Below are 144,179 nucleotides of genomic sequence, written 5' to 3' on the forward strand. Positions count from 1 at the left end.
GATCTAAACAAGGTTTCTCATGATAATGTTAGGCAAAGCGTCTCGGTTTGCTCACAAGAAAGAAGGAAAATTCTCTTTCTTTCCTAACTACATATTTGCCGAGATGAAAGTGGGCTTGGGTTCAGCTTCATCTCCTAGGTTTATCTCCTCAAACTCATTAGTTGTGGCTTGACTGTCTTCTTCCCATTCTTCTGGGGCCTTTAGCAACTCCTCATCATTGGCTTCGAAAGTTTTCTCGTTAATTTCCAGTGAAGATACCCATACTCTTGCCATTTGTTCTTCTAGCTAGGCTTTGCTATGGAACATGGTTCTTGCATCCTCATCTTTCTTACTGAGAAATGGATCAACCTCGAGCAAGGCCGATATATCCGGTCGAGTGGATTCATTCTTAAGATCCTGGGATGGCTGAGACTCAGTGATTGTACAAACAATGAATGTCTCATGAGGACCTTCTTGATGTTGTAATGTGGTAGGAGGTTCAGGTTTAGAAGGAGGGGGTTTATTTTGGAGGATGGGTAAATTATTTAGAGTATTCGGGTAAGGGAGAAGTGGTGGACCGGGAAACTTTAAGATGCCTGGCTTCTGAGGTGGAGGTTGCAGTGTTTTCCCCTACCTCAGGCTCATCTGCCCTATGCTGAGTGGCGCTTCTGAGATTTGCACCATGTGACAGACTTCTTGAGAATAAAAGCTCTGCCCTCTTGACCCTCTCAGCCTCTACTCAAATTCGGGCTCAAGAGGCACTGAAGGTTCTTTGGATTTGACTTCCTGCGCTTCTTTTTGGAAGAGAATGGCTCTAGCTTTGCTCAAGCTACCAAGGCGTCAGCAACTGTTAAGAATCCAGCTGCCTGGGCTAGCGTCTTTTTCAACTGCCTCCATTGTGTCCTTCTTATATTGGTTCCTTCGAGTTCTCTGTCGAGGGCCTCAAAGTTTGGACATTCCCGAATCATACCTACAGGAGACATAGAAGAGGAAGGGGAAGAAGTGTAAGAAGAAGAAGAAGAAGAAGAAGAACAGGGCTTAGTAGGTGAGGGACTTTTAAAAGTCATTTCCCTCATTGGACCGATTTGGGCAACTTTTTACGTCATCAACAAAGTTCGATGTGTAAAGGGAGTCTTTTAGGTCTTTCCCCTGCTTAGACCATTGGGGGGTGCTTTTGATGTCGTCACCCACATTGGATGTGCCCTGAGCAGAAGATGGCTCAGGGACATCCTCTTGATGGGATGAGGAAGGGAGGATGGTTACATCGTGGACAAAGTCTTGTAACATCGGCAATGGGGGAAGAGGTATGAAAAATTATTTCTCAACTAGTGGTTAAGCAGTTTTGTTTCTCCGACAAGCAGCCCTTGGTGCCCGTCTCTTCCTAGGTTTCATTGGAAGGGCTTGATTCATCTCGCTAGGTTTGTGAACAGCCCTAGCTTGACGCACTGCGTCTCGCTTTAAGGACTTGAGTCTGCTCCGCCCATGGTAGACTCTTCATGGTTGGGAAGTAGAGGGTTCAGCAGGATCTGAATCATCATTACCAGGTCTTGTGTTGGAAGGCCTTCTCGCACCGGTGGAGCAGTGACTTGGGGATCTCCTTCTGGAATGTTATAAGCTTATTGGAATCTTTGTATTATCTTTACGATTATGTCGTGGAAACTGGAGCACTCGCTCATGTCGTGGCCTCATATCTGATGGTACAAACACCAGTGGTTCTTGGCGTCGGGGCTGCCTTGTCGGCTTTAGTGTGATGAGGCCTTCTTGAAGCATCATGACAAACAAGGCGTGAAGGAGATCGGGCACTTCGTCTTCCTTTTGGACTGTCACTGCGTGGGAAGCTTCTGCAGCCCCGAATGCTTTCTTAAGCTCTTTGAGATTTATCTGACCCTGCTAGATCAGGGCTTCGATGATGCCTTTTAGCGTGTAGCATTCCTCTGTGGAGTGGTTTATCCTTCGATGATAAGCACAATAATTCGGATGTGTATCAAGTCCAGCTTGATCGGGAAACTTGCTCTTAGGCAGCTCGATCATGTTCTGTTCCAGTAATAATCAGAGTAGTGGTCGGACCATTCTTTTTCAAAAGGGTAGACTTTATTCTTAAGCCTGGTCCAATAATCATCTCGATTAAGGTTCGCAAGTGGGGGTACTCGGTTGTATGATTGTTGTTGTTAGCTTGCCTGAGGTGCTTTCGTTATGCTTACCCCTTTGGAGATGTCCAAAGTTTGGTAGGAAGCCTTCTTTGAATCATTGACAGTGATGGTTGCGCTGATTATCCCTTTTTGTTGGTTGCCCTAAGGATTGGTCTGAGAGCTACCTTTGCCCCGGTGTTTTCCCATGCTTGCAAATTGTTGTCGTGACCCGCCATGGTGGCATGACAGGCTTTCTATGCAAACCGACTTAGAGATCAGCTCTGACATAGAGGTCGGATTGGAGGCCTCAACATGTAGAGCAATCTCAAGTCTCATATTTTACACATAGGTCTGGACTGCTTCCTTCTCGGGCATAACATTGGGATGGCGAGCAGCTAAATTTCTCCATCTTGCTATGAATTGATTGACGGGTTCGTCCGGTTCCTGGGTCAAGGTAAGAAGCTCAATAGTTTGGACCTCTCTCTTGACCTCATAAAAGCATTGGTGGAACAGTTTCTCCATTTCCTCTCAAGTATGTATTGAGTTTGGGGGAATCCGAACATACCACTAAAAAGCTAGGCCATCGAGAGTTTCAACAAACTGACGGAGAAGGAGTTTCCCATCAGCCGTTGTCTCTCGACATGTCGCTTGGAAATAGGCGATATGCTAGTGTGGGGAGGTTGTACCTTCGAACAAGGGAAACTTCCCTTTCTTGTAGTCTGAGGGAAACGGAACCTGATCGATGTAGGAGGGGTACGACTTCTGGTAAAGCGTTGCACCTTGCATTCCCGGGATTTGTTTGCTATTTAAGCTATGGGTTACCATATCGTCGATGTTTGCCTGTGAGACAGGGTGAGGGAAGGAATTGTCTTGTGAGCCAGGAGCAGGAGGCTGCCTTTGAGCTACATCATCCGAGTGACAAAAATCGGTGGCCTCATGATGGGGTACATTGACTGGGGACCCAGTGCTTTCCATGCAATCAATCTTCTCCATCATCACTTGCACCATCTGCTCGAACTTGTCCATGCGCTCTTCCTGATTGTCACTAGGTCCGGTTACAACCATAACGCTAACCATTACCTCAGGGCGGTCAACCTTAGGTGCGGTTGAAGGCTTCCGAGCTTGGTGAGTCACGAGCGGCAGATCAGTCAACAAGGGCTCAGCGTGCCCCGACTGGACTTGGGTCTTATATGCCGACTGTGTGACGACCGGTTCTTGACGGTCTTGGGACCATGGCTACTGAGTGGTTGGGTCATCTTCTACGACACTGACCACGATGCAAGATACTCGTATGTTTTCTTCGGGCTCTGTGATTCCAAGAGGGTAAAAGGGGTGCTGACGAAGAGGGTCATCAGAGTTGGGTGCCCCAACTGTCTTGGTTGCTTCCCTAGTCAGGATTTGCAGACGCCTGTCGCGCTTGGCTTTGAGGCTTTGATGGACTTCATGCCAGAACTGCGATCGGGATCGCGGCTGGTCGACCCTTCTTACACAAGAGAGAGCGGTCTCCATTAGGTGAAGCAATGGGTGTGGACCAAGTACTGGGGGCAACCTGGGCCGGGGAGGACGAAGAAATTGATCTCCCATCAGGTCTTTGCCCCAAACTCTCTTACAGGCTCCAGAGACATGACCTAGCTGATGGGGTTGGCTCAAGATGGTACTCTTGGGGAAGGTCTTCGAGTACCAAGGCTCGAGGTGCTCGCCCGGATGAGAAGGGACAGGCGGGGGAAAGATCTACTCATGAGAGTGTCGGAGTCGGGAGCGAGGGGCAGTCTGTGAAGGTAGGCAGGTGCACCCCTTGAAGAAGGATCATAGGTGACCTTGGGGTCAGCTCAGGCTTGAATAGGTGGTTTGGCCTTATGAGGCCATGAACAGCGAGCAGGTGTCTGTAAGAGAATAGGTGGAAGCCAGCCCCTTACAGGGTGCGCTAGTGTGTGCTAAGTAGGAGGACGAGGGGGTCGTCTCCCGTGTACTCGGGTTGGCACAATGACGGCATTGCCCCAAGTGGTGGGATACATATGCATAACGTGTACAGGACCTGGCCCGAGGAGGCCTGATCCTAGACACTGACTCGAGGTAACATAAGGATTGCCCCGAGGTATGGCTCGAGTGGTTGACCCATGAGCCTTAGGGTGTATGTGAGAGGTGAAGGTCCCAGGGTCTCCACCTCTATGTGTGGAGCCTCTAAGCATGGAGACTCGTGGTGGTGCAGGACTGTGGGGCGTAGTCTTGTGGCGACCCACAGAAGCAATGGCAATTTTCTTTCCTTTTGCAGAAAGGGGCTGGGCAGCGTTCCAGTATACCTCGACAATCCGACCAACAAGTGACTTGCCGGAGATAGGGTTCATGCTATGAGTGGTAGCAGATACGCTACCAATGTAGAGTGCTTTGGTGGGGGTTCCATTAGAGCTAGGAGATGGGGAGTTAGGGACCTTTAAGCCCTTCCTCACACCTATCCAGGTTAAGACCTGAGAGCTAAACACTAGGTCTTTGCTTAGAAGGAAAGTTGGGAACAAAGTTCAAGGAACTTGTTCTCAGGGGATGCTGACGAATGCAGGGATAAGAAAATCCCCGATCCGGATAACCCAAAAGCAATGTGTGTGCAGAAAAACAAAAAAAACAGGGGAGACTATTCAAACAAGGACGATCGGACGAAGGAGTAGTGTGAGTGGCCAAGATGGTTAGGTGCCTCGATCTCACCCTTCGAGTCGAGATGACCTGGTGGCATGTGTCTCAAGTTTCAGAGGAACCCGAGACTTGAGACCGCTCTCTCGTGAACCTTGTTAGGAAACAAGGATAGGTATACCAACCAATGAGAGAGGACTATAATGTGAGGCTGAACACACCTCACTTAGGTTCATGACTCACTCGGGCTGACTCGCGTGGGCACCTCTCATATCACCACAGAAAGCCCCCAATCCTACAACTGGTTCGAAATCACCTCCCTTGGCATGTACTCTCTTGTTTCTACAATCACACACATATGGTTAATTTTACAAGACAAGTGGGTCAAGGGACCCCACCTTGTCTTTGACCGAATGCACACGAGCATGCTCATTCAAAAGAAGAAAGGGGAGGAATGAGATGAAGATTTGGGGTGATAAGAGGAGAACGGAGAAATAGAATAGATGGAAGAAAAGAGGAGAAAGAGAAATTTGACCAGGTGGACTAACACAGTAGAAAGATCAATAGGTGATTGACCCGAAGTGGTAGCAAGACAAGCCGGTAACTCAGATCGGCACGACGGCAATACTACTCGACGATAGAACGATCACCGACCAGTCCTGACATGATGTCTAGTCTGTCATGACGACAAGATAAGCACGGTAACTCAGCTTGACATGGCGGCAATACTGCTCGACGACGAGACTATCATGACAGTGTTAATCTTAACCTTCCTTGGTCAAACAAAAGAGGAAGAAGAAAGAAGAGAGAAGAAAGAGAGGGAGAAGAGAAAAATAGAAAGGGAAAGAAGGAGAAGAAAAGAGAATGGAGAGTGAGAAGAGAGAAAGGAAAAGAGAAGCATGGATAGTGATGAGGTTTCGCCGTCCATGACAGAAGAAGGAGAATAGGAAAGGAACATGGACGACGTTGAGGTTTCATCGTCCATAATAAGGGAGAGAAAAAACATGGACGATGATGAGTTTCCACCGTCTATGACAGGGAAGAGAGAAAACATGGACGGGAATGAGTTTTCGTCGTCCATGATAGGGGAGCAAGAAAACATTACTGGCGATGAGTTTCTGTCGGGGAGAGAGAAAATATGGATAACGATGAGTTTCTACCGTCCACGACAGAAGAGAGAGAGAACATGAGAGAGAAGACATGGACGATGATGAGGTTCCACCATCCATGACAGAAGAGAGAGAGGAAAAAAGCAAACATGGACGGTGATGAGGTTCTTCCGTTCATGATAGAGGAAAGAGAAAATATGGACGGCGATGAGGTTCTGCTGTCCATGATTGAGGAGAGAGAAGGGAAAAAAACATGGACGACAATGAGGTTCCACCGTCCATGACAAAAGAGAGAGAAGGGAAAAGAAAACATGGATAGTGATGCGGTTCCGCCGTCCAATGATAGATGAGAGAGAGGAGAAAAGAAAACAGGGACGGCGATGAGCTTCCGACATCCATGACAGAAGAGAGAGAAGGGAAAAGAAAACATGGATGGTGATGAGGTTTCACTGTCCATGATAGAAGAGAGAGAAAGTGAGTGTTTGAAGACATTTTTCAGCACCTTGGTCCTTGATGCGAAATAAAGAGGAAGTAGGTCAATAACACCTTACAAAACAGTGAAAATTTTGACAGTCTTAGAATGGCCCCAGAACTGGTCAAGATCTTCATAAGCACTCTAAACGTCCACCTGTCAAGTTTTATCGCAATCAGAGATTTCTAAGGCAGTGAACACAAAGAAACAATTTTGAAAAAATTTGCCTCTAAAACCCTAAAACGAACCCGATAACTAGAATTATATTTTTGGTGCTTCAAATTATAGTAGGACAACTGCCATTGGATCCGACAAGGTCGAAAACCCCTATGGGTCAAGTTTTGGCTTAATCGGGTACTCCAGAACAAAGTTATGAGTAAAACATTGAAACATGAGGAGTCACACACTATCCACGTGCGGTTAACTTGCACCAAAACACCACTAAAGGTGTTTTCACAGTTACGGGCAGTGACTTTTGGGGCCCATATCTCACTTGTTTCAAGTCAGATCGCGATCAAATTTTGTGAGCATTTCGTCTCATCGAGAGGAGCGTTTCGACAGGTGGTACGCCTCGTAACGATGCCCGAGCAAAGAAAAAAACTGGAGAGAATTTGTTGATCCTTGAATAAAATTGTAGAAAAATCAGCAGCAACGCGCCTCATTCGAGTTGCAAAAATCACGATGCTCGTGCACCATATCAACACGAAACCAATTGCATTATGTGCGTAAGGTCCGAGGTCACCTTTGGTCTGAGCCCCGCGTACGATGAATAGTTGGATTTCACATACGAAGGTGTCGAATATGCTATAAATTTCACCGAGTGAGTTGTTGAGTCGTGGGTTTACATGAATAGAAGAGGGAGAGGTGGCTTATGGGTTATTGGTTAGTTTTAGGTTTAGGTAGAGAGAGCGTGAAAGAAGGTTTGAAATTGGGTTAATATGTTGAGAGAGAGAGAGAAAAGCACGCAAACTTCATTTGATGAAGAGGGTTGGACGAAACATGACGAACAGAGACGAAACGAAAACAAACGAAAAACGAAATGAGGTTTTCACTGGTGGTTTTTTAGAAAGAGAAAACGAGAAGTTGCAGGGAACAGAGAACACGAGCGAGTGTGGGGCGAACGAAGGTGAAGGGGAGACACGCAGAGAGCAGGCGGAGGTGTAGAGACGGTGATAGCACAGAGTTTGAGAATGGGAGCAGCGGCTGGCCGGTGCTAAGTCACGCGCGATTGAGAGAGAGAAAGGCGGCTGCAACGGGGTGGAGGAAATGTAAAAGGTTTAGAGAAAGAGAGCAACGCGGTGGACGGACTGCAGGGACTTTCGGAGAGAGAAAGAGAAGTGAGGTGAATGACGGGGAAGAACGTTACAGGTGGTGGCGGAAGTGGTGGCTGGATTGCTACAGGTAGCGAAGGAGATGAAGGTGAGAGAATCGCAAAGTGGCATCAGAGAGGGTGAGAGATGTGAGGACAGGGGCAGCAATGGTGAAGGAGGAGGAGATGGCTGCGACACAAGTTGTAATTGCAAGGAATGGATTGTGAGCTGCCGTTGTTTACACGCACGTAAAACAGAGGACAATGGAACTTGGGTGAAGATGGGGGCAAAAGAACAGGGAGCCTAGGACGTTCGTTGGGTGAGTGGTGATGGTTGGAGTGGAGAGGGGGAAAAGGGCTCAGCAGGGTGGAGTAGCTGAGATGGAGGAGAGGGAGAGGAACGAGAATGGGAGAGAGAGGAACGACTGTGGAGGAGGAGGGAAGAAGGGACGCGAGGTTGCCGTGTGAGGTTAACGGGTGTGAGAGATGGCTCATGTGCGGTTGAGGGCAGGCGGCATTGGTGTAGAATTTTCACAAGCGGCTATATGTTTTGTGAGAGATGGCGCACGTGGGGTTGAGGACCGACGGCAATGGCGTAGAGTTTTTACTGGCGGCGGTATGTTTGGTTAACTTAGGCGACAATGAGATTTGTTAACCCAGACAACAATAAGATTTGTTAACCGAGACGTCCCTAGGGTTTGTTGCCATAGGAGGCAATAGGGTTTGTTGCCATGGGCGGCAATAAGGAAGGAAAGGTTTTGGAATAGTGGTCGCGTGGGACCATGGTTCGTGAGAGGTAAAAATAGACCAAGAGGGTACACAAAAAGGGGTTGATGTGAGGGATCACACAAAAAGATGAGAAAGGGAGATGAACATGAGGGACCACTAGGAAAAGACAGAGGAGGTAGACCCAAGGGTACACATGGAGCAGGTGGACGTGCATAGGAAAAATGAGTAAGAAAAGAGTGAAATTGTGGTTATGTCGAACCACAAGGAGGGAGAAGAGAAAGTTATAGTCATGAGAGAGCACAGAGAAGGGGAAAGAGGAGGCTCCTGGTCATACAGGACAACAAGGGTAAAAAAAAAGAGAAGAAGGAAAAATGAAGCGAAACACAGACGGCAATGAGCCTCTGTCATCTGTGAAAGAGGAGAGAGAACGAGAGAGAAAGAGGAGAGAGAGAGAGAAAGAAAGATAAGAGAAAAAGAGAAAGAAAGAGAAACATATGACAGAGATGACGACCGTTACTACCACTCGTGTAGACTACGAGGCCTGCCACCTAGGAAGGAGTTAGACCATCATCTCAGTCACAAGAAGAATGAGAAGAGAGATATAGAGATGAGAGAAAAGAAGATAGAGAAAGAGATAGAGATGAGAGAGATGAAAAAATAAATATGAGAGAGAAAAGAGGAGGACAGAGAAAGTTCCTTTATCGAAGAGTATCGACGCTTTTTTTCTCTCTCCTCTCTCTCTCTCTCCAAGACGCACCCACGAACTCAAGGCGAAAATTCAAATTTTATTGATCAATGTAAAAAATGAATGGGGGGTCTTTTTACAATTAGGCTTTGCAATTTTATATAGAATTGAGCCTAAACATGGGTGAATGCTCAAAAACTACCAAAAATTATTGATAATTACAATTATTATGAATTAAAAAAATTAAGAAAATAGGGTCCAAAATGATAGTTTTGCCCTTGCCTAACAATTTATAAAAATCCAAAACAGTCCCTACTGCTGCCCTATAACTTGCGTGATCTTCCATGACTGATCCTGGGTTGCTCTGATGCCCGTTTGATCGAAAGATGATTATTTTCTTGTAGGGATCGCCATGACGATTAATTTGATACCAATTTCGAACCATGGATCGTATTTTTAAGCAACGATTATGAGACTTGAAATTTGAATGAATATTAAGGACTTCGGATCGATAGTGCACTAATTCCTTGGTGTTTTTCTATGATTTCTTCACTGTAGTGTACTGAGCATGCCGTCATAATCCCGTGGCAACAAACGAAATGCGATTTGGAGCCTAAACGAAGATTTCACAACTTTTGGGTTTTAATTGATAGGTTTTGTTTTATTAAAGCCTCCACTCTCCCTTAGCCAATTTCTTTATTATTTTTTTATTTTTTTATTTTATTATTATTTCACTACCTCTTTTTACTTTATCTCATTATTTTATTTCTTTTATTTTTCCTACCCCTTTTGTTTTATTTCATTTTAATTTGGTTCTATCTCCCCTTTTACTCTATCTTATTTTATTGCTTTCTATTTATTTTATTTTATTTTTTTATTACTTCTTTTATTTTATTTCCCTCATCTCATTTGATTTCATTTTATTTCCTTTACCTCTTTCATTTTATTTTGCTTCACTGATTTTATTTATTTCATTTCCTTTACCTCAGTTATTTTATTTTATCTTACCTTATTTTATTTACTTTATTTTATATTATTTTACCTTACTTCATTTTATTTACCACCTTATTTTACTTTTTTTTAATTTTCTAAGCCTCTCACTTTATTTTATCTTAATTCATCACCTTTATTTTTATTTCATTTCACTCTATTTTATTTTAATTTATTCCTTTATCTATTTTATTGAATTCCATTTTCTATTTTTATTTTTATTTTAATTCATCTCTCTCATTTTTATTTCATCCTATAATAAGGTAAGGACCTTGCCCCACTTGTCGATACTTCTAATGTGTGTGTATTTGCAAGAACGGAGAAACAGGTCAAGGGAGGCGATTCCAAACTGGCCATAGGCCAAAGGGGCTTTCCAATGTGATCTAAGAGGGCGCCCATGCAAGCTAGCCCGAGTGTGTCACAGACCCGCGTGAGGTAAGTCCCGCCTCACGACCCTAATTCCTCTCTCATCTGTTGGTACTCCTACCCACGTCTTCTTTATGTGGTTTTCGAGAGAGCGATCTCAAGTCTCCAGACATTCTTACCTCTGATGAGAACTCGTCACTCTCATCCAAGGAGCGCTACTCTCCAGTGCATGATGAAACGAGCTCCGCTTCCCTTGACGCTAGCTTTGTTCAAGTGGCTCCTCCATGCCTTGAGAATGCCACGATTCCCTGCAAAGCCAATTGTCTGCTCTCCTCATGTCATGAATGCCTCATGTATCCTCTCAAGGATGATCATGGAGGCTGCCGTCCTATGAGAGGTTCAGGTTCTCTCTTAATGGTAAGGAGCCCTCAAGTATGGCTAGTGTTGAAACCGTGGTGATCAGTAAAGTACCAAAAGCCTATGAAGGCGAGATTGCGCATCTTAAGGCCACGGTAAGGTAGTTATAGGCTGAGATGACCTCAAAAGACGTAATGATAGAAAATGTACGTCAAGCAGTACTAAAGTCTCATAAGCTTGAGCGTACCGGCTCTAAGCCTTATTTACTGTCTGTCAAGCACCGCTCCTGGACATCGAAATAGGGCCATTAGATGATGAACTATCTCCACCCTCGCCTCCCTCATTACCAGTCCCTTCCCCATCCTTTCTTCAGATGAGGAATGGAGGACTAATAAAAGACATGGTGGCCAAAGCATCGAAAAGATGTAATGCCTCAGTGACAGGAAAGCCGAATCTCTACCAAAAACCTTCCCCAGCTTATGTTGATCAGACTCTATTGCCACAAGGAGATCAAAGACTTGATGTGCTCAAGCACAATGCCATGTGCATCTCAAAGCGAGGCCGACGCAAGGCTTATTCCTTTGATGAGGGCATGATCCGCTAGTTTCTTGAAACTCTCTTATCTAAGGGGATGATGGAATTACCAATGCCAAAAAGACCGGATGGATTCGATAGGGATGACGAGCCTAATTATTGCCAATATCATAGGTTACTCGGTCACAAGATTGAGGAGTGTATTACTATCAGAGACATCATCCATTATCGCATAAACACGGGAAAATTGAACTTGGGGTCTGATTCAACCCATGATCCAGTGCCAAAAAATGGTCTAGATGCACGACCCTAAACTGCATGGTCCAAACTATACGACCTTAAACTTTTGCATAGGTCCAGTTCCACGACCTTAAACTGCATGGTCCTAGTTGCAAGACTCCAAACTGCATAACCACAATCCAAACTATATGATCTTAAACTATAGTGCACGTCCTGAGTGCATGATGTTTAAAGGCTTAGCTCCATGGTCCAAACTATATGACCTTAAACTATAGTGGAGGTCTAGTTGCATGACCTTAAACTGCATGATCTAAACTATATGACCTTAAACTATAGCCGCGGTCTAGTTGTACGACCTTAAACTGCATGGTCCAAACTATATGACCTTAAACTATAGTAGAGGTCTAGTTGCACGACCTTAAACTGCATAGTCCAAACTATATGACCTTAAACTACAGTGGTGGTCTAAATACACGACCTTAAACTGCATGGTCCAAACTATACGACTTTAAACTGTAACGGAAGTCTAGTTGCACGACCTTAAACTGCATGGTCCGAGCTGCATGCCCCTAAACCTCATAGCTATGGTCCAAGCTATATGACTAAAACTTTAGCACATGTCCTAGTGGCATGACAATAAACTGCACAACATACGGTCTCAGAGGCAAGACCTTAAACATGCCCTCAGGTCTCGACAAATGACCTTAAATATGCTTCTACAAAAAAACAAGAGAAAGAAAAAGACAGGCATAGTGAAAACCCGCAAGGGCACTATGAGCAAAAGTGTCGAAATAAAAAGGATGTGGTGCCTTTAGGGCACTTCCTCTCCAATGATGAACGTGATGACCTTGCATTATGGGACAGCATGAGTAAAAATGTCTCATATCCCTTTAGCTAGATGTTAAATTGGGTGACATACAGTCTATTTGTATGATTATAAATTGCTTACATGTCTCCATGAGATCCCTCACAAGCTGCTACTCCTACGCATCCCTTGCACACGTGGCCCGAGGTACCACCCGCATGTCCTTCGCTCTTGTCCCTTGCATGCATGCCCTAGCAGCCACCGGTGACCTTTCCCCATGAACCCTGGCCGATTAGGGTAGCAAATCCCAAGCCTGAGCCCGAGGACCTTCACAAATCGCCACTCGAGCATGTCTCATGCATGCATGACTCGAGCTGTCACCCGTGTGACCTTTTGTGCGCATCCTTTGCACGCATTCCCTGAAGATCGTTAAATGCACTTCCCTTTACGTGCTGCCATGCGCATACCATCTCATGTGTTCCTTCTTCACCATCGCCATATAACACCAAGGGTCAAATGGACCGGACCGGTTCGGGCTCAGACCCGAGGCCCGAGCAAAACCTAACCGCTGCCCATGAAACCCAAACATGCATCAAGGATCAGGACAAGGTCGGGCTCAGGCCCGAGGCCCAACGCCTCACCGCCGTCTGGGTAATTGGTGCACCGCGCCGACTGTGTTCGATAACTAGTGCCGGCTGTGCTCTTAAAGGTCCAGCGCCAGCTGTGTTCGGTGCCCATCACCTGCCGCGCTCTCAAAGGTCTAGCGCTGACTGTTTTCTCAAAAGCTAGCGCCGACTATGCCTAGTGCCGACTATGTTCTCAAAAGCTAGCACCGACTGTGTTCTGAAGTCTACCGGTGCTTGTGTTGCCACTACGCACGTTAGCACCACGTGTGTTCCCGCCATACGTGTCAATGCTACTACCGTTCAAGTTTTACACTCCCATGCTAGCATCGTGCGTGCTAAAACCTGGTCACCGCCGTGTGTGTCCTACCACTATCCCTAGTGGAGATGCACCCAGGTCGTGACCTGTCATCCCTAGTGGAGTTGCTCCCAGGCCGTGACCTGTCATCCCTAGTGGAGTTGCACCCAAGTCATGACCTGTTATCCCCAGTGGAGTTGCACCCAAGCCATGACCTGTCATCCCCAGTGGAGTGGCACCCAGGCCGTTGCACCCAAGCCATGACCTATCATCCCCAGTGGAGTGGCACCTAGGCCGTTGCACCCAAGCCATGACCTACTATCCCTAGTGGAGTTGTACTCAAGCCGTGACCTGTCATCCCCAGCAGAGTTGCACCCAGGCCGTTGCACCCAAGCCGTGACCTGTCATCCCCAATGGATTTAGGAGCATGCCACTATCCCTCATCCCCAGTAGGAGTCACATCCGTATTGCAGCCCATTATCCCTAGTGGAGTTAGGGTTCATTCTTATCTCTTCAATCCCCAGTGGGTCTGTTTCACAGTCATTAGTCTTTTTCTATTTTAACCCCAGGGAGTTGGGTTCCCTATTCTCCATGGAGTCTCATTTTTCACCCCCGGGAGTCACACTCGCACTCTAATTCCTAATGAAGTTTGCTTTCGTTTTCCATTCCTCGTAGGGCCATCATCTCCATCTGAGCCCTCTGCTTGTGTATGGCATTAACCATTTTGTCCCCAGGGAGTCAGATTGTCGTCCACGGACCTATTCTCCATGGAGCTTCACCTACATGGCGACCCACACAATGGTCTAGATGCACGACCTTAAACTGCATGGTCCAAACTATATGGCCTTAAACTGTAGCGGAGGTCTAGTTGCACGACCCTAAACTGCATGGTCTACGTTGCATGACTTTAAACTGCATAGCCAGGGTCCAGCTATATGACCTTACAACTATAGTGTATGTCCTGACCACATGACGTTAAAAGGCTTCGCACAGGTCTTGAAGGCATGACCCTAAACACGCCCTCACAAAAAAAAAAGAGAAAAAAAAAGAATAATAGGCATGGTGTATTCCTGAACAAGGGAACGTCATGAGTAAAAATGACGGACGGGCATGGTCACGAAACTATGACTAAGAGAGTTCCATAAATAAATACCTGAGCACGATGAAAACCCGAATGGGCACTGTGAGTTAAACATAGAAGATTAAGGGTGGACATGGTCGTAAGGTCATGGGTAAAAGAGCCTGATAAAAAAAGGAGGTTGGTGAAAACCGTCTTTATGACACTACTTCCTAAGTCCAAGTGAAAACCTGCAAAGGGCGCTTGGACCAAGAAAGCAAGTTGATGCAACGCCTGTGTCCATAAGCGACTTCAGCCAGCACTCTATTCATCGTCATGACGTCCAACAGGGTGTAGACGTTAAAATCATCCCTCAGCATCCTTTTTTAGTCCTGGGTGAATACGTAGCCCAGACGACATCCTTCTTTGTTGTTGGGTGAACACAAAGGCTAGTCAACATTCCTCTTTGTTGTTGGGTGAACACAAAGCCTAGTCAACATCGCTCTTCGGTGCTAAGTGACAACGTAGCCCAGTCACCATCCCTTCTTCGAGGCTGGGTGACAACGTAGCCTAGTCATCATCCCTTGTTCAAGGACCATCCCTTCTTCAACACTGGATGACAAGGTAGCCCAGTGATCATCCCTTCTTCAAGGCTGGGCGACAACGTAGCCCATTCATCATCCCTTCTTCAAGGACGATCCCTTCTTCAAGGCAGGGTGACTATGTAGCCCAGTCATCATCCCTTCTTCAAGGACCATCCCTTTTTCAAGGCTGGGTGACAACGTAACCCAGTCACCATCCCTTCTTCAAGGCTAGGTGACAACGTAGCCCAGTCATCATCCCTTCATCAAAGACCATCCCTTTGGGTGACAACATAGCCTAATCATCATCCCTTCTTCAATGCCGGGTGACAATGTAGCTCAATCATCATATCTTCTTCGATGCTGGGTGACAACGTAGCCTAGTCATTATCATAAGGCCGTCACAGGTACCGTCCGACAGGGTGATGACTTAAAATACTAATCCCTCTAAAATAGTTCACACGAGGGTGAGGACATAAAGTCTCTAATCTCCCTAAAGTCACCACGGATGGACATGTACATTGCATCCAAACGTCTGAGCATCCTAGTTGCAGCATTGCGTGAATCTCCCCGGCGTTCATGCGGTCCTGTGGCTAGGAAGAAAAAAATTAATAAAGCCGAAGGAAATTTTCCAACTGTTGTCCTTCTCTCCTCTCTCAAAGAAAAACATTCGGAAGGGAAAGTTGTTTGAACACATTTTTTAGCACTTTGATCCATGATGCGGAATAAGAGCAAGCAAGTCAATAAAGCCTTACAAAACAGTGAAAATTTTGACAGTCTCAAACTGACCTCAGAACTGGTCAAGATCTTCATAAACACTCTAAAAGTTCACCTGCCAAGTTTCATCACAATCAGATATTTCTAAGGAAGTGAACACAAAGAAACAATTTCGAAAAAATTGGCCTCTAGCACCTTGAAATAGATCCCGTAACTAGAATTATATTTTTGGTGCATCAAATTGTTGTGGGACCACCGCCATTGGATCCGACATAGTCGAAAACTCCTATGGGTCACGTTTCGGCTTAATCAGGCACTCTAGGACAAATTCATTGGTAAAACATTGAAACAAGAGGAGCCTCACACTATTCCCGAGTGGCCATCCTGCGCCCAAATAACCATTAAAGGTGGATGTTTTCATAGTCACGGGAAGTGACTTTTAGGGCCTCTATCTCACTCGTTCCAAGACAGATCGCACTCAAATTTTGTGAGTATGTTCGTCTCATCGAGACGAGCGTTTCGATAGGTTTTACGCCCTTTGACGATGTCGGAGCATGGAGAAAAATTAGAGAGAAGTTGTTGATTCGTGAATAAAATTGCAGAAAAATCAGCAGCAGCGCACCTCATTCGAGCGGCAAAATCACGACGCTCGCGTACCCGATCGATACGAAACAAGTGCATTATGTGTGTAAGGTTCGAGGCCATCTTTGGTCCAAAATCGACGTACGATGAACAGTTGGATTTCACACATGGAGGCATCGAAGCTTCTGTAAATTCCGAAAGCTGGATTTTCAGATTTCAGCCAAAACCCAACAGTTGTGAAATCTTCGTTCGGGCTCCAAATCGCGCTCCGTTTGTTGCCACGCGATCGTAATGGCATTCTCATTGCACTACAATGAAGAAATCACAGAAAAACAACAAGGAAAGAGCGCACTATCGATCCGAAGTTTTCAAGATTCATCTAAAGTTCAAGTCTCATGAACGTGGCTTAAAAACACAATCTATGTTTCGAAATTGGTATCAAATCGATCGTCATGTCGAGCCCTACAAGAAAATCATCATCATTCGATCAAACGGGAATCAGCGCAACCCTAGATCAGTCATGGAAGATCACACAAGTTATAGGGTAGCAGTAGTGGCTGTTTTAGAATTCCATGAATTATTAGGCAGGGGCAAAACAATCATTTTGCATTCTATTTTCTTAATTTTTTTTTAATTCAGAATAATTGTAATTATCAATTTAGGTAGTTTTTGGGCATCCACCATGTTTGGGCCCAATTCTATATAAACATGCAAAGCTTAATTGTAAAAAGACTCCCCGTTCATTCTTTACATTGATCAATAAAATTTTAATTTTTTCTTCGAGTTCGTGGGTGCTTCTTAGAGAGAGAGAGAAGATAGAGAAAAAAAACATCAGTACCCTTAGGTAAGGTAATTTACTCTCTACTCCTCTTTTATCTCTCATCTCTATCTCTTTCTCTCTCTTCTTTTCTCTCGTCTCTATCTCTCTCTTCTCATTCTTCTCATGACTAAGATAATGGTTTGAGTCCTTTCCCTGGCGGTAGGCCTCATACCTGTACGAGCGGTAGGGACAGTCATCATCTCTTTCACTTTCTTCTTCTTCTCTTTCTCTTTTTCTTTCTCTCTCTTCTCTTTCTCTCTCATTCTCTCTCTTCTTTAATAGATGGCGGAGGCTCATCGTTGTTTGGTTTTCACTTCTTTTTCCCTTCTTCTCTTTCTTTTTTCTTTTTTTACTCTTATGGTCCTGTATAACCACGAGCCTCCTCTTCCTCTTTCCTTCTGGTCCCTCAGAACCACAATTTCCTCCTCTCCCTCCTTGTGGTCTAGCATGACCACAATTTTCCTCTTTTCTTGCACTTTTATCTTCTGCACCTCTACTTGCTCCATATGCACCCTCAGGTCTACATCCTTTGTCTTTTCCTAGTGGTCCCTCGTGTTCATCTCTTTCTCAGTGATCCCTCACATCACCCTGATGGTATTTTTTTACCTCTCACGTATCATGGTCCTGTGCGACCACTATTCTAAAACCTTTCCTTCCTTATGGTAACAAACCTTAGCGCTATCTCGGTTAACAAATCTTATTGCCGTTTTGAGTTAACAAGTCTCATTGCCGCCTGGTTAACAAAAACACATGTCGCTCCTGAAAACTGTGCCCATTGCCGTCAGCCGTCAACCGCACGTGAGCCATCTCTCACACCCGTTAACCTTACACGGCAACCTCGCGTCCCTTCTTCCGTCCTCCTCCACAGTTGTTTCGCTCTCTCCCAATCTCGTTCCTCTTCCTCTCCTCCATCTGAGCTACTCCACCCTGCTGAGCCCTTTTCCCCCTCGCCACTCCAACCATCACCACTCACCCAACCAACCTCCTGGCCTCCCTGTTCTTTTGCCCCCATCTTCACCCAAGTTCCAATGTCCTCTGTTTTAACCGCCTGTAAACAACAGCAGCTCACAATCCATTCCCTGCAATTACATCTTGTGTTGCAGCCATCTCCTCCTCCTTCACCATTGCTGCCTCTGTCCTCACATCTCTCAGCCTCTCTGATGCCACTTTACGATTCTCTGACCTTCATCTTCTTCGCTACCAGTGGCAATCCAGCCACCACTTCCGCCACCACCTGTAACCTTCTTCGCCGTCATTCACCTCACTTCTCTCTCTCTCCGAAAGTCCCTGCAGTCTGTCCACCGCGTTGCTCTCTTTCTCTAAACCTTTTCCATTTCCTCCACCCCGTTGCAGCCGCCTTTCTCTCTCTCAATTGCGAGCGACTTAGCATCGGCCAGCCGCTGCTCCCACTCTCAAACTCCCTGCTATCACCGTCTCTACACGTCCGCCTGCTCTCTGCGTGTCTCCTCTTCACCTTCGTTCGCCCCACACTCCCTCGTGTTCTCTCTTCCCTGCTACTTCCCGTTTTCACTCTCTAAAAAAACCCACAAGTGAAAACCTCATTTCGTTTTTCGTTTGTTTCGTCTCGTCTCTGTTCGCCATGTTTCGTCCAACCCTCTTCATCAAATGAACGTTTCGTGCATTTCTCTCTCTCTAAACTTATCAACCCAATTTAAAACCTTCTCTCTAAACATATTAACCCAATTTCAAACTTTCTCACGCTCTCGGTATCTAAAGTCAAAAAAAACCAATAACCCATAAGCCACCTCTCTCTTCTTCTATTCATGTAAACCCACAACTCAACAACTCACTCTCTCCCTTAACTAATCGTGTCTTATTTGATTAAAATATTCTCTCTCTTAACTAACTAATTCATAGGTTTTGTTTTGTTGAAGCCTCCACTCTCCCTTAGCCAATTTCCTTTTTTTTTTATTATTATTATTTATTTATTATTATTTCACTACCTCTTTTTACTTTATCTCTATTATTTTTCCTACCCCTTTTGTTTTATTTCATTTTAATTTAGTTCTATCTCCCCTTTTACTCCATCTTATTTTATTGCTTTCTATTTTATTTTTTTATTATTTTTTATTACTACTTTTATTTTATTTCCCTCATGTCATTTGATTTCATTTTATTTCCTTTACCTCTTTTATTTTATTTTTCTTCACTCATTTTATTTTATTTCATTTCCTTTACCTCAGTTAATTTATTTTATTTTACCTTATTTTATGTACTTTATTTTATCTTATTTTACCTTACTTCATTTTATTTAGCAGCCTTATTTTATTTTGTTTTAATTTTCTAACCCTCCCACTTTATTTTTTCTTAATTTATCACCTTTATTTTTATTTTATTTCACCCCATTTTATTTTAATTTATTCCTTTATCTATTTTATTTAACTCCATTTTCTATTTTTATTTTTATTTTAATTCATCTCTCTTATTTTTATTTCATCCTATAACAAGGTGGGGACCTTGCCCCACATGTCGGTACTTCTAATGTGTGTGTGTGTGTTTGCATGAAAGGAGAAACAGGTCAAGGGAGGTGATTTCAAGCCGGTTACAGGCCAAGGGGCTTTCCAATGTGATCTAAGAGGGAGCCCATATGAGCTAGCCCGAGCGTGTCATGGACCCACGTGAAGTAAGTACTGCCTCACGACCCTAATTCCTCTCTCACCGGTTGGTACTCCTGCCCACTTCTTCTTTACGTGGTTCCCGAGAGAGCAAACTCAGCTCCCGGGTCCATCTCGAACCCGGAACCATGTTACCAGGTAAACTCGACGTAGAGGGCGAGATTAAGGCACCTAACCAATGAGAAGAAAACATAGACAGCGATGGAGTTCCACCGTCCATGATATAAGAAAAAAGATAAGAGAGAGAAAACATGGACGACGATGGGGTTCTGCCGTGCAAGACATAGGAGAAGAGAGAAGAGAGAGAAAACATTCATGGTGATGGGGTTCTACCATCTATGACAGAGAATAAGAGACAAGAGAGAGAAAACTTGGACGACGATGAGGTTCCGTCGTCTATGACATAGGAGAAGAGACGGGGAACTTGGACAGAGGCCCGACCCTCCACTCGGGTTAAGGCCCGGCTCACTGTTTATCTTCCAGGAGTAGGAGGACATCATACCTGACGATAGGCTCCACCGGGCATGAATGGAGAAGAGAGATAGAGAAGTGAACAGGGAGAAAGAAGGAAGAGAGAGATTAAGAACGAGAGGAAAGAGAAAAAAAGATAGAAGAGAGAGAAAGAAAGTGAATAAAGAATATCAAGAAAGAGAGAGGAAAGAGAAAGAGAGAGAAGAGAGAAAGAGATAGACGAGAAGAGGAGAGAGAAAGTGACAGACGAGAAGCGGAGAGAGAAAGTTATAGACGAGAAGAGGAGAGAACGATATAGACGAGAAGAGGATAAAGAGAAGGAGGAGGAGAGAGAGAGATAAGAGGAGAGAGAAAGTTACCTTCATCAAAGGGTACTAGAATTTTTCTTCTCTCTCCTCTCTCTTTCTCCAAGACATGCCCACAATTTTAATGTAAAACTATCAAATTTTATTGATGAGATTGAAAACTGAGGGGGCACTTTACAATTAGGTTTAGCATGTATTTATAGAATTGGACCTAAACATTGGTGGATATCCAAAATCTAGCCTAATTGATGATACCTACAATTTATTTGAATTAAAATAAAATCTAAAAATGGGTGCAACATGATTGTTTTGCCCCTGCTCAATAATACATAGAATTTCATAATAGTCCCCGCTGCTGCCTTAAAACGTGCGTGATCTTCCATAGATGATTTCGGGTTGCTTCGACGTCCGTTTGGCTGAAAGATGATTGCTTTCTGGTCGGGCTCGGCATGACGATCGATTTGACATCAACTTCGAACCACATATTGTGTTTTTAGGCCATGATCCTGTGACTCAAAATTTGGATAGATCTTGAAAACTTCCGATCGATAATGTGATTGTTTCTTAATGTTTTTATTTGGTTTCTTCGCTGAATTGTAATAAGAATGTCGTCACAATCGTGTTGCAACAAATGCAGCTCGATTTAGTGCTCGAATGAAGATTTTGTCATCTTGGGTTTTTGGTCGGATCTTGAAATCCGGCCGCCTGAATCTATAGTAACTTTGACGCCTTCGTGTGTCGAATCCAACCGTTCATCGTACGTGGGGATCGAACCAAACATAGCCTCAGATCATACGTACATAATACAATTAGTTTTGTATCGATCAGGTATGTGAGCGCCATGATATGGCCGCTCGAGCGAGGCATGTTAGTGCTGAATTTTCTGCAACTGTCTTCACGAATCGCCAACTTCTCTCTAGTTTTTCTCCCTGCTCGGGTGTCGTCACGGGACGTGCCGCATATCAAAACGCTCTTCTTGATAAGATGAACACACTCATAAAATTTGAGCACGATTCGACTCGTAATGAGTAAGATATGGGTCTTCGAAATTTTTGCTCATGACTATGCAAACTAGTCTCCTTTAATGGAGATTCGTGCAAGGAGGCCGCACAGGAATAGCGTGCGGTCTATCCCTTTTTAGTGTTTCATCTATAACTTTGTCATGAGATGTTCGTTTAAGCCGAAACTTGACCCTTAGTAGTTTTCGATCATGTCGGATACAATGAATGTGGTCCCACAGCTGTTTAACTCATTGAAAATAGAGTTCTAGTTACGATAGTTCGTTTCAGGCTGCTAAAGGTCAATTTTTCCAAAATTGTTTCTTTGTCTGCGCTGCCTTAGACATGTCAAATTACGACGAAACTTGGCAGGTGGCCTTTTGGAGTGCTTAGAAAGATTCTAACCCATTATGGGGCAATTCTGAGACGATCAGAAATTCCATTGTATATCAGGGCTTTATTGATCGGCTTCTCTTTTATTCCGCATCGAGGACCCAAGGTGTTGAAAAAGGTCTTCAAACACATGGTTGTAATAAGGCATACTCATGAAATGCTGAATACTTATGAATTATTGAATGTGCATGGTTGTAATAAGACATGCCTATGTGATATGAATGTGCATGGTTGTAATAAGACATGCCTATATGATATGAATGTGCATGATTGTAATGAGACATGCCTATATGATATGAATGTGCATGGTTGTAATAAGATATGCCTATGTGATATGAATGTGCATGGATGTAATAAGACATGTTTATATGATGTGAATGTGCATGGTTGTAATAAGACATGCCTATATAATATGAATGTGCATGGTTGTAATAAGACATGCTTATGTGATAAGAAAGTGCATGGTTCTAATGAGACATGCCTATATGATATGAATGTGCATGGTTGTAATAAGACATGCCTCTGTGGTATGAATGTGCATGGTTGTAATCAGACTTGCCAGAGATGTGATATGAGGCACTACGAAACAAGTCTTCTGTTAGTAGTGTAATGTGATATGATATGATAAGAAAATTGTGGCTACAGTTGAGACAGTTCCCTGACTCCCCATGATAGGACGGGGTTAGGATGTTAATGGAATATTTGAGAGGATCGTGCCCCCCAAATCTATATGAGCACCACGCATTGGGTCACCCTATGGTAATGTAACGCTCTCTCGCCAGAAGGGCATAAGGAGAGGGTGATGTCTTGCAAGGCCTCTGCCTATCAAAAGCCCAAAGCACGCTGATGATTGTGTGAGTACGTGAATACATTACGAAATGGGTCATCCATTTTTCATTGTCTTCCCTCCTGAGTAAAGGTAGAAGTCCCAAGTAACAGGATTGACTTGGCCTGATTGATAAGACTTCTACTTCAGGAGTAGGTGATGTTAGGATTACCTATAGTTAATATATATTTGCTTGAATTATTAATCTGTTAATTTGATAGAAAGATTGGATAGACTGTTAGCTCATGAGATGTATGACATTCTGATATCTGATTCGTGCTTATTCCACTGTTGGTAATGAATTATGATACATGGCTCCATGTTATGACACCTGCATGAACCTTGAGGATGATTAGAAATAACATTGTATAAGCAGATATGCATGATATTGATTTGCTTATAGCTCATCCCTTTGTCCTTCTTCAATGTAGAGTAATAGCTCAGGGGTCAAGGACGGATGGTTTGGCGGTCGCTACTAGTGGCTGAAGGCCCGCACTCAATGAGAGACTTCTTTTAACTGTAAGTGTTAGATCCCGGAGGGCCATATAGTTGTTTAGGTTGAAGCTTTGTATTTTTTTGTTGTTGGCCCTATTGGTGCCTTGGACATAATTGTAATAAATTTTGGAGCTTGTTTATAAAATGGTTTTGATTTCTCCACTTATTTGCATGGTTGTGTTTAGAGTTTTCTTTTTCTTTCGTGGTTTACTTTGATTCATTCTATGTAAAGAGTAAAACGCACTCCCACGTGAGTGGCATTCGCTACCTCTGGTTGCGGTCCCGCACAATCTTGTTCCCAATAAGTTCGACATGACAGCAGGAGGCGGGGCTGTGACATAGCCCTTTGATAGGTGGCTCCGACATTTTTGAGACCGAAGGGCATCATTGTGTAACAAAAGACTCCCTTAGCAGTTAGGAAAGTAGTGGACTCTTCGTCTTCTGGAGCCTTCCTTATTTGGTTATACGCCGAACATCTATCCCTGAAAGAGAGTGCTTGGCTGTTGGCAGTTGAGTCTATCAACAATTCTGTGAAGGGGAGTGGGAAATCATCTTTGGGACAAGTTGTATTTAAGTGACAAAAGTCAATATAGACCCTGATCTTTCAATTCTTCTTCTTGAGTTGCACAACATTAGCCAACCATTTTGGGTGTTTGAATTCTCAAATAAAATGTGTCTTTTTAAGCTTGTTCACTTCTGCTTCTATTTGGATATCCAAATCAGCTCTCAACCTTCTCGATTTCTGCTTAAAGGGCTTGGAAGATGGGTAATTCCCCAATTTGTGAACTACAACTTGATGATCAAGGCCCGACATTTCCTCATAATGCCAAGCAAATACGTCTTGATTGGCTCGTAGAAATTTACTATACTCCTTTACTTCAGGTGGCATAGTGGTTGAGATAAAAGTAGGCCTTGGATCAATTTCATCACCCAAGTTCACTTCTTCTATGTCATCGGCTGTGGCTTGACCACCATCTTCCAAGACTTCTAGAGCGTCCTCAATCTCTTCTTCGCTGAGTGGTATTGAGCCGGCAGCTTGCTCATGCATTTCAAGGAACTCAACTGCTTGCTCCACATACGATAGTTCTTTTTCTGTGCTGACATTATCTCCTTGAGACTTCGAGGTAGCAGGAGAGGAAGTACTAATCGCTGGCTCGAGTACCACAGGTGGATTAGCACTCTTGCGCCTCCGAGACGGGGCAGCAACAGATGAAGACTTAGAAGCATCTCCAGACGCATGACGCTTCCTCTTCTTCTTCCCTTCCTTAGGTGGTGCAAGCTTCCCTGAGGTCTCACCACACAAGGAGCCGTCGGTGACGGCACTATGGGGACCGCTCCCTATAAAAGCATTCGGATCTTGGACCGGATGCCCCCCATAACCAGGAACCCTACGACCTTCATCCCATTAAAAAATGGAATAAAGATTGTCAAAAAGGGTCCTCGACACCTCCTTCAGTGTGAGCATTTGCAGCGACGCCGCATCCCCTGCCATCTCTGGGGGACCCCAAGGTGTTTCCAGTTGCGAGGGTAATCTAACTCAAGGACTCGACCAAACCAAGGGGCCTTGAAGTCCTTTCCTTGCTTGGTCTTTTGATGCCAGTTGCGGTTGATCCCCTTTCAAGGGTATTCAACCTCCCAATATCCGTTGTGGTTGATGATTCTCCATAGCGCGCATATGCCACAGTTGCTTGACCTACCCTCCTGAAGTGAGGCACGACTAACTTGTTTTCTTTCGTGAAATCTAAGCAAGTCGCCCTATTTAGGTGCCTCAATCTCCCCCTTCGGATCAGGATGATGAGGCTGCACGTGTCTCGGGTTTCAGGGGAGACCCGGGACTTTTGAGATCGCTCTCTTAGGAATCTTGTTTGAGAACAAGGGCACATATTACCAACCGATGAGAGAGGAATTTAAGGTGGGTTCAAGACTTACTCGGGCTGGCTCGTGTGGGTGCCTCTTAGATCACGAAGAAAGCCCACCAGCCGTAAAACTGGATTGGAATCGCCTCCCTTGGTCAGTATTCTCTTGTTTTCTGCAATCATGCATATATGACAAATGTTATAAGATAGGTGGGTAAACAGACCTCACCTTGTCTCTCTGGTGAACGCATGCAGGCGCGCACATTCATCAGAAGAAGAGAAGGATAAGAGAAGGAAGATGGGGAGAGAAGAATTTAACCAGGTGGGGAGATCAGCACAATGACTAAGCTGGTTGGTAATTGGTCTGACGTGATAGTGAAACGGACTCAGTAACTCAGACTGACTCATCAGAGTTACTACTAGATGACAGTGCCAATACTGACTAGTTAGACATGATGGTTAGTTTGTCGTGGCAATAAAGCAGGCATAGTAATTCTGGTACAACAACATTACAGCTAGACGACAGGACTATCATGATAGGCTGATCTCAACCCTTGTTTAATCGAATGGAAAAATAACAGAAAAAAAATGGAGATCATAAAGAAAGAATAAGAAGTAAGATAAAAGAAGAAGAAGAGAATAAAAAGAAGAGGAAGAGAAAAAATGTAGGAGAAGAGTGTGAAAGAAAAGAGGACACAGACGTTGCTAGGACTCGCCGGCTGTATTAGACAAAGGTGAGAAAGAGGACATAGTCAGTGTTGAGCATCGTCGGCTGTGTTAGACCAAGATGAGAGAGAGAATACAGTCGGTGTTGAGCGTTGCCGACTGTGTTAGTCAAAGAAAACACAGTCGACGCTGAAAGTCGTTAGCTGTGTTAGTCAAAGAAGAGAGAGAGAACATAGTTGGCGTTGAGCGTTGCCAGCGGTGTTAGACAAATAAGAGAGAGAAAACATAGTCAGCACTGACTGTTGATGGCTATGTTAGTCAAAGAAGAGAGAGAGAACACAGTCGGTGCTAAGCTTCATCAACTGAGCTAGATAGAGGAGAGAGAGGGGACGTAGTCAGCGCTGAGCTTCACCGATTGAGCTCGACAGAGGGGAGAGAGGGGATGTAGTCGACACGAAGCTTCACCGACTGGGTTAGATAGAGGAGAGAGAGGGGATGCATCGACACCGATCTTCACCGATTGGGCTAGACAGAGGAGAGAGAGGGGATGCAGTTGACACTGAGCTTCACCGACTAGGCTAGACAAAGGAGAGAGAGGAATACAGTCGGTGTTGAGCTTCACCGATTGGGCTATACAAAGGAGAGAGAGGGGACACAGTCAGTGCTGAGCTTATCGATTGGGTTAGACAAAGGAGAGAGAAGGGACATAGTCAACGCTGAGCATCACCGACTATGTTAAAAGAAGGGGATATAGATGGGAAGAAAAAAGAGAAAAAGAGATAAAGATAAGAGGAAGAGAGAGAGAGAGATAGATATGAGAAGAAGAGACAGATAGAGATGAGAAGGAGGAGAGAGAAAGAGATAAAGATGCGAAAGAGGAGAGAGAAAGAGATAGAGATGAGAAGGGGGAGAGAGAAAGAGGGGAGGAGAGAAAATTACCTTATCAAAAGGTACTGACCCTTTTTTTCTCTCTCCTCTCTCTCCAAGAGGCACCCACGAACTCAAGAAGAAATTGAAACTTTATTGATGTTTCTGTGGAATGAATCGAAGGTCCTCCAGCATAATAGTGAAGTCCATGTTTTTCTGTGGAAGGGTGCTCACTGTGAAGAGGGCATGCTCTCAATCGTTGGCTAGTTCCTTGCCAAAAAGGTTTGATTTGTATGTTTGATAAACTGAATCTAAAACCCTTTTACCCTCTTGATGAGGGAGCGGCTTTTTGGCTTGTAACCATCCTCTTTTTCTCAGATGCAAGAGCAACATTGGGGGTCTACTACTTTCTCTTCCTCAGATGCAAGAGTGACGCTTGGGGTCAACGGTCTTCTTTTCTTCAGATGCAAGAGCGACATTCCTATGCTTCTACTCTCATTTCTTCTGATGCGAGGGCAGTACTGAATGATAGATTTGTAACCTCTCAAATAATGGGCTTTTTGGCTTGTAACTCGTTCTAATGCAATAAAAAGAGTTAAACTTTGTTTGAATTGTCTTGCTTGTCTTCTTTTTACCATAGTTTTTTTTTAACTCTTTCTTGTTGTGCATTGAGTCTTTTTTAGTATGCATCATGAGTAGTATTGCTTTAGGTATCACCATTGATAGGGGGCATTATCTCCTCTCCATAAGGATGTGCCAGTATGTAAGCTCCATTTGGCGAGACCTTCTTGAATATAAAGGAACCTTCCCACTTAGGTTTAAACTTCCCTTTGCGCGGCTCATGCATAGCAATCGGCCTCTTGACGGCTAGGACCAGATCCCCACAGGCGAATGAGCGGACTTTGACTGACTTCTCAAAGGCCCTCTTCATTCTCCCTTGGTTGAGTTCGAGGTTCTACTGAGCTTTTAACCTCTTTACACCGAGTGCATCCAACTCTTTATACTCAAGTTTGACTCTCTCATCTTCGATTAGTCCTTGATGTATAGTGACACGCAGTGAAGGGATTTGAATTTCAAGGGGTAATACTGCTTCACCCCCATAGACTTGGGAATAAGGAGTGGAATAGATGGCATTTTGTGTGGTAGTGTGATAGGCCCACAACCCTTCAAGAAGCTTCTCATGCCAGTCCTTCTTCGTTTTCGATACCGACTTCCTTAAAACATTGCACAGGGTCTTATTGAAAGCCTCAGCTAATCCATTGGCTCGAGGGTGGTACATAGTTGAGTATTTCCACTCGAAATTGAACTGGTTAACCAAGCGATCAATGTGATAACTTCTGAACTGAGGGCCTTTGTTAGATATAATCTGGTCAGGAACTCCAAACCGGTATATGATGTGATGCCACACGAAATTAGCTATTGTGGTCCCAGGAACTGGCTTAAGAGGGGACCGCTTCTGCCCACTTAGAGAAATAATCTGTTGCAGCTAGAATAAAGACATGACCCATTGCCAAAGGAGGGTCAATAGGCCCTACAATGTTCATACCCTGTTGTGAGAAGGGCCATGATGCCATTGTAGGGTGTAAGGGGTCTGGCGGCTGATGAACAAGGCTTGAGTGTTTTTGGCACACTTGACACTTCTTGGCATAGTTTAAGGAATCAGCAGCCATCGAAGGCCACTAATACCCCAATCTGCGTATTAGTTTATAGAGTTTTGGGCCAGACTGATGCAATCCACATATGTCGCAGTGTACTTCTTTCAACACCTTATTTGCTTCTTGCGCGTCCACACATCTAAGAAAAATATCGCCAAACGACCGTCTGAAGAGAGCATCTCCTTCAAGGAGGGTGTACTTCGTAGACATTCTACGCACACTATTGCGTTCAGCACGATCTTCAGGGAGTCTACCGTACTTTATAAAATTAATGATGGGCTCTCTCCAATCTTCTACCTGCTCGACTTCCGCGTACATTGGGTCGAAGAATTCTGGTTCCCGTTTTTTAACCTTAGCTTCTTGATTCCGTGTTATTTCCTGTTCTATTTTAATAGCTTCTTTGGTTGATAGAAGTGCTTCAAATGGATAAGGTGGGCACTCAGGGAAGAGATTTCTCTCATCATCCACTTCTACCTTGGTTCTCAATTCAATGTGTCTCCACTCTGCCACCCAGATAGGCGTGGGCCCTGGTGAGGACAATTGAATTGTAGCCCCGAGTTTTGTGAGTGCATCAGCCTACGAGTTTAACCTCCTGAGGATGTGACTCAAGGCTACATCATCAAACTGAGTCGTATATGATTTTGTAGTATCGTGATAAGGCTTGAGAGTGTCTTTTCTCACGTCATATATCCCCTTAAGCTGCCGGATAACCAACTCAGAGTCATCATAGGTCTTGAGCTGCTCCAAGTCTAGATCGAAGGCTATCTCCAACCCAATTATAAGGGCCTAATATTCCGCCTCGCTATGGGAACCAGCTTTGGTTCGAGAGAAAGAAAGAGGGAGTACTCCTCCTTTCGGAGTCTTGAATACCACTCCGACACCTCCTCGATCAGATTGGAAGGCTCCGTCGAAGTACATCTCACACGCATGAGAAAGTTTTGCATAGAATACTTCTTCATCAGGGCGATCATTTGATAAGAGATTCTGCCGGAATAGGATGTGCTGTGAGAAAATTAGCCAAAGCTTAGCCCTTGATGGCCTTTTGTGGGATATACGTGATGTCAAATTCCATCAGCAATAATGCCCACTTAGCAAGATGTCCCGATAAGTATGAGCGTGTCATGAGAAAACTTATGGGATCTGCTTTTAATATAAGTTTTACTTTATGACCAAGCAAGTAGTGGAGGAGTTTTTGTACTTCGCAAATTAGGGCCAGGCACATCTTCTCTATAGGAAGATAATTCTTCTCAGCTCCTTGCATCCTGCAGCTGAGATAGTATAACGCAGACTCTTTCCCTTTATCGTTGTTTTGTGCCAATAACACCCCAAGTGACTCCTCTAGAGCGGTCACATACAGGATGAGGGGTTTGCCTAGCATCGGTGTAGAGAGCACTAGAGGGTTGAGTAAATATCGCTTGATGTCATCAAGGGTCGCCTGACATGCTTCATTCCAAATAAATGGGGTATCCTTCTTCAACAGGTGCGTAAAAGGCTTACAGCGACCTGAGAGGTTTGAGATGAATCTGTGAATATAAGCCAGTTGCCCATGGGGGGTTCACAACTCTCGCAATGTTGTTGGTGATGGCATTTCCTGGATCGCCTTGATCTTAACTAGCTCAACTTCCAACCCTCGGTGTCTAACAATGAAGTCTAAGAACTTTCTTGAACGCATGCCAAAAGTGCATTTCAGCGAGTTCATCTTGAGCTGATGAAGGCATAACCATTCGAACACCTTTTAAAGGTCTCTCATATGAGAGTGTTTCTCTTCAGATTTCACCACCAAGTCATCCACATAACATTCCACATCTTTATGCATCATGTCTTTGAATATGGTTGTCATTGCTCTCTGATATGTGGCATCAGCATTCTTCAATCCAAAAGGCATCATTGTGTAGTAGAAGACCCCTTTTGGAGTCAAGAACATGGTGGCTTCCTCATCTTTTGGTTCCATCCGTATCTGATTATACCCAAAGTATACATCCATGAAGGAAAAGATCTGGCAGTGAGCTGTAGAATCAATGAGCATCATTGTAAATGGCAATGGGAAGTCATCTTTCGGGCAAGCGGTATTTAGGTCGCAGAAGTAAATACATACCCTAATTTGGCCGTTCTTCTTCTTGACAATAACAATATTTGCCAGCCACTTTGGGTACTTGACTTATTGAATGAACTAGCTTGCCTGAGCATGGTCACTTCAGCATCTATCTGCATTTCGAGGTCAGGCCTGAACCTCATTGATTTCTGCTTGACAGGTTTGATGGATGGATTGATGCCAAGATGGTGGACTGCGACTTGAGGATCTAAACCAGGCATCTTGTGGTATTGCCAGGCAAAGACGTCTCGATTTGCTCACAAGAAGGCAGTACAATTCTCTTTCTCTTCTGACGACATAGTTGTCGAGATGAAAGTAGGGTCATCTCGATCATGTCTCTGGTGCCCATTGGAGAACTCGAGGCAAAGACCTGATGGCAGATCAAATCCTTCATCCTACCCGGCCTAGGAAACCTCCGATTCCTGGCCCTCATCCTTTGCCGCACCTGATGGAGAAAACTCTCGCTTGTGCAAGAAGAGTGGACCAGCCGCAGTCTCGATGGTAGTTCTGGCGTGAGGTCCATCAAAATCTCAAAGCCAAATATGATAGGGTTCTGCAAATTTTGACTAGGGAAGCAACCAAACGGTTGGGGCAACTGGCTCATCTGAACCCCTTCTACCCTTTTCAGATGACAAAGCCTAAAGAAGGAGGCCATGAACTCTGCACTGTGGTTAGTGTCACAAAAGATGACCCGGCCACTTGTCTGAGCCCCTTCTACCCTCTTCAGATGACAAAGCTTGAAGATGGAGGGCATGAACTCTGCACTGTGGTTAGTGTCATAGAAGATGACACCGCCACTCAGTTGCCACGGTCCAAGACCTTCGAGAAACGACCCTCATGCGATCGGCATACAAGACTTGAGTCCAATCGGGGCATGCTGACCCCCTGCTAACCGATCTGGCGCGTGCGACTCGTCAAGTTCGCAAGCCCTCAACTGCAACTAACGCGGAACTCCCTGAGGAAACAATCGACGTAATCTCAGGAAGAGCGCATGAATAAATTTTAAGACATGGTGCGCGCGATGATGGAGAAGATTTATCACATAGATGCTTCATAACAATCGGCTAACCATGAGGTCAATTCCCATCGCTCAGATGATGCACCTCCAAGGCAGCCCCTTCCCTCTTCCTCACAAGATAATTTTGTCCCTCACCCTGTCTCACAGGCAGATATTAATGCTATGGTCACCCATAGTTTAAAGAACCGGCAGATCCTGTGTATGTAGGGAGCAATGCTTTACCAAAAGCCATACCCCTCTTACATTGGTCATATTCCATTTCCCTCAGGCTACAAAGGAAAGTTTCCCCTGTTCAGCGGAACCATATCCCCCAAACAGCCTATGGCCCACTTCCAAGCAGCGTGTTGAGAGACAACAACTGATGGGAGACTCCTTCTCCTTCGGTTTGTTGAAATCCTTAACAACTCGGCTTTCCAGTGGTATGCTCGGCTTCCTCCAAACTCAGTACATACGTGGGAGGAAATGGAAAAACTGTTCCACCTGCTTTTCTATGAGGTTAAGAGAGAAGTTCAAACCATCGAGCTCCTCACCTTGACTCAAGATCCCAATGAGCCTGTGGATCAATTCATATCGAGAGATTTAGCCACTCGCCATTCCAATCCCATGCCAGAGAAGGAGGTGGTTCAAACCTGTGTGCAGAACATGCGACCTGAGATTGCCCTACATGTTGAGGCCTCCAATCCGACTTCCATGTCAGAGCTAATCTCTAAATCAGTCTGCATAGAAAGCCTGTCATGTTACCACGGCGGGTCACGACAACAGTCAGCAAGCTCAGGGAACAATCGGGGCAATGATAGCTCTAAGACTAATACCCAGGGCAACCAACCAAAAGGAGTGATTAGCGCAACCGTCATGGTCAGCGATTTAAAGAAGGCTCCCTCCCAAACTTTGGACCTCTCCAAAGGGGTAAATACAGCGAAAGCACCTCAGGCAAGTAAGCAACAACAGTCGTACAAATGAGTACCCCCGCCTGCAAACCTTAATTAAGATGATTATTGGACCAGGCATAGAAACAAGGTGTATCCCTTTGAAAAGGAATGGGTCCCTGCATTACTCCGACTGTTACTCTAATAGAACATGATCGAGCTCCCAGAGACCAAATTCCCCGATCAAGCTGGACTCGATAATTAAGCGAATTACTGTGCTTACCACTGAAGGATCAACCACCCCACAGATGACTACTACACGCTGAAAGATATTATCAAAGCCCTAATTCAGAAGGTTTAGTCAAGAAGATCTTCCACACTCTTACAATTCTACACCCATTATGCAAACTCAAATTTAATTGGGAGGGGCCATTCGTGGTAACCCAAGTACATGCAGGCCATTCTTATAAAATAAAAAATCATGAGGGATATGAACTCAACGAACCCATTAATGCAATGTATCTCAAAAAATACTACCCATAACGAGATAAAAAAAAAACAAAAACAAAAGGGGACATGGTGAAAACCTGAAAAGGCCTCACAAGTAAAACAAAAAAGAAAAAAAAGGACAATGAAAATAAAGGACGTGGTGAAACCCCAAAAAGGGAATCACTGTTGTATGTCATTTTTGAAGTGCTTACACTGCCCATACGAACAAGGAGAGGGTTGGCAACAGCCTAGTTCTGTAGGTACACAAGACTTCAACAGGCCAAAGTTGTGCTGTAAAATAAAGCCTCAAACCATACGACCTTGGCACGATGCCATTGCTCCAAAGAAGGACTTTACAACTTCAGCCCTATGTTAACAGCTTCAAAATGATTCCAGACTACCACCATCGCACTCAAAATGTTGAAAAACCCCTGGGGATCAAATTTGGGCTCACAAGCGGACCTCCCAAAAGGGGTCTATACCCATGCGGCCTCACAACGGGTGAGTTTTACACCATCGTGGTGCAGCTTTGCCGAACCAGTTCCCAAGCATGGAGATTTCGACATTGCATTTTGGGAGCAGCTTCAAGGACCCATGATACCTTCCTCAAGAATCGAAGAAAGCTCAGATTTTGATTCTAGATCACTCATCCCCATCATTTTGACCCAAGGCATGCACAATGACGTGATCGAGACTCAAACTTCTCCTATGAAGGTGCCCGCAAAATTAGAAAAACCAAGGTCCACGAAGAAGCAGCCTCAAGTCCCTTGATGCACAGCGCCACATCTACGCATCGAATCACCGCGGGAACGAGTTCAATGCAACCACCTCACGAAGAGCTGCAAATTGTTATAACTCTTACATTCAATCCAAGGTCTGATGAATGCAAATCCCCAGGTCGCAGAAGAAGTAAATCCCCTCGGTTGTCAGAATCTCTGTTTTGAGTGACCTCTCAAATTAGGTAAAAGCTCAAAACAAGACCAAATCAGCTCAAACTTGGTGCAAAACGACTGCAATGGTCTCCTCTCTGACTTGAAAGTAGAGCCAAGAGCCAGAAACCGCAGCTCAAAAGGCATTAGCGAACAAAGTTCACAAATATGGCCACATTTCCAACCCGTGGGAAAAAAGCCACCCCAGCACGATTAAAGGGCATCAAAATTCTCACAATCGTGAGGACATTGAAGATATAATCACGAAACAACTAAACCATCGCTGCAAGTTGAAGAAAAAGCTTCCAAGACCTGGCCATGGAGAAGGACCTGCATGCAGGGATGCTTTGTCATTAGCATAAAAGATCACAGGGACATTTTGGTCATTGTGCCTAATTTAGGGATTAATTATTAATTTTTAAATTGTAATTAAGCTTCATTTTTTAGCATTCACCCCTGTTAGGTGAATCTTCTATATAAGCAAGCTTAACTCACTTGTAAAAGGGGGAGAATTCTTGGGCCTTTTCTGGAGTTCAACGAATTATAAAAGAGAGGCATTATGCTTGTTTCAATTCTCTTTGTTTCTGAGTATCTAATCTTACAGAGAGGAGAGAGAAAACTTTAAGAGAGAGAAAATACCCTTGAATGCGCGGATCTACTCCACCTCTCTTCTAAACTGGGTCCCAACCCACTCTCTCTTTCTCTCTCCTACTCAACACATAGTTTTCCCCGCACAACAACCCGTGTCTGCAACGGACGCACGAACTTGAGTGAACCCATGAGGGCCGACCAGTGTTTGCAAAATCGAACCGGAACGGTTAACCAGACATGGGCCCAGAGGCGATTTAACCGACGTAACCGGTAAATTGGCCGATTCAACCGCTCTAACAGGGCAAGTCTCGAACAATCAAAAACATGTTGAAAAAAAAAAAGATACAGAAAAAATCTACTAAAATATCAAAAGCATTAAAAAATATTATTACAAATTCAAATGAAGTTAAAAGTTAATGAAAAATGGATTTTAACAAATCCATTTTTGCCCAAGGGTATTTTTAAATTTTTTTAAAAAAGATGACAAAATATAAAAGTGATTATCAATGACTAATTTTTCTTTTTAATTTTTACCATAATATAATGAATATTAAAAGGGAAAAGTTTATATAGAGCCGAGGCCTAAACAATCAAATTTGAGCCTACTTAAAAAATCTCATTAGAAGAGGTTGTTTTGATGCCCAAATATCTTCAAATTGATCATCTCGACATCAAGATGCATGGACATGAGAAAAAAATGGATTTCAAGTTTTGAAAATAGTGTATTTTGTAATGTATTTTTGAACCATCAATTTTGAAGATTTTCAAGTTTTCATAGATATGTAGATCTACATTATTTTTGAAGCTTTAAACTTTATAAACAAATCTGAAAATACATTTGAAGGCTATCACAAAGATTTTCAATATTGAAACCACATTGCTCGACGTTATTTGAAGATAGGCTCTAATTTGATTGTTTAGAGCCTAGGCTCTATACAAATCACACCCATATTAAAATAGTGTTAAAAAAATCGACTTGCTTTTTTTTAAAGAAAATGAAAAAAAAATTAATTATATATAATATAGGCCCTTCAACCAATTGTGTATGGGTTAGTGAGGATAATAATGAGGGTTTTCTTTGCCCACCAGAGTTCGAGCTTGAAACACCAGGGCGCCTAAACCTGCGAGAGGCAGCGGAAACCACAAGCATAAACCTGGTACGTTTTTTTCTCTCTCTGCTTTCTCTCTCCTAGTACTTCGCTTTTGACAGAACCCCACACACACACACTCTCTCCACCACAATCCCTGTTCTTCTCTCTCTCTCTCTCAAACCCACCCTCGCACCGATCCCTCTTTTACTCTCTATCACAAAAGCTTATAATTTACAGTGCTCTTCCTCTTAAAAGAAATTTTCTCTCTCTCTAAATTCCCTTTTTCTGATATAGGGTGTTTCTCATGGCATCAGTTGTTGATGAACAGATGAATTTGTTCAACTTTATTTTGCCATTTGAATGAAAAGACAAGTATGGGGAATTACGGTGATTGATAGATTCAGCATGGGGTTGTGTCCATTGCTTGTAATATTTTTAATTTTTATTGTTTGGCTTTTATCTTTGTGTTATATTATATCTATGTAGCATTGACCTGAGCGTTTCAGCTATCAAGCAGTGGTTTCTTTATCTGAGTGTTAGCAATGGTTTCTTTATCTGAGTGTTAGCAATGGTTTCTTTATCTGGGTGTTGTTCCTAGTAAAAAGCTTGAACCTCAGTTACGGGTCTCTTCTTTCTTTCTAGTATTTAACGTTTTTGAACAATGAATTTCTCAACTTTTCCTTTTCCTATCGTTAAGGGACTCATCCTAGAATCTCTGAGATCTCTGGTGTTGATTTGTATTGTAAAGCCTCTTGAGAGAGAGATGGTCTCGCTATTGTTGCGGATACCTTTTTAACCCCTTTCTCTCTCCCCTCAGCTACTTTAGCTCTCTTTAGTTTTTGAGAAATTTGTGTTTTTCTTCTGTTTATTTGAAACAGTTTAATTTTATATACTTGGCTAAATCACATTGTCCATAGTCTATCACGTTGGCACTTATTGGGGTTCCATACTACTACCAGGTCATGATTATGTTATTCTCTCTCATCCACTCTCCTTATTTACTATCAGAATTACTAAGCTTGCCCTCAGTCAAATAGTTCAGTTTCTCCCTTGCACCCAGGGATACTTAGACAAATTGAGTCCATAAAACATAATTGTACTCATTTAGTTTTACAGAGGTAATTTGTATCCCCACAGTTTCAGGAAGACTAAGGATTCCAGGTTTGCTTTCCATCAGCATAAAAGAGAGGACAACCAAAGGTTGGCCAATTTCAGTCACTCACACAAGCGTAGGGCACTGTAAAACCAACTTAAAAGGGGTGAATTCAGATCGGTCAAATTCTCACACTTGAACAAATTATGGCAACACCAAATTGAACACATCTGAGCATTACCATGTTTGCCACTCTCCTTTTCTTTCCTCTTATCCGCTCTTCTTTTCTTCTTTTTTTTAAGGGAAGGGCCAAAAAAAAAAAAGAGAAGATGAAATGAAAGCGGAAGATGAAAAGATAACGAATTCAAGAAAGAAAGGATTCAAGAAACATAAAGGATCAACTTTGCCATATCAAAGAATATAGAGAGAACAGAGAAAATGAAAGAGAAGAAGAGAGAAGAGAGAAGAGGGAAAAATGAGAAACATGAGAGGAAAGAGAAATATGTGAGGTTCAACCCGCCCTCATTCATCTCTCAGCCTTATATTTTATTAAAATTTATGATATGGACAAAACTGCCAATACAAATATTATCAGGACACTTAGGTCCAAAACTTAGATAACAAAGGAATTTAACAAAACTATTTGTTGAAAAATGTCGTATATATCTTGTTTTCAGTACTTTTGTCACCTTAGGCCTTCTGCATGTTTCATTTGGAGTATCTTTGGTCATCATCCATCGACGAGTCATGTTATAATTAATACTATTACCATAGATTGCTCCAATTAGCATATGTGATGTGGGGAGACTTGTTATAAGTAAATGTTGTTATGCAAATAGATCTAGTTTGATAAGAATTTATCTATCAATTAGTTCTTCAAAGGACGCATACTTTGTTTTCTCAGTTCTATCATTCCTTTGGCCTAAAAATTATCCTCACTTTGAAATATGTTCTTATTGTTGCCTATAATATAGATTCACATTAGACTTTCTTGCATTACGAATGTGCTTCATGCTTGCTTTTTTTGCTCTGTAAGTGATACAACATAGTCCTTTTCTTTAAATTTTAGGTGCTTGATAAATCTCGTGCTACAATGGGTGTCGCTAGATCGGGGTACGTTAATATTGCTCAGCTCTCGTCATTTGTGGGCATCAACTGTGGTTCATTTTTCACTATTTGTATACTTGAAATAATTTAGATAGAAAAAATTGCTCATTCTGTTTGAATCTCATTCTCATGTTTTTATGTTGAATATCTGGGTAAAATGTTGATTTTTTTATAAGATATATATGAGCCTAAAAGGTTATGATGACACATGTTAGTTTATGATGCAATTTGCTTTATATATTTTAACAAGGATATGATGATCTTCTATCTCTATGAGGCTTGAGTATGTTGTGGCCTCTAGATGGGTACTTGGTATCAGTATTTGGCGATGGCGAGAGTCTTTCTGACTCAGGCTTTCTACCTATATTTAGGTGTTTGTTATCATTTCAGTGTATTATGTGCTAAGCGTGTTAGAAGTTATACTAATATTTCTCTCTTGTTCATCTAATATCATTATTGCATATTGACAATGTTAAGATTGAGAGAGAAAAGAGAGAAAGTAATATTCAAGCATATGACTAATAAAGAATATATGCCTTTTTCACTCAATACAAATCGTGGGGCAATGTGTGTAATACTGCATATGACTAAGAAAGAATAGATGTCTTTTTCACTCAATACAAATCGTGGGGCAATGTGTGTAATATTCAAGCATATGACTAATAACGAATAGATGTCTTTTTCACTCAATGCAAATCATGGGCAATGTGCCCTGTATATACACAGATTCCTATGGGAGTTACAATAGGAGTTATAGCCTATTCTTTTTCACTTATTACAAATTGTGTGGCTATGTGACCTATATATACACAGATCCATAGGGGAGTTCCAACCCATATGTATGATTGTTACATGATTATTACAGCCCCTTATGCGTGACTATCATATAGTTGTTACAGTCCATTATGTGTGATTGTTACATTGCTGTTACAGCCTATTATGCACAGCTGGTTTATAGCATTTAGAAGTCAGCCTATTCTTTTTCACTCCTTACAAATTGTGTGGCAATGTGTACTATATATGCACAGATCCCTGGGGGAGTTACAGCCCATATGAATGATTGTTACATGATTATTACAGCCCCTTATGCATGACTTTCATATGGTTGTTACAATCCATTATGTGTGATTGTTACGTGGCTGTTACAACCTATTATGCACGGCTGGTTTATGGCAGTTAGAGGCCCTTATGTGTGACTGTTACATAGCTGTTACAACCCATTATGTGTATTTGTTACATCGCTATTCCAAGTCCATTGTGCATGACTATTATATGGCTGTTACATCCATTATGCATGACTATTATATTGCTGTTACAGCCATTATGTGTGACTATTATATGGCTGTTACAGTCCATTATGTGTGAATGTTACATGCCTGTTACGGGCAGCTCATTATGTATGACTGTTATGGTCACTACACTACGCCTCAAGCTAGAGCATATATATCATAGATTCCCAGCTTGTTCAAAGTATCCTTTAGTCGAACTTGAATAGAGGCCTTAGTAAGTATGTTTGTCCACCAATTGATACTCAGATTGAACAAAACCCAGGTTGTAATGCCATAGACACTTCCTCTTGCAGTTCTCCATGAAGAAAGGCATTCTTCATGTCAAATTGCTGGAGTGGCCATTTCCTGTTTACTGCAATAGATAAAAAGTACCTATTCTGATTTCAATTTTGCTATATGAGCAAAAGTCTCCTTATAGTCAACTACATATAACTATGTAAAGCCCTTAGCTACTAGACAAGCTTTGTAACTTTCAATTGATCGATCTACTGGTTTGTATTTTAGGATATACACCTACCTCTATACAACGACATGTCCTTCTGGGTGATCAATTATATCCCAACTTGCTACTTCTCTAAGGCAATCACTTTCTCTATTCCATTGTGGGTGAATCAATGCATCCACAACTTTGGTGGGAATAGGAACAAAGGAAGTATAGCAAAGGTATGCATGAAAGGAAGGTGAAAGTGAAGCATAAGAAACAAACTTATTGATTTATGACATTTTCTCTTTCTTGAACTAGAAACCCTAAGGCTTTTTTTTCTATTTTCTGGGTACGAATTCCTTAGTTTCAAATGTGAGGTTGTTGGAAATGTGAGATTGCTGGAAAAACGAGGTTGTTAGAGATTGTTGGGAAAATGATTGTTACATGACTATTACAACCCCTTATGCATGACTGTTATAGGGCTGATATAGCCCATTATGTGTGGTTGTTACATGGCTGTTACAGCCCATTATATATGACTGTTATAGCCCCTTATGTGTGACTGTTATATGGCTGTTATAGCGTGTAATTATTACATGGCTCTTACAACGCATTATACATGACTGTTATATGGCTGTTAGAACCTGTTATATGTGATTGTTGCATGGCTGTTACAGCCCATTAAGCATGACTATTACATGGTTTATACAACCTATTATGGATGACTGTTACAGTCACTACAAACAACATTGGCCACAAACACTTTTGTCCTTTCTACAATTTATGAGGCAGCGTTTCTTTTATGGTTTGGAAATTGCTTTTGTAGATTATTGGTGATCTGGTTACTGACATGTGGGTACATTTTGCAAGTGCTACCTTTTCTCGTTAAATGTTATTTCTTTGCAAAAAGGAGTCATAAAGGGTTGCTAAAAAAAGAAAACAAAATAAAGCTGAAAATGAACGTTTGGTGATGCGAGTTGCCATGAAAACTCTGGTTTTTTTTTTTCTAATTAGCTTCAGCATAATTTTGCATTGCTTAATCATTTGGTATGGGCCAATTTAGCATGTTGTGACTTTGGAGTATTGTACTTATGCAGAGAGATGCTAATGTGGGCCAATTTTATGGCATGAACCAGCTTTAAAGACCTGTGGAAAAGGATGAAGCTGGTATCTCAATAACTTGTGAGGAAGATGGCCAATTAAGGAAGGGTAGGAGCAGTGCTCTCTATTTTTGGACTGAATTGCAATATGGTGAAAGCAATAAATCTATATTTTATAGAAATAGATGTGAACATTATAAATTTAATTTTTTTTAGATTTTCTTAATTTTATTTTTAATTTTCGTTTTTCCTTTTTGAATCTAGTATCTTTTATCATTTCATGACAGTTGAGACCTGTGGCCACCCATCATCTAAAATTGCATTTTCACTCCCGACAACCCCCTTGTTCATATTCCTTGAGGATCAGGGTTTGCTTCCTGCCTAATTTCCCATATTTATTGTGGGGATGATGGGTGGGTTTGAAGATGATAGATTGATTTTAGGGAGGAAGTTGTGAACAAATCATTTGGTGAATACAAGCATTTGAATTTGTCAAGACATTTTATACTTTAGAGTAGCGCTCTAGCTACTTAACATGTGATTTCCTGCTGATTTGCAGTTGACTTCTGTTCAAAATAAGTTGCCTCCACACACCTATTCTAGTTGGATGCATCTGTTGGTGAGATCATGGTTTTGGTTGGGGGGCTAAGAGGGGATTTAGTACATAAGGCTTGCATGAGGATGCATGTGCTATAGGAGTGACTGCCTTGTCTTCTGAAAGCCTAGCCTCCTTACATAGGAAAAACACATGCAATTAAAAATCATCGGAAATTCTTGATCCAAATGCCCAAAAGGGTTCTCTGTGTCACAAACGCACTATTGCCCTAGTGAAAAAAAGATCACGGGTGATCTCGCCGACCTTGACTAAGGACAACCCTCAAACCCCTCCGGCATGTGTATAATATTGGCCTCATGATCCAGATTTTGTGATTCTATAGAAACTCATTTTGGATCTCAGTCCGCAAAAATCCAGCAAGTCATAATGTTCATGTCCATTTCCATTGTGAACAAGAACAACCATAAAAACTACAGTGAACAACGATGTCAAGGCTTCGACAGGCCACATACCAAACACCCAGCAATGGGTATTTTTCTTTGGTCAGCATTTATGGTGGAATTGATTTGGGTTATCTGGAGTGAAAGAAACACAAGAATTTTTGAGGATGGGGATATCGCAACAAAGGTCCTACTGGAGCGCGTCAAGGCCTTGACACTGTCATGGGCGTGAAGCCACAAAGCCTTCATTAACTTCTCCACAGCTGACTTCCTTAACAGCTGGCAGGTTATTGTGGAAGTTAGGTCTCTACACATCTCCCGTATCTCCATATGGAGACCCCTAATCATGGGAAGGTTGAACTCAACTTCGACAGTTGCTCCCTCGACGGCCCCGGACCTACCTGTTTTGATGGTCTCTTTAGGGACCACAATCATAACACCCTCCTCTCCTTTTTAGGCAACATTGGCTACAATGTTTCCACCATGGCCAAAGCATAAACCCTTCTTGAGGTTGTCAAGTGATTCAATCACATGTGGGGGAGTTGTTTGATAATTGAAGCGGATTATAAAATGTCATAATATGAGCCTCGGGTGTCTCAGTTTTTCCGTGGTGACTTGAACTTATTTTTGAGCAAATTTCCTATCCATGCAAGCTTACTTGTACCAACTTTCAGCATACTTGCAGGAGGCCATCTCTAGTACGGATGTCCTTGCCAAAGAAGGTGTGAGAGCAGGAAACTATTCTGGAACCGTTTTGGTACCTTTGAGAGCCAGGGTCCCAATTTTTTGAGTTTTTGTATTTCTTTTGACAATTTATAGTATGCCTTCATTGGCACCCATTTTTGTAAAGGTCATTACGATGAGAGCACCGATATGGCAGAGTGCCACTATATTTTGTAATCATTTACTCAATGTTCAAGAAGGCGGAGGCAGCCGCCTAGTGTGAGGCTGGGTCCCGATATGGCATTCTTTGCAAGAGGCCATCTCTAATGTGGATGTCCTGGCCTAAGAAGGTGTGAGAGCAGGCAACCTTTCTGAAACCATTTTGGTACCTTTGAGAGCCGGGGTCCCGATTTTTTGAGTTTCTGTGTTTCTTTTGATGATATATAGTGTGCCTTCATTGGCGCCCATTTCTGTAAAGGTCATTATGATGAGAGCACCGATATTGCAGATTGCCACAATATTTTGTAATCATTTATTCAATGTTCAAGAAGGCAGAGGCGGCTGCCTAGATACTTGGGCGGCCCTAGTTTTTTTGTTTATTTTTATTTTTTTTGGGGGAGGGGTGGAGGGGCATTCTCTCCTTTTTATGGTTTTGATTTGTTTAAAAAATTAATATTAATGCCAGGCAATGTGTGGTTGTAAAAAAAAAGTAAATTTAATATCATGGCTATATGCATGTGTTATTGTGTAAATGTGCCACATGTGCTTTTTTAAAAACCGTACCCTCTCTCTCTTTGAAAAGTTAAAGAAAGGTATTCTACTAAATAAAAGAAAGAGGATACTTTACTTTTGTAAGAATGACAAAAATTAAAGAAAGGATACTTTTATTGAAAAAGGATAGCTTTTCTCTCTAAAATAAATGAATAGAAGTACGAAAATAAAAAACTCTCTTCATAGACCTGATTCTCTATCACTAAATACAAGAAAAAAAAAAAAGGAGGTGTAACTAGGCTGGCACCCAGACCTGCCTTGGGCGCCTCTGCCGGCACTTTAAACAAGTCCGCCTGCACCCACCCCCTCCGCCTGCCTAGGCCACACCTAGGCAGTTTGAGAGATAGGCCTAGGTGGTCGGGCGGCTGAATTTTTGTACATTGCATTTACTTAAAGCAATAGAATGTCAACATTTCAAAAAAAAAAAAAAAAAGGGAGAAAATAAGAACAGAAAAAAGTTATGGTCTTGAATGTTCCTAGCTATGTAGAGGTGCTTTTCTTTTATTTCAAGCTGTCTTCTGCAGAGTATGGAGGCACTCCATTTTGTGTGTGTTACTTCTTTATCTTAGGGCGTTCCACAGAGGTTATCTGTATAGGTTCTTTAGTTGTGTTTAAATCAGAATAGTGGAGATTCTGACCCATTTGGTGTATATCATGAAAAATTGTTATTAGTTTATTTTGCCATTTGTCGTGTTCGTAATTGATCCTGGCTTGTTGATTCCCATTATTATTGTTTTACTTGTCTGAGATTAATTTTCTGACAGCCCTGATGGTGCTGCTAAAACGGAAGCCTATCAAAGAAAAGTTGACAAACTTGCGAAGAAATTGAAATTTTATACTAGTGAGTTCTGTTTCTTGCCTATCACCTATAGCTTTCATGGAATATGCATTTTTTCTTGTTCTCCATGTTCTATTTGTTTTCTATAGGGTCGTACAAATTTAACATTTCCCATTTTCTTTATTTTATTTGTTTTATATAGGCTAATAGGAATTTTCATACAATATATGATGGACATAAGCTCAGGCATTCTTGGATAAGCCTATTTTTTGGTTTAGAACCCCTGTCTTGTGGGTGGTATCTAACCCCTCCCTGTACTACCTCTCTTCTTTATAAATAGAACGTTCACAGTTTAAAAAAAATAGACATAAGCTCAGGCATTCATCAAATTATATGTGCTGGACTAGTCTCATAATATTATAATGCAGCACATATATTTAGGATTTTTTTCTTATGCACCATGGAAAATAAACTATTTTTCGGCATATTCCTAATGACTTGCAAATGAAATGATTTTAACTATTATGGAAACTAGCTTGCCAGCAATAGTTCTTTTCAAATGCCTTCGATAAACATATGTCCTTTTTATTAGACCTTTTTCTTTTGACCATAAATATAACAGGCAAAGGATCGTAGAATTTGAATAATTAAACTATTTATATCTTATTCTGTTAAGTTACCAATTTATTAATCTAATTTAGCGCAAAAAACTGAAATAGTAAGAAAGACTGAGATCTGTGGTGTCTAAGAGATCCCATAACCTATAAGCCTTCCCTTGCCAGCCGAGTCTGCCATCCTTGGAGCACCACTCCTATCTATTACATCGATGATTATCTAGTACGTGGAGGATTTATTTTAATTCCAAATTTGTGGGCAATCCAACAAATAATATATTGGATGGTTTGGAAACTATGATGCTGCAAGTGATCAACAATTAAAATGTTACTTGTGGTGAAGGTCACAAAATTATGCTGGAGCTCATTTTCTCCCAGCTTACCGATAGGGAAGACCTCTCTTTAACATCTAATGCTTGGATCTTGAAGTGATCCCCATCACTTCCACACATGCTTGTCCACTGTCTACTTGCAAACTCATTCATCGTCTTTCCATTGTAACCTTCCTTCCAGATTACCCCTTTTGGAACATTAGTGTCATTGATGAGTTTGTATGATCTGCTTGGAAATGTTGATTCAACCTGTCCACCTCTTCATTATCAAGAACATTTTGCTATGAGATAAGGCTATTGATTGTTGCTGGGAAATTTACTGTGAAAATGCAGGCCCTGCTCCTCCAATTGACCTCTTCTTTAACTCCGTTTTATTATCCCACCATGACAATTTAAGTGATCAACAGATAAAATCATATTTGTCGTGAGGCACAAAAGTCTGCCTGGGCTCGTTTCCCAAACTACACCCATAGGGAGGACCTCTCTCTCACTCCTCTTAACATATAATTCTTGGATCTTGAAGCGATCCCTATCACTTCCACACATACTGGACCAATGTCTCGATGCACAATCGTTTCCAATTTTATTTTAAGATCTTGCCTACCAAACTGTCCCTATTTGAAACATTAATATTATTAATGTGCTTGTATGACCTACATTACAGAAATATTAACCCACTCACCCCCACATTCTTAACAACGTTTTGTTATGAGGCGTGGCCATTGATTATTGTTGGGATTTATTATGAAGATACTGGCCCTGCTCCACCAATTGACCTCTTCTTGAACTCCATTCAATTTGTTACATGCCTACGGAGTCCAAGTCCTTCAATTGTATGCCTTTGGTATCATTTTCAGGTGCATTCCATTACTAAAATTGTAGGTTGAGTCCTGTACTCATGGGCAAGAAAGAAACCAGGTTTTTGAGCTGGTTGCATCCCATGACACCCCTACACAGCGTTACATGGATATTTCTTTGGGTGCTATTCCTGTCTCGGATACTTATCGACCCACATGCTGACACAGATTCTTCATCTTGTTCACGTACCATTCACTACATTGACATAAACTTCATGCTCTTCTTTGTTTCCAGAATTTGAACTTTGACTAGCGGTATAGAGTTCAACCAACCATGTCTTGGATTATTTCGGCTTACTCGATATAAAATGGAATTGTAGCAAACAATTTTAGATTTTGTTCTCTTTATCTATATGGCATTATTAAGCCACAGTTAAGGGTTGCACACATGTTGTAAGAATAAAGGGGGGCACTATCTCTAGAGAGGATGTAGGGCATTTGACTTTTCAAGGAAAAGAAGTTCAAGACAGCTTCTCTAGGAAAAAAGATATACTACTTCCTAAAACTTTTCAAAGCTAAATTTTATCTAAAAACCTCTTAAAAGAGGATGCACACTATTTCTTCATTTACTTGATTTTAAGAAGTATTGATAGTGAAAGGTAATGGCACATTAAATTTCTCTTTTTTACGTAATGAACTTTATCTCTTCCTATATAATCTCTCTATTGTAGTTTAACACTTGCAATCTACTATGGTAATGACACCTTGGATTTCTCTCTTCTCAAATAAACCTTATGTCTTCCTCATTATCAAAAAAAAAAAAAAACCTTGTCTTCTTGTCAATGTTTTAAAATGTGGCCACATCACTGCATATGCAGCCACATCACGCATTATGCGTTGGGCAGCGCATCGCAAATGGCCACATATGCACTCTAGAGAGATGTGCTTGTATATGCGTCGCATCTCTCCGCATATGCAGCCGCTTCCCGCATAGGGTGCATAATCCTGCATATGCGATGTACCAATTTTTACAAAAATGAACCCCTCGGGCAGGGGTATTAAGGACTTTTTGAACCACCCCCCCAAAACATCATTTTTCAGCCACTCCGTGGCTCTTTTTGGATCGAATGAATTAAACAAAACTGGCAGAAATTTTATTATGTGAAGTTCTTCGATTTGTGTATTAGTTGATTCTTGGTTATTGATTTGTATCTTTTGGGTGTTGATTTGAAGAAGTTTAGGCGAACTTGTGACAATAAATCGAGGGTTTAGGATTTAAAAGTTGAAATTTGGAATCTTACTCTCAAGACTTGAGAAATGATGATGATTGTATTGACTATTCTTGAGCTTGACTTTTGAACTCTTTAATCTTCGTAGTCTTTTAGTTTGTAGTATTTTGTAACTTTAATGTTTGTGGTTGCAAATTTGTGCTTATGGTTGTTGATTGTTGAATATTTTATAAAGCTAGTTTCAAGTTTCTAGTTTCTATCAGGGGATAGTGGATATAGAATCTCTGATAGCTAATACTTTTGGAGTTAATGAATAAACTAAATACCTACTATCATATATATCACCTCCATATTTTTTTATGCATTAACCTTTCTTTTAGATTTTATAGAATTTTTTATATTTATTGATTGCATTGCAGTGATGCACCCGCATCCAGACCGTATCGAGCCACATCTCCGCATCGGCTCCCCAAATACATATGGCCGCATCTCGCATTTTAAAACACTGCTTCTTGTATTATCTCTTTATTTGAATAAGAAACTTGCGATTGTCTAGGGACAATGCACTTGCAATCTTGGGAGTTGGAACTATTGAGGTTATATGGCCAATTAAAGGCCTTATGAGAGCATGTATTGAAAACATATAGTGAAATGTTGGCTCCAGTGGGGTGAGGCATTTCTAATGCCTAGACTCACCTGAGCTTTGATTGGCTATGGCTCAATGTGATGTCCAAAACCCGTAGTCCTGGGCTTGTATGAACACAACCCTTATCGGTTTGGATGTGGGGTTATCCCTTGATGAGGTCGGAGTTGTGCTCAGGATAGTTGGCCAAGAGACATGGATTTAACCCCAATGCGTGATGGATGGCTTGAGAGGACAAGGGCTTAAATCCTCATCATTACCATTACACGGCATGTACAATAGATAATGTTTTAAAATGCGGCCGCATCAGGCGCTATGCGCCATCTGGCGCATCGCACTTTCCCGCATATGCGGTTTGGAGAGATGCGCCTGCATCAGAGCCGTATCCCGCATCGGTCCGCATAATCTGTTCGCCATTTTTATCCAAACTGTACCCCTCGAGCAAGGTCTATAAGGTCAATTTGACCCTTGAAAATGGGGGGAAAGGGTTTTGGGGGGTATTAAACCACCCAAACAACATTTTTCAGCCACATCCGTGGCTTTTAAGCAGAATTTTATTTGTTGAAGTTCTTCAATTTGTAATACAAGATACTACAAGCTAAAATTCTATGAAGATTAAAAGTTTCAAATCGAAGAACTTTTCCCTGTACTTTTCAAATAAAGTTTGTAACTTTAAAGAGTTTCATGAACTAATACAGTGAAGTTACAAATCAATGAGTTTATAACATTTATTGATCTACAACATGCTCTAATATCGTAAAGTTACATTTTTATAAATTTATAAAGTTTATAAAAAGTATACAAATCGAGTCAAAGAACTTCATGGACTCCTTTCAAGATTATTTATAAAATATGTAACTTTTAAAGTTTTTGGATGTAGATTTGTGCCTATGGTTGTTGATTGTTGAATGTTTTATGAAGTTAGTTTCAAGTTTTTAGTTTCTATCAGGGGATAATGGATACAGAATCTCCGGCAACTAATACTTTTGGAGTTAATGAATAATCTAAATACCTACTATCACATCTATCACCTCCATATTTTTTTCTATGCATTATCCTAGTTTCTAGAATTTTTAGAATTTTTTATATTTATTGACCGCATCGCCGCGATGTACCCGCATCCGGACCGCATCGACCCCCCTAATGCTTATGGTCGCATCCCTTATTTTAAAACACTGACACTGGATAGCCGTTCGGGAAGCAACCCTTTTGGATACGGGTGTTTTTAACGTGTACATGTGTAGACGAGATGACTCCCTACAAAACTGGACTGTGTTGGAAGAATCCATAAAGCATACTGCTGAAATGGGATCTGGACTTGTTCTTTGGGAGGGACCTGTAATCCATGGTCTAGAATCTTATCTCCTTCACGTTATTGGCTTACTATGATAGTCCAATCATGAATATTGCGAGAGGTTGCGGGTCATGGGAACTGTTGGGTCAGTTTGAGAAGGTGCAGTGAGATACGGTCTCTAGAGAGGGTAGAGTCCTCAGTATGTTTGTCATAATCCTAACTCTATGGATCCAATTCCAATCAAATCTCCTTAGATATATTTAAATATGTTTTAATTACGTTTTTGATCAAATGAATTTTTAGACCTCTTTATGTATTTTATTTTATTAAAAACTAGTTTTTAAATAAGAAAAATCATTTTTCTGAATTTAGTTTAATCAAAGAGAAATAAATGATTTAGAGGCTTTATAAAATTATTTTGATATCTGAAAATATTGTTTAAAGTATTGGTGGCCCATTGGGGCTCATTGGGCCCACCATATTATGGGGTGTGGGGCCCACATGGCAACCCCGTTGGTGGTACGCTCCACCTCCTCCAAACTTTCCTATTTTGAATTATGGCAATTACGTCATAGGTTGATTTGAGTTTTTAGGAAAATGTTTTGTGTAGAGATTTTGATTGTTTTCAAAAAGGGGAAGTGTAAGAAAATAATTAGAATAGATTTATTACTTTCTCTACACAATATTTGTTGGAAATAGAGTTATGAAAACTGAGGGATAATGGTTCCACCTCATTTCTTTAATCATGATGGCTGATCTAAAGAAGGAATGCATAAGATCTCTTCACCCTATAGGTCTCAAAGATCAAAAGTCAAGATTAAATCTCATAATGATGGCAAAATCCTAACCCTAGAAACCCTAACTTTTGTTCTATACAAACTAACTATGGGCGCGTTCATTCTCTAGACTTGACATTTCTCTCTCTCTAAGCCTTAAGGAGTGGCATGTTACTCTAAAAAATATCTCTCCTCTCTTTAGACTTCAGGGTTTAGGAAGGGATACTAAGCCATGGGGTGGCACGCTCTGGCCACATAGCCTAGCCCTTAGTCTTGGCCTTATGCTCATGCGTTGGGCCTTGGTCAAGGATTTCCCATTTTATGCTCTCTACTGGTGTTGCTAGGTTTCCCAAGTTGTGAGATGAGATCTTGAATCAAGATCCTGTGTGCCATTAGTGGAGGGGACCCGGTGTGGGGTGTATGAAGTCCTTGGGGGTAACTTGAGGCAAGGTATAAGGTATTCTCCTGGTTTATGCTATCTTAATTCCATTACATCCTTTATTTCCAGATCTGTATTATAAATGTATTTTGCTTTAATGGTAAGCAAGTGAGAGTTTTTGGCAATTTTGTTTGATTTATATTGTATTTGGATACTTGTGAGTGATTCGGTTGGCAATACAATAAGATAGAAAACCTTTAGTTGGTATTGACTTGCCCGATCATGTAGTCCACCTATAAGGAATTAAGTTATTTTGCGTAAGGAGTCCTAAGGACAAATTTAAAATTTTTATGTTTCAAACAAATCCCCAAATTTTGGGGATGAATAACTAGGAATATAAATTATTCTTACTCATATGGAGGTGATATGCCTTTACTAAACATGATTATCAATTTAGACGTTATATATAGCTCATTTTACCTCTACTAAAAGTAGCTTCTTCTATTTTTTTTGTCTTCTCTTTGTCTTCCCATATTTCCCCAGCCATCAATTGAGCCGTTTGAAAAGCTGTTTTTTGTTCTTTTGGATGGAATTAAATTGTTTTATTTTATGTCAATTTTTTATGATGTTTTATTTGGGTTATAATATGATTATTTTATACTTTTTGTAATTTCTTGTTACATACTTTTACGGTGGTTTATTTATTACATGTTTCTTATGATTTGGAATAGTTGACTTTGAGTTGGTCGATAGAATTTATACTCTCTTTCCTTCACTGCAAATTAAGGTTGAAGTTAGTCAAGATGTATGCTTTCTATAAATTCTTCTATATATTTCTTAAGAGGGCTAGGACTGGCTTGTGGGGACTAGGGCCGGGCTAGGGCCATGGTTCGCCAGCCCAGGCCTGGCCTGTTGCCAGCCATATGCATAAATTACATTATATTTTTATTGAACTTTAATGCTTCCAAATTATTTATATTTTATTTTTTGAATTTTAAATAGAACAAATTTTTATTAGGATGTTAGTGCTTCCAATAAAATGCTTTGTATAGCTACCAAAATGTTTGTATTTAAGACAAAAATGAGCTGGTTTTAAAATTGTTAATCTTCTTAAACCCTAAATTTTTAAGAGTTTTCCAATTAAATATGATTGATTTCTTTTCTTTTAATAACTTTTATATTTTCTCTAGGAAAATTGATGTCACCATTTCAAACTTTTTATTATTTTGAATTAGTTTATAAGCAATTTTTAGATTTTTATTCTAAATTATTAAATGCTTAAAATTTTAAGCTTACTATTTGATTAAAGTAGGGAGTAACCATAATCTTTTCTAATAATGTGCTACGCACACAAATCTACTAGTAATATGGCCCTTTTGCTGAATCTTGTTTTTCATTGCACGAGGACTTGGACACCATCCCATAACTCACACAAGTATCCATGTCCAATGCAACAAAGCCATATTTTCTCTCATTTACAGCATATCAAAACATCTCGTGTCTTATGAAATGTCTTTAAAGATGTTGGAGAGAATTTAAGAAATAAGAAAGGGCAGTGCCAGTGTTTTAGAAATCTGCACCTGGCTGTTAGAGGCTCTCGGTGCCCCATGTTGCCAGTAATTCCATGCTCTGGGTGGAGACCTGTTAGGGGCCTGCCTTCGTGTCCTGCCCTGGGCGGAGGCCTATTAGGTGTCTGCTTAGGTGCCCTATGCAATATGATTGCAACACACACACACACACACTGAGAGAGAGAGAGAGAGAGAGAGAGAGAGAGAGAGAGAGATTGGAGCCTTATTTGGTAGCTTATCAAGAGAAAGAGAGAACCATTGGAACCTTCTTTGGTAGCTTGTCGCAGCCTTCGAAAATTTCTGTTGTCTTTATGCTTTTATTATTTTCCTAATTCGTGAATGCACTTCAGGACCTGCTACACCTACAGCAAGTGTGCCATATCAGTCAATTTTAGGCATGTTTGGTGTGCGTGAAAATATTTTCACGAAATGCATCCATGAAAGTATTTTCATGTAAAAAATCAGCCTCATATGATTAAGTGTGGGAGTTTTTTTACATCAATTGGCTGCCATTTGGTGTGAAAAAATGTGCTGGGAACGATCGATGTGAAATAACCCCACACCTAATCAAATGAGGGAGTTTTTTTACATGAAAATACTTTCACGGAAGTATATTCACACGTATGCCCTTAGTACCTGTAATCATCTTTAATGAAACAGGAAGTGGCCTCTCGATTGTGCACATAGAGAGAGAGAGAGAGAGAGAGAGAGAGAGAGAGAGAGAGAGGGAGCGAGAGAGAGAGTAATAGCGAGCTATACCCAAACACCCTCCATCCACCCTTCTTTTTATTTGGTGCGCCTTGTGGTTCGATCCAAAGTTCCTGAAAATGGCTATAACTGGAAGTCCAATCAAGTTTGGCACGCCCTAAACCAGTCTGGTAAGCGCGAAAGGCTAAGAGTTGGCACGTCTTGTCAAAATCCGGTGACAAGTTGGTTTAGCTGGTTTGCATACCCTATGATAAACTAGCCACTTGGTTTTCTGCCCCTATTTAGCAACACTGGTGAATGTTGCCCTTTTTTATTTTATTTTATTTCTAAGAAAGATATAAATGGATGTGCTTTTCCATTAGTTTGGGCAGGCCAAATTGACTTGCTTGATTGCAACTAGGCTGCCTTTCAAGCCTTTCTAGTTGGCGGTGCTTTTCATAGATCTGAAAATGCCTAAAATAACTTTCATAGATGAACTTGTTAGAGACCACCTCTTCGCCTATTGTTATTCTTTTCTTATTTATTTTCTAATTTTTAGTTTCTTAAGCTTTTTCCTGCAGAAAAAAAATAAGTGTAGAGCCTTCAAAGTTCCATTGTGTGCATGCAAAAAATAAAGAAACAGTATTGTCTATTACTTCTCTAGGAAAGACCCTTGTAATATGTTCAATGAGATATAAAAGTGAGTCATGGATGCACTTTGTGTTGTAAATACATGCTGCATGATTTGCATGGGGTTAGACCATCATTGAGTATGTTGAATTCTTCTTTCATAGACAATGTTCGCCTTGAGTGAAGATCCCCAGTCTCCTGCTCCTTTATTTCATGTGGACAACAGCAATGTTGTAGTAAAATAGATGCTCAGCAATCTACTTAATACCAAATCCCCTACCTGGCCATGATCTTGCTTAGAAAACCCCTTCAAATGTTAAAAATGGGGGGCAAATCTGTAATCTTTTGATATCAATAAATCATGAAGATTGAGGTTTTGTATGATTCCGAGTCTCAGCATTACTTTTCAGATCACCTGGGCTCAATATCGACCGAGGACAGCATCAAAGCCCTCTGCTAATGCTTTGAAGTTGAACATTTCTATCAATGATAAGGAGGCAACAATCCTCAACACCTATTCAATTTAAATGTTGGAGAATGCATTTTGTGACTTATATAATTCTGTCTCAACAGCAGCTTTAGGTTCAATGTCTTTGCTTGGGTTGCCTGTGATTGCTTTCTTAATAAAGGAACTGCAAAATGGAAAAGAACAGAGATAAAATATGTCCTCTGAACTTAGTGGGGGGCTAGTTTTACACCCATTGGTTTGGTTTTCATGCCTGTCGTGCCAATTTACATTCAACCCTTTTCTATATAAGAGGAAGTGGTATGAAATGGGTGTGATTACTAAAACCTTGGGTGTGAATAGTATCTTTCTTCCTATTGTTTTCATCTTTAACTTTTTTGTCTTTTCTGCTGCATTAATCCCGTTTATGTCTAATTCTTGACTACACAACCTCATTTCTTATTTAAGTGCAGCTTACTATTGTTTCTGAGTATGTCCAATGCCCTTCGGTGCAGGTGTCAAAGATACTGTTGTATCTTTAGCAGAAAAGAAGACAATTAATAAGGTCAGCGACTGTTTTCTAATTTTCAATGTTTTTGCTAGTGGTGTGTATTTGGATTTTGATTAGGCATCAGCTACTGAAGTTCATACAATTAGTTGACTGCTATTTATTTGTGAATTGACTAGGACTGTGATTGTATCTTCTGTTAATACTTCTGCTGTCGTAATCAAGTGTTTTATGTAATTGTGATCGTCTGTATATCTGCTCTGGCTCTTGGTTTTAAAATTGACATTAAGAAACTCAAACTAGCTTTCTTAGTCTGTGGAATCATGTGATTTTAGACAATATATGTTGTACTGTATTTACATGTGGGTCGATGGTTTGTTGCTCTATCTTGGAAGTCTTTTACTTGGCCAAATAGCTTTTCATGGTTTAGTAATGATTGATAATCATAACAATGTCTTTCCAAACTAGGTGACTTTGTATTAGTTTTGGAGGAAGTTTTATACTTGTCCTATTTCGTTATCTCTTTTTAATAAGTCTTTAGGGATTCTATTGTAGATGAGGATCATCATCATCATCATCATCATACATGAATCCTAGTCCTCTATTCTGCTTTGTTAGGGGCCATACCCTCAATAGTTACTATTTCTACAGGAGCAAATGGATATCTTGATCCATTAGAGATTGGATAGGTGAGGAAATTTCTTGTTCAGTTACGTACTTATTTAAGAACAAATAAGCCTCAGATCCAAGAAATCATATCTTCTACCCCGACATTCACCAAGGAAGCAGAAGCCATTATGAAAGAAGCTATTCAGGAATAGATAGAACTGTTTCTATTTTAGGAACAAACATAAATCAATGAATTCATTGATTATTTTGAGGTGTCTTTTAGTACAATAGGAATTGTTGAGAAAGATCTCTATCTCTGATTTGAATCATTCAAAATTTGTTTGCAATCGAAATAAAAAAATAGATGGAAATAGCCACAAGTCCCTGTATCTTTTTTCATTACTTCTAACCATATCTTTTTGGGCTTACCCCTTGACTTTTTTTAGCATTCTTCTTGAACTAACTCATACCGCCTAATAGGTGTTGTACTGGATCTGCGCCGCACATAGCCAGCCCACCTAAGTCTGTTCTCTCTCATCTTATCGTGTATTGGTGCCACACCTAAATTTTTCGGAATGTATTCGTTTCAAATTCTATCCCTTCTTGCCTTCCCACTCATCCATCTCAACATCCTCATCTCCACTACACTCATTCTATGAGTATATTTTTTGATCAGCCCATAGAGCAAAGTGGGTCTCATAGCGATCCTATAGAACTTGCCCTTCAATTTCATTGGTATGAAGCGATCTCATAAAATTCCGGTTGCACATTTCCACTTGGCCCAACCACCTCTAATTTTATGTGCGACATCTTTTTCAATCCCTTCATTTTCTTGGATTATCAACCCGCGATATCAAAAGTGTGCTCTTTTTGGTATTTCTTGGCCGTCAATCTTAATTACTTCCTCGTCTGCACTCTTATTATTACTAATCTTGCATTTTATGTACTCTGTTTTAGTCTGGTTAATTTTAAAACCTTCAGATTCTAGAGCATCCCTCCAAAGTACTAACTTTGTGTTGACGCCGTTTTGGGTCTCATCGATCAAAATTGTCACCGGCGAACAAATGCACTACAATACCTCATCTTGTAGGTGCCTAGTTAAGTTGTCCATATCTAAGATAAAGAGGTATGGGCTCAATGTTGACCCTTGATGTAGACCTATTGTCACTAAAAACCCACTTGTCTCTCCACTAATTGTTTGAACACTAGTTAGTGCTCCATCATATATATCTCTCACTAAGTCGATGTAGTGTCTGAAGATTCTTTACCCACAAAATTAAATCTCAAGGTACTCTATCATAAGCTTTCTCTTGATCAATAAATCTTGAGGTACTCGTTTCATGCCTTAGTCGTTAATCTCTCTCCCAGAGCTTCATAGTATGGAATGTAGAGGATGTTTTAGCTAATAGTAATATGCGTTGCAATGGTGTCTTTGTTGATATTGTTGGGACTCTCACTGGGTGCCACCTTGACATCTTGAAGCTCATGCAATTATTTGACTGCTATGTGTTTGTGATTTGAAAAGGACTAGGATTGTATCTTTTACTTATGTTAATACTTCTGGTGTCATATCCTAGTAAAGCGTTTTATATAATTGCGAGTTTGTATAATTGCTCCGGCAATTGATTTTTAAGTCGACATTAAGAAACACGAACTGGCTTTCTTAATTCTCTGTGGAATCATGTGCTTTTTATATGTTATATGTTTTTTCTTTACTGTATTCAAATGTGAATTCATGATTAATTCCTGTCTCAGAAGTCTTCTACTTGGCCAAATATCCGTGTATTGTTTGGTAATAATTGTTTATCATAATGATGTTTTTCTAAACTTGGTGCCATTGTATTTTCTTGGAGGAAGTTTTAAATTTGTCCTGTTTCGTTGTTATCTCTTTTATTCATGTCTATATAGGGATGCTAATGTAGAAGAAGATGCTTTAGCTGATAGCTGTGTGCACGGCAATACCATGCTTGTTGATGTGGTTTGGAGTTGGGACCATAACTAGGTGCCCCTTTGACATCCTCAGGGCCCATATCGTTTTTCCCTTTCTCCCATTTTAACAATACTGTTACTTAACAAAAACACGACAATGATTTTCTACCTGACATGTGGCATATGAGATAAAGAGGTTTCTAGACCTCGCCAGCAACTCAAATCTTTTATGAGGGAATTGATAAAGAAGATGGTGGATGATCTAAATAAAAAATCGAGTGTATTTGAGTGAATTGGAAAGTGATCTCATCGTAAACCTCAACCGGGCATCTTTGAAATCTTATGTAGAAGAATTCTAACAACTTCTTGGTACCTGATTTTGGCTTACCGTATTGGGGGATTTCTCTAAATGGAAAGGGGGTCTTTGCCTCTACTACTACGCATGAATGAGTCCTTTGTTAGATCTGATAGAACTTGAAGATTCGGAGTAACATGAAAAGAGATTCAAGTGTATATCTGATTGTTTATGCAGCGTTTTAGGAAGTGTCTTCTGGTTCACCTATCAGGCTTGGGTTGGTGTGGGTAATATATGGCTGTGTACATATGTGAGCATGAACATGTACTGAGGTTCTTTTGGCGTTGTATCATGTGAATTAATCTTGTATGACATGTATTCGGCGGAGTTCTGGATGCTTATGCATTTCATGGTACCTCTGAATCGGACTACCCATTTCGTCTCTAAATGTGGGAATATTGTTATAGTTCCTTGCTTCTTTGATTTTCATGATAATTTTCTTATCTATTGCTGTTCTAAACGCCTGTTTTGTTTGGGGTCATTTGTCGGTGGCTGATTTTTTTGTAGTTGCAGCAGGGATCAATCTTCTTACCCTGTTTGTTTGGACATCATCATTCATGAGAAAATACAACAATACCTGCTTTCTTAGCTTGCTTAGTTTGATCCATGAAATAGTGGATTTTCTCTTGGAAGATTTGGATCATGTCTTTAAGCAGCTCCTAGCAACTAGAGATTTGTTTTTTTGTTATATTTGAAAAGTTTTCCTTGTGATTTAAATTCGTATATTTTTTAGAAAAGAAGAATAAGAAGTCGGCAGCGGAAGGCGAAAGCATATGATCTCTTGTCTCTAGTTGAGTTCCTTCCGAATCTAGATGATCTCAAACAGCCCGCTCCTCATCCGTTGAAGTTGAAGGTGGACTGCAAAAATAGACGAAAGCTATTGTAAGTTATACTCAAGATTATATGTTCTCATAACACGAGTTTCTTTTAGTGGGTTTTAAGTATCACAGGTGTCACTGATCAGGGAAAAGGAACACGATCAGTTCAGAGCAGTCCTTGATCATCCTGCTTTCCAGTTAGACCCCATAGCTGCCGTATACCAGCATCTTGACCAGAAGTAAGAAAGGTGCTGCTTATGGTTCTAAGAGAACAAAACGATCAAAATCCAAGATATTACCTGACGCTCAATCCATGCTCCTGAATTGATATGCTGGCTTCGAATGAAAGTTCTTCCTTATTGTTTCCAAAAGAAAAAACAAGATAAGAACGTTTTGAATCCTGGTTATAACTGTTTCCAAAGTAACCCCCCCTGCTCTCTTAACCAAGATCCTAATCAGCTCATGCATGAATATATGGCTACTGTTATTCTTGGATGGGATTGTATTTTGTGGGGGGGAGGATATCTATTATTCATCAAATCGAATTTATTAAATTTATTATGTATCTAACATATGGTGGTTAGCACTAATGCTCATTTTCTTAATATAACATGTTTTCGAAAAAATAAGCTGACGCCCTAGCTCACACCACAATTTGGTAGTCGCTTTGGAAAAATTTAGAAATTTGGAGTACTTTAGGAAAGAGAAATTTATGCTAATATCCCTTGCAATTAGCTGAATTATACGAATATCTATAATTTATGTTTAAGTCTCTTGTTTTAGCTTTTTTTTTTACCAAAATGCCCGGATTTGGAATTGCGAGTTCCAAACAGATAATTTCATGTATAGGAAACTGGTTTGGATCTAGCAGTTTCGGTCGTCTTTATCACTGGTTTGGAATCATCGTTTTTGTGTACAAAAGTGGAAACATGTGACCCACCAGGTTGGAACTGCCAATCTCCAACTGGGTGTATTTAGGGAAGAAAGAGAGCATGAAAAAAAGAAGGGTGAGGTTTGTATAAGGTTCCACCTTATACTATACAAGGTACACTTTTATGTTTTGTCAGAAGATATCCAATGTCGATAACCTTGTGATGAGATGAAAAATTAATGATCAACTCTTAAATTCAAAATTTCAAAAATGGTGCAAATTTAGTAAGATCTTTTAACACTTTACTCTTGAAACTAAATAGTTTAGATCATAGTCGTTGGGTATGGGAATGGAATGGATCCTAGATCGGGGGCGGGAGCACATCAAGGTTATATTGAAGATCCTTGGGTCAGGGATCTATGTTTGTACAACATTAAATGTTGGGATCGAGGTCTATGCATGCAGAGATTCGAACTCCTTTATTACATGGGATTCAGAAGTATCATATCAAGGTGTGAGATCCCAAAAGCAAAGTTTTTAGTTTCGAAAGGCAATTTTTTTGAGTTCTTTAACTCAATGAGTGTATATATGGAGCGAGAAAAAACTTTTATAAGAGCAAGGGCCAATATTTTATAAGATCGAGATTTATCATATCAACGTGCGAGATCCTATATGTTAGAAGTGAAGTTTCCAAGGTTATTTTTTTGAGTTCTATAACTGAAGGAACGGATAACTAAAAGTGATTCAACATATAATGGAGCGGTGAATATCTTTTATATGAATGATCTCCTTTATTGCATAGGTTCGAGTATCATCATGTATAGATGCGAGATCCTAACATGTCCCAACAACAATTTTTTAACAACAATTTTTTGAGTTTCTTAACTCATAGCACACAAGTAAAGTGATCCAACTTATTATGGGGCAATGAATAATTTTTATAGGAGCGAGATTCATTGTGGAGAGAGAAAGCGGCGGAGTGAGAGAGAGCATTTACAATTAAGAGAGCATAAATTATGGCTTTGCAATTACAACGACGTGATAGAGCATTTACAATCAAGTGAGCTGGCTTTGCAATTATAACACATAAGAGAGATAAAAAATTATCACTATGCAATTACAAGAGGGGATGATATATATATATATATATATATATATATATATATATATATATATATATATATATATATATATATATATATATATATATATATATATATATATATATATATATATATATATATATGGCAATGATTTCATGCAATCGTTGTCTAGTAATATGATGCCACAACCTTAAAAAAACCAATTATACCCATTTGTTTGATCCAAAATTTGAAATATGCACTCTTTTCATTCTAATGAACAATCACAAAAAAAGAAAAAATTGAAAACACAACTTAGAAAGTATTTGTTTAGCCCAATTAACATAGACTGTTCATTTTGGTGAGATGCTTGGATCTAGACCTTAGAAGGACTTTTTCATTTCCAATTTTTTTGGATGGCTTTATTATAATTAGATGAACAATGTTAAAACAGAAAAAAAAATGATTTTGAGTTTATAAAGGCTAAGATATTGAAATTCACAAAATGAATGGTTTAGATTCGTTTTTGGAGGGGACTCATTTTGACCATATCTATGGTTCAAATTGAACTTTTTTTTTTGAGTGATTTATTATTGAGATGAAGAGAGTGTGTACAAACTTAAGGTCATACAAGTACCACAAACATGGTTTTCTAGAAGTGTCGTTGCATTATATTATGATACAACCATTGTATTGGATCATTGCTTATATATATATATATATATATATATATATATATATATATATATATATATATATATATATATATATATATATATATATATATATATATATATATATATATATATATACATGGATGGAAAAAGCTGGGGTTAGCCCACTAGCTCACTAACCTAAGCGTTTTCCTATATATATATATGGGAAAAGTGTATATAGAGCCGAGGCTCCAAACAATCAAATTTGAGCATACATCAAAAGTTTCACTAGAAGAAGTTGTTTTGATGCTAAAATATCATCAAATTGATCATCTCAACATCAAGATGCATGGACATGAGAAAAAAAAATCGATTTCAAGTTTTGAAAATAATGTATTTTATAATGCATTTTTGGATCGTTAATTTTCAAGATTTTTAAGTTTTCATAGATATGTTGATCTACACTATTTTTAAAGCCTTAAAATTTATAAATAAAGATAAAAATGTATTTTAAAGTTATCACAAAGATTTCCAATATTGAAATCACATTTCTCGATACTATTTAAAGGTAGGCTCTAATTTGATTGTTTAGAGCCTAGGCTCTATACAAACTAACAGCATATATATAGATATAGAGAGAGAGAGAGGAAAACACTACGCAATGCCTATAGGCAAAAATGAACAGTGATTTTGCCTACCCCCTCACCATTCAAAGTTCATCGTGCGGTCCTGATTGTCTGCTAGTATTTTATTTTTTATTTTTTTCTACAAATCGAAATGACCTGAAATTTGGAGTGTGTATTCATAAAAAGTAGGGAAATCTTTAAAAAATAAAAAAACAATATTTTACATGAAACAAATGACCAAAATACCCCTAAAATTTTCAGGGGTATTTTGATCATTTGTTTTTCATGGATAAATTTTTTTATATATTTTTATTAGATGCGCCTCAGTAATATGTACATACCTTCTAAATTTTAAGTCATTCCAATTTATAGAAAAAAATTTAAAATTAAAACACTACTGAAAAATCGTGATCGTGCGATGAAACTTGGACGGTGATGAAGGTAGGCGAAATCACTATTCATTTTCCTATAAGCGTTAAGAAGAATTTTCCATATATATATATATATATATATATATATATATATATATATAACAACTTTTAAAATTAAAGCTTTGCAATTACAACCAAATGAAGGGGGTGAGAGCTTTTACAACCAAGAGAGACAGAGAGCAACATCTTCTAAACCCTTTCAACCACAATAGAAATTCCCTTACAACCATAGTATAAAAGAGAGACAAGATACAAATACTACCACTATTTTTTAATTTTTCTAGTGCTCCTCCGAGCTGCATGGAGACTTTGTGTCACACTAGATGGTGGCAAGAGGCTTTGACTTGGAGGTGCTAGTGTGCTTGAGCTTGGTGCAGTGGGGGTCCCCAAATGAAAATTAGGACTCGGGAGTGTGAAGGAAGTAGACAGATGATCAATGTCATCAACATGTAGGCTTGCATCTAATTCCATCAAAGCATCCATATCATTCTCGAGGTAGTCATCCTCAGGATGAGCATACCAAATATTGTATTTGGTCTCGTAGTCTACCTGTAATGAACATAAACTAATGATTCAGGTCGATCTACGTTTAATCGGTTCCTTTTTACACTGTGGATATAGCTTAAAGTGCTCCATCATTATTTTGCACAAGAAGAATTAACACTTTGCGACACAACATCTTTACCGCTAATGAATACAACTCTAGAGCCCCTCCTCCATATAAATCCCACTATGAAACTGTGGACATCGTGCCCCTGTTAGCTGTTGACGCTGGGCGAAAAAACACCTCTATTGTCAACAAAATCACTAATTTATTACTGCACATTAGCTCCTTTTATTTCATCTAAAATCAACATATCAAGAGGTTTATGGTAACAAGACGACACCTCGCTGTCGTGATGGAGCTTCACCATGTTCTCCCTTGCAAGTGTGGGTGTAGACAACCACTCTCAAGTGTAATACTTGGAACTCAAAAGAAATGTCAGACATTGGAATGGAAAATTTATCGGGTCCCATCGAACCATAACCACGTTTCTCACTCTTTGGTTCAGCTTGGGATCACCATACAGGGCCACACTTATCTCCCCCAACATAATATTCATCATTTCATATGCAACGCCCACAATAGCCATGTAGCTATCAGCAAACTTTATCATCTTCCATATTGGTCTTATGAACCTCAAGACTTTCTTGTTGGTCGTTCAAAAAGAGTCATCCATGATTACCCTGCGAACTTCATCATGCTCAGTATCTCTTGGGCCTTGCTTAAGACCCTGCCAATACTCTTCCAACATGAGGGACATTAAGGACAACCCATCAACCGTCGCAACATGCTGTAGTGACATCCAAATCTAGTCTTTCTAGATTTGAGAAGCGCAAGGTCTGAGATAGTCCTAAATATATACAAACATCTACTTTGATTGCGAATGTTCTTGACTATCCTCTTCGCCTCCTTACAATGATTTCTAACAAAAGAAAAAAAACGGTTCTTCCTTTGTTTGTCCACAATATCAGTTATAGGAAGGCATAATGTGCGAGCCAAGCAATCTCACAAAAAATATGAGGATGGCGGCATTGTATCAATGTCCCAGCACCCCTGCAATTAGCAACATTGCTAGTTACAACCTGAACCACATTATAAGGTCCAATTTTATCGATGGCACTTGAGAATATCTGCAATATTTTGACTAGTTTCCTCAATTTTCGAGCAATCATAACCATTCACACACATGGCTTTTCCACCAGCCATTATGTTAATAAGGGATTCATTTTTATAGTACTCCATCCATCAGAAACAACTAACGGTCCATAAGTTGCCAACTCATTCTTCAGAGATCCCAATTCCTGAACAATCATGTTTCTCTTTATCAAGCAAAGTTGTCCAAATCTTCTCATATTTGGGTGTTCGGAGCATGAATTATTACATATACCATTTCTTGGAACCTGGGTCCCTTCGCAATATCAAATAGGATGCCATGGGCATAACATCAGCATGTTATAGTAGCATCGACATCCTCCCATGCACGAATATTGAACATAGATAAGACTTTGCCCTTTCCCTTTCTAGAAGTGCTCAATGTTTGTGATACTGCACTCGATGATTGCAATATTGATGAGAATAAGTTTGGATCCAATCCGGATACTCCCTCACTAATTTTCCTTTTCTTATTCCCAAATAATCATCGTGCCTCAGACTCTTCAACTTTAAGGCATCCCGCTCAATTAAAATTGTATACCCACTTTTATCCACCACCACCACCACCCTTGGATTCCCCGCAGACTATTGTCACATATCTCCATAGAGGAGTACCCGTGAGTTCTTTGCCCTCCTCTTCTTCTTTTCCATCTAACACTATTGTGTTGTCCGTGCCAAACATATCACAATGTTATTCCTCCTCAGCGGCCACAATCACTACAATAAAAAATTACAATTTAATTGAATAACACCTAAAGAGCTGCATGCAATCTCGCTGGGACTTATTCTAAGATGACAAATTGCTATGAAGAATTTTAAAGAGAAATAAATCGCAGCTCTAGCTTACCAATAAAGTCAAAAGGCAGAGAAGGCATTAAGTATATTCCAACAATGCAGGCACTTCACACAGTAGGAGGGAATAATAGCTAGTTCTTTCGGCATGTAATAGTGATATATACTATTCTAAATCACATATTTTATTATATGAGAATAGAAAGGGCCGACTATCTCGAAGAAATTTGGGAATGATGAAGTCGGTAAGGATAAAGAGCAGTTGTCTGAAGGAGATTGCCCTATTTAGAGGCATACATTGAAAAAAAAAAAAAAAAAAATGTATGAAGAATATGAAATGAAACTTAAAAATATGTAATTTTGAAATTTGAAGAATAAATTAAACTTATTTCTTGTAGGTGAGTCCTATGCCATGGGTAGGGGTCCCTACTACGGGGTAGGGGAACCCCTCGCCGCTAATCCATCCCAAAAATGTCACCCAAAAAAGCAAAAAGAAAAGAAAATTGTTGTGACTATTCAATCATACTAAATATTTGAAGTGTAAAAAATTAAAATTAGAATATCACATCGTACAAACCCCTCCCAAACAATGGTCTCAGAAAACACCTTAGCACTAGAGTACCTACCAAACGTCACATTTATCTTACATTCAACACCCTATTGACTTTTGCAAATAGAGGTTGATTTTCCTCGTATACTGCGCTCTCTCTCTACCCACAAAATAAGGTATATGAATTTCTTCTTAGAAAGATAACCTTCTCTCTCTCTAACCACTAAATACATAACTTAATTTTTTTTTTTTCCTTTAAAGATAACCACCAATTGGAGTTTATACGTCTTAATAATGGCTTGATCCCCTGCGCAAAGATATATGGATATAGGAATCCAGAAAGATGAAAGTCATTCGAGTGAATGAAAGTTGATTGATAGAAATGATCAAGGCCATATTATACTCTACACAGTCCGCTTCTTTAATCAGAGGCCTCAAAATATTGTGATAAGGAATCTTTGCAGATATGAGGTTTTGTGGATGAACATCATCATCTAATGCTGACTTGCCTATGTGGTTTAGCATCCTACAGTAATGCCCAGGGGGAGGATCAACAGTAAAGTTAAATGAACATTTTCTATAATGAACATTTAGATACATCATACTATAGGGCAATCCTCCCTAATATTTCTCAAATAAATTGTTCAACTGATATTTCTCAATCATAAGAGAAGACCGTGATCAATGTTTGGGTCAACTTACTAATAAAAAAAAACCAATTGAAATAAAAAAATGAGCAAATAAATAACCCACTTACTAATAAAAAAAACTAAGAACTAAAGAGTCATGTTACAGAAATAGCATCATGTATATATTGAAGGCCATACATCCAAATAGAGAAAGAGGAAGAGGAAGAGGAAAAAGAGATTTCAAAGTCCATTAACAAATACTCACTACCAGCTATTGGTGACAAAAATAAACATCAACACCAAAAAGAGATAAAAGTTCAAGATAATTCACATCCACAAATCCTTGCCAAAATACTTCAAAATCCCAAAAGAGAAGCATCAGTCCATGCCCCATCAAAAAGATCGCATATCCACAGGCTCCAATAAAATATGAGCTAAGGGCATGAGGATCCTCATTCATCAACCTGTCAGTAAACAGGGTCAAGGCATCCACATTATAAGGGGATGGGCTTTGAATCTCATTAGAAAAATGTGAAATACTAACTGATTGCGCAGAATCTTTAGCATGCACGCTTTCTTGCTCCTGCCTTTTAGAAGTTTACTGCTCAACAAGTAATGACTGGGACAACTCATTATTTTTAGATTTTAAGGCATCATACTCCCTCTCTAACTTTCCAATTTTTGGGAGAGGGTTGGTATGTGATCGATGAGAAAAAAGTGCCTATCGGGCCGCTGATTTCTCAGCGGCTTTTTTTAGGGGTAGAGACCACGCTATAAAAAGTTTGGCCTCTCAGAGTAAATGATGCCTTTAAAAAGCCTATTAGATGGGGCCCATATTCGTAAACAAAGTATTGGGAGAGGGGTTTCCCTTCTTCTTGAGTTCTTTGCTGTAACATATTCTTATAAAAGTGTGAGCCGTTTGGTTGTTGAAGTGGGACCAAAGGAGCCCAATAACCAATGGAAAGGTTCCTGGGTCCTCTCCCATTTACCTATAGAAATTATCCCTGCGAAGATAAAAATAATAAATAAATAAATAAATAAATAAAAAAAACCAAAACTAAAACTGAACTTTTTGTTTTTTAATACACTTTTTATACAAATACCTCCAACCAAATAAAAAAAAAAATACTTAAACTATCCTTCCTTACTTTTACCTTACCCACGCTTCTCTTTCCTCTATCCCACCAAAATAGGATCCTCTAACCCACCAAAATAGATATTGTGTAAATGCGGTCCAGTAGGGCTCCGACACTGTGTAAAGTGTGGTCCGGCGGTAGGGCTCCCATACTATGTAAAGTGTTGTTCGGCAGTAGGTCTTCGACACTGTGTAAAATGTGGTCCGCAATTGCAAAGGGCAGTCCGACAGTTGCAAATGGTGGTCTGGCAATTGCAAAAGGAAGTCAAATAGCAGTCGGGCAATTGCAAAGGGAAGTCAAATGGCGGTCTGGCAATTGTAAAGGGAAGTCCGGCAGTTGCAAATGGCAATCCGACAATAGATGTTATTGGATTCCATGGCTTCGGCTCTATGTAAGGGCAGTCGGACAATACTCGGTTTCGGTCTGGTAGTTATCTTAGGACGGCCTTGCAATGTGATGGTGCGCTCCGGCAATGTGGTACTGGGGTCCAAAAGTCAATGTAAAATCTGGCCAAAATGATTTTTGTATATGAAAGGCATTTCCGTCTAAAAAAATAAACTTTTTCCCTTGGGGTATTTGCATAAAAAATTTGTTTTCGGGGAAAAAGTTAGGTTGGAGTAAGTTGCATAGAAAGTGTGGTATTGGGGCTGATTGTAATTTTTTTTACAAAATGCACCTCTTATCTAAATAAAAATAATATATAAAAAAAAATTACAAGTAATGACTGTGACAACTCATTATTTTGAGATTTTAAGGCATCATACTCCCTCTCTAAGTGTTCCAATTTTTGGGAGAGGGTTGGTATGTGATCAATGACAAAAAATGCCTATCAGACCTCTGATTTCTCAGCGGCTTTTTTTTTAGTCATGGAGACCTCGCTATAAAAAGTTTGGCCTGTCAGAGTAACTAATGCCTTAAAAAGCCTATTAAATGGGGTCGAGATTCGTAAACAAAGTATTGGGGAGGAGTTTTCCTTTCTTTTCTTTTTTTATCAAAATCCAAAACTTTATTAAATGGTTAAAACAAAATTACAGAATCAGAAATAGAAAGAAAACCAAGAGAAACACCCCTTTTAGCTAAAGCATCTGCAGCACAATTTGCTTCATGATAAACATGGGAGAAAGAGACCATTAATTTGATAGAGACATCCAAGATTTACAGCTACAAGGGCCATAGTTCCCAAGGAAGCGATTGCTCTTTCTTACACCACCTAATGACTTTCAAAGTGTCTCCCTCAATCACACATACGGTGCTCAGTTTGCGTAATGTAAAAATCTGTAACCCTCTAAGTAAGGTTGTCATTTCTGCAAAGTTCGTTGTTGCCAAACCAATCGGGCATGCATAGGATAATATTGTGTTCCCAAAACAATTACTAATAACACCTCCAATCCCTTCCGGCCCCGGGTTACCCATAGAACTCCCATCAAAATTGATTTTTAGGCAATCCATTGGGAGGACATGCCAAATAGTATTAGGCCGAGAACTCCTCACACATAGAGAGAACAAGTTAGAAAAATTAACCATTACATCAACTTTCAAAATCTCCCACCCCACCTTAGTCACAGAAAGAGAAGACCAAATAGATAGTCTTACCAAGTGGATCACCTTACCAACAGGCAGCATCACACCCTCAAAGGTTCTTATGTTCCTTTATTTCCATACTTCCCACATAACTAAGCCCCTAACAATCTTTCAAATAATCCTTCCAATTTTAGGCAAAAAAGGAAGTGATAATTTAGAAATAATCCCTGCTACATTCTGCGGTAGTGGCAAAGATATTCCAACCATATCGAGTAACCAAGACCAAATAGCAGAGGTGAAGGGACAATGTATCAAGACATGCGACACAGATTCATCATCTTGTTTACAAAGTAAGCATATATTTGGCAGGATTTTCCCAGGGAGAGGGGTTTCCCTTCTTCTTTAGTATTTTGCTATGATATATTCTTATAAGAGGTGAGCCATTTGGTAGTTGGGTGGTTGTCGAACGTTAGACTAACCAATGGAAAGGTTGAGAGATGTTTCACCTAAGCCTTCTTCTATTTACCTACAAAAATTATCCTCGTGAAGACAAAAAAAGAAAAAAAAGACACTTCTTATCTAAATAATAATAATATAAAAAAAGGAAAAGTTTATATAAGGTTACAACTATAAAATATAGAATTAAAGATGCACATAAGAAATTCATCAAAAAATATTGTTTTAATGTTGAAAAACCCTCTAATTGATCATCTCAACATCGAGATGCATATATATATATATATGTATATATAATATTTTGAGTCCCTCGTGGCCAGTTGGTTGAGAAAAACCCATGTTACCTGAACATAGAGAACAAACTAAGAAGGGTTTTAATGGGTCATATCTTGATGAGGTCTGAACATATACCCAGATGAGTGAGCCGAGGGACTGTATGATCCTTGTGTGTGATAGTGGCCTACAAAGACGGGGTCAAAGCCTCATCCATGTGCCATCACACGACATGTATATTGATAGATTGTTCGGAAAAGCAAATAAGCCACCTTTCAGGGGTAAAGCGTATGCATATGCGACAGATACCCCTATCCATCATAGGAGCTGTAGTCTCATCAGCTCTAGGTGACCTTGACTCATCTCTAGGGGAGGACCTGAAATACACAGACTGAGATTGCAACCCTTTAGCTCATCGGCCAGACTTTGGTGACCCGCTAATGAGCTTCTGCTTAGACTGTGGGTCATGGGAGACACTTGGACAGTCTGATAAAGCATGTGTGGTCTGTAGTCCACAGTTGAAGGTGAAGTGCTCCATGGTTGTTGATTTAATTCCTAAATCATATGAATTTTTTTCCCATCAAATTAATTTAATTATGTTTGTTTTATGATGAAAATTATTTTAGAATTATTATTTGAAATTTCATGAACCCTTGGATATTTTATTTATAATTTTTGGATTTATAAAATTAAAGATATTGATTTTATAATGATTTAAATATTCAAACAATACTCTAAAATATTTTTATTAATTTTAAATATATAAAAATATCATGGGGGCCCATTGTGCATATGAACCCACCATATTTCTAGAAGGTGGGGCTCATGAGTGCCTCCCTTGGGTGGCATGCCCCACCGTTATTCTCCTTCCTATTTTTGTGGTGATATGGCATGTGGCGGGCCATATGGTTAGAAGATATTGACTAAATATTGACTTGATATATTTTTGAAATATTTTGTGGAAAGATTGAATAGATTTGTGCTATTTTATGGTATGCACAATATTTTGATTAGATTTAATTTATTTAATTTCTATTGATGGGAAAATGGTTTAGGAAAGGGGAATAATAGTTCATACACCTTCTATAATTTTGATGACCCATCTATGGAATGAATGACTCAAATCTCTTACCCCACAAGTCACCCAACTTGAATGATTCATATTCAATCTCACAAGAAGAGGCAAGCCAAGGAAAATCCTAAGAAACCCTAATCTTGTTCAAAGAGTATAAAAAAAGATTGTCTCTACCAAAAAATCTCTACACCTTATTTCTTATACTTAATTCTATATTTCTCTCTCATATCCCACTTAGAATTGTCTCTCTTTTTTAAGAAAAAATTTTCTCTCTCATGAAAGCCAAAAAAATGGGGCACGTCCCACTCTTTCATCTTTGATCTCTCTCTCCCACATTGTGAAATGTTATGGAGTTCTTCTCTCTCCTATCGCTCAACTATAGATTAATGGCTAAGGGTTTTAGGGTTTATCAAAAAGCGAATTCATATCTCTCAAACTAGGTTGCTAAGGGAATTCACCTAGGGTTTGAGTTTGTGATCAAAGGGGTTCATGTTCTATTGGTGTGGCTTGGCCTAAACTTGTTTTCCCAATTGAGATTGAAGGTTAATTATTGATCCCGAACTATCAGATGGTGGTAACTCGTTGTGGGGTGTAATAAGCCCGGTTGAGGTAATATCTTTTAATTATATTGTTTTTATATTTCCAAGCATAAGAATTGTGGATATTTTATTTGTTTAAAGAAAATTAGTTAAATGGCATCAAGGTTTTTAAGATCTTGGATTTGTTAGTTTTATTTTATTTGAAGCAAGTTCTTTCTTTCATTGGTATCAGAGCTATTGATACTTGATACCATTAGTGTGTTTTCTCTTTATTGAGTCTAGATTAAGCTTAGGAATAAGATATAAGAAAGTTAATGACCTTTGTGGTCAAGTAATACACCTCGGTTAAAGAATTATTGGAATATTCAAACACATAAAAGACACTCTGCATAATGGGTATTCTGGGCTATTTTGGATCAGTTATATGAAGAAGATAATAATGTATTTTTCTATTGCATACATCAGTAATATTGTGTGTATTTGAGATTAGGATCTAATTGCAAAATTTCAATGGGAGATCCTAAGGGAATTGAGAGTTATGGAATCATCAATGAAGGGTATCAGTTCTGACCCCGCAAAATCCAGGAGTTGTCCATTGAGTTCCGTGATTTTTCCCACCAATCATATAATTTTATTTATTACTAAAATTTTACTGTGACTCACAAAATTGAGTTGAATTTCAAGAAACAAACGTTTCATCAAGAAAGTTCTTAGGGTTTGAAATATATGATCAATTTATTAAAGGGTGAGCAAGTGTTGTTTTCTGCAACGAAAACTATTTCTATGACTTGGAAGTCATGATTTTATTTCTATTCTTAACATAATTTTTTATGGCTCATACTAAATTTTTAGACTTCCATTGTGAGTCTAGTTTTTAATAAAATTTATTTGAGAGAAAAATATTTATGGGAAGAGAGCAATAAAAATTTTGGATTGAAGAGAGGTCATCCTGAATTTTCTGTAATTTGGTATGTTCTTAATTGAGACATGAATATCTATATTTATCAAGCCGACTTAATAGAGTGATATGAGTCTTGTAGAAAAATATATACTACCATTATGTGTCTACTTTTAAACAAAATTTGTTTCAAAGGAAAACTCCATGAGAGGAGAGAGGAAATACAATTTTATTAAACAGTGTTCATTCTGGAATTCTGCAGTACGATTTATTTTGTGATGTGTAGGTCTCCTTATTTATTTCTCTAAAGAAATGTGTTATTTTGGATTCATACCATGATGTTATAATTTAGTTTTGAGTCTAGTTTTCAATACAAGAGATTTTAGGAAGAAATTATCTAGGGCTTGAGAGAAACAATTTTTTTATTAAGAGATGCTCAACCTGATTTTCTGCTGAAAAAAATTGCAGTATGATGTAAAAGTCACTAAAAGGTAGACTCACTAAATGGTGTGATTTAGGGATGGAACTAAGCACCATTATATATTTTTTTAGTCTATTTCAGTATTCAAAAGGAATAAGAGAGAAACTCTTTATAAGTTGAGAGATATCATATTTTTATTGTGGAATACTCATGTTCTATGTTGCAGTAAATTAAAACATGTCACATCTTTGATTTCTTATTTATAGAGACCTTTTTAAGGCTTATTTTAAAAGGTTTTATAGTGTGCCATGAGTATGGTTTATTATAGTACAACTTTAGAGAGATGTAATATAGAGTTAGCATGATAAGACACTCTATATGAAGAATGTTCGATTTGGGAATAACATAAAGAAGAAGAAATACAATACATATAAAAGCATCTTGGTTTCTTTGAAATGAAGGGATATATAGAGAGATTTGATGGTAACATAGAAATGCTAAAGATAAGTGGGAGAGTCGAAATTGTGATATTTGAAATCATGGGATGAAGAAGATTATTTCTTCACGGTGTGAAACATGGAGAATTCAAGTGCCAAAAAGATGGACATTTCATAACATGTGAAACTAATGACCAATATATTCTCCATCAGTTGCGTGTCCGTCCAAGATCACAAAAACTTGTCAAATAAATAAATGCAATGAATGAAGAAAGCCCAGGTACCACACTACATAGTTTTGAGGTATGAAATCTATCTCACATTACATGGTAATGTCATATAGGGAAAGATGATTCAATATCTTTTTATTTTATATGCTTTGGTTATATTTTGGCTAATTATTTTATGAATATGTATGGGGTGTATGGACATTAAGTGATAGATACTAACAAAATTGAAAGAGCCAATTTTTTAATACCCTGTGTTTTGGTGCCTCATTGTGTTAGAGTATGAACTACTTAAGGTAGTAATACACATGAAGATGTGATTTGATCAAGGGCTTTGAGCCCTAAGGATGAAACACGAGAGATGGGTGTGGCTCATTCAAATATGTAAGCACGAAGAGATTGTTCCGATGGAACTCAGTCTTAGTGACCACCCTTCCAATAATGTCTATAATATAATGTATTACATGTGATGATGATCTCTTAATGAAGTCTACATATTTCCCAAAAATGAAATATTTTGTCAAGGCTTTAATAGACATTCTTTAGTCATGCTTTATTTTGGATAAAACTATAAGATGGTATTTATGATTTGTTTTTGTGGCCATGAACTTGACTTGGTAGGAAATTAAAAGCGAATACGGTAAAATGATTTATGATGGCTAAGCATATATTTTAAAATTAAAATTGGATGATTTGAGAAGAACCTAAGTCTATGACTATGGTTTTGAGAAAACCACATAGTCTTACCAAGTCCACTAAGTCTTTATGAAAATCTTTTTAAACCGTTATACTATTATATAAGTATTGCTTGTGAGTGCATATATATATATATATATATATATATGCCAAGTCAATATTTTTTATTAAAGAGAAAAAAATTGTGTCTTGGCGGTATTTATAAAAAATTGAAGAAAAATTGTCATGCACTAGTTTTTAAATACCCATGTGTCTTGACCCATGTTTCTAGTTATTTAAAATTCTCGATTATCTAAGACCTTGAACCATAGGGAATGTTGAAGGAAGGTCATCATGCTAGGCTTCATTAACACATGTTGTGTTGATTAGATAACTTGGTTTATATGGATTTACTACCAAGATGACTAGTGTGGTTGAATTTTTATGGTTCATGAAGGTTTTGCATATTGTGAAACCAACAGGTATTGAGTTACATATTGCATAAGACTTGTTATACTACCTCATGTTATATGCATAAGAATGTTGAAAATGTATATATTGTATGTGCAATAATTGATGGGAGTTGCTACAGTCCCATGTTTCTTTTAGATACTTGGGTATTCAGATATACAGGTGCAAGCTATCTCATGGATCCAAATGATGCAAAGTCTACATCTGGATATGTGTTTATACTTGGAAGGGATACATATTCTTGAAAATCAAATAAACAAGATGTGGTGGAATTATCCATTATGGAGGCAGAGTACGTGACGTGTTGTTTGGCGGCCAAGGAAGCCATATGGATTAAGAAATTTCTTAATCAACTTGACTTTGACCTCGTGCGTTGTGAGGCAGTAAGGATTTTCTGTGACAACACTGCGGCGATATGAATGTCAAAGGAGCCACGATTCCATAAGAACTCCAAGCATATGAAACCATGTTTCTATCACTTGATGAATGGGGTGAGATTGAGAAAGACCGAGATCTAGATAAATTAAATATTTTAATAGGAGCACCTGCTAGTATTTGACAAGCCAGATGAAACAACAGACTATAATGTTCACCCATGAAACCCAGATGTGTGGTGCTGGTTGTATGACTACAAAAGGGCAGCTTATTTGAATTCTTTTGAGCTCATGAACATATGACCCCATGTGATAAGGGTACATGATAGTCTTTTGCGAGAACAGATCCATGATTCACGATGCAATGTGAAAGATGGGCTACAACCACTTTTGGGATATGATATGAGCAGTAAAGAGAAAAAGGCGTTGCCTCTATAAATCTTTTTGTGAAAGGATTGATGGAGAAAGCCATTATTAATATATTGAGAGATAATAATTGAAAAATACTTGAGAGAGATATTGTAATTGAGAGAGAGAGATGGGGATGAGAGAAAGTGAAGAAGAAAGAATATAAAGCCTTCAAAGGCCAAGTGGGAGATGTTGGGTTTATATGGTTTTTAAAAGCCTTCTGAGTGCTTGTAAAATGAAATAATATAGTGGAACATAAACTCAATAGGAGTGTGGTTCCTCGTGGACCATACTACGCAAACAATATTTGCTGATACCGAACTGTGCTTGACGATCTAGGCCAATCGGTTGGAAAATGTTACCTGGGCATAGAGAACAAATTGAGAAGGGTTATAATGGGTCATCCCATGATGAGGTCGAAGCATATACCCGGATGAGTGAGCCGAGGGACTGTGTGACCCTTATGTGTGATGTAGCCTACAGAGATAGAGGTCAAAGCCTCATCTATGTGTCATCACACAACATGCATATTGATAGATCGTTCGGGAAATCAAATAAGCCACCTTTCAGGGTGAATCGTATGCATATGCAAAAGATACTCATATGTACCATAGGAGCTGTGATCGCATCAGGTCTAGGTGACCTTGACTCCTATCTAAGGGAAGACTTGAAATCCACAAACTGGGATTGCGATCCTTTGACTCATCAGCCAAACTTTAGTGACTTGCTAATGAGCCCTTGCTTGGACTCTGGGCCATGGAAAATACTGGGTCGGTCTGATAAAGCAAGTGTGGTATGTAGTTCATAGTTGAAGGTGGAGTACCCCAAGATTGTTGATTTAATTCATAAACCATATGGATTATTTTCCCATCAAATTAATTTAATTGTATTTTTTTTATGATGAAAATTATTTTAGAATTATTCTTTGAATTTTTATGAACCCTTGGATGTCAACCCTGCCCCATAACCGTTGCCAAAGAGCGACAGAGCGCGACCAGAGGTCGCAAACGTCACTCAGGTGGGAGTGGCTCAACACATAAAAACACGGAGTCAAGAGCAAACCATGAACGAAAACTAGAATAAAACCATTCAACAGCCAATATCAATTCAAAAGTACAACCATCTCATTCATTCAATATCAAAAAGTCTTCACAATTCTTTCCAGGCACTACTGGCCCAAAATATACAAAATGAAATGTTCGTCATATTGTTGAGACCACCAAAACATACTATGAAAATCTTCGGAAGATGTCTTTCCAACTTCTAAACTTTGATCTTCAACCCCTAAACGGCCACCCACCTTTAGCACAGATACCACCACTCTTCACTCTACAGTTATGTAAATAAGATGGAATGAGCTAAAATCCTAGTAAACAGATCTACACCAATGTATTTCAACTAGCATAACAATGATAACAATATGCAATGCACATATGTATATATATATGATCACAAGGTATCGAGTGAAGTCCCTCAAGATGCTTCTCAACACTCTAACAGTAATATGATAAAAGCATTTCAATATACAATGCATAAGTCACAATCACCTTACTTAAAGCATAACAGTAAAGACAACATATCACTGTTACAAAACTAGTAAGGCCTACTCCCGAAGTAGAAGTCTCATTGCTCAGGCTAAGCCAATCTTGTTGCTTGAAACCTCTACCCTCAATCAAGAGGGAGGACAATGACAAGTGGGTGCCCCACTTCATAATGCCCTCACACACACACACACACACATACACACACACATCCTTAACACGATTTGGGGTTTTCGATAGGCTGGCCTTGCAAGATAAAACCCTCTTCTTATGCCCATCTGGTGAGAAGGTGTTATATTACCATTAGGTGACCCAATGCGTAGTGCCTATATAAATCGGGGGGGAGAGGGGGCGCGACCCTCCCAAATATTCACATCCTGACTCCCGTCCTATCATGGGGAGTTAGGGAAAGATCGCAGCTGCCGACACTATCATTCACAAAGTAGGTGCGCTTCCCATCTGGCAGCCACTAGCACCATCATTCATACAATAGGTGCCCATTCACATATCACATATGCAGCACGGTACCATCATTCACATAGTAGGTACCTATTCACATATCACATAAGCAGCACGGTACCATCATTCACACAGTAGGTACCCATTCACATATCACATAAGCAGCACGGTACCATCATTATTATGATATCAGTATCTAGTCATGATATCAACAATATCACATTTTATTAGTGGCATTTCATATTTAAGCAATATCATAATGACAGTACCATAGTAATAGTGACATTATTCGAGTTAAGCCTTACCGCTCAATTTCCTGCCATCAAGGGCAAGCACATGTGCTCACCATTATGGTCGTAACTTTTGGACCGTTTAGAGTTTGAAGATCGTTCTAAAACCAATTTTGTACTAAACACACCTATCTTTCAAATAGAGGTGGTTTGAAGACAAATGGACCATGTTTGACCTCTTAAAGGTTCAGAGAGGTGAGGGTTTACTAGTTGCACCCTGCTATGTACAGTGGACATCGACATACCCTGCTTCATACCACTATAACTCCCACGCCGCGAAGCAACTTGTGCCAGTTGCAAAATAAAATTTTAAGCCAAGACATATATCTTTCTAACAAGGAAAGTTTGAAGTATTTGGACTCCATTTGGTGGTTCAAAGATTCGTGCCGAACAATGTGATAATTCTGAATTTTATCAACACTGCCCACAGTGACATACCTTTATAAAACGAAGTATAACTTTCAATATAAGAAGAGTTTCAAAATAGGTTCTACATATATATTTAGCCCATTCAAAGATCTTTCAAATGGATATGGTTTGGCCGAAAATGAACTTTGTTTGGTTAGTTAAAATCAGTGACAATAGTGGTATTAGTGAAAAATCCAAGAAACAGTCAACAATGATATACCCTCTTCATTTGAAATATAACTTCAATTTCGTAAAGAATTTGGGCAGTGGGTAAAAACAAACATTTTACTAGACTCACATATCTTTCAAATGGCGGCGATTTGAGGTCAATTGGACCTCGTTTCGTCATTCAAAAGTCTCTTTGAAAAACACACATATTTCTGGAATTTCACAATAATATATGACATGTTTCAAGAACACATTCCATAACCTTCATTCCATAGTAAAGGACATGATAGGAACCATCATCTCACAATGTACACACATAACATACATTTCTTACATAATCTAAGATTCATACATTCATTCTCAACATCCACTTTCATTATAGAACAAAAACCCCAAGTTTCAGTGAAGAAGGCGTAAAGATTTCTACTTCACTTACACATTCATTACTCATCTCACTAGCATAAGGTTCATGCATCCTTATGACTACCATGCGATGGTGATGGATCCACTTACCATAACAAAAATGGTGTTTTCTCCACTCCTCTTCTCATAGCTCTCACCAGCCCACCAACGGTTGCCATCCAAGAGTCACTTCTTCAAACCTTGTGTCTTAGAGAGAGAGATGAAGTAAGAATGAGTGGCATGGGTGGGAGAAGAGGCTTAAGTACTCTTGCCTTTGAGGTGGCTAACCAAGTGTCACCAAAAGGCTAAAAAATCTGAACAAGTGGCTCTCAAATCAGCATGCATGTCAAGGACACAGCCAGCGATAGCCCACTTTTAAAGCAGCGTTACCTCTCACGCGTGCGGCGCTCACTCGCCTCACTGCGCGCCTTTCACTTCGCCTCACGCTCTTCTCCTCGTCGCGTGCTCACTCGTCGCGCGCTCTTCACTTTGCCGCACGCTCTCCTCTTCGCCGCCTGCTTACTCGCCTTGCGCCCTATCGCCGCGCACTCTTCACTTTGTCGTGCGCTCTCCTCTTCGCCGCACGCCCTATCGCCATGTGCTCTTCACTTCATTGCGTGCTTTTCACTTTGTCGCGCACTCTCCACTTCGCCGGGAGCTCACTCACCGCGCGCCCTATTGCCACGTGCTCTTCACTTCACCTCACGCCCTATCATTGTGCACTCTTCACTTCCTGCTCCCTTTTTATCCCGCCATGCACGCTAACTGCTCAAGAAAAATCCGGGTCATCGCATCCTCCCCCTTTAAAAATATTTTGTCCTCAAAATCGTTAATCGAACAAATGGGGGGGGGGGGGGGGAGGGGTACAAGGCTCAGATTTCATCTTCTCGCTTCCACGTTAATTCTTCCCTAGAATGATACTGTAATAAAACTTGGACTGGAGGAATCTCTTTGTGATGTAAAATCTGAATTCTTCTATCCAGTATCTCAATAGGCTGTTCTATATAAGTTAAATCCTCCCTGATCGGGATTGGCTCATACTCCAAAATGTGGGACGGATCGGACTGATACTTTTTCAATAACAACACATGAAACACATTATGGATATTGGCTAACTCGAGTGGTAGAACCAAACGATATGCTACACCTCCAACCCTTTCTAAAATCTCAAAGGGTCTAATAAATCGTGGACCAGTTTTCCTTTTTGCCAAATCTCATTATACCCTTAGTTGGTTATACCTTCATAAAAGCCCGATCACCCACTTCAAATTCAAGGTCCCTTCTCCAATTGTCAGCATAACTGTTCTGCCGACTCTGGGCAATCTTGAGCCGCTCTCAAATTAAGGCAATCTTTTATGAGGTTACTTGAACAATCTCTGGCCCTAAAAGTTTTCTTTCACCAACCTCGTCTCAACATATAGGCGATCTGCACTTCCTCCCATACAATGTCTCAAAAGGTGCCATTTAGATACTGGCCTAGAAACTATTGTTATAAACAAACTCTATCAGAGGCAGATGATTATCTCAGTTTCCCTTGAAATATAAAACACAAGCCCTCAACATATCTTCTAAGGTCTGTATTGTCTTTTCTGACTGTCCATCTGTTTAAGGGTGGAAAGCTGTACTAAAAGTGAGTTTGATCCCCATTGTTGACTGTAGGCTATTCCCAAACCTCAAAGTAAATCTGGGGTCTCTATCGACCACAATACTAACAGGCACCCCATGCAACCTTACTATCTCCTTAATGTATAGTTGGGCTAACTTATCCATGGTATAAGTAGTACGGACAGACAAGAAATGAGCGGCTTTCGTGAGTCGGTCCACAATAACCCAAATATTATCATGTCCCAAAGCAAAATCTTCCCAAAGTAAAATCCTCCTTACCTTCCAACTTTATTTCCTAAAAATTTTTCATGAATTGAGGATCCTCCTTTTGCACTACTTAGACTTGTTGAAAGAGATGGGGCTCTATTCTTATATATGAAATTATTCCTTTCCCATCATCAAGGGGCAGGGTTGGGAACCATTATACTACATCTTCTAGTAACTTCATCTCTCGGACAATCATGTGAGACATTGACACCACAGGGTTCCTACTTAAAGCATCTGCCACAACATTAGTCTTACCCTGGGTGGTAATTGATGGTACAATCATAATCATTGAGCAAGTTCATCCATCTTCTTTGTCTCATATTCAATTTTTTCTGAGCAAACAAGTACTTGAGGCTCTTATGGTCGGTGAAAACTTTAAATTGAGTTCCAAACAAATAATGTCTCCAAATTTTTAGAGCAAAAACCACGGTTGCCAATTCCTGAGTGGGATAGTTCTGCTCGTATGACTTTAACTGCTTGGAGGCATAGACTATAACCTTTTCCCTTTGCATCAGTACACACCCAAGCCCTTTGTGTGAGGCATCAGTAAAAACCAAAAAATCTTCATTCCCTCTAGCAAGGTCAGTACCCGGGCTGTAGTCAGTCTCCTCTTTAATTCTTGAAAGCTTCTCTCACAGTTTTCGGATCATACAAACTTAACTTCCTTTTGGGTTAGGCAGGTCAAGGGAAGTGCTATTTTCGAGAACCCCTCTACAAAATGCCTGTAATACCCTGCCAGCCCTAAGAAACTACGAACTTCAGATACATTCATTGGTCTTTCCCATTTAAGCACAACCTCAATCTTACAAGGATCAACAACAATCCCCTCTTTGGAAATAATGTGCCTGAGGAAAGCTACACTTAGGAGCCAGAATTCAATCTTCTTGAGCTTAACATACAATTTATCCGTCTTTAGAGTCTGGAGGAGCATTTTTAAATGTTTCTCATGATCTGTCTGATTCTTAGAATACATCAAAATATCATCTATAAAGACCACTACAAAGTTATCTAGATACGGCCTAAAGACTTTGTTCATCAGATCTATAAATAGAGCCGGTAAACTAGTTAATCCAAAAGGCATAACTAAGAACTCGTAGTGGCCATAACGAGTTGAACGCAGTCTTGGAGATATCCTCTTCCTTAACACCTAATTGGTGGTACCCACACCGAAGGTCGATCTTAGAAAATACTTGGGCCCCTTACAATTGATCGAATAAGTCATCCATTATGTACAACGGGTATTTATTCTTCACTGTGACCTGATTCAACTGTCTATAATCAATGCATAGCCTCAAAGACCCATATTTCTTCTTCACAAATAAACCGGTGCACCCCATGGTGACACACTAGGTCAAATGAACCCCTTCTCCAAGAATTCTTGTAATTGCTCCTTCAATTCCTTTGGCTCAGCTAGGGCTATCCTATATGGGGCTTTAGAAATTGGAGTAGTACCAGGGGCCACCTCTATTTCAAATTCAATCTCCCTAATTGGGGGTAGAGAAGTTAGCTCTCCAAGGAAGACCTCTGGATATTCTCTTACCATCGGTATCTCTTCTAATTTAGACTGAACATTCCGGTTTTCTACTGCATAGGCCAAGTATCCCACACATCTTTTGGCCAACAAGCGCAAGGCCCGAAGGGCTGAGATGATGTGTAAAGGAGAAACATTCTTAATGCTCTTAAAACATAATTCAGGTTGACCCGGGTATCTAAAAGTTACAATCTTATCAAAATAGTTCATTGTAGCATCGTGGGTAGACAACCAATCCATACCCAAAATAATATCAAAGTCTCGAACATCTAAGAGTATCAAATCTATAGATAACAGATGTCCTTCAATCATAACCCCACACTGTTTATATATTATATCAATTTCTATTAATTCTCTTATAGGCATACATACTACCAAAGTCCAAACAAGTTGTACATGCTTAACATTCAAGTGACATGCAAAGTGTGGTGCAACAAATGAATGGGATGATCCAAGATCAATTAAAACTTTTGCTTCAATTCTACATACAGAAAGTGTACCTCGAATCACAGAGGTTGACACCTTAGCCTCTTTCTAAGTCAGGGCGAACATCCACCCTTGAGTCCTTGGTCGATCCTCTGATCCCCTGACGGGACAATCTTTCACTAGGTGGCCCAATTTTCCGCACCGAAAGCAGGTCCTGGTCTTTTTGAAGCATTCAGTCGCCGTATGGTTCCAAACCACAGTGAGGGCAGATCGGGCGTCGGTTGCCCCTCACATCACTTGGAACAACCCTCGGGATCCTGACACTACCTTGATTGTTTCTCCCCTTCAACTCTCTCCTTGGAGGTGGTCGTGGCTTCTTCTTAAAACTCCCAGACTGAGCGACACTCAACCTTCCATCTCTTTTTGCCCGAAATTCATCATCATCTCTCTCCATCTTTAGGGCCAGGTCCACCAGCGGGGAAAATGTCTTGAGGTTTGCTGTGATAATCCTTCTCCTTATATCTAACCAAAGGCCCCTCTCAAATTTACTAGTCTTTTGCGCCTCAGAACTAATAACATGTGGTGCATATCTAGAGAGTTCAACAAACTTTGCTGCATATTTCTCAACAGACATATTCCCATGTTGCAGCTCTATGAATTCTACCTTTTTCCTTTCCTTTACAGAGTCGGGGAAATATTTCTCATAAAAGACTTCTAAAAAATTCTCCCAAGTAGTCACGACTCTTGACCCTTCTCGTGACTGTTTTACTGAGCTCCATTAGTGTTTAACTTCTTCTTTAAGCATAAAGGTACCCAACCTAACTTTCTGCTCATTGGTGCAATTTAGAACTTCAAAGATCTTTTTTATCTGCCTTCTCCATCTCTCAGCCTTTTCAACTCCCCCATGACCTACAAAGTTTCGAGGTGCCAGCCTCCTGAACCTTTCTATCAGATTACTATAATTCATATCAGAGGCAGGCGTAGACAGGGCCGACATAGCTTCTCTTATCATTTGTGTCATGGCCTTCAAAGCTCTGACGAGTTCACCGAAAGCCTCGGTGTTCCCATTACTTGAACTTGCATTATTAGTACGAGTCCTCGGCATCTCCAACTTAAAACATAAACGCCTAGTTACTAGCCTATCAAAGAATTATCCTACAAACACTTCTAAGACTCCTTAGGCTAAGAATCATATCTTGGCTGCTCTGATACCATAACTGTCACGACCCCGCCCCTAACCCCTGTCTGAGGGCGACAGAGCATGGGATCACGACTGAAGGTCGCAACCATCACTCAGGTAGGAGTGACTCAACGCATAAAAATACGGAATCAATAGCAAACCATGACAAAAAACTAGAATAAAACATTTAGACAGACAAATATCAATTCAAAAGTACAACCATCTCATTCATTCAATATCAAAAAGTCTTTACAATTCCTTCAAGGCACTATTGGGCCAAAATATATAAATGAAATATTCGTCATATTGTTGAGACGACCAAAACATACTATGAAAGCGACGGCTTTCCAACTTCTAAACCCTTGATCTTCAACCCCCAAATGGCCACCCAAGGTGCCATCTGGATGCTAGCCTGAAAGCTATTGTAGTAAGAAAACTTTACCTGGGATAGATGGTCATCCCAGCTTCCTCTAAAATGAATGACACATGCTCTCAACATGTCTTCCAAAGTATGGATGGTCCTTTCTGAATGCCCGTCTGTTTGGGAGTGAAAAGCGGTGCTAAAAGTAAGCTCGGTCCCCAGGGCTGATTGTAGACTTGCCTAAAACCTAGAAGTGAACCTGGGGTCTCTGTTTGATACAATGTTGATAGGAATCCTATGAAGTTTCACAATTTCTCTGATGTATAGCTAAGCCAACTTATCCAATGTATAGGTCGTGCGAATCGGTAAGATGTGAGTAGCCTTAGTCAGTCGGTCCACCATGAACCAGATATTATCATGCCCTGCATTAGATCTTGGTAAACCAGAGACACAATCCATTGCGATGCAATCTCATTTCCACTTTGCTATGGGCAGGGGCTGTAATAATCTAGCAAGTTTCTAATGTTCAGCCTCCACTTGTTGACACGTTAAAAATTTAGCCACAAACTACGCCACGTCTCACTTCATGTTGTTCCATCAGAATGATCATTTCAAATCCTGGTGCATCTTCGTACCCTCAGGATGTATCGTGTAACGAGAGTGGTGTGCTTCCTTCAAAATGGCTCTTTTTACACTTTCATTATTGGGAACACATACTCGACCCTTAAAACTTAACAGTCCATCACTACCTACAGAAAAATCCACTTTCCCTTTTTGTTCTTCGAAGATTTCCATTAGGTAGGGAACCTCTTTCTGAGCCGCTCGGACTTGTTGGAAAAGTTGGGGCTCCACCCTTAGACATGACAATACTTCACTCCCTTCACCGAGAGGTTGAGATGGATGCCATTCCACTACATCCTCCAACAACTTCATTTCTCGCACCATCAATTGTGCCACAGAGACCACGGTTTTCCTGCTTAAGGCATCAAGCTACTATATTAGTCTTACCTAGATGGTATTCGAATGTGCAGTCATAGTTATTTAGTAGATCCACCCATATTATTTGCCTCATGTTCAACTCTTTTTGAGGAAACAGGTACTTGGGGCTTTTGTGGTCCGTGAACACCTTAAATTGGGCTCCATAGAGATAATGCCTCCAGTTGGTTCCTGTAGGCTGATAACGCAGTCAACGCATCTGATGATACAGTAAACGCATTTTCTTTAATTAGATAAGGCTAAAACTTCAAGATAAAATCCAAAACAATCCAAAAAACCTCAAAAAAATTAGGAAAAATCACCAATGGAGTTCTATAAATACCCCCTTCATAACCCAAAAGAAAGAGATCAGAAACCGCAAAGAGACCAGAAACCACAAAGAAATCCCATAGAATACCCGAAATTAGAAAAATAGCCCAAAAATACCAAAAATACCAAAAATAGGAAAATCCCTAAGAAAATTCCTAAAAAATTAGAAAAAATCCCAAAAAATTATAGAAAATCCCAAAATTCGTATTCAACCTTTGGAGATCCCAAAACCCTTGGAAAAATAAATAAATTCTCCTCAAATCTTAAGAAAAGCTTAGGTATACCCTATCTAAAATTCTCATCTTTTCTTCCTGCCTTTGGAACCCTAGATCTAGGTCAAAAAACCTTTAATCTACCAATTCCAGCAAGCAAAAGGCATCCAAAAAAAGAGATGGTGAGATAAATCGGAAGAGCGGCCTGATACAAGCCCGAAACTTCGGGTTTCGGGTCCCTAGAGCTAATTATATCTTTATTTGCTTAATTTAGTTTGCTTTTCATCGTTTAATTCTGCTCTATTTTATTTTTTATGGAAACTAATTCATCCTTATATTTAATTAAATTTAGAAGCGTGCTTAGGTCAAAAATATGGATTTGGAGCTGGTGCTGCTAGTGGACTGAGAAAAAGACTAGATCTGTAAAGATTTGGGATTTTTCTGAGTCCTTAATTCAAGCAACCCCACTTTCTCTACCTTTTAAAAAATAATAGAGTTTTTGTTAATATTTGAGTAGATCTCGTCACAGAGATCGACGCAGATCTGAACGTAAATAGCTTGGCGCCCACCGTGGGGCTCTTTGAGCTTCAGATCTGTATTTTTAACTTAAAAAGCTTCTTCTTGTGTTTTCTCTTATATTTATTAGATCTGATCATTTCTTTCAAGATCTTATTTTTTCTCTCTCCATAAAAAATTTAGGATTTTTTTTTTCTTAATCTTTATGATCTTTTGGATCTTTTTTATCATATTCTTTTAGATTTATCTTTTAGATGAATTATTATTATTATTATTATTATTATTATTATTATTATTATTATTATCATTATCATTATCATTATCATTATCATTATCATTATCATTATCATTATCATTATCATTATTATTTAGATCTTCTTTTATATTCATCTTGATCATCTTTATCTTTAGATCATCTTTTAGGTCAATCTTTTAGGCCAATCTTTTAGATCATCTTTAGATCTATCTTTTAGATTATCTTTAGATAAATCTTTGGATCATCTTCTTTTAGATCCCATCTTTATCATCTATAACATCTTTATATCATCTTTATCATATTTTTCATATCCTCTTTTATTCATACTTATCATCTTTAGATCATATTTTATCTTCTTTAGGTCATACTTATCTTCTTTAAATGCATCTTTATATATATATATATATATATATATACATCTTTTAGAAACATCTTTATCTCTTTCCAAAAAAAGGAAGAATATTTATCTCTCTTGATAAAATAAATTTTTTTAAAAAAATAAAAAAATCATAAAAAAGAGATAGGTCTAGGCCATCTCTACTTTATTTGTTTAGAATAGAAATAGATCTCGTTTTTTTTTTTTTAATCTTATATTTTGTTGTTAAACCTTATCTGCATGGCTTATAATTTGCTTGACATTATCTTCTTTTTTTTAAAAAAAAAAAATATTTTTCTTTTAGAAGCATTTTTATCTTGTTTTTTTTTAGATAGCTAAAAAGAAAAAAGATAAAAAAAAGAAGAAGATTTTTGTTGCATAATTTTCTAGTCATGTCTATAGTTCGTGATGACTCAGATACTTAGTCTACTGCCATACTAGACCCAAAGAGCTAAGCAACATGATCAATCTTTTAACGACACCGACCCCCATTACATTTAATGATGATGACATACCTCCGAGGTTCAATCGTTTTTACAGCCATCCACTTTATATCATTGTTTTCATGAGCGGTTATGAAATCAGGAGAGTGATGGTTGACAATTGGGCATCTCTGAACATATGTCCCTTGAAAACTATTACAAGAGTAGGATTATCACAAACAGACCTTGAGGTCTCAAACATCTCAATTGCAGCCTATGATGGGGCTCAAAGAGAAACTTTAGGGATCATCCTCTCACTCTTAAGATTGGGCGGGTGGTCCAAATAGTGAGGTTTTATGTCCTTGACATCGAACCTTCGTTCAATCTACTTATTGGCAAGTCATGGCTACATGAAAATCTTGTTGTGGCCTCCACTTTGCACCAATGCCTAAAGTTCCCAACTGTTGGAGGAGTGGCTTGCGTACGTTTAGATGCAGTCAAAGCAGTAAAAGAGAAACTCTATGAAAATTTGAAAATCCAAGAGATCCCACCTCTAACATATAAGGAAAATTGTGTACTGATTCATAAAACACATGAAGTGTCTGAGAAATTGAAAATTTGTTATAGTCATTATGATTTTGGTGCATGCACTGCGTGGAATATGTTATTAGCTCAGGAGTACTGCCCCGACTTTGGCCTTGGAAAAAATGGCAAGGTGTTGCTGAGGCAATTACTCATCCCCCTCATGTTAAAGAAGACACCGACGATCGAAGAGGGATGGGTTGCACACTTTCTAAACTTCAATGTAAACTCAAATCTTCTCAGCATCCAAGTTTTATTCTTGAAGGAATTTAATGTCTTGACCACCAAAAGACCGAATCTCTTCCAAAATCGGAGATCATAATTGAAATTCCTCTAGAAGAAGAGTTGTTAAAACGACAACTTTCCCGGCTTACACTTGGAGCCCATATTGTGGCTACCACCTCCTCGCCTTCTAGGCAAACTAGGGCAATTACTAAAAATTGGAGCATTACTCCCTTATCTATTGAATCTATCTAGAGGATACAACGACACTTTCAAGTCCCTGTGCCAAAAAACAGGCATTCTGCGCAAAGCCTCTCTAATACCATTACCTTTTCGATTGTAGAAAATGTAGTCAAGACCCTTGACAAACCCAATGAAAACTTAAACGAAGTCAAGGAAGAAAATGAAAACGAAACAAATGAGGGCTCACCTGTCGATGAAAATTTCAAGGCAAATGAAGAACCTCCCACTGAGGAACTCATGTTCCAAGCTGAGCAGTTTACGACAAGATTCGACGGTAGTCCTACTGCTATTGTCGAGGAGACCTTAGACATTAATCTAGGAATTGAGAAAGATCTGAAGATCACAAGAAGTGGAAGCTCTCTGTCACCAGAAGAACAAGACAAGATGGTCTCCCTCTTAAAAGAATACATTGACATATTTGCCTGGTCCTATGAAGATATGCTTGACTTAAATCTCGAATTGGTACGACACCATCTTGTACTCCATAAAGGGGCAAGAGCCATCAAACAGAAACTACGTCGACAAAAGCCTCAATTTAAAGGCAAAGTTCATCTTACCTGTGAACTATCTGGATTGGTTAACCAATATTGTAGTAGTACTTAAGAAAGATGGGAGAATCAGACTTTGTATCGATTATAGGGACCTGAACAAAGCATGTCTTAAGGATGACTTTCCTCTGCCAAATATAGATGCCCTAGTTGACAACACTACTGGATACCAAATGTTATCCTTCATGGACGGTTTCTCTAGCCAATATCAGATCCTCATGGCGAAAGAAGACCAAAAAAAGACTTCATTCATCATGCAATGGGGGACATACTGCTATAGATTCATGCCTTTCAGTCTTAAAAATGCTAGGGCAACCTAACAAAGGGCCATGACTGCTATATTTCATGACTTGATGCATGACATTATGGAAGACTATGTGGATGACATCTTCGTCAAATCCAAAACTCGGGATGCCCATCTTCTCAATTTGAAAAGAGTATTTGACCGACTTTGAGAGCATCAATTAAAGCTGAATCCTCAGAAGTGCGCCTTCGGTGTTGAGTCTGGCAAGCTACTTGGCTTCATTGTGGGCCAAAGAGGAATAGGAGTGGACCCAGTGAAAATTAAGGCTACTTCAGAAATGCCACCTCCAAAGAATATTCGAGAAATTTGTGGGTTGCAAGGTAGAATACAGGTTATTCAGAGATTTATATCACAATTAGCTGAGAAATGTGATCCATTCAATCGTTTGTTAAAGAAAGACACCCCGTTTATTTGGGATGAAACATGTCAAAAAGCCTTCGACTGTATAAGGGAGTACTTTCTAACCGATCGATCTTGAGTCAACCTGATTCTAACAAAACTCTATTCATTTACCTTGTGGTGATAGATAAGACAATGAGGGCGATGTTAGGGCAATATAATGACCAAGGAAAGAAAACCATCTATTACATCAGTAAGATAATGGTTGACTATGAAATACGATAGTCGGATGTGAAAAAATATTGTCTAACCTTAGTGTGAGTAACTCAAAAGTTGAGGCATTATGTGTTGTCTCATACCATCAAGTTGATATCCAAGATGGATCCACTCAAGTACTTGCTAGAAAGACATGTTCTAAATGGACGATTAGTCAAATGGAGAATGCTCCTAAGTGAATTTGACATCGAATATGTTACTCAAAAATCAGTCAAAGGGCAAGCAATTTTTGATCATTTAGCTAAACATGCCTTACCTAACTGCATCCCCCTCAAAACGGATCTCCCTGATGAGGACCTCTTTGTCATTGAGAATCCCACTTGGGAGTTATACTTTGTCGGGTTAAGAATGAAGATGGCATTGGTGTCGGAGCCATCCTAAGCTCTCTGGAGAAAATAATGTTTTCAACTGCTGTAAAACTCAATTTTCCTGCACTAGCAATGTTGCAGAATATGAAGCCTTAATAGCTGGTCTCGAGAACACATGTGAACTCCAAATTAAACAATTATGGGTCATGGGAGATTCTTTGCTTACAATAAATCAAATTAACACAGAATGGATGGTTAAAGCCAAAAGGTCCAGCTCTATCAGAACTCAGTTGCAAAGTTATCAAAGTGCTTCAAAAGAGTAACCTTTCAACATGTGACTTAGAAAAACAACTAGTTCGCCGATACTTTGACCACTCTCGCGTTAACGGTGAACATTCATCCCTAAATGAGTGTCCAACCATTCTACATTAGACACAGGAGTAATCTTTCTCCTCCCAAGATGGAGTCGGAAGAAGATTTTCAATCAAAGACGACATCCTCTACAAGAATTCATTTAAAATCCTCCTAAGTTGTATTGATCAACCAGAGGTCGACATAGTGCTCAAAGAACTACACAATGAAGGAGAACACACAAGGGCAGCACTCTTAGCTCAGAAAGTCAGAAGACAAGTATACTACTGGACTACTATGGCCGAATACTGTTGGAAATATGTGAAAAGACGTCCTAAATGTCAAGTTTATAGGGATCTCATATATGTTCCTTCCATGCCATTCAATCCAACCCCTCTGCAAGAGTTAAAAGATATCAAACCCTTAGAAATTCTAAGGGAACCACCTGGGCCACTTTCAAGGGATTTTTTGAATAAGCCGCCTATATGGGATGAAGAACCATACTTTAAAGATCAAATCATATTATTTCCTGATGAGAAAGGATCCAAAGAAAATGGCAAGGGCAAGGGCATGATTTCACTACGTGGGGCACCCCACATTCAAAGAAAAGAAGAAGATCCAACAAAAGCATACATATCCACCAGTTTGATAAGGATCACCCCATATGATGAAAATACTGTAGAGGCAGTCTCATCCAAGATACTGATTGTCTCATCAAATAGAGAAGACCATACAGGGGCAACCTTGTCAAACCACTTGATAAGGGTACCCTCACTTGATGATGAAAATAAAGCACGGGCAATCGGTGAGGCCCATGCCTAATATGAGGACTCCCAAAACTCCTTGAGGCGATGTGCTTATCAAGAGCAACATGAAGTTGCAACTGAAAAGGATTACCGAAAAGGCGTGGGATGATCACTTGCTCCTCCCTTTCAAATAAGCCAAGTGGGGCATCCATGTTTTGCTTAGGCAATCTAAAAAAAAAAAAAAAAGGGAAAAAAGATGAGCTTAGCCAACCTAACAAGAGATTGAAGGATCAAGAAGCTCAGAGTGACTTCGAGTCTAAAAATCAAAGCTCGAGTAAAGCAGTTCAAAGAGGAAATATTCTATAAAGATTCGACAACCTTTGTTAAGGAAGTATCAGATACCAACTAGGGGCAAGGAAAATTGAAAGATAACCAAAACTAGGACCTCCCTGCCATTTAGAAGAAGCAAGGATGATCAAGTTCTTATGTTTTTTTTTTTAGGACGAAGTGCCAATAGAAGGAAAAAAATACCACCAACTCTTCTCCTCCTCCTCTGTTTCCATCTTCTTCAAAAGAAAAGGGAAAAAAAAACATCCGCAGAGATGAAAATCGAAAAGAATCTCGAGCATTGGAAAAAAGACCACTGGGCTTAACATCCGAAAGGGACCTTAGTGGCAGAGAGAGAAAAAAAAAAAAGAATAAAAAAAAAAGAAAAAGAAATCCACCGAGCTGAAAATCCGAAAGAAACCCTGAGCGTTGGAAAAAAGGCTACTGGGCTGAACACTCGAAAGGGATCTAGAGGCGATAGAATAAAACTTTTTTATCTTTTCATCTCTTCTCAAAAAAATCTCCAGAAATTCTTCTCTTTTCAAATCAGAATGGCGTCATAAAGCGAAAGAATGCATCAATCCAAGTAAAACTTGAAGAGATTCGCCTATCTGAACTTCAAAAGAATGGTAGTGGAGGACCAAAATTGGAAGTTCAAAGATATTTTGAGCACTCTGAGGCACATCTTGTATTATCCAAGACACTGGTTTCTCGAAAAAACAAGAAAATGTCTTTCTTGAATTGTGACATAAGAGCCAAGATTGGAAGATGAGGAAGTACTTAGTGATTCCTCGTCCTGAAAGTCCCAAGTAGAGGCTTGACAAGCTCATTGAAAAAAAAAAAGGAAAAAAAAAAAGAAAAAGAAAAGAAGAGAGAGCTCTATAGTAGCATGAGCCTAAACTGCTTACCAAAAACTTGTTTTTTCAAAAATTTTCATCCATCTTCAAAATTCCCCTATGTGTTTCGTGAGTTTTCCAAAACCTTAATTTCTTTGGTTAAAACGTAATTCGAAACTCTATTTCTGTTTCACAATTCAATCCATCTTCAAAATCTTTTTAAAATGTTTTTTAAAAAACGAAGGAGTTTCATGGAAGCTTGGATAGGATGGGTCCGCCGCCACCAAATCCTGGATTGCCATGCTTGCAAACCTTTACGAAAACAAAGACCAACCCATAGGTTTCCATACCAAAAACCCTGAACTTGTGGATCCCAAAAATCAGAATAGAAGGCGAACAAGTTTAATTAACCAGAAATTTATCATCCCATCATTTCATATAAATTAAAATCCTATTCGATGGGAGAATCAAACCCCAAAAAAACGGTCTAAAGTAGAAAATGACTACACTGGCAGCTTCCAGGTAGCATTGGAGTGACTATAACAAGGAGTGTCACCAGCTCAAAGATAGTACGGTTCATATTGACTGTCACTTCAGATCCCGATTGTTGGATACCTCTCAACCGCACTGACTCAAAGATAGCAGTTCCAGTTCGATGTCTTACGGATCAAAAGAATCCATCGACGTACCGCCTACCCAAATGGTACTAGTCATTCAAAAGAATGATTCCTCGAAAAATGTTTTCCTTCTCACCGTGTCTCAAGTATCTACTTCTTTGTCATTCACCTGATGCCCCAGGGGAATACCAAAAAAGGGCAATTATATATACCCCCTCAAAATTCTTGCTAAGAGAACTCTTAAAAACCTCGATTCTGGTCCTAAAGGACTACACAAACCTTAGTTACCATAGGCAACCTAGACCCAATTTAATTAACCTAAAACTACCCAACTCCTTTCTCAACTTGAAATAAAGCTCAAGAGCTTTCCAAAGGTCAAAAATTATATAAAAATGACAATTTGGTCCCTGTGGACTGATGATGCAATCAACACATTTGATGATGCAGTAAACACATTTTCTTTAATTAGATAAAACTAAAACTTCAAGATAAAATCCAAAACAATCTAAAAAAACTCCAAAAAAAATTAGAAAAAATCCCCAACAGAGTTCTATAAATACCCAGTTCATAACCTAAAAGAACGAGACCAAAAACCACAAAGAGACCAAAAACCACAAAAAAATCCCTAAGAAATTTTTGAAATTAAAAAAATAGCCCAAAAAATCAAAAATAGGAAAATCCCTTAAAAAATTCTTAAAAATTAGAAAAAATCCCCAAAAATCATAAAAAATCCCAAATTCATATTCAACTTCTGGATATCCCAAAACCTTTAGAAAACTAAAGAAATTCTCCTCCAATCCTAATAAAAATCTAGGTAGACCCTACTTAAAATTCTCAACTTTTCTCCTTGCTTTAAGAACCCTTGATCCAAGTTAAAGAACCCTTGATCTATCAATTCCAACTAGCAAAAACCTTCCAAACAAAAAGATGGTGGCATAAATCAGAAGAGCGAACTGATTCAAACCCGAAACTCGGAGTTTCGAGTCCCTAAAGGTAAATATATATTTATTTGCTTTAATTTAATTTGTTTTTATCATTTAATTATCTGCTTTATTTTATTTTTTTCTAGAAACTAATTCATCATTATATTTAATTAAATATAGAAATATTTTTAAGTAAAAAATACGGATTTGAAGCTGAGGCTGCCAGTAGACTCTGAAAAAGACCAGATTTGTATAGATCTGGGATTTCTCTGAACCCATAATTCAAACGACCCCACTTTCTCTACCTTTTAAAAAATAATACATTTTTTATTAAGATTTGAACAAATCTCATCATAGAGATCGGTACAGATCTGAATGTAAACAGATATGTATGTAATTTTTCCTATTTTCTTAAATTCGTTAAATGACATCAAGGCTTTTACGATCTTGAATTTATTAGTTTTATTTTCTTTAAAGCGAGAATTATTGTAATAAGACTACTGTAAGTGATCTTTACCAAAAGAAAAAAAAAAAATTGAATAGACGAAAAATGAAAAAAAATATATATTCCCTGACAAGATCGCATTAGTCTTTCTTTCACTCGGAACCATCCTCAAACACCTCAGCCTCACGTCGAAGTTTCGCAGCATCTGCCTCAGACTTATAAAGTGTTATGCATACTATGTCCTCCTCATGTGCCCCAAAGACGTGTTAGATCTCTCATATATGGGTCGAACGTCATACAAAACAACCGTCTTCATCAGCTTTGGATAGCCATGAGGGGACTACGTCAGAGCCGTTGTAAGTATTTGTGTTAGGAGAGGAGTCCATGTTCTATCAAGTAAAGTAATGTATTAAGAAAATGACCAACAATAATTAAAGTAAAACGTGACTCAATAGAAAGACAAATGCACATAACATCCAAGATCAATTAATACACTATTAATAAAAAATGCACACACTAAATGTGAAATCTCACCAACCTAAACCACGTCATGAACAAAAGAAACAGCAGCTGCACATTCATGCCTACGTGCAACTATTACCCTCTCTCTCTCTGTTTGCAATTGGATATGCTGGTTTTTCTGGCTCGATTAAAGATCTATGGCTTTGAGTTCAGAAACATTACCGAGCCAATGATAGCTTACGAAAATATTTGTGGGTTACATTTTTCATATAAATGGCTCACACGCCTAGGAAAATACCTCACAATAGCTTTCCAAAACAGCAGTCCAAGAACAGCTATAAAAATTTAATACCAACTTTTTTATTGTCAACGATAATCCTGCTTTATTCTTTTTGTGTTAGAGGTGCGCTAGGCCTGCACAATATGGTAGAGAAAGAGAGTGAGAGAGGAGAAAGAGATAAAAAAGCAAAGAGATTGTAAAATGAGAAATAGAGGAGAGCGATAATGAAGCGTTACGTCTAGAAAAAATGAGATAGAGAGAAACCTGCCCGCCTTCTGTGAGAGAGAGAGAGACGCCTGCCCTCTGTGAGAGAGAAAGATCCTTGAGAGAGAGACCTGCCTGCCCTCTGTGAGAGAGAAAGACCAAAGAGAGAGACCCGCCTACCCTTGAGAGAGAGACCCACCTATAGAATTTTTTAGATCAGGTCCGGATCCACCCAGATCCAAAAGTATAAATAAAATTCGGGTCCTGATCTGGTTGGATCTTAAATGTTTGAATCCGGATACGGATTTGGGTCGGAATCAATTCCATGCCTAACCAAATTGAACAGTAGGTGGAAATTTCACTTAACTTTAGGGATAATTTCATTAAGGGAAGTGATTTCCTGCGACCATTGTACTATAATATCATGCAAAGATGTGTTAACATAATTTAAGTCATTAGATCAACTACAAACCAATGGCTAAGGTTGAAATCAACTTTGTCTTTTTTTTAAAATTTAAAAGTAACATTTTTAATTTTGAACTCAAAATCCCCACCCTATTTCCCTCCGTTTCTCCCTCCCCCAAATATTCTCCCTTCCCACCCTCTTCTCTGTCTTCCTCTCATTCTCTCAACCTTATTGTCTCTAATCTAAATATCCCGTCCCTTATTCCTTCCCAAAGAAATAGAGCTACCCATATGAGAAGACCATGGATATTCATCAAGAAGATAAAGATTTACAGGAAGATTCAAGGTGAGCCTTTTACTTTATTTTTTTGGGTTTTTTGCTTTCCTTAGATCCTGGTTCAACCTCTCTCTTTATATATACACCTTTATATATACATCTCTCTCTTTATATTGGAGTTCTCCTTTTCTATTTTTTTGGTTTTACAGCTGTAAAGGTTCTTGTTTGTAGCAGTAAAAAAGTCTAAAAATTCATAGCCAAGAAACTCAATTTATGAAAAATTCATTGATTTCAGTAAATCAGTGAGCTCAAATTTGATTTTACAGTGAACTTGTTGAAATTTTGTTGATTTTAGTAAATTGCACTATTTTTTTTTTCATTGGCAATTTGGTTCAATTGTGTTTCAACTAATAAAGGTTTGTAACTTCCTGGTTGAAGGCTTTCAATTGCTTGATCAATCTTAAGAACATTAGTCTCTACCTCATTACTCAAAAAATTATCTAATTTTATTGTACTTGGTAACTGCCACTTTTACATGTAAGGTTATATGATGTTGATGTAGCCACTTCTCTGTTGAAAGCAATCTTGAAAATGGGGGGACCTTTGTATTCAAGCTTGTTAAATGCAAAAAGCCTTTGTATTCAAGCTTGTTAAATGCAAGAAGGAATTTATTGTGCATATATTCAAGGTAGTCAAAGAGACCAATCTTTGGGATGAACCAGTTACACTGCAAATACTTGACGCTGCAACCATAGATGAAGACTAAACCAATGTGTATTTAACTTATTTTTCTGTATATATTTAAGGGTGAACTTTGGAGTGTGGAGAGAATTTTTTTGCAGATTTGGAACCATCTTACGGCTTGTATTTGATATACATATGCTATGGAAAGTTTAATTTCTCTTATCCTCTTAAGAGTTTTCCCTTATTGGAGCTGGTTATTCTAGTGTGGATACTTGTTACTGTTTGACTATGACATAATGAGCAATGGCTTTGTGAATAATGCTTGTATGTTTTAGATGTGGCGAAAAATTTATGGTCACTTAATGATTCTATGCATATGATTCTCTTTCCTAATGAATATATTTCGATGTATCTCTCTCTGTGTTAAAAAATCTCCAAAGGCATGCAGCTTTCCTCATTCATTACACAAAAGCAAATATAATGGCATTTCAAGGCACATCCATGCAATTTCCTCACATAACAAGAGCCTATGAATATTTGAATGTATTATACCATCAATAATACAATAGAAGAACAAGAAAAGGATTCATCGAGGAACAATTTTGAGGGCCTATATCTATTGTGCAGCTATTCACATCATACTAAAGCATTGAACCCAATATCAGAGACTGACAGAAATTTTGTCAGGAAGAATAACACAACGAATTGACCATGAACCAAAATAGTCTAACCATTCACATCCCACAAATTCCTCATAATGAATTGCCTCTAACATTCCCTTATTTTTCCCTATACATGTACATTTCAATGGGGCAACCATGTCTCAAACTATATGTATACGATGAAAAAGATGAGAAAAAATTATCCTAGAGCTTATATGCTACGAGAAAAATATCCTGTTGAATATAGATCAAATAGGATCCTATTTAGTAAAATTATATCTATCAACACATGAAACCAAAGACTCTCACCATTTCAGGCATCAAGAGAAACTCGGACAAACAAATAATTTCTTTTGCAGCTATGGTTCTTCGCACTCAAGCTCTAAAACCAAAACCTCAAAACCAAAGAAAAAAGCTTGAAACCTTAATAAACAACCTGTGTGGCACAACAACAAACTTAATTGCAGCAATAACTTCATATGAACTTGGCTTCATGGTCATCATATTGATGTTGTAGTTGCATTTGAGATCATGAGCTGGTTAAATTTCCTAGCCTCAGATCAAGACGTTTCCATAAGGATTTATATTGATGTTGAATGACCCTTGTGCCTCTCTTAAAGGAAGAAAAAGAAATTGTAGATTGGCATACAATCACCTCTACTGATGAGCGAGGTCTACAAGAACCTACTGAAATTCAGTGGTGCAGCAATAATGATTGAGAGGAGTGAATCAATTTTTTTTTTTTTTTAAGTTCCTTAGGCATCATCGAAATATTTGCAAGAAGTAGCAGAATGCAACACAATAATGCACTATTTTGGCCATTTTTTATCCTTAATTCTGATTATGGATTATTTTATTCTCATCATTTTATATATGACCAAATTGCTTCAAAGAATTCTTCTCCACAACCATTGAAATCACTTCCCAAGCCTCAAAGAATATTACCTTTGGCCACCATGAGAGTTGTATGAATTTTTCTTAAGATATATTGAGTATTTCATATAAATTTAGCATCAAGATTTGACTCAAAATGATATCAAATAATGCTTGATCTACTGCTGCTAGAATAGCAGCAGTTACAAGAGAAAAAATAGTAAATATCCAATGATCCAGTAAATGAGAAGGCAATACTCTATACAAAAAATGGTACCTCTTGGAACATGGCCACATATACAAAAAATGGTGCTAATTAAAGAACATCGTACAACCAATAAAAAAGAAAAAGAAAAATGTGGACCAAAGTACAAAAAGATTGATTAAATTCTACCAAAATCCCACAGTTCTTCTTGATAAGCCGAATTTCATGAGAACAAGAACAGTTTCAACTTTTATGGTTTGTGAAGCTAAGAAGCAATTGCAGAAACAACACAGAATTGTTTTCTTGCTAAAGACATTCATCAAGCTACATTGTATGTTCCAATTTCCTGCATCATGCAATGGGATTTTACACTTGCGGTTACAAAATCAGTTTACAAGAATATAGTTAATAATGCAGTAAAACTTAATTATCGGTAACTAACAATGCAACTTCTCCAATACTCTTCAAACATGGGGACTCTTCAAACATGGGGAGCATGTGTGCCACTTGATTATGTTACAAACAGAACATAGAGAGAACAATTACAAATTTATTAACAATTGAAAATGATGGATTCAAGAAAGGAGTCAATTTAAGAAGCTTTTGATTTGCATTCTTTGGTATTCAGTCCAGCCCTCAGAGTTGGGCAATTCCTCTTATCATGACCGCTACCTTTGCACATGAAACATTTTCTATTATTCTTCTATAATCTAGAGATTTTCTCATGATGTCTTAATCTCTACTTAAACAATTTAAAATTCTAAAAAATTAGGAAGGGAAAAAACTAATAAGTTCTGAGGACACAACATTGTATGTCTATATTTTGTGAAGCGCCAGGTTGCTAATGAACAATGCTAAAGTGTAACATAAGGAAAACCGATAGTATCACTTATTGTTGCATTTACATACAAACCAATATAATATACGATGAAAAATCATTTATATTGAATTTTCAACATGGTCTACAAAAAATTCTAAAGGCATTCTAATTTTGGTATAAGCTAAACCTATAACTGAACTACAAATAAGTATATGCTCCCATAATGTACAAGCAATGTACATACCTAAAGAAACATAGTTGAAAACAAGAAAACCCCAAATAGAAGTTTGTTTATATGGTTTTTACGCAGTGAAGGCTCTATTGAATGTTGTAAAAAAAATTGCCCCTCGAAAAAGATGGCCATTGAAAAAAAAAAAAAATTTGTGTGATTTACTAAAATCAATAAATTTCAACAAGTTAACTGTAAAACCAAATTTGAGCTCACTGATTTACTGAAATCAGGGAATTTTTCACAGATTGAGTTTCCTAGCTCTGAATTTTTAGACCATTTTATTGCTACAAACAAGAACCTTACAGTTGTAAAACCAAAAAAATAGTAAAACAGAACTCCAATTTTCTTCATTCAATAACCCTAATTTACTTGCAAATAAAATAAAAATTTGAAATAAATAAAAATAAAAATAAAAATAAACCAAAATCTTGTTCAAGCATCATTGAGCCACCTAAGGTTCACAAGCCCTCAAGAAATTTGATTCAAGAACCCAAAAAGTTTAGTACCTGACTTGACTCAGGAATTGCCTTCCTTCCAATTTTCAGGGCTATCCTGATCTATAAAGTCTTCTATGCAATGGAGATTGAGATGGAAAGATGGTTTGAGCAGCAAGCCTTCCAAGACTCTTCAAAGAAGAAAAACGTGATCCAACGATCTGAAGAAGCCCCATTTATAGAGCACCAAAAACTCCCATTCATAGAGCATAAAAAGACCCAACTAATAGAGCTAATCTTCGAGAGACCTCAGTAGAGTGAAAGAGATCCTTAGAAAGGGAGTAGAGAAAGAGGGAAGAGCAAGATAACCTACAGAAGGATGACAGAACAACATAGGGAGCTGATAGAGAAGGATTCCAAGCATTGGGGTCAAAAAAGGAACTGTGCGAGAGATCTATATATACAGAGAGAGGGCTGAACCTGGGATCTAAAAAAAAGTTAAAATAAAAAAATAAAAACAAAGTAAAAGGTTGACCTTTAATCTTCATTCAAATCATTGTTTGAAGGAGAGGAATTGAAAGAAGAAAGTAGATTGTAGTTGATCTAATGGCTTAAATTATGCCAACATGCCGTTGCATCGTATTATAATGCAACGGTTACATAATCATTTCCCATTCTTTCTTCGGTAAATAGCAACAATAGCCTTATTATGGTAGAGGTAGCAGGGGTGTTTGTGATAGTTTTGCTCATGCTTGTGTACGTGTATCGCCCGCAGTGAAGAAGTGTGCCGTTGTAATGTCCACATTAATCAATGAAATCAAACCCCTATATTTTGACTTATATTGAGAAATGCAGGCAAAACAATCCACACGTGGGTGAATTCCCGTTTCTCTCTCTCCTCCCCCGATGCAGCCCAATATTTTTCTCTCTTTAAACGGGTGAGATTCTAACCTTTAGCAACTCCCCCCAAACCACGCTTCTTTTCTCTGGACTCAGCCGTCATCTTTGCTGCATTACTCCATGCTGGGTTGTTCTCTTTCATCACTGGCCCCTTCCTCGCCTTTAATTGAAGGCTTTTGAATTTTAGGGTTTCGAGTGAAGTTCTGAAATCTAGAGTTGTGAGCGTCTCATTTCCACAAGGAAGTTCAACCCTGGGAACTGAGATATGTGTGGCCTCAAATAACGTACAACTGTCCTCCATTTCAAAAGTTTCGTGGAATCTTTTACATAACGGGAGGTTAACTTCCCTTTGTGAACGATCTAGGGTTAGTTTTTGGGATCGGCCCTCTTCTACTTCTGCAAATAAATAATGCATGTAACTCCGTAATTCTGCATCATCCTTATCTTCTTCTTCCGGTCTCATTTTGGGAAATAGGGTTCATGCGTTTTCTCTCTGCGTTTCTGCATCGTCCTTATCTTCTTCTTCCAGTATCATTTTGGGAATTAGGGTTCATGCCTTTTCTCTCTGCGTTTCTGCATCATCCTTATCTTCTTCTTCCGGTCTCATTTTGGGAATTAGGGTTCATGCCTTTTCTCTCTGCGTTTCTGGAATTCCTTCAAAGTTCTCTGAATACAATTTAGTGAGAAACAGAGCACTCTGAGAGTAAGGCAAGAGAGAGAAGAAACAACGGAAAGAAAATTAAATATATATTAACATATACGATAAAATAATATATATTATTTTTAAAAACTCGTGTCAAATCTGCATTGGACATGCCTATACCCGGATCCAATCCGAATTATTATTCGGATCCAAATCTTAGATCCATATCCTGATATAAATAGGATCCTAAATTCAAGTTTCAAATCTGGGTCGATTAAATTCTCAGCCCTAACTGCCCACAGAGAAAAACGAAAAAGAGAGAGAGACACCTGCCCTCTGTGAGCGAGAGAGAGACCCACCTGCCCTCTGTGAGAGAGAGAGAGAGAGACAGAGACGTGACATACCTGACAGAGAGACGCCTGAAAGAGAGACCCGCCTGCACAAGAGAGATATCTCTCATTGGGAGAAAAATAGCGGATGGTACGACGCGTGGGAAAGCAGGTTGGGAATGATAGAGGGAGATAGGGGATGGGAAGAGGGAGAAAAATAATGATTTCCTGCAAAAGAAAACTTGACTAGCGACGGCGTAATAGAAAACTTGACTAGTGAGGGCATACTCCAGACTGGGTCATAAATGCTCATCCTTGCCTTCAATTTTATAGACTGAGAGAGGGACGGGATGGGGGTGTCCCGTGGTCTATAGTGATTTTGTGGTTTATGGAATCTCCTGTAAAGGTGCTCCATGCTTCAAACTGACAAGCCCCAGGCGGTTAAAAATTGAATAAAGACTATAAGAAATTTAAAAATAAAAAATATAATAAAATAAAAATATATATATATATTGATTAAATAAAGCACAGCCAAATAAAACTTAAAATTAATCAAATAAATATATTTTAAGACCTTTTTTTGTGCCTCGAGATATTTTTAAATTTTTCTAAAAATAAATGAAAAAATATAAAAAAAAAATTTTATATACAAATGCCTAATTTATTTATATTAAATTTAATACCAAACCGAATAATACTCCTTAGCGAACTCCTAATGATGAGCTCACAGACGATTTGGCGCTTTAGTGGGTAGTCAGAGTTTTCCCTTGGGTTTTTTCCCAACCCTAAAAAAATGAGGCTAATTACTAAAAGTAGGGTCTCTTTTTAATTGTAGGGCCATTCTAGGGTTTCTAAAATGGGGTTTCTGATTTCCATCACTTTGGAATACTGAAATGGGTTTCTAATTTCAGCCTAGGGTTTGATGATTTTAACCTAGGTTTGCTTATTTTTCAACCTTGGGTTTTCTATTATATGCCTAGGGTTTTGTAATTTCAGCAAACCGATGGTAGCATAGAGGGAACGTGGAGGGAAACTCTTGTAGATTCCACCTTGTGATGCAGGAGATGAAGAGATTGAAGATCTCATGAGGCAAGTTGATGGAGGCAAAAATTATTGATTAATTTTATTCAATTTTTAGAGTTGGGTGGACGAAGTGGATATGTGCAACTTGAATTTTATGTGATCGTCACATACCAATGAAGATGGAGGGCAAGTTCTATCGGACAACTGTGAGATCAGCTTTGCTCTACGGGGCAAAATATTGGGTGAACAAAAAAATCCATTCAGTAAAATTTAGGTGCAGTATTAATAGGCGATAAGATGAGTTATAGTAGATTTAGGAGGGATGGCTTCACTGAGGGTATGGCTTTAATAAAGCAAAATGGTGGACCAGGGTTCTTGTGGCCGATCCTAATTAATTAGGAAAAAGTTATGATGATGATAATGAATTTTTATTTAGTTTCCAAATATGCATATTATAGTTTTAATTGTAGGTTGCTCTTTATCCTACAAAGTGATAATCAACTTCTATATGATGGGTTCTTTTATGAAATACTGGATTGGAAGTTATGTACATAGTTGTTTGATTATCATGAAACATCTCAATTGGATTGAACGATTGGAATTTCATATCCCGAAGTAGTGATTTAGCCATATCAATTCACTTATAGTTACATATATAGCTCTATATTTAGCCTATGCACTGGATCGAGCAATTACATTTTATTTTTTTCTTTTTCAAGTAATTAAGTTTCCTCCGACTAATGTACATAACATAAGTGTGCCCATTTTGTTAAATCCTAATATCTCTCTCGGGTAACAACTTAAGATATCTGATGATCCTATTGTCAGACTCCATATAACATGATCTAGGAGCATGCATAAACCTGCTCACGAGGCTAGTCGCATATGTTATGTTTAATGATGTCACAACCAAATAAATCAATCTACCCACATGTCTCTGAAAGCGACCCACATCTTTGACTTTGAGGGTAATTAAATGTACACCTCCGAGTCACCCAATTTTGAATCTAATGACTAAGTGTGATTGTCACCATATTGTACAAAACGTATATACTTTCAAGTGTTCATAGATCTGCTTGATATACATTAGTGCACTGTATGAAAATCGCATAATACATAACCTTTGGAACTTGGCCAATTCGAGATCATTTGGTGATGGATCCCAATTTAGGCAACCGATTCATCCGTTCCAACCGATTAAGTCGCCCTGCAATTCCCCTGTTTTATTAGATTTTTTTATATTTTTTATTTTTTAATACTTTTTTTGACCGCTAGGGACTTTCCCAATTAGGCAAGTTGAATAGAACTGTTTATCGGTTAGGCCGGTGAACTGCTTCGGGCTCCATGTTTGATTAACTATTCCTGTTCGATTTGTCTTGCATTGTTTGCCGTAATTATGAAAAAACAATACAATATGCATTACAAATTAAATCTTTTATATCTTATGATTTATATAACTGTTTTTAAAAAAAAAATAAAAATATCCAACTCATCATCAAAGCAGGAATCGGCAAGTGGCAATTCTGTTCCAAATGAGCGGATACCAAGAAGTGCATTCAATGCGAAGCACTGTGTTTAATCTTTAATCCGAATTCAAAGTTTCTCTAGCACAGGGTATTTTTTTACATACTCCTTGGTAAAATGTACAGACGCATTGAATACCATATCTTATCAGAACACATACGTACGATATGCCTTGCCACGATTGCTATGCATGTATGCCTTGCCATGAATTCTTTATCTTGCGACAAATACGTACAATATTCTGTACTTAAGATTTTATAGTCATGTACATTAAGGCTCTCATGACAAATTTAACATATGATGGTATTGAAATTCTTAAGGGAAAATTGCTAAAACCCCCCGGATGGACTTTTGACCCATTTTACATGTATGTGACTTTTTCTAGCAACTCCCCCCCCCCTTAAAATGATGTTTTTTAGCTAATACCGCTACACAAAAAGTTCATTTATTTTGAACAAAAATACCTTTCTTTTATCTAACAAATTATTTTCGTTAAAGAAGGTGGTTCGGAATTTTAAACAAGTGGTCCGATGATTGTTTTTTGTTGGAATGGACGGTCCGACGTTTCATGGTGGCGGCCTGGCGATTATTTTTTTACTGAAATGGGCGGTCCAGTATTTGAAAGTTACGGTCCGGCATTTTGAAGTTGTCGTCCGGCATTTTGAAGGGGCAGTTCGGTGTTTTGATATGCCAGTTTGGAATTTTGTAGGGGCAGTTTGGCGTTTTGAAGTATGCTAGATTGAGCAGTCCGGCGTTGTACAAATGCGGTCTAACGTTTTCTTTTATTGGGATCCGAAAATGATTTGTCATGTGAAGGGAGGGTACTGTCGTTAAAAAAGATGTAACTTTTTGAGTTGGGGGTATTAGTTATAAAAGATGGTTTTTGAGAAAAAAAAAAACATGAAGAAAGTTTAAGGCGGGGGTAGAGTATCTAAAACGTATATTTTTGGGGCTTTTTAGCAATTTTCTCTTTTTTTTATTTAAAATAATTATTCATTGATATATAGAAGTTTCAAAAATATTACAAATAAAAATAATTAATTGAATCATTTATTACAACTGTAAATGTAGAATGTTATCCATAATGGGCTACCGATGAAATAGAACAGTTAAATGGCGAGAGTATAATGTACATTAAATTCCATCACATGAGGCTACGAGTATATCTTTTTATTTCATTTTATGACAAATACAACCTCGTCAATTCTTACATTAGCTCAATATTACATAGAGATCATCACCATCTATTTCTTTAGTTATGATATCTAAATTCCTGACAACATAAAAAATTGATTGTTTTAAATTAATCACAAATGATAAATAAGGGTTCTAAAAAAGTAAAAAACAACAAAAAAAGGATCCCATAAAAGTATATTAAAAAAAACAAAAAAACAAAAGAGCAAAAAAAAGCTCAAACTTAAAGCCTCAAAGCTTGGAAAAGTTTATATAGAGCAAGGCTCTAAACAATCAAATTAGAGCCCACCTCAAAAATTTCACTGGAAAAGGTTTTTTTGATGCTCAAATATCCTCAAATTGATTATCTCAGCATCAAGATGCATGGACATGAGAAAATAATAGATTTCAAGTTTTGAAAATGGTGTATCTTGTAACACATTTTTGGACCGTCAATTTTCAAGATTTTAAAATTTTCATGGATCGATCTACACTATTTTTAAGCTTTGAATTTTATAATTAAAAATTAAAATATATTTTAAGGCTATTACAAAGATTTTTAGTATTGGAACCACATTTCTTGATACTATTTGAAGGTGGGTTCTAATTTGATTGTTTAGAGCCAAGACTCCACACAAACTGCCAATAGAAAGTGTATGGATTGCATTCATTATAGAGAAGACTTTCCAAATAACTTTTTAAATATAAGAATGATATGATATGCATTAGTTTTCGAATATACGTGCATGCGCGTGCTCTACAATCATCTTTATAAATTTTATAGGGAAAATTACTAATATCCCAAAATGAGCGGTTTAGATTTTTTACCCCCACCTTAATATTTCTTTACTCTTTTTTTTAAAAAATTAACTTTTCTTACTAAACCCTTCAACCCAAAAAAAGATGAGTTAAAGACAATTTTTACCCCCGTTTTGACCTTTACCCGTACCTCTCCCGTTAACCCATTTACTCTATTTTTGTCACGAACCTTGGTTTTTACCCATTCTTCTATCTTCCTCACGCCGATGGCTTCTTCCTCAGGGCTCATGGCCTCTTCCTCAGGCTCACAGCTTTCTCCTTCACCACCACGGCTTCTCCCTCATGGTTTTCTCTATTTTCTTCGGCTTCTTCCTCACCTCTTCTTCCCACTGAATTTCCCTCTCCATTAGCTTCCTCACGGTTTTCTTTCTCTCTCCATTGGCTTCCTCACACTAATCGAATCTCTCTGTAGGCAAAATAAATAACATATAGAGGAAATTCCAACCCAATATAGAAGTATTCTGGAGAGAGAGGAGAGGAGAGAGAGTGTGTCTGTGTGTTTGAGAAAGATAGAGTGAGATTTTACACAATATAGAGGTATTCTAGAGAGAGATAGAGATTTCGCACAATAGAGGTACTTTAGAGAGAGAGAAAGATAGAGATTTCACACAATAGAGGTATTTTAGAGAGAGAGATTTCACACAGTATAGATGTTTTCTAGACAAAAAAAGAAGGTTGTTTGGTGAAAGAAAACCAGTATTTATAGCAAACAAAGAATGAAGGAACAAACCAAGACCTTGGAGCATTTTTGGGGGATCCGACATTTTTTGAATGCACTCATTTATGAAACGCGCTCCGACAAAACTAAAACTCCGGCATTTTCTGAAAGCACTCCGGAGATTAGTTCACTATAAAAAATCAGTCCGGCTCCTGTAAAAAGCACTCCGACAAAATTAAAAATCACTCTAGCGTTTCTTGAATCCGCTTCGGAGATTAATTCACTGTTAATAGGCAGTCCGAAATCTAAAAAACGCGCAACGGCAAAACTAAGAAGCACTCCGGCATTTTCTGAATGCACTCCGGAGAATGTTCACTGTTAAATAAGCACTCCGACATCTGTAAAATGCACTCTGACAGCATTAGAAAGCACTCTGGCATATGATGAAAGCTCTCCGAAGATTAGTTCACTGTAAAAAACAGTCCGACATCTGTAAAAAGCACTCCGGCAAAACTATAAGGCACTCCAACTTTTCTTGAATTCACTCCGGAGATTGATTCACTATTAATAGCCAGTCCGGAATCTAAAAAACGTGCATCGACAAAACTAAGAAGCACTCCGGTGATATGTTTCCTGGATATACAAGCACTTCAATCCGGTGTTTTAGATATTCGATCCGGCATATTGTTTTCTCATAAGCACTCTGGAAAATAATAACTGCGGTCCGGTGTTAATAGAAATTGGGATCCGTCTGTAGGATTTGATCGCACGTTCAATGTACAGAAGGGGTATTTTTGGTAAAAAAATAAATATTTTTCAATTGGGGGGGTTTTAGGAAGGAAACTTGGTTTTTTAAACAAAGGAGTAAAGAAAGATTAGGGTGGGGGTAGAAGGTCTAAAAAGGTCTCTCTGGGTTTTTTCTAGTAATTTTTTCCCAAGTTTATACTCCTTCAGCGACTATAGTGTATATTAAGGCCCTCGTGCTACTATGAGCATATAATTTTCTTTTTCTTTTTTTTTATCTATGGCCAACACAACTTCTTCAATTCCTGCATCAAGCTAATTTTGTTAATGGCATTGGGAAAAATATCAATAACTCAATATTGAAGATAAATTATCACCATCTATTGTTTTGATGCAAGATCTATGATTCGTTAAACCCAAATTAATAAATAAAAATTGATTGTTTTAAATAAATCATACAATAATATAGAGGGGCCCAATAATTTTAAAAAAATAAATAAATCAACCAAAATTAGATCATCTATTACATAAATAAATGTACATCACTACAATGTGATCTCTTGGGAGCATATTCATATATATTTAAAGAAATGCTCCAAACGTTTCATAACTAACTTTACGTGCATTGAATGCCTGATCTTTCTTTTTAAAGTAGAGAATTTCATATCTTACACGTGCTCGTTTCCATTGATGTTGAATATAACGCATTAGAATTTAAACTCCTCCAAGAAAGTATACTGTCCATTAATCTCTCATGTGATATTTAACAGATATTATGAACTTTTATTGAAAGAGCAGGTTACCAAGAGGGATTACAACATTTGTAACGGAAATACAAGATAGAGAAGCACTCTCTTTAGCCAAAGACTTAGCTAAAAAGTTAGCCTCCCTATAAACATGAGCAAAGGAAACATACATGCTGACGATCAAATCGATAATCTGCATCCAAATCGACTTTAGCTCCCATGGTACCTTTTTTTTTTTACTACACCATTGGATCACATTCAAAGAATCTCCTTCCACCTCACAATAGTTTCCCAAATTTCTATTACGAAAAAATGTGTAACCCACAGAAAATAGCCAGCATTTTCGCATTGTTTGCAGTGGCTATGCCTATAGGTCCAACATATGTAAATATGACTTGGCCATCACAGTCTCGCACAAGCCCTCTTATGCCTTCCAACCCTGGGTTGCCAAGCAAACTCCCATCAAAATTTAACTTCAATAAACCTGGTGATGGAGGAGTCTAAATACTCTTATATCTTACTCTTGTGGTTCTTGTAGACATAATACTTTTTCAAATTGATTGTCACATCCACCTTGGCTATACCCCATCCTTCTTTAGTTGCTGCTAGCCAACACCAAATGGAGTGCAGATGTGAGGTCCGGAACTTTTTTGGCTGTTGATCCTAGTTACATCTTGAATCGTTTCCGATTAATGCTAATCTCACTGTTCTTTTCGATTTGTTGTATAACCTCTATATGGTGTTTTGAGTGATAGTGTATTATTGTAGGGATCACGAGCTTTTCGACGGTACGAAAATCGCTCAAATCCGAGCTACCATCAGAAAGGTCTAATCTGTACCCCAAAATTTTTCGTTGCGCATCCCAATGCACATGGTTACAACATGATTTCCCCCTATACAATGATTACACATGCTCTCTCTCTCCTCTCACATGCCCTCTCTCTTCATGCATGAGTGCTATGTGGCACATGCATGCTACCATCCCATGATTATGTCTCCCATGCTCACCACCCCCCCTCTCTCTCTTCATGCATGCCTCTTATGTGTCACTTGTCAATTGCATGCTATCCCCACCCTTGCTTACTTATACCCCCTTCTTACCCCTAACATTGATTTGCCCTCTCTCTCTTCTCACTTCCCTCTCTCACCCACGGTTTCACTATCTAGCCTTAAGACCTTAAGACTTTGAGACCCCACCCAGCCTTAGTTCATTGAGCTTGAACCCATCTTTTGGAGCTTAGTATATGTGGTGAAAATTGTGGAGAACCTTGGAGTTTCTTTTGGTGCATGTAAATGGATCTGGTTTCCATGTTTTCATGCTTTAGATTGATGCATGTTTACTTAGCTTATCAAAATATGAAATTCAAGAATGAATATGGGTGTGGTGTGGATGTATGTTACTGAAATCTTGCTAGAATGTGCTCTGTTTTTTAGAACTTTAGCTTTGATTTGATAAACTGTTTGAGGATCCTATATATCTCCTTAGATCATGAAATTTTCTAGAAACATAGCTCATTGAGTCAATTTATCATGGAAAAGACTTCTTATTAATTTTCATTTTGGTTTAAAAGTCATTTACCATTTCTTGAAGCATGTCAGATTTGTGAAATGAAATTCTAGGGATTTTATGTATTTTTATGTGGAGCGTTTAACTTACCAAAATATATCAGAATGAGGTCTAACCACTTTTAAATGAAAGATAAATGAATATATTTTGAAAATATATTTGGAATTATAATTAAATTTCGTATGTTTTAAAAGTTATGCCCATTTTCATATGAGTATGTCATCCTGGGTATTCTGCGGTGAAAACATGAGCATTGTTCAAGTACATCAAACAGTTTGGCAAACTTTAACCCAAACTTAGGAGTTACCCCCTTCACGAAAGTTGTGTTTTCAGAGCATAGATTGTTATAAAAGGTGTCTCAGGTCCAAATAATATTTTTATCTCATGATATGCCTTTATAAGTGAAATGTGTTTACCGTGAAAAACCAAAAAAATGACATGATGATATCTTTGAGCTAATGAGCCCGGTGATATGGTTATATGCATAACATGCTTTGGACATGTTGATGTTTCATATGAACCTGTATATGTTATGATATGTGAGCAAGTTAATCTATTGTTAATGTGAAATGAATGCATGCTAATGAGATGTGCTTTGTTATGATATGAATGCATGTAGTAAGACATGCTCAGTTATGATATGAATGCATGATAATGAGATATGCTATGTTATAATACGAATGCATGTAATAAGACATGCTCAGTTATGATATGAATGTATGGTAATGAAATATGCTTGGATATGATATGAATGCAGGTAGTAAGAGATGCTCAATTATAAAATGAATGCATGGTAATGAGATATGCTTTGTTATGAGATAAATGCATGTAGTATGACATGCTCTGCTATGATATGTGTGCATGAAAGCAGGCTCTGTTATGAAATGAATGCATGATAATGAGGCACATTTTGTTATGAAATAAAAATATGCTCTCTTATGAAATGCCGTATGCTCTGTTATGATATGGATGCATGTAGTAAGACATGTTCTGTTATGATATGTTATGCACATACTCTGATATGATATGTACATGGTCTAGTATGATATGAAAGCATGTTCTGCGATGAAATGATATGTGTATAAGGCACTATGCAATGAGTCATCTATTGGTATTGTAAGATGATATGATAAGAAATGTGCATAAGGCACTATGCAATAGGTCATCCATTGATAGTGTAAGATGATATGATAAGAAATGTGTGAAGAACTTTGCATTGGGTCATCTATTGGTAGTGTAAGATGATATGATAAGAAATGCGTGATGCACTACGTAATGGGTCATCCATTAGTAGTGCAAGACAATATGATAAGAAATGTGTGAAGCACTATGCATTGGGTCATCCATTAGTAGTGTACGATGATATGATAAGAAATGTACGAGGCACTACACAACGGGTCATCCGTTGGTAGTGTAACGTTATATGATAAGAAAGTTGTGCCTGCAGTTGAGATCTTTCCCTGGCTCCCCATGATAGGATAGAAGTTAGGATGTAAGTCACATGGGAGGGTCGCGCCCCCCCATATATATGTATGGCACTACGCAACGGGTCATCCGTTGGCGGTGTAATACCCTCCTGCTAGAGAACAAATGAGGGTCGTGTCTTGCAAGGCCTCCGCCTATCAAAAGCCCCAAAGAGCGATGGGGATTATATGTGTGTGAATGCATTACTAAATGGGTCATCGATTTGTGGTGTTTGCCTTCCTGAGTGATGCTAGAAGTCCTAAAAAATGAGATTGGCTTGGCCTGATATATAGGGCTTCTACTTCGGGAGTAAGAGATATTAGAATTGTTTATGCTTGATATATATATGCTTGTTTGATTATGTTGATTTGTTTTAATGCCCATGATTGAATGATATGATATCTGATTTGTTATTGCTCCACCATGAAAGGAATCACTCATGACACACTGCTAAATATAATTGTGATACATGTTTCCATGTTTGTAAGACTTACATGAACCTTGAGTATGGTTATGGGTGGTTAGGTGTCTCGATCTCGCCCTCCAGGTAAGGATGAACTGGTGGCATGGTTCTGGGTTTGAGATGGACCCGGGACCTGAGATCGCTATCTCGAGAATCGTGTAAAGAGTATACGAGCAGGAATACCAACCGATGAGAGAGGAATTGCGTCGTGAGGCAGGACTTACCTCACATGGGTCTGTGATACTCTCGGACTGGCTCACATGGGCACCCTCTTAGATCACGTGGAATGCCCCCTGGCCTGTGGGCGGTTCTGAATCGTCTCCTTTGACCTGTTTCTTCTTCCCTACCAACACACATACATGTTAGAATATAGACAAGTGGGTCAGAAGACTCCACTTTGTCTTTGATAAATGCGCACGGGTGTATACATTCGAGGGGATAATGAAGGAACAATGGATAATGGCATTGGGTCCCTGTCAATTGGACAGCCTTCCGGCATCCTCTTAACAAGAGATTCGCAACATTATTTCTTAATGAAAAATGAAAGCAAAAGGGGTTGAGATGAAGAAAATGAGGAAGAGAGAAAGAAAGACAGAGAAAGAAAAGAGTAGAATAGAGGAACACAGATCAATTTGGCTTTCACCTGATTCTTCAGAAAGAGAGAAGAAAGCAGAGATAGAAAAGAGAAACGAAGGGCCAGTATGTCTTTCAACTAGTCCTTTAGAGATAAAGTAAAGAAAAAGGTTTTTAAAGAAAAGAGAAACGAAGGGCTAGTATGCTTTTCAACTAGTCCTTCATAATGCGAATGAATAAAGAGAAAATAAAGAGAGAAGGCTGGTTTTTTTTCCACCCTAATCCTCAAGAGAAAAGAATTTAAGAGAAGGGAGAAACGAAGGCTGGTTTGTTTTTCACCCAGATCCTTCAGAGGAAGAGAAAAGAAAAATGAAGGCTGGTTTGTTTTTCAGATCCTTCAGAGAAAGAGAAAAGAGAAACGAAGGCTGGTTTGTTTTTCACCAAGATCCTTCAGAGATGAAATGTATTTTTTGGAAAAGAAAGAACAAAGGAATGAATGCTAGAGAAAGAAAAGAGAGAAAACATGCACGACGGTGTCGTCCATGCCAGACAGAGAGAGAAGAGAGAGAAAATACACATGATGGTGTACTCCGCCTTGCCGATAGAGAGAGGGAAGAAAAAGAAAGAGTGCACATGGAGGTGCACCCCGGCATGCCAGATAGAGAGAGAAAGGAGAGAGAAAGAGTGTGCATGGCAATGCACCCTGTCGTGCCAGACAGAGAGAGCAAGGAGAGAGAAAGAGTGCGCACGATGGTGCACCCTGACATGCCAGACAGAGAGAGAAAGGAGAGAGAGTGTGCACAGCAGTGCACCCCGTCGTGCCAGACAGAAAGAGAAAAGGGAGGGAAAGAGAGAGGATAGAAGGGGGAGAAAGAAGAGAGAAAGGAAGAAGAAGAGAGAGAAAAAAAAGAAACAGAGAGAGAAAAGAAAGAAAAAGAGAGAGAAAGGAAGGAAGCAGAGAGAAAGGAAAGAAGAAGAGAGAGAAAGGAAAGAAGCAGAGAGAAAAATAGGAAAGAAGAAGAGAGAGAAAGGAAAGAAGAGGAGAGAGAAAGGAAAGAAGTCGACAGAGAAAGAAAAAAGAAGAAGAGAGAGAAAGAAGAGAGGAAGAATCGAGAGAAAGAAGAGAGGAGAGAAAGGAAAGAAGAGGAGAGAGAAAGAAAAGAAGTCGACAGAGAAAAAAAAAGAAGAAGAGAGAGAAAGAAGAGAAGAAGAATAGAGAGAAAGAAGAGAGGAGAGAGAAAGTTACCTACAATGCCCAAGGGTACCCACCTAGATCTTCTCTCTCCTCTCTCTCTCTCTAAACCGTGACCAAAAAACTCAAGCAAAAAGACTAATTTTTAATTGATGAAGAGGGGTCCTTTACAAGAGCACATCACATGCTTATATAGGAAATTAATCCAAACATGGGTGGATGCCCAATTTTCAACCTAATTGTAGAAAAATAGGAATTAAATGAATTAATGAAAATTAAGAAATTAGGGGCAAAATGATGATTTTGCCCCTCACTCACAAATCTTGAAATTCCATTTAAGTCACAGTTATGGCCATGCAACCTTTGCAATCTTTTGGGGTCCGTTCGGGGTCCTTCTGACCTTTATCAGGCCAAAATATTTTTCTTTTCTTGTTTGGCTCAGGAAGGCGGTTGTTTTGATACCCATTTTGAGCCATGGATCGAACTTTTGGTCCACGATCACGAGATGTAAAAATCACGAGAAACATGCGATCTTTGATTCAAGATCACACTCGTTTCTCAGTGTTTTTCCACAATTTCTTTGTTGTATTTTGCCGGGCATGCCATCATGAGCGTTTGGAGATGAATGTGGGTCGATTTGGGGTTCAAACGACCATTTTAAAAATTTGGTATTTTGGCCGGAGTTTGGTTTTTGGTAGCCGAAAATTGCAGCAACTTCGTACTCATCATGTGTTGAATCTGACCGTCCATCACACATGAGGTTTAGCTCAGATGAAGCCTTTGACTCGTGCTCATAATGTGTCTGGTTTGAGGTCGATCTGATACGCGGGAGTCATAATGTGGCTGTTTGATCAAGCTCAAATTTTGAGACGAGACAAACATGCTCCCAAAATTTGAGCTTGATCCGGATTGGGATGAGAGATATGGCTTTCCAAAGTTTAGCCTGAAACTTAAAAACATAGTTTTCATTAATGGAAACTGGTTCACTGAGGGTGCACGGTAATAGCGTGAGGCCTACCTATTTTGGATAATTTGGCCATAACTTGGTCCAGACACATCTGATGAAGCAAAAAATTGGTCCCTAGAGGTTTTCAAAAATTTCAGATCCATTAGCAATGGCCCCAGGGTCACCATCTGGTGATACGACTATAGTTATAAGGTTCATTTTCATGGCGATAGTGGCAGATTTTGCAAAATATTTTCTTCGTCTGCACTGCTTTAAACTTGTCGAATCATGACGAAACTTGGCAGGTATTCTTAGGAGACTCTGAAGCATGATATTGAACCTTCTTGGGCCATTCTGAGACTTTTGAAAATTTCACTTCTGGATCAAGGCTTATTGACCTACGACTTCTGTAGTCCACAGGCATTTTGGTACTTGCAGATTTAGGTATCGAAATGCTTCCTCCTTATTCGTATTGGGGATACAAGTGTTGAAAAATACCTTCAAACATCTTGCCCCGCCGAATGTTGTGCTTCGAGAGAAGCGAGAAGGGTAACATTCGGAATCAAAATTGTCCTTTGACTTTAGTTTCCTTCCTGGCCACTGGATCACATGAACATCGAAGGGATAATTGTGCAAAGATGCTTCCCGAAGGGTTGACCAAGGTTCTCGAAGGGGTGACCAAGGTGGTCATACATCTGGGGGCCTTGTCTAAGGGCTTGTAGACCCAGACATGCAGACTTTAGGGGGGAGAAGAGACTTGAGATACTAGTGGGGGACATCTCATGGAATGCCCATGGTCAACGTTGGAAGCTCTTTTTAGTTTCCAACAACTGGGGGCCTTGCTTAAGGTCTTGTATACCTAGTCAATCAGAATCCAGGCTTGTCTGGCAGTCGGTGGCCTTGCTTAAGGGATTTCCTCCCAATCAGTTAAATTTGTTTGTGTCTTCTGGTGGGGTACATCTCATGGAATGCCCATAATCCACGTCAGGGACTTTTGTTTTGCTGCTGGTGGGGGACATCTCATGGAATGCCCATCATCCATGTCAGGAGCTCTTCTTTGGATAGACAGCCAGGAAGCCCTTAGTGGGCATTGTTTGCTGCTACACAAGGTTTGCTTTGATAAGCAGGGCACCTCTGTGGGCCCCATCCTAGCAAGTCCAGTCGGGGGATTTTTGTTAGCTTGTCCCGAATGTCTGGTCCAGTCAAGGTGGGATTTTGGCAAGGCGGCCTTGAAAGGGCTCTACCCTGGTTGTTGTGAGCAGGTATTGACCTGATTTGACAGTTTCTTGCTGTTGAGGAGCATCTTTGGCTTGTCGGAATGACTTTCTTGTCTTTATTTGGCTTCTTGAGAATGTGGCTCTTTAGCACGGAACCCTGAGTCTTGGTGATTCTTTTGACTCATGGGTTCTTTCATGAACGGACTCAGACTGTTGGATTTTTCTTGAAGCTCTTTCTTTTTGGGTCCTAATAGCAAGGTATTCTGCACTGGGGATTTTTCTTTTTGTGAAGTGATGGCTGAAGCTGCCTATGGAGGCGATTGATGCATCAACCTTCTTATTGGTCCGAGTGCCTTTCGGGTTCTCACCTGGACTGTGGGGAAGCGGTGTCGTAAAGATGGTTTTCACGAACTTCTTTTTTATTAGGCTCATTTGCCCATGACCTGGCAGTCATGTTTTCATTTTTTCCATTTTTGCTCATAATGCCCTTTCGGGTTTTCATCGTGCCCAGTTTTTATTTTACAGAACACTCTTACTCATGGTTTCATGACCATGCCCGTCTGTCATTTTTACTAATGGCGTTCGCTTTTTGGGTTTACACCATGCTCATTTTTTTTTTGGGGGCATATTCAAGGTCATGCCTCTGATACCTGGGATATGATTTAAGGTCATATAGCCTTGACCATTGTGCGAAGCAGTTTAACATCATGCGGTCAGGACGTGCACCACAGTTTAAGGTCATATAACTTGGACTGTGATGGTGATGGATGATGGTCTGTGGAGGCCATAGAGTGAGTATGGTTGTGGCTTGACTCACTTGGGAGAGATGGCACGAGACCATCTGTGTATGATGGGTGATGTTTTGTGTGGAGGATGGATAAGGGGTGGCCCACTAGCTGTCGGTGAGTATGTATGATGGAATGGCTCACCAGGGATTAATGAGCATGGGCCGGACTCACTGGAGAATGTTGTGAGTTTATGAGGGCAATGGAGATGGACTCACTGGGGAGGAAGTGAAGGTGGCATGAGCATGTGAACAGGCCGGTTAGGGGAGGTATGCATGGAGGGGCATGCAAAGGGCGTGCGTGCAGCAGAGGGGGCACACGTGTGTGGAGGCGTGTTTAAAGTCATGCCATTAGGACTTGGGCAAAGCAGTTTAACGTCATGCGGCCAGGACATGTGCTACAGTTTAAAGTCATGCAATTGGACCTTTGTACAGAGCAGTTTATCGTCATGCGGCCAGTACGTGTGTTATAGTTTAAGGTCATGAAACTGTGGTGCGAAGTAGTTTAACGTCATGTGGCCAGGATGTGTGTTATAGTTAGGGTCTTGAAACTGGATCTTGGCACAAAGCAGTTTAACGTCACGCAGCCAGGATGTGCACTACAGTTTAGGGTCATGCAACTGGACTGTGGCGCAAAACAGTTTAACGCCATGCGGCCAGGACATGCGCTACATTTTTAAGGTCATGCAATTGGACCATGGCACAAAGCAGTTTAACGTCATGCGATCAGAACGTGCGCTACAGTTTAGGGTCATGCAACTGAACTGTTGTGGGAGTCGCCATATATGTGAGCAATTCAGTGAGGGGTGGACTCACTGGGGGATGTGAAGTGGATCTATGGGGAATGAGTCTATGGATGGTGGTCTGACTCACTGGGGATGAAAAATGGCCGAGACCATTTATGACAGTGGGTTCAGATGGTGAAGGTGACCCAATGAGGGATGGTAGGCGGAAGCAGACTCATTGGGGATTAGGGAGCGAATGTGGCTCCCTGGTGATTAAAATGGGTGGAATCATGTGATGGGAAGCATGAATATGACTCCAGTGGGGATGGGAAGGTGATGGGTGTTGTACCTTGCCGATGCGCACATGAACAAGCCGTCTAGGGAAGGCATGCGTGAAGGTGCATGGAAAAGGTGTGGGCGTAGAGGCAGAAGGGTTGAGCTCGACAATGAAAACGTGCTCGTTAGTGCATATGCGCTCGACAGTGCATATACACTCGGCGGCATCATGTGGCGAGGGGCGTGCTCGACGGTACGCACAAGGCAGCATGTGGCGAGAGGTGCGCTCAGTGGAAAAAACACACTTGACAGTGAAAAGCGCACAAGGTGGTAGCATGCGGTGAAAACGAGCTCGACGGCGAAAACGCGCTCGGTGGTGAAAATGCGCGCTTAGCAGCAAAAACGTGCTTGGCGGTAAAAGGTGCTCTAGGCGGCAGTGTGTGGCGAAAATGCGCTCGACAACGAAAAAGGGCTCGACGGTGAAAACGTGCACGACAGTATGTCTCTGTTCAGGTTTTGGGCTCGAGCTTGAACCCGACTCGGCCAACCTATCACAGTTTGACCTTGGGATTTGGATGTCATTTTTTCTTTGTGAGGGGCATATGTGGGAATCCTTGGGTATAAAAGGGTAAAACGCCTTTTATTGTTTTACCGTTTTACCTGAGCATTCTTTAACATGGGGTTTTTAATAGCGACATTAACAATGGCGGAAGGTTTTCTAGTTTTTTCTCAATGAGAGTTTCGGCAAGAAGAGTTCCAACAAAGGGAGAAAAATCGAGAGTGTAGAGAAGAAGAAGGCTTTCTGTTGGAGAAGAGGATCCACAGGTGTGAGAGGGGAAGTTCCAACAGGGACTTTTACAGCAAACACAGGGGTTGCAGAGATTTTCGAGTGAGAACGAGTGCCTGCTGGGGAGTTTCCCGGTCGAGCGAGTACTAGCTCGTGGAGGTTTTTCGGTGGTTTACAGGAAAAGTTCGGGGAAGGCTGACGTCTTGCAGAGGTTTCGTGTCGGGGTTTCAGGAATTCTGACAGCCACAGGGATTTTTTTGGTGATAGCAGTGGGAAAGGACAGTCGGTTGACGCAGTTAAAGGTCACAGTCTACATGTGTAGAGGGGACAGGTGTGCTGACGAGGTGTCATGCATGTAGTGTTATGCAACAAAAATGGCGGCGTTTGCAAAGGCACACATATTAGGGTAACACATGCATGGAAGGCAATACTGTGTCGCGCACGACGGTAAGAGGTGCACTATAGCAGGCTACACTCGTTAGTGAAGAGCGCGCGACATCAAAACGTGCACGGCAGTGAGATGCGCACGACGTCAAAATGCGCACGGCAATGAGAAGCACACGTCGTCAAACACGCACGACAGTGAGAAGCGCTGACATCAAAACACATTTGGCAGTGAGAAGCACGCAACATCAAAACGTGCACGGCAGTAAGAAGCACACAACATCAAAACATGCATGGCGATTAAGCCAAGTGTTTTGAAGGGGCAAGTGTACACATCCAATGGCTGAACCTTTACGCGACCAAGGTTCTAAGAACATTCTGAAAGTGAAAAATCTTCTAAGAGCAGGAGAGTTGGGGACCAGCAATTTTAGTGACGATAGCTTGGTTAGGGGAGACCCCATTTGGCTCACGAAGCCTTCATGTAAATCGAAGTAGCCCTCGAGTAACACCTTTATCAGTGGACCAGTGCATTTTGAAGTCAGGGAAAATAATGATGGCACAATTTCAGTTTCCAGTGAATACTCGGGTTCAGGACATACTCGGGCTAGCTCATGTGGGTGCCCTCTTAGACCATGAAGAAAGTCCCCCCAATTGTAAAACTAGTTCGAAATCTCCTCTCTTGGCTTATATTCTCATGTTTTATGCAATCACACACATATGGAAAAGGTTATAAGACAGGTGGGTCAGCAGACCTCACCTTGTCTTCTTGATGAATACATGTACACATTCAAAGAAGAAAAGAATAATGAGAGAAGAAAGGTGGGGGAGAAAATAATTTGATTAGGCAGGGAGATCAGCATAGTGACTAAGCTGGTAGGTAATTGGTATGACATGGCAGTAAAACAGGCTCGGCAACTCAGATTGGTTCAACAGAGTTACTACCAAACGTCAATACCGATACTAACTAGCTAGACACTATGGTTAGTCTGTCGTGGCAATAAAGTGGGCACAATAATTCTGGCATAACAACATTACGGCTAGACGACAGAGCTACCATAAGAGGCTAATCTCAACTCCTCTTAGTCAAATGAAGGGATGACAGAAGGCATGGAAATCATAAAGAGAGAATAAGAAGTAAGAGGAGAAGAGAAAGAGATAGAGGAAGAGAAAGAAATAAGGAAAAGAGTGTGAGAGAAGAGAGAAGGAAGGAGAGAGAAGGGAGGACACAGTCGACGTCAGGCATCGCTGGCTGTGTTGGAAGAAGAAGAGAAACAAGACACAGTCGGCGCTAGGCATCGCCGGCTGTGTTAGAAGAAGAAAAGAGAGAGGACACAGTAGGCGCTAGGTATCGCCTGTTGTGTTAGAGAGAGTGGGGGCAAGAAGGGCACAGTCGGCGTTAGGCATCACCGATTGTGTTTCTTTTAAGAAGAGAGGAGAGAGAAAGACATAGCCGGTGTTAGGCATTACCGGCTGTGTTTTAAGAAGAGCGGAGAGAGAAAGACACAGTCGGTGCTAGGCATTACCAGCTATATTTTAAGAAGAGCGGAGAGAGAAAGACAGTTGGCACTAGGCATTCCTTGTTGTGTTTTAAGAAGAGAAAAGAGAGAAAGACACAGTCGACGCTAGGCATTGCCGGTTGTTTTAAGAAGAGCGGAGAGAGAAAGACACAATCGGCGCTAGGCATTGCCGACTGTGTTTTAAGAAGAAGAACATAAAGGAGATGAGGATGAGAAGAAGAGAGATAGAGATGAGAAGAAGAGAGAGAAACATAGATAAAGACGAGAAGAAGAGAGAGAAAAAGAGATAGATGAGAAGAAGAAAAAGAAAGAGAGTGAAAGAGGGGAGGAGAGAGAAAATTACCTTACTGAAGGGTATCGACCCTTTTCTTCTCTTTCCTCTCTCTCTCTCCAAGATGCTCCCACGAGCTTAAGCAAAAATGAAGTCTCTATTGAATCTTTAAGAATGAACCCAATAGGATTTTACAATTTGGCTTTATATGCTTATATAGAATTGGGCCAAAACATGGGTGGACGCCCAAAAACTACCTAAAATTGAAGATAATTACAATTTAATTGAATTAAAAAAAATTCTAAAAATGGGTGTAAAAGGATTATTTTTTCAATGCCTAACAATGTGTGGAATTTCAGAACAGTTCTCATTTGTTGCCCGAGAACTTGCGTGATCTTTCATGACTGATCCGGGGTAGTTCTGATGCACGTTTGATAGAAAGATGATTATTTTCTTGTGGGGCTCGGTGTAATGATCGATTTGATACCAACTTCGAGCCATGAATCATCGTTTTAAGCCATGATCATGAAACTTGAAATTTTCTTAAATCTTGGAAACTTTGGATCAATTGTGTGCTTGTTTCTTAATGTTTTTCTTTAGTTTCTTTGTTGAATCACACTAAGCATGTCGTCACGATTATGTTGCAACAAACGTATCTCGATTGCGTGTCCAGATGAAGATTTCATCATCTTGAGTTTTTGGCCAGAATCTTGAAATCCGGCTACTAAAAGTTACGGCAGCTTTGACGTCTCCGTGTGTGAAATCCAATCATTTATTGTACTCGGGGTTCGGACCAGAGATAGCCATAGACCTCACGAACATAACGCAATTGGTTTCGTGCGTATCGGGTATGCGAGCACTAGGATTTGGATGCTCACATGAGGCGTGATGTTGCTAATTTTTTTCAATTTTCTTCACGGATCAGCAACTTCTCTCTAGTTTTTCTCTCAGCTCGGGCATTGTCACGGGGCATACCACATATCGAAACGATTGTCTTGATGAGAAGAACATGCTGACAAAATTTGAGATCGATCCGATTTGGAACAAGTGAGATATAGGCCTTGAAAGTCACTACCCGTGACTGTAAAAACAACCACCTTTAATGGTGTTTTGGTGCAGGGTGGCCACACGAGAATAGTGTGCGGCCTATCCCTTTTGGTATTGTACCCATAACTTTGTCTTGAAGTGCCCGATTAAGCCTAAACTTGACCCATAAAGGTTTTCAACTGTGCTGGATTCAATGGCAGTGGTCCCACAACTATTTGACACACTAAAAATATAGTTCTAGTTACGGGGTCCATTTCAGGGTGCTAAATGCCGATTTTTCTGAAATTGTTTCTTTGTGTTCACTACCTTAGACATGTCTGATTGAGATGAAACTTGACAAGTAGCCTTTTGGAGTGGTGATGAAGATCTTGACCACTTTTGGGGCTATTATAAGACTGTCAAAATTTCCATTGTTTTGTAGGCTTTATTGACCTGCTTTCTCTTTATTTCGCATCAGGGACGAAGGCGTTGAAAAATGTGTTCAAACAAATTGCCCCACCGAATGTTGCGCTTCAAGAGAAGAGAGAAGGACAACATTTGGAAAATTTCCTTTGGCTTTATTACTTTTTTCTTCCTAACCACAAGACCAAGTGAACATCGAGGATATTCACCCAATGGTGCAACTAGGATGCGCAGATGTAAGGATGCATTGTTCACGGGTCCGTTTGTGGAGACTTTAGGGGAGAATAGACTTTTATTAGAGATCTTATCGAAGTCCTCACCCTCGTGTGGACTGTCTACGATTCTGAAGCTGAGGATTCTGTACGGACCTCGTTAGTCAAAATCAGGCCCATCTGGCAATTGAGTGCCATGTCAAAGGGAATTGTTCGCATTTGGCCTGGGTTCTTTGTCTTATATAGACAACAAAAGAGCCTTTGGTCGACACTCGTCTGCATAATGCACTAGTTGTTCCTTGGCGGGTAGGGTACCTCAGTTTATCGAGATAGCCAGCTTTGGGTATAACCACCCCTACCCACTGCTTTGCTGCTATGATTACCGCTCCAAAGTCATGGTTGACTTAGCCTTCTTAGGGAATCTTTGGATTGTCGGAGTGACTTTCTTGTTTGCTTGTTGTGCTGAAGAGCCTTTTGTTGGCGCTCGTCTGTGTCATGCGTCATTTGTTCCTTGGCGGGTAGGGTACCTCAGTTTATCGAGATAACCAGCTTTGGGTATAACCACCCCTACCCACTGCTTTGCAGCTACAACAATTATCTGATTGCTACTCTAAAGTCATGGTAGACTTAGCCTTCTCAAGGCATCTCCGGCATTTGGGAGTGTATTTCATAGCCTCCTGGGAATGATGCTCTTTTTCATGAGACTAGTCTTGCCGTCTTGGCATGTATTATGTCATTTGATTCCTTTTTGCAACTGGACTCACGCTATCGGAATATTTTCCTTAGAGCTTGTATGTTTGGACCCTGGTAATGTAACACCAGGGATTTTTTCTTTTTTTGAATGAGAGCTGAAGCCGCCTGTTGAGGCGAGCGCTACATCAACTTGTTTATTGGTCCAAGATCTCTTTGTGGATTTTCACTTGAACTTGGGAAGAGGCATCGTGGAGATGTTTTTCATCAACTTCTTTTTATTTGGGGCTCTTTTACCCATGACCTTATGGCCACCCTGATTCTTCCATTTTTACTCACGATGCCCTTTCAGATTTTCACTGTGCCCGGGTTTTATTCTCAGAACTCTTTTACTTATGGCTTCATGACCATGCCCATTCGTCATTTTTACTCATCGTGTTCCCTTATAAAGTTATACACCATGCCCATTATTTCATTTTTTTTGTGAAGGTGTGTTTAAGGTCATGCCTTCGGGACCTGTGCGAAGCCTTTTAACGTCATGCGGTCAAGACGTGCATTACAGGTTAAGGTCATATAGCTGGACCATAATGGAGATGGATGGCAGTTGGTAGAGGCCATGGAGTGAGTATGGTAGTGGTTTTAGCTCACTTTCGGGGAGATGACATGAAGCTACCTATGAAAGATGGATGAGGTATGAAAGGTGGGTGAAAAATGATGACCCACTAGCTTGCGTCGAGTATAGGTGGCGGGATGGTTCGCCGTTTTGTGAGCACGGGTAAGACTCATTGGGGAATGATGAAGGATGATGAAGTGAATGGACCCACTGGGGGGGTAGTACACACGCATGGGTCGGTTAAGGAAGACATGCATGAAGATGCACGTAAAAAGGTGTGCCTACGTATGTGGGGGCGAGTTTATGATCATACCTCTAGGACCTGTGCAAAGCATTTTATCGTTATGTGACCAGGACGTGCATTATGGTTTAGGGTCATATAGGTTGAACCGTGGTTATGCAGTTTAAAGGACCATGCAGTATAAGGTTGTACAACAAGACCTCCATTATAGTTTATGGTCATATACTTTGGACCGTGGTGCTGAGCCTTTTAACATCATGTGGCTAGAACGTGTACTATAGTTTTAGGGCCATACAACTATACCATAATTATGCAGTTTTAAAGTCATGCAGCTAGGACTATGCAGTTTGAGGTTGTGTAGCTAGACCTCAGCTACAATTTACGGTCATATAGTTTAGACCATGGTGTTGAGTTTTTAACGTCATGCAGCTAGGGTCTTACAGCTAGACCATAACTATGCAGTTTTAAAGTCATGCAGCTAGGACCATGCATTTGATGGTCGTGCAACTAGACCTCCATTACAGTTTAAGGTCATAGAGTTTGGACCATGGTTATGCAGTTTAAAGTCCTGCAACTAAGACCATAAGGTTTAAGGTCGTACAACTAGACCTCCACTACAGTTTACAGTCATATAGTTTAGACCGTAGTGCTGAGCCTTTTAATGTCATGCGGCTAGGACGTGTACTATAGTTTTAGGGTCATACAACTGGACCATAGCTATGCAGTTTTAAAGTCATGCAGCTACGACCATGTAGTTTAAGGTCGTGCAATTAGACCTCTGCTACAGTTTAAGGTCATATAGTTTGGACCATGGTGCTGAGCCTTTTAACGTCATGTGGCTAGGACGTGTACTATAGTTTTAGTGTCATACAACTAGACCATAACTCTGCAGTTTTAAAGTCATGCAGCTAAAACCATGCAGGTTTAAGAATGTGCAACTAGACCTCCGCTACAGTTTAAGGTCATATAGTTTGGACCATGGTGTTGAGCCTTTTAACGTCATGCGGCTAGGATGTGTACTGTAGTTTTAGGGTCATTCAGCTAGACCATAGCTATGCAATTTTAAAGTCATGCAGCTAAGCCTTTTAACGTCATGCGACTAGAACATGTACTATAGTTTTAGGGTCATACAGCTAGATCATAACTATGTAGTTTTAAAGTCATGCAGTTAGGACCGTGCAGTTTAACGTCGTACAACTAGACCTCCACTACAATTTAAGGTCATATAGTTTGGACCATGGTGCTGAGCCTTTAACGACTTGCGGCTAGGACATGTATTATAGTTTTAGGGTCATACAGCTAGACCATAGCTATGTAGTTTTAAAGTCATGCGGCTAGGACCATGCAGTTTAAAGTCGTTCAACTTGACCTCCGCTACAGTTTAAGGTAATATAGTTTGGACCATGGTGCTGAGCCTTGTAACGTCATGCGGCTAAGACATGTACTATAGTTTTAGGGTCATACATCTAGACCATAGCTATGTAGTTTTAAAGTCATGCAGCTAGAACTATGCAGTTTAAGGTCGTGCACATAGACCTTTGCTACAATTTAAGGTCATATAGTTTGGACCATGGTGTTTAGGGTCGTGCATCTAGACCATTGTGTGGGTTGCCATGTAGGTGGAGCTCCATGGGGAATAGGTCTGTGGATGGCAATCCGATGCCTTGGGGATAAAATGATTAAAGCCATTCATAGGCAAAGGGCTCAGATGGAGATGGTGGCCCCACAAGGGACGGCGAACATAAGCAAACTTAAATGGGGATTAGGAGACAAATGTGGGTCTTTTATATCCTTGAGGATAGAATAAATATGTGTAAGGCACCACTGGGGGTTGCAATAGCAAAAATTACCCTAACTCCACTGGGGATAACATACTATAGTACAAGTATGGTTCTCCTTCTGGGGATGAGAAGTCATGACCTAATTTTGATCGACCTAGGTTCAATAGGTCAAAGTCAAGGTGGAACCTCACTAGGGATAGTGATAGGACACACACGGCTTCGGCCTAGACTGCTTAAAATATAGCTGACGCTAGGGTCAGCAACCATTATTTATTGTGAGTGCTCAATCGGCAATGAGTCTTCGAAAATGCAACGGGCACTGAGGACAGCCAACGCTGCTTCTTAACCACTAAGCCGACACTAGATTGCTAAAAACACAGCCAATGCTAGATTGTTAAAAACACAGTCGGCGCTGAAGACGACACGTGCTTTTAACACAGCCATCACTTAGTTGCCAAGCATACAGCCAACGTTGTGGTTGTTGAAACATAGTCAGTGCTAGGTCACTTCGACAGCGTAGCAGACATTGGGTATGGATTGATATTTGAGCCATGACCCTAGCCCGACCCGGTCCTGGTCTATGTTGCATGGCATTTGATGAGGCGGAAAATGAAACTTTACCCAAGCCTTGGGTCAAAGCCCGGTCCAGCCCATTTATTGGAATTTTACAGGCGGCGATGAGAGTTGCCTCAGGCCTCAGGTCAAAGCCCAACTCGGCTCATTGTCATTTGGCTTTCCCTAGACGTGGCTGGGATTCCCATTTTGTGAGGGCTGTTTGAGGGTAGTGTTGACTATATAAGGGGGTAAAACCCCATTTTCCCCACTTTTCACCGAAGGTAAAAGCTTAAATGAAAAGTTTTTAACAGTGAGCAGAGGGTTCTCGGCGGAAGCTTCGGCAAGCAGGTGGATTCCGGCAAGAGATCAAGTGTTCCGGCAAGCCTTACAGGGAATGCTTCAGCAAGCCTAGCAAAATATTTTGCCAAGGATTGGTGAAGTTGAAGGAAGGGATTGAGAAAAGAGAGTTCTCTGGGGAGTTTTCCCAAAAGAGCTCCGGCCGTGATTTTTCGGATTGGAGAGGCGGGAAGTGGAGCAGTGGGCATTTCCGGGTGCTTTGGGAGTTTTTCCGAGGGCTTAGATGGTTTCTCGGTGTCTTTGGTGGCATTGCAGAGGTTTTTTGATAGGGAAGAGAAGTTCCAACATGAAGCCAAAAAGACAGGGAACGAACCGTCGCAGGGAAGGCGAACAATTGCACTTGGAAATTGTGCAACAGTTGGGGAGGTGTAGGGATTTAGGGCTTGAAAATGAGGAGTCTTGGGAGGTGAAGAGACGTGGAAAACAAGGAGTCATTGGGAGGTGAACAACTGTGGTGAAGCACATGGCCATCACTGATTTAGGACAGGTAGCCAACGTTAACAGAAGCACAGCCGGTGCTGACACAGCCGGCACTGACACAGCCGGTGCTGAAACAACCGGCACTTATGGTTAGAAGTATAACGGCACTGACACGATCGGCCTTGATCATCAAGAAAGGCAACCGGCGCTAGGAGTTGAGAGCATAGCCGGTGCTAGTCTTTGGAGGAAACAATCGGCACTGACTTCAGACGGCACTCATCAGCCCATGTGGCACGTGATGACGTGCACAGTGCTGCTCGAATGTGACAGTAAGTTACATGCGGGAATTGCTGCGCTTGGCGATGGTGCTGACATGGGTAGGCAAAGGGTGGTGATCAGTGGTAAGGCCCGCCTTGTGATGCTTGTTGAAAGCCAAGTGCTCTAGCACAATAATGAAGTCCATGTTATTCTGTGGAAGGGAATACTGTAAACAAGGTATGCTCTCCATCATAGGCTAGTTCCTTATCAGAGAAGTCTACTTTGCATTTTTGGTGTACTCGTCAGATGAATTGAAGCTGACTCAAAAATGGTTGGGTCCTTGTTTTGGCCTGTAACCGTCCTCCTATGGTGGCACTCGTCAGATGAATTGAAGCTGACTCTCCAAGTGGTTTTGCTTCTTCTTCATGATGAGGGTGATTCTTTGGTGGGTTTTCTTCTTCTTGGAGAGCAATTCTTTCGTGGGTTTGCTTCCAAAGTTTTTGTACTGCGAAGATCAGAGCAAGACACATCTTTTCTATAGGGGATAATTCCTCTTGGCCCCTTGCATCCTGCAGCTGAGATAATATAGTACTGTTTCTTTTCCCTCGTCATTGTTCTGTGCCAACAATGCCTCAAGCGACTCGTCTAGAGCAGTCACGTAGAGGATGAGGGGTCTTCCCAACATTGGTGTAGAAAGTATTGGAGGATTGAGCAAATACTACTTGATGTCGTCAAGGGGCACTTGACATGCTTCATCCCCAATGAATGGGGTATCTTTCTTTAACAGGTGCGTAAAAGGTGTATAACGACCTGAGAGGTTTGAGATATACCTGTGAATGCGCGCTAGCTTTCCTTGAAGAGAGTTCAGTTCTCGCAGTGTAGTTGGCGACGGCATTTCTTGGATCACCTTGATCTTGACTGGCTCTACTTCAAGCCCTCGATGTCTGATAATGAACCCCAAGAATTTTCCTGAATGCACGTCAAAAGCACATTTTAGTGAATTCATTTTAAGTTGATGAAGGCGTAACCGCTTAAATAATCCTTCTCTTCAGATTTTACCACCAAGTCATCTACATAATACTCCACCTCTTTGTCCATCATGTCTTTGAATATGATCGTCATTGCTCTCTAGTATGTGGCACCAACATTCTTTAATCTAAAAGGCATCATTGTGTAACAGAAGACCCCTTTTGGAGTTAAGAATGCAGTGGCCTCCTCATCGTGGGGTGCCATCCGAATCTGATTATACCCAGAGTATCCATCCATGAAGGAAAAGAAATGGCAGTGGGCCTTAGAGTCGATGAGCATATCGGTGAATGGCAACGGAAAGTCATCCTTAGGACAAGCGATATTGAGGTCACAGAAGTCAATACAAACCATGATTTGGCCATTCTTCTTCTTGACTAAAACAACATTTGCTAGCCATTTCGGGTACTTGACTTGATGAATGAAGCCTGCTTGTCTGAGTTTGGTAACTTCAGCATCTATCTGCATTTCAAGGTCAGACCTGAACCTTCTTGACTTCTGCTTGGCAGGTTTGACAGTTGGATCAATGCCGAGATGGTGAACGATGACTTGAGGTCTAAACCAGGCATCCATTGGTAATGTAATGCAAAGATGTCTCAGTTTTCTCGTAAGACAGTAGTGAAATCTTCTTTCTCTTCCAGAGACAGATTCACTGAAATAAAAGTGGGCATGGAGTTAGCTTTGTCTCCAAGATTTATTTCCACGAGCTTGTCTACTGTGGCTTGATCGCCTTCTTCCCACTCTATTGGGGCCCCCTGCAACTCTTCATCATTGTTTCAGAGGTCTTTTGATCTACCTAGAGTGCAGAGACCCATGATCCTGACATCTTCGCCTCTGATAGAGGTCTAGGGTGGATCATAATTTCTTCACCTTCCCCAGATTGAGGAATGGAAGGATCTTATGTAAATGAAGATTGTTTCTTAGGCTGTAGGAGTTCGACTTGGAGATTATTGGGAATTTGAGATTGAATGATTGTGGCGCAAGAAATGTCTACGAATCACACGGTCTTTGAACAAGTGTCTGCAGTGTTTGCCCCGCGCTGGTTGGTACTTCGTAGACTTGTGCCATGTGGCAAGTTTCTTGAGAGTAGAAGCTTTGCCCTCTTGATTCTCTCAATCTCTGCTCAAAGTCAAGCTCAGGGAGTCAATGGGGTTTCTCTGGCTTCGACTTTTTGTGCTTCTTTGAAGAAGGTGGCTCTGCCTTGTCTTTGGCTACCAGGGCATCAGCAACTATTGGGAATTTTGCTGCCTGTGTCAGGGTCTTTCTCAATCATTTCCATTACATCTTGCTTATGTTGATCCCTTCAAATTCTCTGTCGAGAGCCTCAATGTCCGGACATTTCAAGGATGTACCTGTGGGAGACATAAGAGAAGAGAGATGAGAAGTGGAAGGAGAAAGGTCAGAAAGTGGGGGACTTTTAAGGTCGTTCCCCTCATTGGATCGATATAGGCAGCTTTTTACGTCATCACCAAGGTTGGACATGTGCAGGGAATCTTTTAGGTCTTTCCTTTGCTTAGACCGTTGGGGAGTTCTTTTAACGTTGTCACCCTCATTGGACGTGCTCTGAGTGGAAGGTGGCACAAGGACGTCCTCTTGATAAGAAGGAAGGAGGATCGTGCTAGGGATAAAATCCAGTAAGGTTGGCAGTGGGGGAAAGGGCCTGAGAAATTCTTGCTCAACTGACAGTTGAATCATCTTGTTTCTCCGACAAGGATCCCTTGGTGCCCGTCTCCTTCTGGTTTTCTGAGGTGGTGTTTGATTCATCTCGCTAGGCTTGTGAACAGCCTTAGATTGGTGAACTGCTTCTCGCCTCATGGACTTGAGTCTGCTTCTCCCGTGGTGGACTATCCATGGATGGGTAGTCAAGGGTTCAACAGAGTCCAAATCATTGTTAGGAAGGTCTGTGATGGGTCGTCCTCCTCTTGCACTGATGGAACAGTGGCTTGGGGATCACTTACTGGAACATCGTAAAACTCCTGACATTCTTGCATTTTCTTTGCGAATATCTCATGGAAACTGGTGCATTCCCATAGATAATGACCTCTTATCTGGTGATACGGGCACCAATGGTCCTCAGTCCCCTAAACAAGGTGATTATCCCTTCATGAAGCATTATAACGAAGAAGGTGTGAAGGATACCAGCGGCTTCGTCTTCTTCCTGGATGGTTTCTGCATGCGAGGCTTCTGCTGCCGCGAAGGCCTTCTTTAAGTTTTCGAGCTTTATTTGACCCTTCTGGATCAGGGCCTCGATAATATCTTTTAGCATGTAGTGATCATATGTGGGATGATTTATTCTTCTATGATAAGCACAATAATTCACGTGAGTGTCAATGCCAGCTTGCTCAAGGAACTTGGTTTCTGGAAGCTGAATCATATTATGTTCCAATAATAACCAGAACAGTGAAGGGATCCATTCCTTCTCAAAGGGGTAGACCTTGTTCCTATGCCTGGTGAAATAATCATCTCGATTAAGATTCGTCGACGGGGGTACTCGATTGTATAGCTGTTGTTGCTTGCGTACCTGAGGCATTGTCTTTGCTGTGCTCACCCCTTTGGAGAGGTCCAAAGTTTGGGAGGGAGCCTTCTTTGGATCAGTGATCGTGATGGTTGCATTGATTATTCCTTTCCGTTGGCTGCCCCGTGTGTTGTTTCGAGAGCTACCATTGCCCCGGTTGTTTCCAGAGCTTGCAAGATGTTGTTGTGACTCGTTGTGGTGGCGTGATAGACTTTCTACGCGGACTGATTTAGAGATCAGCTCTAACATGGAACTTGGATAAGAGGCCTCGATGTTGCGCACACAAGTTTAGACTGCTTCCTTCTTAAGCATAGGATTGGGATGGTGAGCAGCCAAATTCCTCCATCTTGATATGAATTGGTCCATAGGCTCATCGGGATCTTGAGTCAGGTTGAGAAGTGTAGACACCACATTTTCAAATTGGCAAATTCTACGGTTTCTGAACCCTTAGAACCACATTATCCTAGTAAACCCAAAATCCGTAGTTCACACAACCTATCTTATGACCCAGAACCAGTCTACCTGCCCGGAAACCTGCAGAACCTTGTTTTGACCAAGATTTTTGTAAACGCCTTGTTTTACCCAAAAATCATTAAAAATAGTAAATAAATCCGATTTGATCCAAATTTTCTCTAACAACTTTATAAGAGGCTAAGGAAAACACTCAAAGTGAAAAACGGAAATGTGGACAATATTTGAGTTGGATGACACTAGCTGTGTCGCCCATAGTAAATGTCTAAAACAGTAAAAAAATCCGTTTTCACCTAAATTTTTTCTAGTAGCTTCAGAAGAGAATGGGAAATGCACTCAAAGTAAAAAAAAAAAATGAACTTTGACCAAGTTTGAATTGGGTGACACGGTCCTGTCACCCAAACCATTTTTCCCTGAAATGAAATTTTAAGGTTTTGGATGTTTTTCTTTTTACCTTTTTAGGAGACACTAGGTGTGTCGCCCAAATCTGTGATCCTCAAAAGGTGGATGTTTTGACCAGGGATTAGTTTTTTATGTGAGTTTATCCTCCCCAACAAATTTGGACCCCTTTTTAATATCTTTTTGGGACCATTTCGAGGGGACAGACATGAGGAGACGAAGGATAAAGATAGAAACCCTAGGAGAGAGAGAACATCTGGGATAGAGATGAAAAACTAGAGTGTTGCAGGAGATAGAGATCTGAGAGAAAAACTCAGAGAGAAAAACCCTATCTAACTTAAGCCTGAGAACCCTAGTTATAAGCCATTTTCAAGGAACAACCACCCTACTCAATCAATATTTTTCAGCTAATATCTGGATCAGAGAGATAAAAGAGGATCGGTTCTGATACGAGTGAGCCTTAGAATGCTTGGGAGTCCCAGGCCATTTGGCTCGGTTTGGTATCCTTTTCCTTTCTTCTTCTTTTATTCTTATTTACTATTTTAATTTCATTTTGATCAACTTATTCACTTTAAAATCGTGTTTTAGATGCTCTGGATCATGTTGGCTCTGCCACAGATCTAAGAGCAGATATGCTCGTTTCCGGGCAGATCTGGCCTAAGATCTGAATTCTATTTGTCCCACTTTCTTTACCATTTTATTTCTTGCATTTTAATTTAGTTTAATGTGTTAAAATCGATAGATCTTCATCAGAAGATCTTTTTTATTTTCATCATAAACAGTTTGACACCCACCGTGGGGCGTTTCGAGCTTGATCCAAGCGCCAAAATGCAATTTTTATTCATCATTTTTCACTGTTTTCAGTCACAAAAGGTCCCAGATGTCAGTAGTAACCAGGATCTAGGATTTTGGTGCTGCGAAACCCTGATTTTTTTGGGTGACACCAGACGTGTCTTCTGGGCAAAACCACCAGTGCCGCCTAGATCCAACGCGACACTCCCCATGTCGCCCAAAATTTGAAAGTTTCAAAATTTTCTGAAACTTAGAAAATATGTGCTAGAGCCCTTTTTATGACTTTTAAAAAACTTTCAGAGAAATTTTTTTTTTTTAAAAATACCGAAACAATATTTTACTCGATACAGATCTGTCCTATTTGTTTTTTGTCTGTTTACTCTTTTTTAATTTATTTCATCAAAAATATATTTTTTCCCACTTATTCCAAGTTTAGCATAGTTGTATTTAATTAATTTGGACAAGAAAAAAATATAAAATAAAATAAATTTTATTTTTTTGGGTGACACTAACAGTGCCGCCCACCCTGCAAAGGCGTCACCACCCGTGTTGCCCACCTGAAAAGGCCCCAGAAAACTTCTGAGACCCCACAGAGCTGTTCCAGAGCCTTTGGGATGCTTGTTCACCAAATTTTTGCTCAAAATAAGTTTTCTAAAAACAATAAAAAAAATATTTTGCCTCAGATAGGTCTGGTTTGTTCTGACTATCTGATTTTATTTCAGTTTGTCATTTTTCATCTAAGTCATGTTTTCCCTGATTTCACCATGCTTAGTTTAATTGTGATTTATCAAAGTTAAAAAAGATAAATTTTTTTTAAATATATATATATATATATATATATATATATATATCGAGGGCTGCTTGCACCCTCCCTGAACGGTATCCTGTTCGAGCCACCCTCGACTTAGGTCACGCTCGACTTAGCACGGACTGTGCCTGGTCTCATTTTTCTTACGTTACCTTCTTAGGGGTTTCTTACCCCTCCATCTATACTGTGCTTCGAGCTATTTTCACCTCGAAGCACGCCTCGCTAGGCACGATCAGTGCCGAACACTTGCTTATTTTTCTTTCTTGTTTTGTGTGCATTGTGTGCTTGAATTTATTTTTGATTGTGTGCTTTTTTACACACTCCAGCACACATCGAACTGGGAATTCCCAATAAACAAATATTTCGAAAACCCCCAAAATCCACGTTAACGGGGTGAGGGGAACCTAGCAATGAGAGCCGAGGTGATTGGGATTTGCGTAACTTTAACTGTGAGCGCCCCTCCATAATCCTTTGCATCAAAGCAACTTCGCGTATAGTAGGACCTGGTGAACATCCTATAACATGACGCTAGGACCTATGTGGGGACCTATATCATAATCAGACTAGGTCAAACATTTTCATGTGCTTGCTTGCCTATTTCTGATCAGTTAATCTTAGATTCTAGTCTGGACCTGCTTTTGGTCCGAGCTGGAGCCTCTAGGTCCAAGTTCAGGCTTATACCCAGTTTAGCCCAGGTTCAAACCAGGTTTCACCTTGGTCTGAACCTAGGCCCCCTCTTGGTCCGAGCCGAAGGCTCTTTTCTAGCTCATATTTGATCCAGTCCAGGTCCACGCTTGATGTATAAACTGATAATAAGTGTCTATATGGCAATATAACTCACTGTGTATAGAAATATATATATGAACTTATCAATGCATAAGGGTGCATATGCGTGTGCATATTAGCTCATATATAACTGATAGTAAGTGTATATATATTAATGTATATGACCATATATATACTTATAACCAGCTTATATAGTTTTTAGCGTATATGTATACTGATTTATATACTACATACACCCATACATATATATATACTATATATATATATGCGTGTTGTGTTTGGACTGATGTGTATATATACGATATGTTTATGCTTGTATGCATACACTTCTTGCTGTACGTTGTATATACACACTAATATGTGTACATAGATGCACCCTTACGCATTGATAAGTGCATATATACTGTGTATGCATGTATCTATACACTATCACATGCATTCTATGTGTATTGATATATATCACTATATAGATACTTATTAGCAGTTTAAAATATATATACAGTGTTTATATATACGATATATATATACTGATATGTTTATGTACATTAATATGCGGACACACATGCACTCTTATGTATTGAAAAGTTCATACGTACATTTCTATATACAATGATATATATGACTATATAGACACTTATTATCAATTTATACAGTTATTAACGTTTATGTACACGGATATGTATATACGCACACTCATATGCATATCTATAATTACATATATACTAATATATAAGACTATGTATATACTTATTATCAGTGATAGATACAGTTATTAAAACAATTTCTGTACATAATGATGTATAGCAATACATACCACTGTTTTAAGTGTATATATATAAATTGTTTATATATTTATTAGTGTATCAAAAATACATTGATATATGTATGTGATGTTTGTATATATACGATGTGTATATACTGATATGTGTCTATGTGTAAAGTTCATAACTGCATATATACAGTGCACTAATATATACATTTCTATATACATTAATATAACATGATCATATAAATACGTATTATCAATTTATACAGCTACTAGTGTATATGTACAGTGATTTATATACTACACATACACGCATATACACATATGCTCATATACTATTTTATGTATATATACGACATGTATACACTGATATGTTTATGCGTGTATGTATAAACTTGCTTGTTATCAGTTATATATAATAGTCAATGTTATATACACTGATATGAGCTGGCACATGTACGCTTACGCGTTGATAAGTGCATATATAATGTGTATCTGTACACTAATATCATGCATTCTATATACACTGATATATATGACTATAGAGTGACTAATTAGCAGTTTATATAGATATATACAGTGTGTAATATCTAAGATTTGTATATACTGATATGTTTATGTGTGTATGTATATACCTGCTATCTGTTATATATACATTGATATGCACACACACATGCACCCTTATGCATTGGTAGTGTATACATATATTTCTATATACACTGATTGATATATAAACACACTGCATATATATCTATATACATAAATTGCTAATATGTGTTGATATGGTCATATATATCAACGTATATAGAATGCTTGTATTAGTGCAAATATACACAATATATATACACTTATCAATGCGTAATGGTGCATGTACTGTGTATACATACACATTATATATAACTAATAGCAACTGACTGTCACATACATGCATAAACATATCAGTATATACATATTATACATACATACGCATATATGTGTAGTACATATATCAGTGAATGTGTGAGTGTGAGTGTGTGTTTGAGTGCAAGTGTGAGTGTATGTATGTGTAGTATATAAATCAGTGTACATATACGTTAATAACCGTATAAACTGATAATAAGTTTATATAGGATCATATAGATCAATGTATATAAAAATATATAGATTAGTGCACTACATAAATACAGACATCACACACACTCACACACACACATCAATGTATTTTATATACATTAACAAATGTATATATAGCTGATAACTTATGTACTGTATGGTTATATGCATTAGTATATATATACATTGAAAATAATGGCATATGTTGCTATAGATCAACATGTACAGAAATTGTGCTACTAACTGTATATATCACTGATAATAAGTATATCATGGTTTTATACATGAATGTATATATACATATGCATACGAGTGTGCATATACGCTAATAACTGTATAAACTGTATGTACGCTTATATACGCTAATAACAACATAAACTGATAATAAGTGTCTATATGGTCATATATATCAGTCTATATAGAAATGTATGTATGCACTACCAATATGTAAGGATGCATGTGCGTGCGCATATCAATGTATATATAACTGATATGAAGTGTATACATATATATATATACATTAACATATCAATATATATCTTATATCTACAACTGTATATATATATATATATAAACTGCTAATTAATGTTTATAAGGTCATATATGTTAATATATATAGAAAGCAGATATTAGTGTATACATGCACAGTATATATGCACTTATCAGTGCGTAAGGGTGCATGTACATACATGAATAAACATATCAGTATATACATATCGTTTATATACAACACACATATATGTGCATCTGTAAATGTGAGTGCTATTGTGAGTGTGATGTGAGTGTGAGTGTGTGAGAGTGAGTGTGAGTGTGAGTGTGAATTTGTAATATATAAATCAGTGTACATATACGTTAATAACTAAATAAACCAATAATATGTGTATATATGATCATATAAAAAATGTATATAAAAATCTAAGATTAGTGCACTGCATAAATACAGACGTCACACACACTCTCACACACACATCAATGTATTTTTTACATACTAATAACAATATATATAGCTGATAACTAATGTACTGTATGGTTATATGCATCAGTATATATATATATATATATATATATATATATATATATATATATATATATATATATATATATATATATATATATATATATATATATATATATATATAAATGTATGTATGCACTATCAATGCATAAGGGTACATGTATGTACGCCTATCAAGTGTATATATCATTGATAGCAAGTTTATACATACTCGCACACAAATATCAGTATATAAGTGTCTACATGGTCATATATATCAGTGTATATAGAATGCATGTTTTAGTGAATCCATACATAGTATATTAGCACTTATCAACACGTAAGGGTGGCGCATAACATTATATATATACATTGAGAATTGTATATTACAGATAGCAAGCAACTATATACATACACGCACAAACATATCAGTATATACATATCGTATATATACACACATCAGTCCATACACAACACGCAAATATATGTAGTATATAAATTAATGAGCGTGAGTGTGTGTGTGAGTGTGTGTGTGAGTGTGTGTGAGTGTGAGTGTGTAGTATATAAATCAATGTACATATACATTAATAAATGTTTAAATTGATAATAAGTGTACATATGGTCATATACATCAATGTATATATTAGTGCACTGTATATACAATTATTCACTTTGCATATACACACATATTAGTATATACACAACAAATATATACAGACATCACACACACCCACATATATCAATGCATTTTTTATACATTAATAACTGTATATATAGCTGATAACTAATGTATTATATGGTTATATGCATCAGTATAGATATATACATTGGAAATAATGGTATATATTGCTATACATCAATACATTAACAAATTGTGCTAATAATTATATATATCACTGTTAATAAGTATACACATTGTCTTATATATTTGTTTAAATATAAACCGTTTATACATATGCATATGAGCGTGCATATAAACATATCAGTGTACAGATACGCTAATAACAGTATGAACTGAAAATCAGTGTCTATATGGTCATATATAAATATGTAAATAGAAATGTAAGTATGCACTATCAATACGTAAGGGTGCATGCGGGTACGCATATCAGTGTATATATAACTGATAGCAAGTATATACATACACGTATAAACATAATAATATATACATATCGTAATATACACAATATATATATATATATATATATATATATATATAAATTGCTAATAAGGGTTTTTATGGTCGTATATATATCAGTGTATAGAGAATGCATGTATTAGTGTATACATACACAATATATATGCACTTATCAACACGTAAGGTTGAATAAGCGTGTGCATATCAGTGTATATATAACTGATAACAAGTGTTTATACATACACGCATAAACATATTGTATATATATACACACTGTATATATATAAACGGTTAACAAGTATCTACATGGTCATATATATCAGTGTATATAGAATGCATGTATGCATAGCAATGTATATATACACGCATAACATATCAGCATATACATATCGCATATATACACACATTAATCCATATACAACACGCATATATGTGTAGTATTTATTTTTGTGAGTCTGAGTGTGAGTGTGCGTATGTGAGTGTGTCGTACATAAATTAGTGTATGTATACATTAAATAAGTATATACATGGTCTTATACATAATTTACATATAAACTGTTTATACATATATATATGAGTGTACGTATAAACATATCAGTGTATATTTACAGTAATAACAGTATAAACTGATTATAATTGTCTAAATGGTCATATATATCAGTGTAAATAGAAATGTAGGTATGCACTATCAATGCGTAAGAGTGCATGTGTGTGCGTATAACTGTGTATATATAACGGATAACAAGTTTATACAAACACGCATAAACATATCAGTATATACAAATCGTATATATATATATAAACTGATAATAAGGGTCTATATGGTCATATATATCAATGTATTTAGATTGCATGTATTAGTGTATACATGCACTGTATATATGCACTTATCAACGCGCAAAGGTGCATGTGCCTATGGATATCGGTGATAGCAAGTTATACATGCACGTATAGACATATCAGTATATACATATCGTATATATACACACATCAGTCCATACACAATACGCATATGTGTATTATATATTTATGTACATGTGAGTATGAGTGTGTAGCTATGAGTGTGAGTGTGTGAGCGTGAGTGTGAGCGTAAGTATGAGTGTGTGAGTGTGTGTGTGTGTAGTATATAAATCAGTGTACATCTACGTTAATAACTGTATAAACGGACAATAAATGTGTATATGGTCATAAACATCAATGTATATAGAAATGTATATATTAGTTCACTGTATATATACAGTAATGCACTTCATACACAAACAAGTCCTCTTATACACTTCGTATAGTTACAGACATCACACACACACACACACACATATCAATATATTTTTTAAACACTAATAACGATATATATAGTTGATAACTAATGTGTTGTATGGTTATGTGCATCAGTATCACTGATTGTGCTAATAACTGTATGTATCACTGATAATAAGTATATACATGATCAAACGTTAGTATATACCTAAACCCTTTCTACATATACATATGAGTGTGTGTATATACATATCAGTGTACATAGACGCTAATAACTGTATAAACTGATAATAACTTTCTATATGGTCATTTATATCAGTGTATATAAAAATGCATGTATACACTATCAAGGCGTAAGGATGCATGTGCATGTGTATAGCTGTGTATATATAACTAATAGCAAGTTTATACATAGCATACATATTTTAACACTGTATATATGTAAAAACTGATAATAAGGGTCTATATAGTCATACATACACAGTATATATGCACTTATCAATGCGTGTGCAATTGTACAAGTGTGTGCGAGTGTGAGTGCGAGCATGAGTATGAGTGTGAGTGTGAGTGCGAGTGTTTGTGTGTTTAGTATATAAATCAATGTATGTATACGTTAAAAATTGTGTAAACTGATAATAAGTGTATTATTGTCATATACATTAATGTATATAAAAATGTATATATTAGAGCACTATATATATACAGTTATGCACTTTACACATACACACATAACAGTATATACACATCATATATGTACAGACATCACGTAGATACACACACGCATCAAAGTATTTTTCACACATTAATAATTATATATATAGCTGATAACTAATGTATTATGTGGTAATATGCATCAGTATATATAAAATTATACTGAAAACATTGGTATGTATTTCTATACATCAATACGTACATAAATTGTGATAATAAGTATATACATGGTCTTATACATTAGTGTATATATAAACCATTTATACATATGTATATGAGTGTATGTACAAACATATCAGTATACATATACGTCAATAACTATACAAACTGATCACGGTGTATATAGAAATGTATGTCAGGGCTATCAATGTGTAAGGGTGCAGATGCATACGCATATCAGTGTATATATAACTGATAGCAATTTGATAAATATACACATAAACATATCAGTATATACATATCGTATATATAGACATATAAACTGTTAATAAGGGTCTATATGATCATATATATCAGTGTATATAGAATTCATGTATTAGTGTATCCATACACAGTATATATGCACTTATCAACGCGTGAGGGTGCATGTTCATAGGCATATAAATGTATATATATATTGATAATTGTATATTACTGATAGCAAGCAATTGTATATATAAATGCGTAAACATATCAGTATATACATATCATATATATATATATATATATATATATATATATATATATATATACATCAGTCCATATACAACACGCATATATGTGTGGTATATATATCTATGAGTGTGAGTGTGAGTGTGAGTGTGTATGTAGTATATAAATCAGTGTACATATAGGTTAACAACTGTATAAACTGATAATAAGTGTATATATGGTCATCTACATCAATGTATATAGAAACGTTTATATTAGTGCATTGTATATATACAGTTATACACTTTACACACAAACATATCAATATATATATATGCATCGGATATATATACAGAAAACACACACACACATATCAAGGTTTATTTTACACACTAATAATTGTAAATATAACTGATAACTAATGTGTTGTAAGGTTATATGCATTAGTATATATATACACTAAAAACAATGCTATATATAGCAATACATAAATACAAACACAAATTGTGCTAATAACTGTATATATCACATATAATAATTATATACATCACAGATAATAACTATATACATGGTCATATACATTGGTATATAAAGAAACTTTTATACATATGCATATGAGTATGCGTTTATATAAACATATACGCTAATAACATTATAAATTGATAATAAGTGTTGATATGGTCATATATATCAGTGTATATAGAAATGTATGTATACACTATCAATACGAAAAGGTGCATGTGTGTACGCATAACAGTGTATATATCAGTGATAGCAAGTTTATACATACATGCATAACATATCAGTATATACACATCGTCTATACATACACACTGTATATATATATATATATATATATATATATATATATATATATATATATATATATATATATATATATATATATATATATATAAATAGCTAATAAGTGTCTATATGGTCATATATAGATTAGTGTATCTAGAATGCATGTATTAGTGTATACATACAAAGTATATTGGCACTTATCAATGCGTATGCATGCATGTGTATGTGCTTATTAATGTATATATACATTGATAATTGTACAAAACTGATAGCAAGCAACTATATACATACACGCATAAGCATATCAATATATACATATCGTATATATACACACATCAGTCCAAACACAACACATATGTGTAAAATATATATCGGTGAGTGAGTGTGAGTGTGACTTTGAGCGGGAGTGCGAGTGCGAGTGTGTGTTTGTGTGTGCCAATGTCAAATTTGAGTATGTCAGTGTGAGTGTGTGTGTGTGTGTGTGAGTGTGAGTGTGAGTGTAAGTGTGAGTGTGAGGGTGAGTGTGAGTGCGAGTGTGAGTGTGTGTGTGTGTGAGTGAGAGCATGTGTGAGTGTGAGTGTGAGTGTGAGTGTGAGTGTGAGTTTGTGTGTAGTACATAAATCAATATACATATACGTTAATAGCTATATAAACTGGTAATAAATGTAAAAATAGTAATATACATCAATGTATATAGAAATGTAGATATTAGTGCACTGTCTATATACAGTTATATACTTTACACATACACACATATCAGTTTATACACATCATATATATATGACATCACGCACACACATACACACATAACAATATATTTTTTACACACTAATAACTGTATATGTAGCTGACAACTAATGTATTGCATAGTTAAGAAAAAGTTAATAAAATTGCAAACCACAAGTAATGCTCCAAAAATTTCACTCCATAATTGCATGTAAGAAGCAAGAGTGTGTGTGTGTTAAGAAAAAGTTACTTAATTTTTTGGAGCTTTACTTGTGGTTTGCAATTTTATTCACTCCATATTTGCATAAAAGAAGCAAGAGCAGTACAATATAAGAGAAGAAAGAACCATTAAGCAAATCAAGCTTGCAAGATCAAGATCGCAAATATCGAAGAACGTAAAGAGATCCGCCTCGATGATAAGTTGCTTCCATGCTTGTTGATTTACAAGCAAACTCGATGAAGATGAAGCTCATCAATAATAATAAAAACAAATACAAATAGGATAAAAAATTTAGATGGACTATCACAATTGGGTATTTAGCATACTCAGTTCATCAAGGGAAGAAACCCATTTTTATGCCTAATTCATACAAAGTAATATGGAAATTTGCTTAAGCATGTCAGATCAGTGTGTATGTGTGTGAGTGTGTGTGTGAGTGTGTGTGAGTGTGTGAGTGTGAGTGTGAATGTGAGTGAGTGTAAGTGTGAGTGTGTGAGAGTGTGAGTGTGAGTGTGAGTATGTGTATGTGTGTGTTACGAAAAAGTTACTTAATAAAATTGCAAACCACAAGTAAAGCTCAAGAAAATTCACTCCCTATTTGCATGAAAGAAGAAAGAGTATGTGTGTTAAGAAAAAGTTACTTAATAAAGATGCAAACCACAAGTAAATCTCCAAAAAATTCACTCTATAAGAAAAATTCACTCCGTATTTGCATGAAAGAAGCAAGAGCAGTACTTTACTAGAGATCTGTTCATTTACCTTATGGGCTGCAATAGCCACCTGTGCATTCATATACATATCAATGTGCATATACGCTAATAATTGTATAAACTGATAAAAAGTGTGGATATGGTCATATATATCAGTGTATATAAAAATGTACGTGTGCACTATCAATGCGTAAGGGTGCAAGTGCGTGCGCATATCAGTGCATATATAACTAATAGCAAGTTTATACATACACATATAAACATATCAGTATATACATATCATATATATACACACTGTATATATATAACTGCTAATATATGTCAATGTAGTTAAATATATCAGTGTATATAGAATGCATCATAGACAGTATATATGCACTTATCAGCGCATAAGGATGCATGTGCATGCGCATATCAATGCATGTATACAATGATTATTGTACATAATTGATAGCAAGCAACTGTATATATATATGCATAAACATATCAATATATATACATATCGTATATATACACACTCAGTCCATTCACAACAACGGAAATATGTGTAGTATATATCAGTGAGTGTGAATGTGAGTGCCAGTGTGTGTGAGTGAGTGTGAGTGTGAGTGAGAGTGTGTATGTGAGTGTGTGTGTACGAGTGTGAGTGTACGAGTGTGAGTATGAGTGTGAGTGTGAGTGTGTGTGTTTGTGTGTGGTGTGTGTGTGTGTGTGTGTGTGCGTCTTAAAAAAAAGTTAAAATTACAAACCACAAGTAAAGCTCTCGAAAATTCACTCCATATTTGCATGAAAGAAGCAAGAGCAATAAGTGTATATATGGTCATACATATCAATGTATAAAGAAATTTAAATATTAATGTACTGTATATAAAACTTTATGCACTTTACACATTAGTGTATATATAAACCCTTTATACATACGCATATGAGTGTGTGCAAATACATTTCAGTGTACATATACACTAATAACTATATAAATAGATAATATGTGTCTATATGGTCATATATGAGTGTATATAAAAATGTTTGTATGCACTATCAATGCGTAAGGGTGCATGTGCATATTAGTGTTTGTATAACTAATAGCAAGTTTATATATACATGTATAAACATATCAATATATACATATCGTTTATATGCACACTGAATATATCAGTATATACATGTCGTTTATATGCACATTGTGAGTGTGAAAGTGAGTGTGAGTGTGATGTGAGTGTGAGTGAGTTTTAGTTTGTGTGCACGTGTGTGTGTGAGTGTGTATGTGTGTGTGTGTGTGTGAGTGTGTGAGTGTGAGTGTGAGTGTGTGTGTGTGTGTGTGTGTGTGGTGTGTGTGTGTGCATGTTAAGAAAAAGTGACTTAATAAAATTGTAAACCACAAGTAAAGCTCTAGAAAATTCACTCTGTATTTGCATGAAAGAAGCAAGAGAAGTATTGTACTAGAGAAGAAAGAACCATTAAGCAAATCAAGCTTTCAAGTTCAAGATCTCAAATATCGAAAAATGTAAAGAGATCTGCCTCGATGATAAGTTGCATTCATGTTTGTTAAATTACAAGCAAACTCAATGAAGATGAAGCTCATCAACAACAATAAAAACAAGTACAAATATACGATAAAAAATTTAGATGGACTATCACAATTGGGTATTTTAGCATACCCAATCCATCAAGAGAAGAAACCCATTCTTATGCCTAATTCTATGCAAAATAATATGGAATTTCGCTTAGGCTTATCTGATTAGAGGTGATACCCAGAAGAAATAATCTCCTTTAATACCTGATTTTATCACAATTTGGAAATTGTATATGGTAGGAAAAATCATTCACAGAGAAGATAATGATTCAAATGGTAAGAATTGAGAGGAAAATAATCAAAAAGGAGGGGGCAGGGGGATCTGTCCCTTTACCTTGTTGGCTGCAACTGCCACCTGTGCAGTCATATACATATCAATGTACATCTACGCCAATAACTGTATAAACTGATAAAAAGTGTATATATGGTCATAAACATCAGTGTATATAAAAATATATATATGCACTATCAATGCGTAAGGGTGCATGTGCGTGCGTATATTAGTGTATATATAATGGACAACAAGTTTATACACACACGCATAAACATATCAGTATATACATATCGTATATATACACACTGTATATATATAAACTGCTAATATATGTCCTTATGGTCATATATATCAGTGTATAAAGAATGCATGTATTAGTGTATATAGTATATATGCACTTATCAACGCGTAAAGGTGCATGTGCGTGCGCATATCAGTGTATACATATATTGATAATTGTATAATAACTGATAGTAAACAATTGTATACATACACACATAATATCAGTGTATACATATCGTATTATATATACACACATCAGTCCATACACACCACACATATATGTGTAGTATATATATCTGTGAGTGTAAGTGTGTGTGAGTGTGAGTGTGAGTGTGAGTGAGTGTGAGTGTGAGTGTGAGTGTGAGTATCAGTGTGCGTGTGTGGGTGAGTGTGAGTGCGAGTGTGTGTGTGTAGTATACATATATGTTAATAATTGTATAAACTAATAAATACTATATATACCGTCATATATACCAATGTATATATTAATGCACTGTATATATACAGTTACACACTTTAAACATACACACATATCAGTATATACACATCGTATATATACAGACATCACACACACATACATACACATATATCAATGTATTTTTTATACACTAATAACTATACATATAGCAGATAACTAATGTATTGTATGGTTATATGCATCAGTATGTATATATATACTGAAAACAATGGTCTATATTGCTATACATCAATTCGTACACAAATTGAACGAATAACTGTATATATCTCTGATAATAAGTATATACATGGTCTTTTACATAAATTTACATATAAACCCTTTATACATATGCATATGAATGTACGTATATACATTTCATTGTACATATATAGTAATAACTGTATAAACTGATAATAAGTGTTATATATGGTCATATATATCAGTGTATACAGAAATGAATGTATGCATTATCAATGGGTGAACGTGCACATGTGTGTCGCATATCAGTGCATATATAACTGATAGCAGGTTTATACATACACACATAAACATATCAGTAAATACATATCATTTATATGCACACTATATATACATATAAACTACTAATAAGTGTCAATATGGTCAAATATGTCAGTGTATATAGAATGCATGTATTAATGTATACATACACATTATATATGCACTTATCCACGCGTAAGGGTACATGTGCATGCACATATCAGTGTATATATACATCGATAATTATATATAACTGATAGCAAGCAATTGTATGCATATATGCAAAAAGA

At 38.9% G+C, this 144,179-nt stretch overlaps 1 protein-coding gene and 2 long non-coding RNA genes across 17 annotated transcripts; 1 reads left to right on the forward strand and 2 right to left on the reverse strand.

The window, feature by feature from the left end:
• Positions 1-35,245: 35,245 nt before the first annotated feature.
• Positions 35,246-57,577, forward strand: LOC18433868 (uncharacterized). Of its 11 annotated transcripts, none has more exons than XM_088855373.1 (10): positions 35,246-35,314; positions 35,543-35,620; positions 37,411-37,454; positions 40,259-40,370; positions 43,456-43,532; positions 46,861-49,611; positions 52,829-53,000; positions 53,379-53,428; positions 56,998-57,146; positions 57,229-57,577. In XM_088855373.1, the coding sequence occupies exons 7-10, from the start codon at positions 52,946-52,948 to the stop codon at positions 57,323-57,325; spliced, it is 351 nt and encodes a 116-aa protein (XP_088711499.1). In that variant the 5' UTR covers positions 35,246-35,314; positions 35,543-35,620; positions 37,411-37,454; positions 40,259-40,370; positions 43,456-43,532; positions 46,861-49,611; positions 52,829-52,945; the 3' UTR covers positions 57,326-57,577. The 11 variants fall into 11 exon arrangements, 10 of the variants coding, with proteins under 10 accessions (XP_088711499.1, XP_088711500.1, XP_088711497.1 ...); XM_088855374.1 differs by having other exon boundaries at positions 35,563-35,620; XM_088855371.1 differs by lacking the exon at positions 35,543-35,620.
• Positions 57,578-64,546: 6,969 nt separating this feature from the next.
• On the reverse strand, positions 64,547-65,575 carry LOC148779063 (uncharacterized). The gene is made up of 2 exons (XR_016047243.1): positions 64,960-65,575; positions 64,547-64,879 (listed from the first exon to the last, which is right to left on the reverse strand). It is a non-coding gene; the product is annotated as an uncharacterized LOC148779063 (long non-coding RNA).
• Positions 65,576-74,428: 8,853 nt separating this feature from the next.
• On the reverse strand, positions 74,429-99,831 carry LOC110007245 (uncharacterized). Of its 5 annotated transcripts, none has more exons than XR_016047244.1 (4): positions 97,729-99,012; positions 93,125-93,263; positions 92,937-92,994; positions 74,429-74,655 (listed from the first exon to the last, which is right to left on the reverse strand). It is a non-coding gene; the product is annotated as an uncharacterized LOC110007245 (long non-coding RNA). The 5 variants fall into 5 exon arrangements; XR_002280917.2 differs by lacking the exon at positions 74,429-74,655 and adding an exon at positions 99,604-99,831 and having other exon boundaries at positions 92,583-92,994; positions 98,608-99,222; XR_002280914.2 differs by lacking the exon at positions 74,429-74,655 and adding an exon at positions 99,604-99,742 and having other exon boundaries at positions 92,583-92,994; positions 97,729-99,222.
• Positions 99,832-144,179: the final 44,348 nt, after the last annotated feature.

The sequence above is a fragment of the Amborella trichopoda genome, chromosome 13, assembly GCF_054954075.1.
Source record: "Amborella trichopoda isolate Santa Cruz 75 chromosome 13, AtrichopodaSantaCruz75HAP2 v2.0, whole genome shotgun sequence".
Classification (NCBI taxonomy): domain Eukaryota; kingdom Viridiplantae; phylum Streptophyta; class Magnoliopsida; order Amborellales; family Amborellaceae; genus Amborella; species Amborella trichopoda.

Excerpts from the sequence above, each read along its gene's own strand:
- LOC18433868 (XM_088855367.1), top strand. The coding sequence starts at position 35,609 with ATGAAAAGACAAGTATGGGGAATTACGGTGATTGATAGATTCAGCATG. Across the intron at positions 37,455-43,455 it reads ATGGGTGTCGCTAGATCGGG|CCCTGATGGTGCTGCTAAAA; the intron begins GTACGTTAATAT and ends ATTTTCTGACAG. Across the intron at positions 57,147-57,228 it reads AAAAATAGACGAAAGCTATT|GGAAAAGGAACACGATCAGT; the intron begins GTAAGTTATACT and ends GTCACTGATCAG.